The sequence below is a fragment of the Pistacia vera genome, unplaced genomic scaffold (assembly GCF_008641045.1).
Source record: "Pistacia vera cultivar Batoury unplaced genomic scaffold, PisVer_v2 Contig225, whole genome shotgun sequence".
In the NCBI taxonomy this organism is placed as follows: Eukaryota; Viridiplantae; Streptophyta; class Magnoliopsida; order Sapindales; family Anacardiaceae; genus Pistacia; species Pistacia vera.
This window is the reverse complement of record NW_022196030.1, coordinates 446,423-581,291: the sequence shown is the minus strand read 5'-3', so window position 1 is coordinate 581,291 and position 134,869 is coordinate 446,423. Positions and strand designations below refer to the sequence as shown.

At 34.9% G+C, this 134,869-nt stretch overlaps 10 protein-coding genes, 1 long non-coding RNA gene, 7 other non-coding genes and 7 pseudogenes across 19 annotated transcripts; 8 read left to right on the top strand and 17 right to left on the bottom strand.

Moving 5' to 3' along the window:
- Positions 1–21,666: 21,666 nt before the first annotated feature.
- Positions 21,667–25,081, top strand: LOC116130756 (annotated as a pseudogene).
- Positions 25,082–28,073: 2,992 nt separating this feature from the next.
- LOC116130755 (pentatricopeptide repeat-containing protein At5g08305-like) lies at positions 28,074–29,864 on the top strand. Its single transcript, XM_031416458.1, has one exon. It carries the CDS (start codon positions 28,251–28,253, stop codon positions 29,862–29,864), a length of 1,614 nt encoding a protein of 537 aa, XP_031272318.1. The 5' UTR covers positions 28,074–28,250.
- Positions 29,865–37,039: 7,175 nt separating this feature from the next.
- On the top strand, positions 37,040–37,969 carry LOC116130754 (uncharacterized mitochondrial protein AtMg00810-like). The gene has a single exon (XM_031416457.1). The coding sequence runs from the start codon at positions 37,040–37,042 to the stop codon at positions 37,967–37,969; it is 930 nt and encodes a 309-aa protein (XP_031272317.1).
- A 3,698-nt stretch (positions 37,970–41,667) lies between these two features.
- On the bottom strand, positions 41,668–43,367 carry LOC116130736 (protein TRANSPARENT TESTA 16-like). Its single transcript, XM_031416446.1, has 6 exons — positions 43,180–43,367; positions 42,533–42,599; positions 42,285–42,449; positions 42,083–42,124; positions 41,964–42,005; positions 41,668–41,874 (listed from the first exon to the last, which is right to left on the bottom strand). Exons 1-6 carry the CDS (start codon positions 43,365–43,367, stop codon positions 41,668–41,670), a joined length of 711 nt encoding a protein of 236 aa, XP_031272306.1.
- A 1,796-nt stretch (positions 43,368–45,163) lies between these two features.
- Positions 45,164–51,467, bottom strand: LOC116130752 (annotated as a pseudogene).
- A 677-nt stretch (positions 51,468–52,144) lies between these two features.
- On the bottom strand, positions 52,145–53,389 carry LOC116130827. The gene is made up of 3 exons (XR_004128134.1): positions 53,304–53,389; positions 52,253–52,352; positions 52,145–52,170 (listed from the first exon to the last, which is right to left on the bottom strand). It is a non-coding gene; the product is annotated as an uncharacterized LOC116130827 (long non-coding RNA).
- Positions 53,390–58,986: 5,597 nt separating this feature from the next.
- Positions 58,987–61,683, bottom strand: LOC116130813 (annotated as a pseudogene).
- Positions 60,172–60,240, bottom strand: LOC116130899. Its single transcript, XR_004128145.1, has one exon. It is a non-coding gene; the product is annotated as a small nucleolar RNA snoR60 (small nucleolar RNA).
- LOC116130896 lies at positions 60,504–60,576 on the bottom strand. Its single transcript, XR_004128142.1, has one exon. It is a non-coding gene; the product is annotated as a small nucleolar RNA snoR60 (small nucleolar RNA).
- A 1,302-nt stretch (positions 61,684–62,985) lies between the features above and the next one.
- On the top strand, positions 62,986–64,630 carry LOC116130751 (annotated as a pseudogene).
- Positions 64,631–65,615: 985 nt separating this feature from the next.
- On the bottom strand, positions 65,616–67,556 carry LOC116130811 (annotated as a pseudogene).
- Positions 67,557–69,564: 2,008 nt separating this feature from the next.
- On the bottom strand, positions 69,565–72,375 carry LOC116130750 (annotated as a pseudogene).
- Positions 70,740–70,810, bottom strand: LOC116130898. Its single transcript, XR_004128144.1, has one exon. It is a non-coding gene; the product is annotated as a small nucleolar RNA snoR60 (small nucleolar RNA).
- On the bottom strand, positions 71,072–71,144 carry LOC116130903. Its single transcript, XR_004128149.1, has one exon. It is a non-coding gene; the product is annotated as a small nucleolar RNA snoR60 (small nucleolar RNA).
- Positions 72,376–76,204: 3,829 nt separating the features above from the next.
- LOC116130749 lies at positions 76,205–82,576 on the bottom strand (annotated as a pseudogene).
- LOC116130809 (probable mediator of RNA polymerase II transcription subunit 36b) lies at positions 80,058–83,456 on the bottom strand. Its single transcript, XM_031416492.1, has 7 exons — positions 83,369–83,456; positions 82,980–83,278; positions 82,805–82,900; positions 82,637–82,714; positions 82,365–82,541; positions 80,698–80,766; positions 80,058–80,398 (listed from the first exon to the last, which is right to left on the bottom strand). The coding sequence occupies exons 1-7, from the start codon at positions 83,382–83,384 to the stop codon at positions 80,228–80,230; spliced, it is 906 nt and encodes a 301-aa protein (XP_031272352.1). The 5' UTR covers positions 83,385–83,456; the 3' UTR covers positions 80,058–80,227.
- LOC116130897 lies at positions 81,358–81,428 on the bottom strand. Its single transcript, XR_004128143.1, has one exon. It is a non-coding gene; the product is annotated as a small nucleolar RNA snoR60 (small nucleolar RNA).
- LOC116130902 lies at positions 81,698–81,770 on the bottom strand. Its single transcript, XR_004128148.1, has one exon. It is a non-coding gene; the product is annotated as a small nucleolar RNA snoR60 (small nucleolar RNA).
- On the bottom strand, positions 82,054–82,126 carry LOC116130901. The gene has a single exon (XR_004128147.1). It is a non-coding gene; the product is annotated as a small nucleolar RNA snoR60 (small nucleolar RNA).
- Positions 83,457–84,506: 1,050 nt separating the features above from the next.
- LOC116130807 (chaperone protein dnaJ C76, chloroplastic-like) lies at positions 84,507–86,323 on the top strand. Its single transcript, XM_031416490.1, has 4 exons — positions 84,507–84,944; positions 85,024–85,280; positions 85,371–85,545; positions 85,621–86,323. The coding sequence occupies exons 1-4, from the start codon at positions 84,588–84,590 to the stop codon at positions 86,239–86,241; spliced, it is 1,410 nt and encodes a 469-aa protein (XP_031272350.1). The 5' UTR covers positions 84,507–84,587; the 3' UTR covers positions 86,242–86,323.
- A 911-nt stretch (positions 86,324–87,234) lies between these two features.
- LOC116130808 (chaperone protein dnaJ C76, chloroplastic-like) lies at positions 87,235–89,014 on the top strand. Its single transcript, XM_031416491.1, has 4 exons — positions 87,235–87,635; positions 87,715–87,971; positions 88,062–88,236; positions 88,312–89,014. The coding sequence occupies exons 1-4, from the start codon at positions 87,279–87,281 to the stop codon at positions 88,930–88,932; spliced, it is 1,410 nt and encodes a 469-aa protein (XP_031272351.1). The 5' UTR covers positions 87,235–87,278; the 3' UTR covers positions 88,933–89,014.
- An 841-nt stretch (positions 89,015–89,855) lies between these two features.
- On the bottom strand, positions 89,856–92,348 carry LOC116130810 (thioredoxin-like protein YLS8). Of its 2 annotated transcripts, none has more exons than XM_031416494.1 (2): positions 92,194–92,348; positions 89,856–90,336 (listed from the first exon to the last, which is right to left on the bottom strand). In XM_031416494.1, the coding sequence occupies exons 1-2, from the start codon at positions 92,311–92,313 to the stop codon at positions 90,028–90,030; spliced, it is 429 nt and encodes a 142-aa protein (XP_031272354.1). In that variant the 5' UTR covers positions 92,314–92,348; the 3' UTR covers positions 89,856–90,027. The 2 variants fall into 2 exon arrangements, with proteins under 2 accessions (XP_031272354.1, XP_031272353.1); XM_031416493.1 differs by lacking the exon at positions 92,194–92,348 and adding an exon at positions 91,301–91,572.
- A 23,211-nt stretch (positions 92,349–115,559) lies between these two features.
- On the top strand, positions 115,560–116,578 carry LOC116130748. The gene is made up of 4 exons (XM_031416456.1): positions 115,560–115,706; positions 116,063–116,116; positions 116,232–116,378; positions 116,459–116,578. Exons 1-4 carry the CDS (start codon positions 115,560–115,562, stop codon positions 116,576–116,578), a joined length of 468 nt encoding a protein of 155 aa, XP_031272316.1.
- A 7,380-nt stretch (positions 116,579–123,958) lies between these two features.
- Positions 123,959–124,630, bottom strand: LOC116130747. The gene has a single exon (XM_031416455.1). The coding sequence runs from the start codon at positions 124,628–124,630 to the stop codon at positions 123,959–123,961; it is 672 nt and encodes a 223-aa protein (XP_031272315.1).
- A 7,071-nt stretch (positions 124,631–131,701) lies between these two features.
- Positions 131,702–132,667, top strand: LOC116130885 (uncharacterized protein At5g23160). Its single transcript, XM_031416583.1, has 2 exons — positions 131,702–132,098; positions 132,189–132,667. Exons 1-2 carry the CDS (start codon positions 131,721–131,723, stop codon positions 132,657–132,659), a joined length of 849 nt encoding a protein of 282 aa, XP_031272443.1. The 5' UTR covers positions 131,702–131,720; the 3' UTR covers positions 132,660–132,667.
- The last annotated feature ends 2,202 nt before the right edge of the window (positions 132,668–134,869 follow it).

Genomic DNA, 134,869 nt, shown 5'->3' with positions numbered 1-134,869 from the left:
ATTAAAAAGATTTCATGAAATCATGGATTAATTTAGATTTTATGAAGATATAGATTTTATCAAGGGTAAAAATCATTCAGTATTGCAATTTATTAAATTTAATTAGGGTTTTTATTCAACCTTCTCTATAATGTTTCAAAAATTAGTCAAGGTCACCCTTATATATTTCGTTAATTAACCGTTAATGGAGCATTAAAATAACTAAAAAAAAAATTATTTTACCATTTAACTAAAATATCATATGAACAAACAATAAATTAAAAAAAAAAAAAGGAGAATACATATTCAAGTCTATAATGTTCTTTTTAGTTTATTTATTTCAAGTTTCCTGGTTTGTTTTGATTATAGATTCAATCACACCAAGGTGTTACAACAATTATCAATTAGTGATGGCAGACCTGGTAAAACAGGTACTATACCCGCGGGTCTGCCCATACCCGGGTAACTTAAGCGGATTCGAGTTAATAGATTTGATCCACTCGTTATTTTTGCAGGTGGGCCGGGTGATACCTGTGGATACCCAGACAAAATTAAAAAAAATTCTTTCCCTCATGCACAGGTCATCAACCTTAAATACACGCTGACGCATATGGTTAAGAAGATTGAAAACTTCTTTACCTCATCTCTTTTGTTATAAGTCCAACTGAGTTCCTCCAAAGTGATTCTCTTTTCTCTCTCCTTTTACAACTTATTTAAGGTTCAGTGTTGTTGACGCTTGATTTTGGATACCAACGACTCACACGTAAGAAATACTGAGCTAACTCAGGAGACACACGTGATGGATTCATGAGATTTGAATATGGAGCTGAGATTATATATTTTACAGAAAAAATAAATAAAAGATTGGCAAGAGGGGTTTTTATAGTGGTTCGGATGCAACAAGCGACTCTTACATCCACTGTTATTTTATTGATCTCTGACTATTTTTATGATTTTGTCCGTAAGGCATACAAAGATGAAGAAATACAGTGTTTTTATAGAGAGAAAGAATTGAAGCTAAATCTCAGCCCAGCCTCTAGCCTCCCTTCTTCGGGAAGAGAAATGTCCATTTATTCATATTTGCACTCAATGCAATGAGAGTTTTTGCAAACTGTCTTAACACATGGAAGACTCTCGTCCATTCATCTTTTTGAAATGAGATAAAGTTGGTGAGAATATCTTTGGAGATATGGGCTTGACAGCTGGTACAAAGAGACATTAATTGTGCTGACATAGGCTTGACTTTTGAGGCATAACAAGTGTTATCTTCTTTAACCATCCACAGTTCTTATACAAATGGTCAAGAGTCTTCTTTACTGTAAATAAACATTCACAAAAAAGAAAAATTTATATATAATTAAAGAAAGAGAACAGTCTTCTTCGACTTAATTTGATCAAGTAGTCAATCTAGTTTTGTCCTGTCTTTGTTAAACGCCTTATTTTTCGGTTTCATGCAAGCAACTTTTATCTTTCTCTATGCGCGGGTATTCAATCTTTTCCACATTTTACTGTGTTTCTCTTGTCTTTTCCATCTTTAACTTTCTTATTCAGACTATGTCTTGAGCGGTGCAACTACTAAAAGTCTCTTAAGACCTTTGACTTCACGGTTTTTCCATTATTTTCTCTATTTCTTTTCTGAAATTCTCATTTGGTTTTGCTTTGTTCTGTTCACGCGGTTTACTTCTAATCTGGATTAATCTCTTTCTTTCGAATAAAATTTGTTATTTTTTTCCTGGTAAAGTTTTCTAATGCGATGATTGAGGCCATAAATACAAATTATGTGCCGCGGTTTGATCTCCACTGATATCATATGATTTTGAAGAAGATGAAGGCCAAGAAATATTAGATTCGAGAAAAGCAATGATACTGTTGGGAAGAATCTTGAAAAGCAATGGTACATTTGAGAAAAAAGGGTGGCCCGAGGGTCCACCTGTACCTGCAGGGCCCGGTAAGGGTATAAAGCTTCATTGCCCGTTTGGATTTTCACCTGTTTGACCCATACCCATTTGGACCCGGCCCGTAACCGCTCAGTCCGCCCATCTACTAGTTCTAGTTCATGGGAATATATATTGGTTTCCACACAAAACCAGGGATAGATTTTTTACTTTACAACTAGAGTGTGCAAATCAGAGTGTTTTTTAAAGGGATTTAGTACGATAGCAGTCAAGAGATTGTCATTATAGTGATTAATAGACATTATTTCACTAATGGATACAATTATCAGCTTGTAGATTAGTGAATATCAACAATCTGGACCAAAAAACTCTGTACATTGTTCTTTGCCCTTTATGTGAATCTGATAGAAAAAAAATGTGTACAACTACTGGTTTTTTTTAGTATTAGTGTTAAAATTTATAATTGCAATTTAGCTTTTGAGTCTTGAAAAGGTCCAAGATGATTTGCTTACATTATCAATTTATGATTGACCCATAGGGTTCCAAGTTATAAGCATGGTAACTTCATGGGTCCAACCATATTGTCTGACGTTAGAGTTAACATGGAATATTACAAGGTATTTCATATCATGTTTTGAAAATAAACCTTGGCTAAGATATGATTTATAATGTAAGAAGAGGGTTTAGTTCTGGATCCTATGATGCATTTCATTTCATATTTTTCATTGGTTGTGTAGGAGGAAATTTTTGGTCCAATTCCTCTTTGTATGCAAGTTTGCCACTTATGTCTTTCTTTATGCATGTGTTCATGTTGGTCTTTGGTTATTATGGAAATCTTAAGTCAAATATTTTTGTTTGTCAGGTTGACAGCATTGATGAACTTCGGCTGCTAACCACAGTCACTTGGTGTTGAATAATCTCTTCCGTCACTTCATAGAAATATTAAATTTACTTCTACTCTGGAATTTATGAGAGAAAAAAAAAAAAAAAATCTAGATTCATAACTTATTGCTAATGTAATATAAAATCTCTTTTGGTCTTTTCAGTTTTACCTAATAACCTTTCAGAACCTATATAAGCATGAGTCTGCAAGGCTCCTTTCAAGTCAAAAAGGCTCTGCACGTTAGTTCCTTGACCTTTTTATCAATTTGTTGTGGTTAGTTTCATGTTCTTTCTCTATCATTAGTCCTCAACTATGTTATTTTAGTACATTTCCAAAAACATTACATAACTGCTAGTTAGATGGTTGGTTTTTGAATTTCAAAGCTTTGAAGTTAATAAGATTTGTAGCTAAATTTTATGTAAAAAGGAAAATAAATGTTGTTTGCTTGACTAAATTTTCATTCACTGCCTTCTTTTTATGATGATGACTTGGTTTTTCTTGCATTGCAGTTGCAATTAGTAGTCCTAATTTTCCATAGATCCTTCAACCGGAGAGGTTGAAACAAAAGTTGCTTTGGCCTACTGACAAAGTTGTCCTAGCTTTTCCAAAACAATTTAGATAACTTATTTTCCCTTATATCGTCTCTTTTAGGTTTCATTTATTGTAACATATATTATAATGATATAATTTGGAGATAAGATTTCAAAATATGTAATATTGATATATCCTTTAAACTTGCATGGTATCATTTTTTAGAATTGTATGATTATGAAGTTAGAGCTTTAAACATGTTCTTTTCTTCTTTGTTTTGCATTAAATATTTGAGGTGCTTTTGTCTTTATATTTTCTTGAATTTACAATATATGTGTTATCATCTTTGAGAATATACATGAGAATTGAAGATGTCTTTTGTATTAATGTAACCGCAGGTTGCAAAAATGTAAGAGTACCATTTTAGTAAAACACAATTGTGAATGGTAGATGGTATGCATGATGTTTTTTGTTGTTAGAATTTTATGAATGATTGGAAAGTATTAATTATTGTTCCTTGTTAATTTTCTAATCATCTAGGTTTTATATTTTATGGATGTAAAAGATGCAGGATGTCTATTTATTAGTATGTCATTGTTATGATCAGCTAACATATATGCAAGTAAATCGTATGATATGGACTGTTTGATGTTGCATGTCCTGTTTTTTTAGTAATGGTTTAGTACATTTTTAAATAATGAAAAGAAGTATGTGCTTTAGTTGCCTTGTTATCACGAATTTATGTGATTTGGTCAACTACATGGATTGCCTACCTGAACTAGTTACTGGAAAGTGTTAGTGTTTGAACTTTCCCTCACAAGACTAGAAAAAGGCGCACTACAAGAAATTTAAAAAAGTGTGACGAAAATTTTTGTCACAAAAAGTGAAAAATTCGTCCTAAAAAGTCATGTTGGACTACAGACCAAATCGTAATCGAAGTCGCGTCACCAAAGAGTAATGCTCACGAAAAAACAAATCGTCCCAAAGCCACGTCCTTGGGGACGAAATATGGTTTTGTCATTAAAGATTATTTAATTTGTGATGAAATTTTTTATCCACAAAAGAATAACTATTCATCCTGAATAATATTGTTTTGTCCCCAAAAAAAGCGCAATTAGGGACGAAAAATTTCATCCCTAATTGGGTCAATAATTGGGACAAATGTTTTCGTCCTTGTCTGTGTGGTGAATTGGGGACAAAAATTTCATCCTTGATGGTTTCAAGATTTGGGGATAAAATATTTTGTCCTTTCTTTTATGATGAATTATGATGAGAATTTGTTCTTGATTGAAAATTAACAAATGTATTGATTCTCAAAGTCAAAAAATTCATATGAAACATCTTTTTAACTAAGTAAAAAATATTAATTAATGTCAAATTGATACTACTACACATCAATAAATAGCCAAGTAATAACAAAATATTTTGTATCTATACATGTATCATAAACACATCCAGTTGTAACTAACATATAAACAAAAAGTATAGAATGTATCAGCCATTACTTGGATGTCAAAATATATATTATTTTCTTCACTACTTGGATGTCAAAAAAGGTACCACTCCTATAGTGGCTGCGTGTCAAAAGAAGCAAAAAAGCGAATTGTTGAAGCTGTTGGACTTCTAGGTATATGCATGTCAGACAAGTCTGCAACAATTATTATTAACAATTACTCAACTATATATTTGTCTAAAGTTTGTAAGATAAAATTAACATAAAACATTAGGGAGACATATTACTAATGATTTTTACCTTCAAGGAGTAGGTGGATGATTTTCAACGACAAACCACATCTCAAACATCTTTTGTTGTCGTTCTAAGTGTAAGGTTAGTTCATCTACTTTCTCTTAATTTTGATATTTCTCTCCTCTGATTCTCTAAATCTATCTTCAGATTCTTTAAGAGCATCTACAAGTCTCTTAATTTGAACACTTGGTCCTGCTTTTTTTTTTTTTTTAAAAGACTTTGGACCATAACCAAGTCCCTTAATATATCCTGATCGAGTTCCAAGCACTTGATCACAATTTCATCTACAATAAAGGTTTGTCATCTGATAAATTATTTTCCTTCAATTCTATCATTTCATTATGCATTTTAGGACATTCAATATGAACATCAAATTAGGTTAAACAATGTCAATCATAATAAGAAAACACAACGTTGCCATAAGAATTACTCATACTTCCAAATGGATTGAATCCATCGGTTGCTAGGCCAAGACGTACATTTCAATAGTCTTGTGCAAACCATGGGAAATCCCTATCTAAATCTTCCCAAACTTGAGAATCAGCTAGGTGTCTCACAAGTCCATCATCTTTGGAAGTTTCTCACCAATTGGTTTCACTTGTTTAAGTAAATCAAGCAGCATGTCAAATGATTTGTTGCTCCATTTGTTATACACCTTCAAATGAAGCAATTTTACTACGAATGACAATGTTGTGAAATTTGAACAACCCGGATACAACTCTTGTTGAGCTTCCTTTTAACAGCTTTTCAAAACTCATATATGAATGCCTTGCTGTCTCACTAGAAACATTGCCACGAGGACCACTTCACATACAATGATCTCTTAAATTCTCAAAGTCATTTAACATCTCCTGGATCCCATCATCCTCTCCCTCATTATTAGGTGCTCCATGATAGTCCTCATCATCACAACCACTAGGATGAGAAGGAGAACCAATATCAAAATTAGAGTGCTTGCCATGATAGATCCATCTAGTGTAGTTGGTATCTATCCCTCGAATAAGCAGGTGATCGCAAACAACGTTTTCCTTTGGATGTACAAATTCAGACAATTTGTACATAGACATCTAATATCACATTCCCCACCTAAGTTGTTCTCCACAAATTAAAAAAAAAAAGATCTTACTCCTTCCACATATCTTTTTGACAATTTTTTTTTCCTTCATCCAAGTCATATCTATGATTTAATAACTATAAGGTGACAAAAATATAACCACTTACCAAAATAATCACATCAACTAAATTTAGAAACGAACAAGTATGGAAAATAAAGATTAAGAACTCACCTAACCAAAGACTACAAAAGGTGGACAGGCCGCAAAATAGGTCGTGGGAGCTAAAAAGTTGTCGGACAGAACTGAAAAGGTCGGGTATGTGAAATGGAGGTCAAATCGTCATCGAAGATCACTATGGAATTACAATTGCTATAATTAATGTATGTAATATATGTCAATTTTCAATGATCAAATTATTTCATTCAATGCATAGATAATATTATTTGTTTGTGAGCTCACTGAAAACTTCAAATCCTATTGGGTTAGGTTAGGTGTATTTAGTGTTTTTTTTTTTTTTTTGTATTAAGTGTATTTAGTAAATATATTGGGTTGGGTGTATTTAGTAACTCACAAGAACTACCACCATAAAACAATAAACTCACGCCATTTCAAAAATTGCTATCACACACAAATGTTAAACAGATTTCAAAAATTCTTATCATAAAACAATCAAACCAATAATAAATTTTATATTTATAACAAATAAAATCTATTTGTTGAAACTGTAACTGAGAGTTTCTATTTCCATGTCATAAATCATTTCCAAAAGAAACATAATAGCATCATTTTGATGTGATGTCATTTTCATTCAGTAAAACAATCGTTAATGCAAACCAACTCTCAATCAACCATCACAATAGCTCTTAATCAAACTCACGCTAGCTCTCAAACTCAAACCACCTCTTAATCAAACTCACTCTATCTTTGAAACTCAAACCAGCTCTCAATCAACCATCACGCCAGCTCTCAAACTCAAACCAGCTCTCGATCAAGGTCACGGTAGCTCTCAAACTCAAACTAGCTCTCAATCAAACTCACGACATCTCTCAAACTCAAACCAACTCTCGATCAAACTCACGACATCTCTCAAACTCAAACTAGCTCTCAATCAAACTCAAGACAGCTCTTAAACTCAAACAACTCTTGATCAAACTCACGGTAGCTCTCAAACTCAAACCAACTCTCAATCAAACTCACAACAGCTCTCAAACTCAAACAGCTCTCAATCCAACTCAGGCCTGCTAGCCCAGCTCTCACACACAAGCCAGAGAAACAAAATCAACTATTAGATGGAAACAAGGATGAATTGAAGAACTATACCTTGGATAGCAACTAAAGGTTCTATTGAAGATGAAACGTAGGTGTTGCCGAAGTGAAACACGGTGTTGCCGAGGTGAAACGAACAGCTACCATCATGAAATGAAGATCTGACGAGATGAGATGAAGAAATCACAAAAGGAAAGAGAGAAAAATGGGAATAAACTCGATCATGATTGAAATGAATGAGAAAACCAGAAAGAAAATGGGTTTTAGGGCTTGAAAACTGGAAAGAAAGTTTGGGTTTTGTTTCAAATGAAATAGAAAATGAATTAGGTGTTTTTACATTTACCTAGAACCAATAATATTTCCTCCCTAATAAGTTTTCTAAATTTCGTCCCTAAAATGTATTTTTTTTTACAATCGAGAACAAAATCATATATCATCATAAATAAGTTTTCCAAATTTTGTACAATTAAATACAAAATATTTCGTCCCAGAACAAAAAAGTTTTTTAGCTACAAAATTTTTCGTCCAAAAACAATAAATTTCGTCCCAGGATGATTTCCCTCTATATTATTTCATCCTTCCCTCCATATGGCTGATGAAATCAATTGTTGGTGTTGGTTGTAAATTGAGTGCTAAGCATTTTTTGATGAAATTACAATTTTGTCCCCTAAAATGACCATTCTAGGACGAAATTGAATTTGACCCTAAATTAAAAATTTGTTGTAGTGGCGCCTCTCCTACTGTAAGCAAGTACAAAACATTGTTTTAAAAATCGGATCGTTCCTTGACTCGGTCAAGGGGTCGGTTCCTGGATTGACCGGTTCAACCGGTCGGTCTGACCGGTATACAACAGACAGATCTTTGAATAATTTTTCAGTCCTTATAAGTTTAAAAACCCGCAAATTTACTTTTAAAATTTACACATGAGTCTCTGTATATTTGAAATAACTTGCAACTTTTATTATTAATTATTTTTTGCTCTCTCTCCATCACTTTTGTCTTTCTTTTCTTTTCTCTCTCCTCATCACTTTCATCTTTCTCATTTTTTCTCTTTCTCCCAATCACTTTCTTCTTTCTTCTATCCCTTTCCCCTTTTTCCAGTAACTTTTTTCTCTTTTCTCTTTCTTCTTCCTTCCTCTTTCTCTTCGTCTCCTCTTTTCTTTCTTCTAATCTTCTTCCTTCCTTTATTCTTCTTCGTCTCCTCCTCTTTCTTCTAATCTTCTTCCTTCCTCTATTCTTCTTCATCTCCTCTCCTCTTTCTTCTTCCTTCCCCTCCCCTTACTTCTTCTTCTTTACATGGCAGGTTTTAGAGTAAGTGAAGAAAAATAGAAGATGAAAATGGAAGATGCAATTTGGTCTTTGGAGATGAAAATGGTATTGAAATGAAATGAAGAATGCTTGCTGGCTCAATGAAATAGAGAATAAGACGATGCTGCAAATCTGGTTTAGGAATTAGGGATCAGATTAACCCCAAAACAGTGAACCATTTTAATCTCCAAACCGATCAGACTGATGGTTTTTACTATTCTGCTGGTCTATTACTGGTCCAAAGCGAGTTTATGTTATTTTTGGTTTTTATGTTAACTCGGATCGGAGTTAGGTCGGGTCCTGGTCTAACCAGTCGGACCAGTCCGGGTTTTAAAACAGAGGTACAAAGGTGCAGCAGATCAAATGGTTAGTTTGAGCTAAAACTATGTTTGTTTCCAATTGGTTTTGATGGTTAAGATCAATTCTTTTTCTCTTTCACTTGGATTACTCTCTCTATTGTATATAAACAACTTTCCAGATTGAATGAAAATATAAATTTCTCATTCTTTTTATTGTTCATATTTTACAAATCTTTCTCTTTGTCGATCCCTAGAGTTTATTTTGCAAATCTTGAATAATCTTCACACCTATTATTTCACCGTGGCTACTCCCAAAAAACTATTTATCTATGGTGGGCAAGTGACTATTATTGTCAACATGTTGCCCACTACAACTATTTTTGCCTTGAAACAAGAAATTGAAACTCAAGTAGGTTTCCCACCTAACCAACAATCAATACTCTATAATATAACAATGTTTTGTTAGAAGACAATACTAAAATTTCTGTTGTGACCTGTAATGAAGCTACTAATCTTTTTCTTCGAGTGAGTCCAATGGAAGAGGATCACCAAATCGACATTACACTACAATGGACAAATGAAGAAGATACTAGTGCTCTTTGGGGCAGGGAATCCATGTTGGTGGGTGATTTCAAAACCCATATTAATGATGGAATATAGAATGTTGAAGTTACGCCTAGATTCTAGTACACTACTATTGAGGCTTGATTTCCTAATCAATGTTACAATTAATCACCCTAATTCTATGCAATTAGGCTTTTATTACATATGATGGTATTTCCTTTCTTGACATACATTTTATGTATAAATTGAGAAGTGTACAAAATACCAACATACCAACAGTAAATATTTATGCAAACTTTTTGTATATGGAGGTTCACCATCAATGAAATGTTCTTTGAAAAATTAGTGTATCATTGTTTGTAATTTGTATTATTAAAGTAACAACTATAACAGTTTTTATATATGCTATAATAGATACATTGATAGCACTTTCAAAATGTTATGGAAAATAATTTTGTAACATTTACAAAATGCAATAATACCTATCTACAACACTTTTTAAAACTTTGGTAGCACTTTTAACATGTTATTAAGAACTCTTTTATAGCATTTTAACAATGTTAAGAAAAACCAATCTACAACATTGTAAAAATGTTATAGATTTGTTATCTATAACATTTTGAAAATGTTACAAAAAACTAAACTATAACAGGTTAAAAATGTTACAAAAAACTTATTTATAACGTTTATGCAGTGTTACCTAAAATCATTTGTAACTATGAATAATTGCTATAATATACTTAACAACAACATTTTATTACAGTTACTGAAATGATTAATAACATGCAAAAAGTGTTATTAATGTCTATTTTTTAGTAACATGGGTTATAACATCGTGCTTATAAACACTATCGTTTATTTAAGGTAACACTTTTTGCATGTTATCATAAGCCAATTTTGTTGTAGTGTATACTATGTATATATAGGTATACATAGATGAAATATGTATAGGTATCTATGTATATACATATGTGTACATGTATATATGTATGTATGTATGTATGTATGTATGTATACCTATAAATAGGTACACATAGGTATACTTATGTATACCTATACATAGGCATATTTCATCTACATAGGTATGATATATACATAGGTATACATACCTATGTAAAGGTATGTTTAGATAGGTATATACATATTTGTATACATGTATACATATCTATGTATACAAAAAAGAAATATGAATATGTATATATATGTATACCTACATATGTATACCTATGTACATAAGGCATATATATGTATACCTATATATACATATTTACACTTATGTATACCTATGTACATAGGTATGTATATATATATAGTATACATATTTATACTTATGTATACCTATGTATATCTATACGTACTTACACATATTTTATCTATGTATACATATGTATACCTATGGTATGTAATATACATAAGTATCTGTGTAGGTAAACATAGGTATACAATATACATATGTATACATAGGTATACATAGATGAAATGTATATATAAATAAAATATGTATAGGTATACATACATATGTATACATAGGTATACATAGATGAAATGTATATATAAATAAAATATGTATAGGTATACATACATATGTATTCATATCTATAATACCTAGGTATATTATGTATACCTATACATATGCCTATGTACATAGGTAATATAGGTATGTATATTATGTATATTTATATATATCATTGGATTCTTATTTATGTTTCTCTATAAATGTCGTGGATATATGGCTTCCCTGTACACTTAATATGACATTTTTTAGCCTCTCTACAAGCTGCTTATCTTCTTATAGATTGTCTTGTCGAGCCAAGTCTCTTTAATCTCTTGGAGAAGCCAATTATAGGTCTCTTTAATCAAAGTAGCATGATGATACACCCGAAAAGAAGACATTGAAGCCCATAAAATGAAAATGGTATTCACAATCCAACGAGGAACGATAATGGACACAAAAGAAACTAAAGAAAGAGACCTTGTTATGAAAGCAATAACACTCAAGGGTTGAGACTAAGAAAAGTTTGTATTAGCTGTTGTAAACACAGAGTAGAATATGAATATGATGACGGCCAATAAAAAAGTATACATGTTTATTGGACATATTTTCGATAAAGACATACTTGCACCTTGGACACATACTTGAACGGTGGCAACAAGAACCAGAATGAGAAATATAAAGGTGCTATTACACAAAATGTTAAATGCGCAAGCGTTTTTGCCCTAAAGTCTCAACTTTAATGACTAAAGAAACAAGATTCTAAACATAACCTAGTTGTGTTTGGCAGTAGTATATGTTAATATTGATAGAAGATGATTATGAGAATTACAATATATGAAAAGAAAATAAGAAGTTGAGATCACGATATGCACTAACCTCATAATAGAAGGGTAGTGACAATAGAGATATGATTGAACACTTTCATTTATTTTTTTTATGTCAGTTCTTTACCTTTACTGTGAAGAGGTTGTTGAAGAAGCTAATGCGGGAGATGCCTTGATTTTGAAGAGAGTTTTGTATGCACAAATCGATTCCACCGAAGAACAAAGGGAAAAATTGTTCCAAACCCATTACACCATCAAAGAGAAGGTATGTTTGGTTATAGTATACAGTGGAAGTTGTAACAATGTAGCCTCCACCACCCTTATTGAAAAACTGAACCTTCCCACCTAAAACCGTAGCCATCCTTATAAATTGCAATGGTTGAGCAATTAAAGCACCATAAATGTCACCAAACAAGTTGTAGTTCCTTTTTCCATAGGTAAAAAATATGTTGATAAGGTGGTACGTGATGTGATAACCATGGATGCTTGCAATTTGTTGTTAAAGAGGCATTGACAATATGATAGGGAGATTGTTCATGATGGGAGAAAGAATACCTACACCTTTAGGTTCAACAAGAAAACCATAACCTTATCCTCTTTGCCACCCCAACAAACACTTCCCACATTTACACAACCCAAAGCCAATAACCCACAAAAAAACCTATTTCTAAATGTCAACCAAGTAGAAAAGACCCTTAATAACCAAAAACTCATCCTAGCACTACTCATAGCCAAGAGAAAAGAAACCCAAGAGAGAGAAATTCATCCTTTAGTCTAACCCTTCCTACATGAATTCCAATATGTCTTTCTCGAAGAGCTACCCCAAGGTTACCACCATTGAGAAGGATTGAACACCACATTGATTTGTTACCTAGGGCACCCTTACTAAACAAACTAGCTTATAGATGTAATTCGGAGGAGACAAAAGTTACAAAGGCAAGTTGATGAGCTGGTTAGTCGTGGGTATGTAAGAGATAGCACGAGCCCTTGTTCGGTTCTCGCATTATTAGTGTCGAAGAAATATGGGAGTTATAGAATGTGTGTGGATAGTAAGGCTATAAACAATATCACAATCAAGTATAGGTATCCCATACCTAGGCTTGATGAATTACATAGTTCTAACATCTTCTCAAAGATTGATGTTCAGAGTGGATATCACCAAATAAGCATGAGAGAAGGGGATGAATGGAAGACAACCTTCAAGACAAAGGGAAGACTTTATGAGTGGATGGTCATGCCTTTCAACCTCTCCAATGCACCAAGTACCTTCATGCAGCTGATGAATGAGGTACTAAAACCTTTCTTGGGCAGATTTGTAGTGGTTTATTTAGATGAGATACTAGTGTATAGCCAATGTGAGGGTGAGCATGTTAGCCATCTTAAGCAAGTGTTTAATGTCTTGAGGAATTAAAGGTTGTGATGGAGAAATGTGAGTTTTTCGTGAAGAGCATTATATTTCTAGGCTATGTAGTCTCAAGTGAGGGTATAATGGTTTATTAATCAAAGGTGGGTGCAATTTAGAGCTAGCCCGAACCTAAAACCATTAGTGAAGTAAAGAGTTTTCATGGTTTAACTTCTTTTTATAGGAGATTTGTGCCCAATTTTAGCACTTTCATGTCACCCATTACCAAGTGTTTAAAGAAGGGAAATTTTAAATGGACAAAAAAGGCAAGTGAGGCATTTGAAGTGATCAAGAAGAAGCTTTGTGAAGCACCTATTCTAGCTCTACCCGATTTCAATAAAGTATTTACAGTTGAGTGTGATGTAAGTAAAGTTAGAATAGGGGCAATCCTTACTCAAGACAAGAGGCCATTAGCATACGTTAGTGAGAAGCTCAATGAATCTAGGAGGAAATATAACACTTATGATAAAGAGTTCTATATCATTATTAAGGCATTAGATCATTGGAGTCACTACTTGAGGCCTAAACAATTTGCGCTTCATTTGGATCACCAAGCTCTTAAGTTTATCAATGGGTAGCATAAGTTGAACTCTAGGCATGCCAAATGGGTTAAGTTTCTTTAATCTTTCTCATTTGTTTCCAAGTAGAAGCCATGGAGCACTAATGTGGTGGCTGATGCTTTGTCAAGAAGGTACTTTATCCTTTCCATTTTGGATGCAAGAATAGTTGGGTTTAGTATGATGAAGAAGCATTACAAGCAAAATGAAAAAATGGCCGCAATCATGGATAAGTGTACTAAGGGCAGTTTTAAAGATTATGTGGTTGAAGATGGATTTTTGTTCAAAGGCAATAAGTTATGTGTGCCTTATGAGAGTTTTAGAGAGTTACTTGTGAGAGAAGTGCATGGAAGAGGGCTTGCAGGTCACTTTGGGGTTACCAAAATAGTGAAAGTTCTTAGGGAGCATTTCTATTGGTCGAAGATGCTTGGGGATATGCAAACCATAGTGGCTAGATGTGGAGTTTGTCATAGAGCCAAGAGTCATTTCAAAACAGGGATGTACACTCCATTGTCGATTCCTAATCAACATCGGAAAGACATAAGCATGGACTTCACTGTAGCCTTGCCGAGAACTCAAAGAGGTAAGGATTCCATAATGGTTGTTGTTGATAGATTCTCTAAAATGACACATTTTATTGCATGCAACTAGACCAATGATGCATCACATGTGGTTGAGTTGTTTTTCAAATAGATTGTGAGATTGCATAGTGTACCAAGAAGCATTGCGTCGACTAGGGATACCGAATTCCTTAGCCTTTTTTTGGAGATCTTTATAGAATAAATTAAGTACCAAACTTTTATTTAGCACTTTCTATCACCCCCAAACTGATGGTCAAACTGAGGTCACTAATAGAACTTTAGAGACCATTCTAAGAACCTTGGTGAGTAAGAGTTTGAGAGATAGGACAACAAATTAGCTCATTTCCTGATTTTGCCTACAATCGGTCCTCCAGTGTTATCATTAACCAATCACTATTTGAGGTCCTTTATGTATTCTTAACCCTATCATTCCCATAGAATTAAGAGACTTACCCCTTGATATCCAACTGAATCTTGATGCTAAAAAGAAGGCAAAGTCTATGAAAAAGCTGCATGAGTCAATTAGGGCTCAAATAGCCAAAACCAATAAAACTTATAGAAGGAAAGCCAACAAGCATAGAAAGCCCACTTATTTCCAACCGGAAGACCTTGTGTGGATTCATTTCAGAAAAGAGAGGTTTTCTTTCAAGAGGAAAAGCAAACTAGCACCTATAGTCGATAGACCTTTTGAGGTTCTTGGAAGAGTTAGGGATAATGCATACAAAATTGATTTGCCCTCTGAATTTGGTAATGTTTCGGTTACTTTCAACATTGGAGATTTGCCTTCTTACTTGGAAGATGAAGAACTTTTAGATTTGATGACAAATCCTTCTCAACCTATGGAGGGTGATGAGATTCTAGGCCCAAATGGTTCCTTGGTTGTGTAAGAGTTTCCATTGAAGAATCAAGAAGCCCAAGCTTTGCAAGGTATGCATTAATCGACCCAATCACTCAAGGAAGTCCACAAGCTTGTCCATAAAGTGTTAAAGGTCCAAGGCATTTCTCAAGCCCTTTTATTTGGCACATACCGTAGGCATCAAGTGTGGAAAGGTTTATTTGGCCCAAGCCCAATGAATGGATGTTATTTGATTCAAATGGATGAAGGTTAACTAAGCTAAGTAGAGGTTAGGGACATAGATCCTAAAATTAAGGGAATTGTTGTACTTTTGCATTAAATGATTATGGCCTTATGTTTTTGAATGTGTGGATGAGAATTAAACCCTTAATTCCATTTGTAATATCTTGTAAAGGGTCATTCCAACATTTGTAATACCTTGTAATAGTTAGTGAATTAATATAAGCTTAATGAATAGTATTTTATGGAAAATACAATTCTTCTTTGATTTCCTTTATCCAATTTTGGCCTAAACTTGGTGGCGGAATAATTCAAGCCAATGGACTCCTTTAAGCTTGAATGTCCCTTGGCCATTTGTCCTAGTAAGTTCTTTGCATTTTGGTTCACATTTTCCTCTTCTCAGTTTGGCTTGTGTGTGTGTAATCCTTGCTCCAATTTGTGAGTTGTCTTGGTTGGTTAATCTTTGGAGATTGTTAGCATATTAAGATGGATGATTTAAGGTGTTAAAAGAGATTGAGAGTGCTTGATTTTGTCTTGGACGAATGTGTGTTGGTTGAAGCTTGTGTGTTTTTAGATGCTAGAATGTTGTGTGTATGGATGAGATTAGATGAAATAGGAATTGGAGACTTGATTTCATATAGTAGACATGATTAAATCATAATTACCCTTTCTCTGATTAGTTGACTTGACTTCATATCGATGTAGGATGAAATGTATTAGTGTTAATTATATTATACAGTCAGTCTATCACATTTTCTTGTTAATGTAAAAGAAATACATGCATATTTGAAATGAAAATTGTTTTATCTCAGTGGGTAAAATTGCTAATGTCATAGTCAGCTTGAAACCAAAGTTTCTGTATCTATTTATGTACAATAGAAATGAATATATTTATCCTTCTTATTTGCTTTAAGGGAATGAATTTTGTGTAATAAATCAACTTAAATTTGACAATTATTAAAAAAACCTCAAGTTTAGGCACTAAATAGTAAAGATTACCATATGTTTTGTTTTTTTAATTCATTAGAGAATGCAATATGTAATACTTTCTTTCTTAGCTAGAACGTGTTTTAGTTTTAAAACAAAAGAACATGTGATTTCATTACATCTCTAAATTATTATTAAATTAGGACATCAATGAAATTTTCTAAAAAAATTATGAGAATTCAAACAAAACTCGAGAGCAATCAATATGTAATAATAATAATAAAACACATGCAATGATAGGAATCCTAGGTATACATATGTAGACCTATACATACCTAAACATATTTCATCTATATATATAATTGTTTTTACTTATGTATATCTATGTATACCTATTTATATCTATATAAATACCTATATATATTTATGCATACATATGTAGGTATACAAGCCATTTGATTCTATTTAGCAAGTTAACTTGGTTGTGTTGTTTATGCAATTAGCTGAATCGGCGAGTTAGACGGAAGTGCATTAAGGATCGTAAAAAGAAACGAAAGAAGATGTCAGGCTCTAACCTAATCCTCCATCATCCTATTGAAACTCAAAGGTTTTAGTCTCTCTCTTTTGACTTTTCTTTTTCATTAGATTGATATTCATTTTTAAATTCATATAAATATGGTGAGAATTTGCACGACTTTGCATTTGCAGGGAGCAAAACTTCATTTTCTTGGCACATTCCAATGAGTTCTTAAGATTCTACATTTCTATGCCTGTGACTTTTTAACAAATGAATCCTCCTCCTATATCCAAAAGTCATCTTGCAAATTTGTACTCTTTTTTCTTTTACAGTCACAATACTTATTTATTATCTCTTTTACTACTTACAATAAGCTTAATATTTCTCACCCAACAAACTTTCAACTCTTTGGCGTAATTGCTTTCATATCAGAATCTTTTTCTTCTATGTATACCTAAGTAGGTATATAAGTATACATAGATGAAATATATTTAGGTATGTATACTATACATGGGTATCATGGATGTTATACATACATATGTATATGTATGTATACCTATGTATACCTATGTATACCTATACTAAATATGTATATTTATGTATACATTGGTTTGTATACCTATACATATTTCACTTATATCTATATATACTTATGTATACCTTTTTACATAGAGATATACATATACATACATCTATGCATACCTCTATGTAAATAGGTATACATAGATATAATTATACATAGATATAGGTATACATAGATGAAATATGTATAGGCATATATGTATATACATACGTATACATGTATGTATGTATACCCATACATACATACATACATACATACATACATACATACATACATACGTAAGATTATAAGTATACCTATAAATGTATGTATGTATGTATATGTATACATACATACATGTATACCTATACATAATAGGTATGTATTATGTATAGGTAGGGTTGTTTCGAGCTAAGCCGAGCCGAGTTTTAGGCTTGACGAGCTCGGCTTGTGAAAGGGGAGGAGGAAATGAGTTCGAGCCGAGCTGCGGATTTCTTGGCTTAGCTCGGTTCGCGAAGGGAGGCATGGATTTTGAGTCGGGCTCTTGAGCCGGCTTAACGAGTCGAGTTCAAGTCGACTCACAGGCCAGTAAAAAAAATGCAATTTTTTTTTTTTTTTAAATTAAGAGCAGATTTCATGCAATTCAACCCATTTCCTATCCTGATACATTACACAACAACTAAACCTCTTTAAAAATAAACATCAAAAGAAAATGCTACTGTTGTTAACCATTTACTATTTAACATACCACTTCTATTAAGTATGTACGACAAATTAAGCGAAGTGAACTAAAGTTTTTTGTTTAGTTCACTTGACTTAATTAAGTTTTCATCAAAATAAAATGGGAGTTACATAAATATACATCACATAAATATACATCAAATTACATCCCCAAACATCAATATATATATATATATAACAACAAAATAAAATGTGTAAATTACCAAATCAATTTGACTCAATTAAGTGAAGTGAACTAAAGTTTTGTGTTTAGTTCACCTGATTCGACTCGCGAGCCTAACAAACCGAGGCAAGTTAGGCTCTAATTCGGCTCATATCCTCTCACGAACTGAGCTAAGCTAGCTCGAATTCAGCCGAGTTGAGCCATTAACGAGCCAAGCCAAGCCGGCTCACGAGCTGCTCGGTTCATTAAACAGTCCTATGTATAGCTATGCATAGGTATGTATGCATGTATGTATAAGTATGGTATGATAACACTTGCACTTTTGTATTGAATGTAAGACATGGTTTACTTGCATAAAATCGAGTTGCATCACAATTGGCAACTCGAACACGCTAAGAATTCCTTTGACGAGAACTTGTGCGAATATATGCGCTGTGTTAAATCGAGTTGCCTCATAATCAACAAAACGAAAATACTAGGAAAGCCTTTGACAAGAGCTTTTTTGACATACATAGTGAATTTTATAAACACGATGACACTTGTACTTTTGTATTAACTGTAAGACATGGTTGCTCATATAAAATCCAATTATGTCACAATCTCTGAGATGAAAACGCTACAAAGCCCTTTACAAAAACATTTTCGACATATACAGTTAATCTCTTAAATACAATAACACTTGCAATGTTGTATTGAGTGTAAGACATGGTTTACTTGCATAGAGTTGAGTTGCCTCATAATCGAAACATCGAAAACACTATAAAAGCCTTTGACAAGAACTTTTTTGGCATATATAGTGAATTTCTTAAATACGATAATGCTTGTTCTTTCATATTGAACGTAAGACATGGTTTACTTGCATGAAATCGAGCAATGTCCCAATCAGCAACTTGAACACACTACGAAAACCTTTTACAAAAACTTTTGTAAAATATATATAGTAAATTTCGTAGACACAATGATTCTAGCCCTATTATATTAATCATATAACATGGTTTACTACCGTACAATGAGGTTGCATCACAATTAGCAACACGAAAACACTATAGAAGCCTTTGACAAGAACTTTTTCGACATGTATAGTGATATTCCTAGATACAATGACACTTGTACTTATGTATTGAGTTTAAGACATGGTTTACTTGCATAAAATCAAGTTGCACCGTAATTAGCAACTCAAACACACAACTATAGTCTTTTACAAGAACTTTTGTGAAATATATATGGTAAATTTTGTAAACATGATGACGTAGCTTGCATTTTTTTAATGAGAGTGAGATGTGGTTTACTTGCAACAAATGAAATTGCGTCACAATTGGCAACTTGAAAAAGCTTCTACTGACTTTTAAGAGAACTTTTTTGACACATAAGCAATAAATTTCGCAAATACAATGATACTTGTGCATTGGTTTTGAGTTCAAGACACAATTTATTTAGATAAAATCAAGTTGTGCTACAATTGGAAATTCGAACAGACTACAAAAACCTTTTACGAAAGTTTTCAAAACATATGTAAATAAAATGACAATTGCACTTTCGGTATTGAGTGTACAACATTGGTTAATAGCAAAAAATCGAGTTGAGTCAAAATAGACAACTCGAACACTACAAAAACGTTTTATGAGAACATTTGAAAGCTATATGTGGTGAATTTCGCAAACATGATGAGGCTTGCACTTTTGTATTGAGTGTAAGACATACTTTAATTACATAAAATCGAGTTGTCTCATAGTCGATAACTCAAAAAAGTTATGAAAGCCTTTGACAAGAACTTTTTCGACATATATGTGAGGCATAAAATTGAGTTGCCATACACTCAACAATACAAAAACACTACGAAAGCCTTTGAAAAAACCTTTTTTGACATATAGTGAATTTTCTACATACAATGATGCTTGTTTGTATTGGGTGTAAGACATGATTTACTTGAATAAAATTGAGTTGTGTCACAATCGGTACCTCGAACACACAATGAAATCTTTTTACAAGAACTTATGCAAAACATATATAGTAAATTTCTCAAACACAATGACGCTTGTACTTTCGTATTAAGGGTAAGACATGGTTTACTTGACTAAAATCGAGTTGCGTCACAATTGACAACCCAAAAATGCTACTAATGCCTTCACGAGAACTTTTGTGACATATGAACAGTGAATTTTACAAGTACAATGACACTTGCACATTCATTCTGAGTTCAAGACACGGTTAACTTGCATAAAATTGAAATTTGTCACAATGGAAAACTTGAACACACTACAAAAGCCTTTTATATGAGTTTTCACAACATACATATAGTGAATTTCATTAATATGATGACACTTGGACTTTCGTAGTGAGTGTAAGACATGGTTTACTAGCATAAAACCAAGTTGTGTCAAAATCGGCAACTCGAACACACTACAAAAGCTTTTTATGAGAACTTTTGTCAAATATATATTTTGAATTTCCTAAAAACGATGATGCTTGCACTTTCATATTGAGTATAAGACACGGTTTACTTGAATAAAAGCAAGTTTGGTCACAATCGGCAACTCGAAAACAATACAAAAGTTTTTTAGGGGAATTTTTTCAACATATGTATAATCATATCCGCAAATATGATGATGATTACATTTTTGTATTGAGTCTAAGAAACAGTTTACTTAGATAAAATCATGTTGCATCATAACCGATAACTAAAAGATGCTAAAAAGGGTTTTTACGGAAACTTTTTTGACATGCAGTGAACTTTTTTAATACAATGACGCTTGCACTTTCATATTGAGTATAACACCTTTCAAGAGAACTTTTGTAACATACAAATGGTAAATTTCAAAATAAAATGAAATACTTGTTATAATTTATGTTTTGATATTTTAACCATTGATCATTTCAAATTATTAATTTTTCTTAATTACTTCACTAATATATTTTAATTAAGGTAAAATGGATTTTTTTTACCTTTAACGGTCTACTAAAGAAACATGTTGGTAAGGTTTTTCCTAGTAATTTCTTGAAATGTTGGTAAGGTTTTTCCTAGTAATTTCTTGAAATGTTAGGGAGAAATTGATTAAAAAATCCCAAACTTACCATCTCTTTACAATTTCCAAAACTGTAGGGGGTGCCAATTTCATGAACCACCGCTTCCTTCGTAACATGATTCAAACTCTCTTCGGCAATTTCAGTGGGCAGGTGGTCCACTTAATTAGACGGTCCATAAACAATTGGATACGTCCAACTTCTACCGAACTAGACCGGGCCGGCCCAAGAACCAGCCACTAGCTTTTCATTTCGTTTCTCCCCCGATTTTCAAATACAGCATAACACGTATTCGTATTTAGTATTTCTCTATCTCTCCAATCATTCGGTGCCTATCATATACCTAATAAGATTCTCGACAAATTCCTGATTCGATCGAACCCTCTGAAAACCAATTTAATAAACAGCCTCACGGAATAAGTAATTTTGTTTTTTTGAATCGAAATCTTGAAAATTGATGGACAACAAGGCCAAAACAGCCAACAATGGAAGCGTCAACGACCTCGAAGGAGAGCAGGAAGAGAACCCTAACAATAACAATGACTTGACTGAACAAGTAGTTGCAGAAGAACCGAACACGGGGTCCAACTTGAACCAAGATCAACAACAGACGCCATCGAGAGCAAGAACTCCTTTCACTAATCTCAGTCAGGTCGATGCTGACCTGGCTCTTGCCCGAACCCTTCAAGAACAGGTCCTCTATTTAATTCTGGCAATTTATGATTTATCTCATTGACGATTGTTTTGATTGCTTGATCGATTGGTTGATTGATTGTGTGAGTAGGAGAGGGCATATATGATGTTGAGGATGAATAATGATGGGAGTGATTATGGAAGCTGGGAAGCTGGAAGCTATTTGCACGATGAAGATGATGATTTTGGTGGGCCAGATGATGAGACTGATGAAGAGGGAAATGAGAATGAGGAGTTTGATGGCACTGATGTTGAAGATGATGAGGATGATGATGATGAAGATGCATTTGATGTGCATGATCATGATGAAGATGCGGAGGAGGATAACAACCCTAGTGTCGAATATGATTCTGATGTTTTTTCAAGTGATGAGGCATACGCAAGAGCACTTCAGGATGCTGAAGAAAGAGAAATGACTGCTCGATTGTTAGCCCTCGCTGGAATAAATGATCGTATGTGGGCTTAACAATTATTATCCATTAATATTCATTTCACTGCTTTTGCGGTTATCCAATTGCCAGAGTTTGAATTGTCTATTCATTGCAGGAGAAATTGAGGACCCAGAGGATCATGGTGGTAACTCTCAGGTACTGATTTCTCTGTCTCCTCATACAGCTCTCTCTTCCCCTTCCCCTCCTTCGGTGAGAATCTTATACTTAAAAGATATCATCTTGCTAATTGATTGTTATTAATCTAGACATTGCTTTTTGTTCATGCGCTTGTGACTCAATGTGTGTGTGTTTATGGGGTCTTCTTTTGCTCACATGCCTTGAGGACCTGTTTTAACCTTTTATCAAATCATAGGGTGTTGTAGTTGATTAAGATGATTGAAGTTTTTTGAAACCAGTGAACTGAACTTACAGCTTTGAAAACTACTTTTATTAATAATTGGAGTAATGGTGATGTGCGTGCTAAAAGTTTTGTTGCTTGAAATAAGCCACTCTTCTCTTAGGCTTTGGCTGTTTACTGAAACATTGCTTGAAATAATTTTTTCATTTTCTTTTTCACGTAAAAGTCATTTTACATCCATTTTTTTGATGTTGAAGAATCCTACTTTTGCTGAGGAAATGAATGATCTTACAATAGATCTATATAAACTGTGTGGAAGATAAGTTCCAATTTCCAATTTAGCTCAGTAAGCAGTTAGACTTAAGCAGGTACTCTTGGAGATGCTTTGGAGCAACAGTTTTTGGATTTAGCAGTTTCTTGATAAATGTGTGATTGACACTAAGAATATGTTTATTAATCATTCTCTTCCTGACATCCTGCTAAGTTTTTTGGTCAATATCTTGTTATAGAGTAATAAACTTGATAAGGATTGTGTTTTTTCTCTAGCTCATATCTGCAGTTAATGCAAGATTGCTCGTCATGGAACTTTTGCCTTTTTCGAGGAATCATACTGGGTCTTTCTCTCTTGATTTCAGCAGTTTTATCTGCTGATAAGACTTATTTGGTCCTTTGGATGATTTAGCTCCATTACCCTTTCTTTTAGGCAATATTCCTTGATCTTGTATGCACCTTTGGAGTTATTACCTTATTGGTGTTGGTAATTTGATTTTGATAATCTAGAAGTGAGACGTTCATTAGCTATCCACACCTCATTATTATTATTTTCTGTGCTGGAATGAACTTTATACTAACTATGTTTGTCCTGTAAAAGCAAGTTTATAACAACTTTATCTAAGGTTCACCTGGCATCTCCTTCTTTTTGCTGCCTTACTAAAATGAAAAAGAAAAAAATTGTCAAATCACATTTCGCATTGTAAAAATTGATGGTCCTAATAATAAGTTTTTGTGTGTCCCGTCATTTCTACAAGCCCATGTTTAGCTTTTACATAATTTAAATGCTTAAATACTAACCATTTATGTAATTTGAAACTATTAGGAGCTGTTCTCCATATGGTACTTGCTATTAGAGTTTTAAAAAATTTTCTATTGAAGAAAAGTCATTAATTTATTAATCCAGTGACTTTGGGCACAATTGATAGTAGGTTTGATATGTTAAATTTGAAGAAGGTTTTGATCTAATTGTGGAATTGGTGAAAAATGGTTTCCATATGAAATTATGAAGAGAGTTTATAAGGAGGGTCCATATTTTGCTTGCTGAGATTCAAACTCATGCTTTTCATGGTCAAGTAAGGCAGTATCACTGAGTGAAGCACCAATCTTGGCATAGTTGAGTTTCCACTGATCCTGATATAAAAAATACTTTAAGAGGAACTATCGTCCTCCAAAAATTCAATTTCAGATGGCTTGTTTTGTGCTCTAATAGCAGTCCTTTTTAGTGCATTAAAATAGAATTATTGCATACATTATCTGCTTGCCCATCTTCGTGGACCATGGTCATCTAGTTTTCAAGACTTTAGTTCTGCTCATTTTGGCATTTTATTTGGGCCATGAATCCTATGATAACTTTGTCATTTTTGCCTATAATACTTTTCTTGTTTCCCTGCATACCCAGCTCTGGACAATAATAAGTACTTTGCGAGATTAGGTAGAAGCATTCTTTGTCAACAGGTTGCCAAATCGCAACTTTGAGAAGGATATAATGTGCTCCTGGAGAGAATTTACCATTTATACTAGCAGGATGGAATCAACAGATTTATTTTTCTTTTTTAGTTGGGGGGAAGGGGGTCTTAAAACGCTATTGTTAGTTCCACGTGTTCCAGTTTGAAAGTATTTTACTTCTTTTTATCTTTCAGCTTTCTTATCGTTTTAATCTTGTTTTGTATGCATGCATCACATACTTTGCATTTGCAGGATGCATGGGAGGAAGTGATCCAGATGAACTTTCGTACGAGGTTAGCTTGTTTTTGATCCTACTACTTTCTGTGAAGCTTCATTCGGATTGCACTTCTCATTGTATAAATTAATTATCTCAGGAGCTGCTTGCACTGGGTGAAGTGGTTGGAACAGAAGCAGAGGTCTTTCAACTGATACACTGCCTCATTGCCAACAATAAATATAAGACGGGAGGCAGTCAGAATGGAGCATGATTCGTGGGTGCTAAAAAATTAAATCTATTGTTTAACTAACAGTCGTGTGATGGTTAATTTTGTGTCTGTCCAGATGTGTCATTTGTCGCCTGGACTATGAGGCTGATGAGACTTTAACACTGCTTCTTGCAAGCATTCATACCATTCTGAGTGCATAAACAATTGGTGAAAATAACAGGTACAGTTATGCACATTTTGAGTTTCCTTGGTACTTTAATGTTGTCTAATGCTAATCTTATTGCAACTTTAATGTTCTCTGTGAGTTCACTTAGGAGATATATTGTTCTTGAACTTAATTCTTTGCTGTCCCAATGGAGTTGACCTCAACAAACCCATGCTTTTGCTGTGATTCATGGCTGTTTTTGTTATAGCAATTTTTCCTGCTTAAATTTTCTGGATTCAATTCATGGCTGCTTAAATTTTTTCTCATATCTATCACTATCATGGCATAAAAATTAAGATTTTGGAGGGTGGGGTATGTACTACTCTTTAATATGGATCTTTGAAGGTTCATCTAGTATTGATCTAAATGTGTAACCACAAATGATATTTGGATTTGGCTCAGATTATGCTTAATTTGTGGCATTGTCATTGTTTGGGCACTGCTATCTTAAGTAACATGATGATAATTCATGTCTTTTTCCCATTTATCGAAACATAATTTAGAAATGAGCCTCTGTTTTTGAGGTTCTACCAATTTCCAGTGCTCACTTACAATTTGAGGTCACACCAAATTATCAAACTTCAAATTGTTCTGTTTTGGGATTCGAATGGATTTTTGAAATTTGAGTTGTCTGAGTGTCTTTACTATATGTTGGTTGTTTCGATGTTTGTAGAGAATTGTTCTGTTCATAATCTGTGAACCTGGGATCTACCTATTTTTTGATAGCCAGGTTGTCCATGGTGATATATATATATACAAGTGATATTTGTTAGACATTGGGTGAAAGTGAGTTATAACGATTTTCTTGTTAGATTTGGATCTATATTCCATATAATCACTTTCAGCTTCACTTACTTCTCCATTTTAGAGGTTCGTATGGATTTGGTTAATTTGAGTTCCATTTAGATTTTCACTGCTTTTTTGCGGTTGGTACACTGCAATCAATTGTGTGCATACTTTATCATCATTGCGTCATTTGTATTCCCAGGAATAACAGAGCTTGTAGGTAACATGATCATCCAGCTGACTGCCATATTTTTAATTTCACTTGTATTTTTGCACGAGTAGCTTAACAAAGAAAATTGCTTGGATTCCTTGGAAGGTGACGTTTGATTATTCCACATGATTGAATGGAAAAATTGTCATTTATTCTCTCAACTGGCAAATATGCTTCTAAATAATGTTTAAGTTGATACAAATATGTAAACATGCCATTAAACTTTCAGACTTTTGATAATAGATTATTATATGAATGTTTCTTGGTTAGGCACTTAGTCTGTATACATTTTGTCATCTTTATAATTATTTTATTTGAGTATTTTAGAGTTTTCATTAGCTCAATGCTCGAACTGATTTCTCATGTACATAATTGCTTGTGTAGTTTGTATAGAGTTGAAAATGGTATAACAATGTTTTGGTTGAAGATAGTGGTATTTCATGTGTGTGTGCTAATTACAGCTCTGTGAATGCAGGTGTGCCGTTTGCAGTACCGAGGTTTCCATTCTGGGCACAGCTAATGTTAAGTCACGCACAAGGTGACACAGAATGATTCCATCCATGGCATATTTAATTTGAGACTGTAGTTTTCGTAGAGGAAAACAAAAGGCGAAAAAACAAAAAAAGCCTGCTTGTACACGTTCATGTTTGAATGAAATGCTGATACTGGTATTGATATTGATACTGCCTGGGGAATTTAGTTTAGTAGATGTAGCTATATGGCCATCTTCATATAAGTGACTGGAATTGCAGCCAGTTATTTGAATGTTTTGGATTGAAGATGGTGAAAGTTAAATTATATAATTGCTTCAGAATCATCCAACTCTTTCTCTACTCCAGCTTGTAATACAGTCTTAAACATGCTTGCTTGTCACTTTCTAACAAGTCGGTAATATTATTATTGGCTTATTTAACATGAAATCGTACAATCTGTTTCTTTTTTCTTCTTTCCACAAAGAAAATTATGTTGTATATTTTCTTGTTTTTTTATGTTAAATTTTGTGTAAATATTATTAAATTTTTACTAGTAATAGTTTGTACAAATATTACTCCCTCCCTTTCAAAATTTGTCATTTTAACAAATTGTACACTTTTTAATATACTAATTTTTTTAATGTAAACAAATTCTCTCTCCTACTCTTTATCTTTTATTTACTCTTCCCTCTCAGTGGTGGGAAATTTTTTGGACAATGTCATACAGAAGATATATGCTTAGAGAAATCTCCAACATTAGAAGCTATGGATGAAGTTGATGACATAACTGAGGAAGTTAATACGAGTATGAGTTGGAAAAACATCACAAATGAACAAAGGCAAGCCAGTGTTAAATCATAAATGCTATCAAAGCTATTTCTTCTGGTAATGCCATAAACAACGAGTGCACCAACAACACCTCTATAGTAAGCAGAAGTAACAGCTTTAAACATCTCTTGACCAGTAATGTCCCAAATTTGAAACTAAAGAGAAATGTGAAGAGTTAAATGACGTTTGAAAGAGAGAGAGAGAGGAGACGAGGGGAGAGAGAAAGAGAGAGGAGTGAGAGGCCAAAGAAAGAGAGAAAAAAAGAGGAGACGAGGGCCATAAAACAAGAAAGAGAAAGGGTTACTCTACTTTTTGGTCAAATGACATTTATTTTGAAAAGAAATAATAAGTTTAGAATGACATTTATTTGGAAACGGAAGGAATATCTTATAGGGAGAAAAGAAAAAAATCTTTAACACATGTCATCGTTATTTATTTCGATATTAAATTCGTCGTTGTAATTAAATCTATAACATTGAACCTCGTATTTTGTTAAGGCTAATACTATACCATTAATCCTTAGCCCTTACATTATCCCAAGGCTAAATGGCTGATACTGTAGTGTGATTTTAATTTAACCACTTCTGTCTGACAGTCCCTTCTCACTTCACTTCCCGGTTCTTTACGTATATATGTTCCCTATATGCATTCCCTCCATCGCTAGATTTTGAAAGTGTGTTTGAGCCTTTGAGGTTTTATTTCCTGTAAATGTCGGATGTATCATTGTTATCTAGAAATATAATTACTCTCCTTGATAAATGCAAATCACTGCATTCGCTAAAACAACTTCATGCTCTATTTTTCACCTTTAATCTCTCCCAACATGACCCTTTTCTATCAAAATTCTTCTCTTTCACTGCACTTTCCCATCCTGCTCACATCGATTACTCGTGCAAAATTTTGTTACATCTACAAAACCCATCTATCTTCAATTGGAACACTGTCATTAGAGGTTACTCCAATAGCAAAAATCCTAACAAATCCATCTCTCTTTTTGTTAAAATGTTGCGACTTGGACTCTCACCAGATTATTTAACGTACCCATTTGTTATAAAGGCCTCTGCCCGCCTTCTGAAGCGAGAACTTGCCGTGGCAATTCACGCTCACACTGCAAAAACTGGGTATGAGTCCGATAGGTTTATTGCAAACTCCTTGATTCATTTGTACGCTTCCTGCGGCGATATAATTTATGCCCGTAAATTGTTCGATGGAATGCCTTTGAAGAACTTGGTTTCTTGGAATTCTATGTTGGATGGGTATGCTAAGTGTGGGGAAATGAATCTGGCAAGACAAGTGTTTGATTTGATGCCAGAAAAGGATGTTGTGTCTTGGAGTTCTTTGATTGATGGGTACGTTAAGAGTGGGGATTACAAGGAGGCTATGGCGATTTTTGAGGAAATGAGAGGTGTTGGTCCCAAGGCCAATGAGGTGACTATGGTGAGTGTGTTGTGTGCTTGTGCTCATTTGGGTGCCCTTGATCAAGGGAGAATGATGCATCAGTACATGGTTGATAATGGATTGCCATTGAATTTGGTTCTGCAAACTTCTCTTGTTGATATGTATGCCAAGTGTGGGGCAATCAAGGAGGCTTTGTCTGTGTTTCGTGGAGTTAAATTGGATCGTAGCGATGTTTTGATGTGGAATGCCATGATTGGAGGGCTTGCAGTGCATGGATTGGTTAAAGAGTCGCTTGAATTGTTCAAAGAAATGCAAATAGTTGGGATCACCCCAGACGAGATTACATTCTTGTGTTTGTTGAGTGCTTGTGCCCATGGAGGTTTTGTCACTGAAGCTTGGTATTTCTTTGATTGCCTTGGTAAATATGGCATGACGCCAAAGAGTGAGCATTATGCTTGCGTTGTTGATGTTCTGTCACGTGCTGGGCGAGTAGCAGAGGCATACAATTTTGTGTGTCAAATGCCTATGGAGCCAACAGCTTCAATGTTGGGTGCTCTGCTCACTGGATGTATGAACCATGGTAAATTGGATCTTGCAGAGATAGTTGGAAAGAAGCTTATTGAGTTGGAACCAGATCATGATGGCAGATATATTGGGTTATCAAATGTTTATGCGATTTCCAAACGCTGGGATGATGCAAGAACAATGAGGGAAGCCATGGAGTTGAGAGGAGTGAAAAAGTATCCTGGTTGTAGTTTTGTAGAGATGTTTGGAACTCTCCATAGATTCATAGCTCATGATAAAACTCATCCTAGTTCAGAAAAAATTTACATGATGCTAAATTTTATTGCAGGACAAATGAAACTTAATGTTGATCATGAAATTCGAGAACACTTTATGTATGATATGACAGGTATTGTTTGAGGTGCTCAAAATTCTCTTCTGTAAATCTCAATTAAAGTTCAATATTTGTTAACGAGATTTCTTATATATCTGATTTTCTGAGCAAAAATGTATAAATTAAAGAGTTTAAGGTGTTGAGGATACTTTGCCTCAATCTAAGGCATAATATTTGTAACAATTTTGACCCATGATTCTAGCCCAAATTCTACTATATTCTTTCCATCATTTCCATTGTAATTGATATGTAAATATTCTAGATTGATTCTAGATTGATTTGTAAATATTCTAGGGCAACTTGTACATCTATATAAATAGACATACTCACCACTTCAAGCTGAGTGGTGCATTGTCTTCAAACTGTCTCATGATATTAGAGCCAGGTATCAAGCTGTGTAGTGGCAACCGGTAAACGAGATGGAGGCTTACATGTGCTGGAGTGTGGACATCCCACCTTTATTTCTGTTCTTAAAAATAAATCGCTTCATGCCTCATATGATTTATGGCATGCTCGTCTGGGACATGTGAATCACTCCATTATTTCTTTTTTAAGTAAAAAAGGTCATATTTATCTTACATCCTTATCCAACGCTTTGTAGTACATGTCAAATAGCAAAAAATCATCGTTTGCCTTATTCGCGTAATGAACATCGATCATCTAATGTGTTGGATATAATTCATTGTGATATATGGGGCCCTTCCCCCATCAAATCCAATTTAGGGTTTGTCTATTATGTTCTTTTCATTGATGATTTTTCTCGCTTCACTTGGCTATACCCTTCGCATTTAAAATCTGAACTTTGCAATATTTTCCTTCAATTTCAAAAATTTGTGAAAAATCAATATTTTGCGCGTATCAAAATTTTTCAAAGTGATGGTGGTGCAGAATTCACAAGCAATCGTTTCCAAGCGCACCTCTGGCATCCATCATCAACTATCTTGCCCATACACACCTGCTCAAAATGGTTGCGCCCAAAGGAAACATCGACATGTGACTGAGATTGGCCTGGCTCTTCTTTTCCACTCTCATCTTTCTCCTCGCTTCTGGGTTGATGCCTTCAGCACTGCAGTCTACTTCATCAATTGCTTGCCCACACCGCTTCTTGGAGGTAAGTCCCCTTTTGAGCTTCTTTATGGTTTCTCTCTTAATTATGAAAATTTTCATCCTTTTGGCTATCGTGTTTACCCTTGTTTGCGAGATTATATGTCTAACAAATTTTCTCCTCGTAGCGTACCTTGTATTTTTCTGGGATATAGTCCCTCCTACAAAGGGTTCGCTGCCTCGATCCCACCACTTCTAGACTATACATCACCCGACATGCACAGTTTGATGAACATCACTTCCCCTCTTTAAACTCCTCTCAAGCTCAACCTATCTCATCTCTCCAATTTTCCAACTTTTTGGAACCTAGCTCATCTCTTACAAACACATCTTCCCGTTACCCCGAGCACCATTCTCCTAACATTACTCCATTCGGATCTAACCTGTGTGTTATTTGTACTGACCCAGTGGATGAGTCTGTGCAGGTTATTGACTCCTTTGTAGGTTCTCCTTCAGTGCACTCAGACCCTAGACCATCTCTTGTTGAGCCTGACACCGCTTCTCAAGTTCATGATCTCACTCCCGCTCCAGCATTTCCATTGAGGTCTCACCCTATGCTCACACGAGCCAAAGCTGGCATTTTTAAAACTCGCCACCTGGCGAGCCTTGGTGTCTTGGACTCATCTGGTCTTCTTTGTGCTCTTCTTACCTAAAGGATTCAAATCTGCTACAAAGAATCCTGCTTGGCTTGCTGCCATGGATGGAGAGATGCAAGTTTTGCAAAACAATCTCACCTGGATTTTGGTCCCTAGGCCTGCTAACACCAACATTGTGGGTTCTAAATGGTGTTCAGGACCAAATATCTGTCTGATGGATCATTGAACGTCTCTGTAAAATAAACATAATGAATATTCACACTTCTCATTATTAGCTTAAAAGGATACATATTTATATACATTTGTAGTGTTCTAAACTAGGTAGGTGATCAATCTAAATTAGGATAGAAGTGATCCCTATAATCAAGGATTTTAATGTGATCCCCATCATCTAGGAAGTCATGTAGATCTGTAACACTCCTCCTCAAGCTAGAGTATAGATATCAATCATACCCAGCTTGTTACAAAGATAATCAACTCGAATCCCAATTAGAGCCTTTGTGAAGATATCTCCCAATTGTTCTCCAGTCTTCACATACCTAGTGGAAATCAGACCTTGTTGTAGTTTCTCACGGACGAAATGGCAATCGATCTCAATGTGTTTTGTTCGTCCATGGAACACTGGATTAGATGCAATATGAAGAGCCGCTTGGTTATCACACCATAATTTCGCTGGTACTGAAGTTTCAAGGCCTATTTCAGTCAGGAACTGATATATCCACATTATTTCACAAACAGCTTGTGCCATAGCCCTATATTCCGACTCTGCACTTGATCGTGACACAACATTCTGCTTCTTGCTCTTCCATGATATTAAATTTCCTCCGACAAAGACACAATAGCCTGATGTGGATCTTCTATCTACCTTGGAACCTGCCCAATCTGCATCTGAGAAACATTCAATGTGAGAGTGACTATGATTGGTATATAATATACCGCGTCCAGGGGCTCTTTTCAAATAACACAAGATCTGCTCCAAAGCCGCCCAATGATGAACTGTTGGGGAGGCCATAAACTGACTGACAACACTTACTGAATATGCAATATCTGGACGAGTCACCGTAAGATAGTTCAACTTCCCGACCAATCTTCTATATTTCTCAGGATCTCCAAATAGTTCACCATCTTTCGTAAGCTGCACATTAGGAACCATCGGAACACTACATGGCTTTGCCCCCAATTTCCCTGTCTCAGTTAATAAGTCGAGCACATATTTCCTCTGAGAGAGGTATATACCTCGTTTGCTCCTTGTAACTTCAACCCCTAAGAAATACTTCAATATCCCTAAGTCTTTTGTGTGGAACTGGGTATGGAGAAAAGACTTAAGAGATGTGATGCCCACACTGTCACTCCCAGTAATAACAATATCATCCACATACACAACTAGAAGAATGATGCCAGTTTCAGACCGTTTGTAGAAAACAGAATGGTCAGTTTTACATTTCAGCATACCAAATCTCTCAACAGCCTGACTAAACTTTCCAAACCAAGCACGAGGACTCTGTTTTAAACCATACAGAGATTTGCGAAGATAACATACTTTCCCATACTCCCCCTGAGCAACAAACCCAGGAGGTTGCTCCATATATACCTCTTCCTGAAGATCGTCGTGAAGAAAAGCATTCTTGATGTCTAGCTGATGCAAAGGCCAATCATAAGTAGCTGCCATAGAGATAAACAGCCGAATAGAGGTAAACTTAGCCACAGGGGAAAAAGTATCAGAATAATCAACTCCGTAAGTCTGAGCATATCCTTTAGCAACCAGACGAGCTTTTAGTCGAGCAACTGACCCATCTGGATTAACTTTAACTGTAAACACCCATTTGCATCCAATTGCCTGTTTCCCTGAAGGTAAATCTACCAATTTCCAAGTACCATTGTCATCTAAGGCATTCATTTCCTCTATCATTGCATTACGCCAACCAGGATGAGAAAGGGCTTCATGAACAGTTTTAGGGATAGTAATAGAATCAAGGGAAGCAATAAAGGAACATGATGAATGTGACAAATGATCATAAGAAACACAAGAAGAAACAGGATAAGTACACTGTCGTTTACCTTTTCGCAATGCAATAGGAAGATCATCACTTGAAACTGGATCGGATGACGAAGAAGTTGGTGCCGGACATGAAACAGGAGGAGGTGGACGACGAGAGTAAACTTTGACAGGAGCAGGAGCAGGAGCAGGAGCAGGATCAGAGATAGGAGCCGATGTAGGAATCGTAGGAATAGTGACAGGGCCAGAGACAGATGCTGGTTCAGATATTGGTGCAGGGGAAGTGAAGGTATAAACTAACAAATCATCATTATCATCATCCTTCGGACGATCTGCAGGAGAAGAGGGAAAGTATGGTGTTTCTTCTAGAAAGGTAACATCAATGGAAACAAGATACTTATTAAGACTTGGACAATAACACCGATATCCTTTCTGAAGTCGAGAATAACCAAGAAAGACACATTTTAATGACTTGGGATCTAATTTAGTGACTGATGGTCGAACATCCCGAACAAAGCAAGTGCTACCAAATACCCTAGGTTCAAGAGGAAATAATGCTTTGTTAGGAAAAAGAATACTGTACGGGGTCTCACCATGAAGGACAGAAGACGGCATGCGGTTAATCAAAAAACAGGCGGTGGAAACGGCATCAGCCTAGAATGGTTTAGGAACATTCATTTGGAATAACAAGGCTCTGGCAGTTTCAAGAAGATGTCTGTTTTTTCGTTCTGCTACTCCGTTTTGAGATGGAGTATCAACACATGAAGTTTGATGAAGAATGCCATTTTGGGTCATGTAATTTTGAAAAGAAACTGACAGATATTCTTTTGCATTATCACTGCGCAATGTATGAACAGAAACATTGAATTGAGTTTTAATCTCAGTACAAAAAGCATAGAAATAAGAAAACAAATTAGAACGCTTTTTCATTAAGAATAACCAAGTCATATGAGAGTAATCATCCACAAATATAACAAAATACCTAAAACCAGTTTTAGACAGAACTGGACAGGGACCCCAAACATCAGAGTGAACTAACTCAAAGGGAGAATTAGCTCTTTTATTAACTCTAGGACTAAAACTGACATGATAATGTTTAGCAAACTGACATGACTCACACTCTAATGTAGACACTTTATTAAACTGATGACACAATCTCTTCAGTGAAGGAAGAGATGGATGGCCCAAATGACAATGTGCTTGAAACGGGGATGTAACACTAGAACAAGCGACAGGTGTAGATTTTGGTTTGTCGAGAGTGTATAAACCTCCAGATTCATGTCCTTTACCAATAATCTTCTTCGTCGTAAGATCCTGAAACAAGCAATAATTGGGAAATAATAAAATACAACAGTTAAGAGCACAAGTAAGTTGGCTAACAGAAATCAAATTGAAAGAAAAATCTGGTAAATGTAAGACATTTGACAAGGGAAGCTGTGGAGTAGGGGTAACTGTGCCAGACCCAAGAACGTAGGATGGTGACCCATCTGCTAAAGTCACATTCGAAAGGGTTTTTGATTGATAAGTAGCAAAGAGACTGAGATTACCTGACATGTGATCTGTTGCACTAGAGTCAATGATGAATTTGGAGGATGAGGAAAGGAGACATGTATTTGGCTTACCTGAGTCAGCCATAGCCGTGACAGGAGTAGGTGAAGCCTTTAATGATTCCTGGTACAATGAAAACTTAGCAAATTCATCTACAGAGATAAGAACTGACTAATCTGAAGTATCATTGGTGGATGCAACATGGGCAGAGGGATTTTTTCTATTTCTATTCTGAAGCTTTCTACAATCACGCTTCATGTGTCCTGGCTTATGGCAACAGTGACACACAATTCCTCCCATATTACTATTTGACCTCCTCCTTTGTTGCCACTTTCAAATTGTGATCACCCATATTCATAGTCATTCTTTTGACTGACGAGAGCACTACTAAACTGAACCAGTGGGGTACCTTCTGTGCGAAGTACTCTACTAAAGACATCCTGCAATGAAGAGATCTCTGGACTGGCTAGAACCTGAGATTTAGTAGTCTCAAATTCAGAAGGAAGGCCTGTAAGAAAACTCATGACTGCCATTTGCTCCCGTTGTTTTTGTTGAACTTTGACATCAGCACTGAAGGGTAACAACATGTTCAACACTTCATAAGTCTTCTCAAACTCTATAAAATAAGCTGTAAGAGACTTATCTTATTTCTCTGCACGGTAGAATACCTTACACACTTCATAAATATGAGAAACATTCCCTTTTCCAGAATACAAAAACTCCAAATAATCCATCATTTCTTTAATAAATTCACAATGATTAATTAGGCCAAGTACCACACCGTCAATAGAGTTCCGTATTTGTAGAATCAACCGAGCATCATCCCGGAGCCATGTCTTTTTCGAATCATCCTCAGGTGGATCATCAGTCATATGATCATCTTTATCAATACTCCGCAAATACGGTATAATAGTTTTACGTCAATCATGGTAATTAGTTATACCAATGAGCTTATGTTCTATAATTTTCGACATCGTCAGTATCATTTCCATCACTGGCTTTGTATCAGACATGTCTTAAACAGATGTTAATCTCAATGCACACCACCAAACGGTTAAAACAAAGCAAACTAACTAAATTTCAGTGACACACCAAATCAATCAACAGTCACCACCAACAAGAGGCCACAGCAAGCAAAAAACCAATAACCAAACGAAAACAAAGTGCCGAAAGATCACAAGTAAGTCCTCAGAAATATCCAAACAAGGAACAGCAATGAACCAGTAAGAGATTACCCAATCCAGCACGAAAATATGCTGTAACAGTATCGACGAAGCAAACGAAGAGAATCGGAGGAGAAGTCAGCTGTGCACGTGCTCTCACGCGCCGGCGAAACTCTGGTGAACAGTAACACACGCCGGCGCGTGTTACTGTTCACCAGAGTTTCGGGTGGCGCCTGGAGCTCACGCGCGTTGATTCTGAAGGCCGGAACTCAGGGTTTTACTGATCAGAGGCTTCTGAATCTCCCTTGGGTGGCGGTGTTGAACAAATCTCAACCTAAACAGGTTTTCCCAATTTGAAACCCAAACCCTAATTTCCCATTTTTGAAACCTAAACCCTAATTTCCCAAATTTGAGACCCAAACCCTAATTATCTTTTAAGGCTCTGATACCATGTAAAATAAACGTAATGAATATTCACACTTCTCATTATTAGCTTAAAAGGATACATATTTATATACACTTGTAGTGTTCTAAACTAGATAGCTTAAAAGGATACATATTTTAATGTAATCCCCATCATCTAGGAGGTCATTACATCTGTAACACAAAGCTCATCTTGTTGCCAAGGGCTAGACACAAGTACCTGGTCTCGACTACACTGATACCTTTAGTCTGTTATCAAGGCTACCATTGTTCGTGTTGTGCTATCTATTGCTGTGACTAACAAATGGCCCCTTCGCCAACTTGATGTTAAGAATGTGTTTCTTAATTGCACTCTCACTAAGCATGTGTAAATGGGGCCGCCTCCTGGATACATTTATCCTCGCTTCCCTAATCATGTTTGTCAATTAAAGAAAGCTTTTTATGGCCTAAAGCAAGCTTCTCATGTCTGGTTCCAATGCTTTAGCTCCTTCCTTATTCAGCTTGGTTTCTCTTGCAGTCGAGCTGATACTTCTCTATTTATCTTCCATAAGCACTCTGATATCATTTATTTGCTTCTATATGTTAATGACATTATTATTACTGGCAACAACTCATCTCTCATCCACAGATTCACCTACAAACTCAACTCTGAGTTTGCCACTAAGGATTTAGGTCCTCTCAGCTACTTTCTTGGCCTTGAAGCTTCGACAACTACAGATGGCCTTTTCATCAGTCAGCTGAAATATGCACGGGACATTCTTACTCGAGCTCAATTACTTGACAGCAAACCAGTCCACAGTCTTATGGTTGTATCTCAGCACTTGTCTGTAGAGGGTCCTCTATTCTCAAATCCTACTTTTTACAGATCTCTAGTTGGCGCCCTTCAATACTTGACCATCACACGCCCAGATATTGCTCATGCTGTCAACTATGTCTGTCAATTTCTGCAGGCTCCAATAGCAGATAATTTTCTCACAGTTAAGCGAATTCTTCGCTATATCAAGGGCACTCTTCATTTTGGCATCACTTTCCACTCCTCTGCTACTCCTAGTGCTCTCATTGCTTACTCTGATGCTGATTGGGCAGGATGCCTTGATACTCACCGGTCTACCTCTCGTTACTCCATCTATCTTGGAGGAAATTTGATTTCTTGGAGTGCTAAGAAACAACCCACAGTCTCTCATTCAAGCTGTGAGTCTGAGTATCATGCCCTTGCACATGCTGCTGCTGAGCTCCTTTGGATTACGTACCCTTCAAGACTTACATGTGTCACTTCCACAACGGCCTCTTCTTCTATGTGACAATAAAAGTGCCATATTTTAATTTGAGCTCAAATCCAGTTTCCCACAAGCGAGCCAAGCATGTTGAATTAGACTATCAATTCCTTCGAGAGCTTGTCGTTTCTGGCAAACTTCACACTCAATTCATCTCTTCTCGTCTACAGGTTGTCGACATTTTCACCAAAAGTATCTCTTGACCACTTTTTAAATTTTTTTGATCCAAGCTTCACATCTATTCCAACCTGGAGCTTAGCTTTGGGGGGGGGGGGGGGGGGGGGGGGGTGGTTTGGGGTGGGCGAGGGGGGACTTTGCCTCAATATAAGGCATAATATTTGTAACAATTTTGACCCATGATTCTAGCCTAAATTCTACGATATTCTTTCCATCATTTCCATGTAATTGATATGTAAATATTCTAGATTGATTTGTAAATATTCTAGGGCAACTTGTACATCTATATAAATAGACATACTCACCACTTCAAGCTGTGTGGTGAATTCTCTTCAAACTATCTCATAAGGTAAACTAGGGAAGGCTAAAAGAATTGCTTCAGAATGAGATCAAGCTATCTGCTTGTCAGCGTCATAGTTGTATTTTGAAACTAATAGTAACAAAAATGATGAATATGTGTTTGGTAATGGACATTTGTATCTAAATTAAAATAGAGTTTCAGAGACCTAATAGATAAAATATTTTTCTTTTTTAAAAAAAAGGATCAGATCTTTGCAAACATAATTTTGAATTACAATTAATTACTAAAGGGCATTTAGCTATCGATTGACTTTGAATTCGAAAGAAAACAGATTCATGTTACTATAATTAATGAGATCAACTATTATAGAAGCTTTAAGGGGCATTTATTTAACGTGAAAAAGGAGGAAGAGCAACGCATGGGAGCCACTAGCTACATGCAGACTTAGCTTTAATCATTTTTCCCAAGCAAAGAAAATTCACACCTCTCCCCTTGGGTTGGATAACAAACCCTTTAGTCACCAGAATTAGTTATATTCGGAGGGTCTTATGTTGGAATTGTTAGGAGAGGTACCTATTACATTTATGCAATTACTTTGATCCATTATGTTTATAGGATGTTATGTGGCTCTGAGGATTAGACATACTCCAATGTGAGTCTCAGATACCTAAAAAAAAATAAAGTAAAATTTGCAATACATAAACAAGATTTTCTTGTCTTACTACTTCCCGAGCTTCAATGGCTGGCATGAGCAATATTTTTTAATTAGGTTAACAGAAATGAGTATATATGTATGTTTGCATCAAGTAGTTTCTAGAGTGGCCTTTTTCTTGTTACATTGAAGTTAACAATGCCTAACCGACTGCATGTAGTAGTAGTACATATTAATTATATTGTGATTTAATGCTAAATATAATTTAGTTTCTTTTTCGTTCAAATCAAATTACAAGATGTTAATAGTTTAATATATCTGAAAAAAAAAAGGATCGGGAGGAATATAATGATATGTTAATTATAGGGTTAATTAAACTTAAGCATGAATATTAATTTAACCTGGCGTTGAGATATCTTAATCTTGTCCTAATTAAGGAACCTTTTTTACACATTACTGCTTCCACTTCTATTAGTATGATCATCAATTTGCTTGGTTTCTTAGGGTACTGGTTGAAATATACGATAATAAGGAACAGTAAACTATTTCTGCCTCTCTCTTTAACTATGAAGCCATGCATGCCATATTGAAACATTAGTTTGTTATCCCCGCAAATTGGTAGCGGAATGGAGTCTTCCCATGAAGTGTCTTCGCAATGGAGTTTGCTGACTTTAATGCTTGAGTCATATTCTATAAACCTTGGACTGGATGGTATTCCCCCTTAACTAGTTATCTCGGGATCTATGGCCTGATTTCTCGCATTTGGGCTATAACTCCCCTCATGACTTGTTGTGCAATCTGCTACATCCAGCAGCAGTGATATCCCTTCCTCATTAACTATTCCAGTCGTCTCTCTATGATTAGATGGGAGGTTCACGCCTTTTTTTCTGGTTCTTTGCTGGTGCTGCATTGATATTCAGTTTCCTGCACTTTCTGCAGAGTCCTTTGTTATATATTTTTATGGTTCTGGTGTCTCTTTGATTGTGTGCTGGATCGGTTCCCACTTGTTAGGTGCTTGCATTCAGGCGCCCATTTTGCTGAGCCTTTCCTGCTCGCATTTTATTGTTTTTGAGATGCTGCTGTTTTTTGGGGAAATTGTGATGGACAGTGGCTTCTTTAGAGGGCGTGAAGATGTAGCTAAATGGGTTGCTGGAGTGATTTGGTCTACTTGCTTTTTTGGCTTCTGCAGGATCCTGGTTGGGAAGGGAATGAGCTTTATTTGGATTTATTGTTTCTGTCGAATTCTCTGGAAAATGCCCCAGAAAATTCCACAGCTTTTGCAACTGCAGTTTTGCTTTTACCCCGCTGGTTGGTCTGTTTGGTTGGCTTAAAAAGCGCTGCTGTCCTTGGGCTCTCTCTTTGCTCTAAGTTTTTACGGGGCTGTAATTTTTCGTGCAGATTTTTGTTGGTTGGTGCTGGTATAGGCTTGCTAGTTGTATAAAAAAATTTGTTAGCTTTTTGGTGGGCCAAGCAACTAGAGCCTTGATTTTTGTTTGGCTTTTGAGGCTCCTTTTTGTGTAATTAGTCGGTTTTGTAATCCTTGTGTTTTTGGCGGTTTTGGCTTAAGTTTCTTTTGGCTTCTCTTACCCTTTGCTTAGCCATGTCACTTGGGAATGCCAAGGTTGTGTGTCTAAAGGGGTGTTCCCTTTCTAGACTGTAATTCTTTATTATTTCTTTAATATAATTACCAAGTTTATCAAAAAAAAACATTAGTTTCAAATTAAGCAAATCCCTTAATACATAGAAAGAGTGATATATATTGGTAGCACACAGAGACATAGAAACCTTATATAACTCCATAGAAACATAAAACAAAGGTTAATATAATGCATAATTGATAACCAAATCCAGTAGAAATTATATATTGTGAGTCTGCAACTTGATAATGGTAACCTAATCTTTCATCGAGAACCCATGCGTACTCTCTGCACAAATCACGTAATTAAATTAATCCACAGATTTTTCAACGGGAGTATGTAGAAAATATATATAAAAATGATGAAGTGCATTGATTGAATGTCAGATTTTTGTAATGATTTCAGCTTCTAGGACCACTGAACAAGTCTTGCGGTCGCCAGAAAACATCAACATCCATTGCCTTTGGTTTACCTTGGTCAACTGCTATTTCAAGACAACCCCTTTAGAATATATTGGAGTACAGTACAGGGAATAAAATGAAGGAAATATCAGTTTAATAGTTTGACTTGATCTTGACACCGAAAAGAAGAAAGGGACTAATGAACAAAACTTTTTTTTTTTTTTTTTAAAGATTTTCTATTAATTTTTATTGTTCGATATCAACTTTTCGTGTAACAAAGTAATCAGTTTATAATAACATGTTTGGCTCCTAATTTGTAGCAGTTTTTAGTTCCCAATGACATAAGCATATCACACATTTATCATATTTCTTGCAGTTGATTTTTTTTTTTTTTTTTTTTAATATTCTGTGAGTTTTATGGGTTTCAGTATAAAGTTTAAACCAACCCATGTCGAGCATCATCTTAATAATCATCGTAATAAGAACTTCTGAAAATAATAAAGGTAAATTAAAGATGAATGGAAGTAGTTATTTGAGTATATACCTTAAGTGAGGTTCTAGATATTGGAATCCTGAAGGTTGGGTTGAGCAAGCTGAAGATGATAAGGGTGAATATGATTAGACATGGTTGCCAGCTGAAGCACACTACTGGGTTGTTCTCCACAGAATTGAAAGTGATCCAAGATTTGTTGCTGATGTGACTCATCCGGCTTTGCCTCCAATGCCGCCTGCTGATACTCAATCGCCAGTCGGTGCTCCTGAATCTGCATAATTAACTATCACCAGTTAAGACGCCTTCAGTCTTTGATTAACCCTAAATGATATATACATGATGCACATTGAATTTACTTACCCATCGGTACATGTTGCTGTTCTCCTCCTCCAACATTCGCTCCTACACATCAAGCGATAGGTTTATAGTTGCATTAAACTCTGCATTTTGAGATAAAGACACTGTTATTATTATTTTACCTTCCTACGTAGATTTTCCAGCTGCTGTTGCAGGAGCTCACTCTGCAAGCCCCACCCAAAAATTAAAAAATCAAACATGTATACGCAGAAAAAAGAAAGAAAATAGAAAAACTTCTTGTCTTAAACAAATTAAATGCTAATTAATTGATTAATTATAAAACAAAAGTTCTGTTCAATTTAGAAAGTAAATTAGAGAAGCTACCTTTCTTTGTCGGACCTTATCAACAGAAAGTTCAAGTTGTTGTTCAAGCTGATCCAGATCTTCATATGGTATGGAACTCATGTCCTCACCAGTGTAGCGTCGCATACTTAGCTGAAGACGCCGGGTTTCTTTTTTCAGCACCGCTAATTCATTGAATAATTCTTCCTACAAAATTAATTAAAGGGCAAATTAAACAATCAACTAATATAGGCCATAACATACAATACAAGATTAGAATTTAGAACTACCCGGGTATCGTGCTCAGGAATACGAGTCCCGGTGACCTTCTGCCGCCTTTCAATGATTTGTTCCATTCTGCGATCGATCGATCAAATAAAAAACGCATATTTGCATGCAAAAGTAGCGTTAGAATTATGTGTTTTGAAAGGTGATAGTAGTGAATTTTCTCTCAACTCCCAAGAAAATTTTTAAATGCTCAAATGTATGCGTGGATCCTCAATCCTTCTGCATAAAGCTGGAGTTTGAAAAATTTCTAGCTAGTATTACTTATCAATCTATCAGTAATTAAGTAATGTGCTACTTTTTAAAACGGAATCATAATAATCATGGGTTTAGTTAGCTACCTCAGGCAAGAAACATGCTAATGATGAGAAACCCTAATATATTACTTTTCAGAAGCGAAGAAAGAGAAAGTCAGTGAAAGATTCAATTTGGTCCCCAGAAAATCAGAGAGAAGATGGGGAGGAGAACGTATATAATCTTCAAAGATATCTGAAACAGATGTATCATAAATGTCATATGAACATCAAAAGCCAAAATCAGAATGATCATAGAAACATCAATCACCAAATCACACAAGATGCATGGTTCAGATTAATTGAAAAACTAAAATAAAATAATATATTAAAGGTGGGAATTGTTAAAAGTTATAAACCTCAAAGGCTCAGTGCAGTACTGGCACAGCTTGCCAGTGCTCGAGAAGATGATGAGACCAATCTGAGCATCGCAAAGCACTGAAAGCTCATGAGTCTTCTTCAAAAGCCCACCTCGTCGCTTTGAAAAGGTAACTTGCCTAGTTGTTGGGTTCTCAATCCTCTTGATCGCTATCTTTCCGCGTCCCATAGTTGTTGCCTTAAATCTTTTCTGTAACTTGTTAAGAAGAGGTTACTAATGGAAATACATTTCTGTAAAGATGATCAAGTTCCAAAAAAGGACTAGTGGACAGAAAGAATAAATTAAGGAAATAAAAGGCAATGAAAAATGGAATGCAAGTTTCTGAAACCTACTGGTATTTTGGAGTAGTTAATAAAGCAGGAAGGAGGAGAAGAGAGATTGATTTACCTGATGTTTATCTCCTTGTCTGTAAAGTTTGGATGAGTTTGTAGAAACTGTATATGAACATGTTATATAATATATCTATCTATATTTACTATACCTTGCCTTTCTTTAGCCCATCTAATTCTGAAAAACTACCAAACTGCACCTGATCCCCTACTGTAATTAATTATAAACACATTATTACCACGCTGAGTACAGGGAAAGATTAGCCATTTAAAATAAATATATGTTTGTCTAATATAAATCATTTGATATTTCTTCTTTCATGTCTAAGGTATGGTAATAATTTACAAAATAAAAAAATAATAACTATATATGATAAGATTTTATTAAATAAACTATATCTAGTTGATCGAGTAGAGTAATTCGATAAAAACTCTTGGGTGTATTACTTAAGAAGTCATGAATTCGAGTTTCTCATCGGTTGGAACTTTCACGTGACTCGAGAAATTAGTTAAGGTATGCGTAAGCTGACTTAAACACCCCGGACATTAAAAAAAAAAAAAGATTTGATTTGATTAGATAAATATATATACATAGATAATCTTGTTTGTTGAGATTATTCTAACTTCATATTCTATACATAAAACCTAAAATGGTTGTGGGCAATGGGTGTAATTTGTGGTGGCATACTTCTGGTCTTACGAGTACGAAAGCAGGACAGAAGGAAGCAATAGCATGACTGTTGGCCCACTCTCTGCTATCATCTGCAAAGCAACCTGAAATTTTCCAATTGGAGAAAGTTGTAACAAATGGTTAGAAAATTAAGGTTGCCAAAATTGCAATACCCAAATACTACTCTACACCTAATTGAAAACGACAAAGTGTAACAATCGACCAGTATATGAATCAATGAAGCTCAGCTGGCACCTATGGAAATAGTCCAAAACCCAATATGCTTTTACATCGAACCCTAAAACCAAACCAACCCGTATCTTTAATTTTCAAATTACTATGTAAAACCCATTAAAATTGCTTTGATTTGAGATAGATAGAAAAAATAATAATAATAATTTGAAATGTCCCCTAGCTGCCCCGCACTAAGTAAAATGGTCAAAAAGAGAATAATCCAAATAAAGGCACGATTGCTAGCTGTACTGTACATACTCAAAGATGGAATTAAATTGGTTGTGCTAGTTTTATTTGTGAGTGATGTACAAATGTGGCTGTGAAGAAGAAATAGATGAGCGTTTTAGGGTGATAGGAAATGGGAAAGCTTAGTCAGAGATCACATGTTAAGTTTTTCCAAACCGGCAGCTAATTAATATAATTGGTCCCAAATGTTAATGTTTGACTGCATGTCAACATCAACAATATCTCACTTAGCTTATGCACAACGCAGTCGCCAGACCTTCATTACAAATCTTTTTTCTGTTTTTAGCTTTTTCTTTCTTACACTTCTCTATTATTGAAATCGCTCTGCCTTACCAGAAATGACAAACTCTCCACTTCAGTCTTCACTACACCCACCCTCATTTGCTTCAGCTTCAGCACATGCCAATGGAATCTTCATAATTTCAACATTGAGATTTTCTAAAGCTTTTACTTCATGATACCAGGAGGACAAATAACACAAACACTTGCAACTAAAATAGATACATTTTTTTTTTTTAATTTAAATGCCCATTTTACACTACCATGTTGACATCAACATAGTTGTTTGATTGTAATTTTAACAAAATACACAAGCCCTGCCCTTCCTCACAAAATATACAGCCAAGACTGAGGTTACTGACGGCAGAGAAGATCGAGCAAAACACCTTACTTAAGGTCCACATTCTTACATCAAACACCTCCAAAAACCTACTAGAAACTTTGACCAGTTTTGTAGGTAAACCAACCTTAAACTCAATCCCATGCTTCACCGTCTCCATCTTCGTTTCTTTCTCTTAAGTTTAGAATTCTGAGCTTCGTTAGCTGTTCCCGAACTGAAAATCAAGAAAGTGTTAAGCCATAGCAAATGAACTTTTAAGAGATTTGACAAGCACAAACTATGTCCACCGACGTGGATACCACAGAAAAACCCCAACACTTACAAGATAGGAACAGGGTATTTAACAAAAACTGCCTTTTCAATTTACAAATTCAACAAAAGTAGAATGGTTACATAGAAACAATCAGGAAAAGACCATTATTTGCCTATGAGAGACCACAAAATAAAACATTTTATGGATTCAAGAACAGAACAGAAACTACAATCACCGAATAAAACTTACAGGAGTCCAGGAATTTCAAGTAGATATGTAAATAAATTTTGACTCCCACTGGCCTCAACCAAATTGGGATGAAATGATTACCAAAACAGAAAAGACACACCGGGGTACAGACACAGAGAACTAGAAACTATTAAATAAATTGAAGACAGAAAAGAAGCCACAAATATAAGGTTTGTGTATCGTTGATTACTTACTCTGAACTCTGATGTTCCAAATCCTTAATAGCATGATCCATTGCATAGAGAATCATTTTTTTCACCTGATTCAGATAGTAATCATCAAAAACATAATCATAAAGCAAAAAAATATTTACAGCTTAAAAACAATACAGAATCCACAGCGCATAACTTCCATATAGAATCCCAGGATTGCAAATAATGGAAAAGCATTGAAGGGGGAGGTAATGCAGTCATCCAGATATCTTATTGCTGTGAACAGACTCATAGTTGCTACATCAGAGCATATGGAAAAAGAAGGGGCAGGGCATGCTTAACAACAATGGAAGAGAGATATGGTAGTGGACAGCAATTTTGATTAGGTCTAAATGATAGTGATAACAATAATAATCCATAAAACAACTATTAGTCAAGAATCAATATTACTATAAACGTTCAGGATGTGCTGAATCAAGTTCTCTATATTTTTTAAGCAACTATTGTAAAGTAAATAAACAACAAAGCATTATTAAATCTCAATGTTTCACCACCCGAAGTAGTCCAAAGTGAATATTACTATAAACTTTCAGGAATTCACAATTAGCCAAGTATAAGGAGAAGAAATACCTCCAACTTGTCCTCTTTAGCCCTATGATTTGGAGGAAGCAACCGGAATTCCTCTGTCAAACGGGCGCACTCACCAATATTTTCAGGAGAGACAAAATCTAGTGCAACCTTTATGCATGACTGTTGAAGACCAAAGCAAGAGCATTAGAGATATATTAGCATACATAAATCGATTACTCTGCTTAAGAATAAATCATTTTCATACTCGATAATACAACATGAAATGCTGAAAAGGTTTACAACTTTTAAGATGATGGACTGCAATTCTGCATGTGTGTCTGTGTGGGAGAGAAAGAAAACAGTCTTAAATATAGACAGAAAAAAGTCAAAACTCCCACTTTAACTGCTATCATCAAGCAGATGACATCTTGTTCGCTGGAATATTTAAACATGGCACACTATAAATTTACAGCTTCCCAGAAAAAAAAAAAAAAAAAAAAAAGAAATACCACAATATATCTACTCTAGTGAATTAGAACTGTCTCAATGTAATATTGATGGCCCGATAAAAATAAAAAATTTAACCCATGTCTTCCAAAGTAAGTGAAAAGCAGAAAGTTGTCCATGTGTAAATTGATATACCTTAAGGTTCCTGACTTGATGGGGGCATCCTGCAGGAATGAAAACAGCCTCTCCAAGCTTCTGAACAAATGTCCAAGGTTCGATTCCTGAGTGATAGCATATAACCATAAAACAGTAATCAAAGTCTACAAACGTTAATTCAAACAGTTCCATAATATTAATGCATTTTAACATACCATATTCCTGCTTGAGCTTTGCTTTATGCTCCAAAGTGAGGTAAAAGATCTGATCATGAATAGGATGAACAACCTTTGCCACCAGAACAAACAATGAAAAAATGGTAAGACATTAATCTGTAAATGAAAATATATATATATAAATGACTTCTAAATATAGGCATAAAACTTAAAAGGTTGAGAAAACCTCTACTATTATTCAAATGATATTACATACTAAGCATCTAGGCATAAGAGGAATCAATATGGCCACAGCCCCAAATCCCAGTGTGCATTACTCTTCAACCAACTATTTCATCATTCTCTTTCGCATAAATTGTAGATAGCATCCTTAAAAGATCCAATGTATTCCCCAAGAATTAAGATAAGCTCTTTCATCAAGGCAACTTAAAAACAGCTAGGCTTTTTCTTTTTATTTCTTTAAACAAACTTTTCTTAATCATTCAGCAATAAATTCATTTTAAATCTGTCACTACCATGGATAAATGATTTTAATAGCCAAACTTCCATGATCAAAAGCTAAACTTGGCTGACAGAGTTTGTCATTCAATCACTCAATGCAAATCAATGATCATTACAATGCATAAATCAAGATATCACACTTCTAATATACATAATAGTCAAAAAGAAAACTCCAGGCATATTATGAATCATTCAGCAAGCAGCTACCTGTGGTATTTGACGACAATGAATATGTCTGAATTCTCTAAAATGCTTATTAAGATACTCTTGCAGCTTAGCAACATCTTGTCTCCGAAAAATGTCCCAAACAGCACCTCCATCAGCCAATTCTAACTCACTTTGAGGAACATCAGATGGCTCACCACTCTCTCCACTACTACCTTGATTTGCAATTGCCTCTGCTGCATCCTCCAGTTCAGATCCTCCAGATTCATCACACTTGTCACCACTCTGATTATCATTAGCAGGTGCACCACAAGATGTACCGTGGAAATTTTCATCTACAGACTGAGTGACACCGAATATCTCCATTTGATCTTGGGCTTTGTGCCTCTGTTTCAACTTCTGTATAGCCTTAAGATGTCTAGGTTCAAGTTTCACTTCAGCAGTATGTGTCAAAACATTCACCTGAAACAGAAAATTCAGAAAAATAAATAATTTCTCTTAAGCAACAAATTCAAATTGAGACTGATTTAAAATCCGTGATTTCAAGGGACTGAAGGAATTTGGACACTTTTCGCAGTCACAACCTTTGCAGATACTTTTAGTTTTACAAAATTACTGAAAAGGCAACAGTTCCCATGGACCTAAGATCATTTCAAATACTTTCCAATTTGGAGGATTTGTGAATGATTGCCAAAAGCCAATCTACACAGTAATGTAGGTGACACCAATATAGGGTGCAATGTAACACCTCTTTTGTTGGTGACACCTAAATGGTTTAATAGCGCATCCAACAATGATCATTTTGGTTTTGGCGGTGTTGGAAAATGCAATCCAATAGCCAGTGGTTGGCACCAAATTATCATTTCTTTTCCGTCTTTCAAAATTTTAATAAATTATTTGTTAACATTTTTTGTGAAATTTTGTATATATTCATTACATAATTATATAAATATCTTTTATTATTATAAAAAAAATTATAAAATAAAAACATGTTTACTATTAGTCTTTAAAGATTCTTGTTTTGTGGTCTGAGTTACCCAAACCAATTAATTAACCCACCCTACCCCAACAGATTCCTAACTTTAAGTGAAGGGTTGGGGTGGATTGTGGTTTATAATTATCAGGTGGGGTTATCTTGAGTAGTGGGTTGCCTGTTAGCTCAAAGAAAAAAAAAAAAAAAAAAAAAAGAGGAAGATGAAGCCAATGAATGAAGCAAACAGTTGCAAGTAAAAAAGAATAATATTATACCGCATCAGACATATCACAGTGAAGCTTGGTAACAGAGTCTCCACGTCCAAGCTCTTGAGCAACCCCATAAGCAATATATGTCTTTGGCCCCATGTCTGGCTTCAGAGATTTGTCAGGCAATTTGGTAGCAAGATTCAGAGCACCACCACGAGGATGTGTATATTCCTTAAAAGGCAAACAAGCCAGAAACTCAATGTTATGACGAGGTAAGCGTTCCTCAAATAAATTAGATGGCGGCCAGTCCTTTAACTTCAATATTTGAGGCCACGATTCCCAGTCATAACGACCATCCGTGTAGCCTTTAAAGAATTGGTGAATGTTGACCTCCCCCTGCCATTCATTAACGTTGAGAAACAAATAACCAGACTATAAACAGTAAATAAAGAAATAAATAAAAAATGGCAAGTAAATATCATTGACAAGAACCATAGACAGACCCCACAAATATGGAACTTTTCAAGCAAAACAAGAAATTTTCTCACACAATCAGCAAACTAAGCAGAATGTAATCACTTTCTAGCTCTTAACATGAAAGTCATATAAACTAATCCACTAGAGAATTGTGAACTCAGGAAAATAAACATATATATAAGCTGGTAGACAAATTTTTCAGCAGAAATGAAAAACACATAAAGCAAACACTTGAAAAAGTAGCAAGAACTCTCTTTGGTAAACCCATTGACATACATGGTACATAATTTATAATAATTTCTTAAGTAGTAATATCTATTATTCTCACTTCCTTAGCCGCTAACGACAACATGAACTTCTAATATTCACCTGGAAAAAACATTGACCTTTAATCTCTTCTACAACAATTTCAAAATAACCCAAAAAAAAAAAAAAATGAGCACAAGCACAAAAACCTAGCTCCTGAAATTGACAAGGCATTAATTTCCTACATGTCAGTTGGTAGTTTCCACTGAGACTTCCAGATGGTAGGTAAAATAGTTTTTTTTTCTAAATTCTAAACCATCTATGTACAGGAATCTGGAGTATGCAATTAAAAATTACCCTATAACTAGTTGAGATTCAAGGCAAAATGTTGATCTATGTCATGCTTGCAAATACAGAAACTGTCACATATACAAAAAGAAAAGAAAAAGTAGGTCATTTGGGAACACATGTAACTCGATATTATAATCTACCTGATCTAACTCATATTACTATTGAGGTTTTTGCTGATCATTTTTTTTATGGTCTGGACTCTAGCCAAAACAAAAAATATTGCACTTTGTAAAATGAATGGCATGCAAAAAAATTCCAGCCAGCAAAGTTTATGACACTGTACTACAACAGTATAAATAAACTGACCTCACACCAATCCAAGCAATCAATAGCCTTAACATCCAGATGTTGGCCATGCTTTATATTTGTAATCTGACGAAAAGCGCGCCACATAACCATTGGTTCCCAACTCAACCCCAATGCACAGTCAAGCACATTGCTGACTATAACCGGCTCGCCTTTAGCCCAATGCCACTGGAAATGCTTTAAATCTCCATGCTGAATGTCTTTAGCAACCGGGTTATACAAATAATTATCGATTGGTTCTTCGCCAGCGAGAAGCTGGCTTTTCTTAATTGATTGTGCCCATGTCAATCTCACCTGCTGAGTTGTGAACAATTGCACATTTGTTCTGGAGATTTAGGCATATCTTCAAGATTATGAGCTTTGACTACTTCTTCAGCCTTTATCACCATTCAGCAACCCAATTTCTTGTAAAGATAGACCTTAGTTCCAAGAGGCCATCACCACAGCCACCTAATTCCTTTGGGGCAAGGAATACCACCATTCCCATTTGCCTTCCAGTCAGGTATTGACCTATTCTGATCCTTAGAATTGACTCAGCAGTAGATGACCTGTCTTTTTCTGGAGACTCAGATTGTTTCATATACCATGCAAGTATCCCAAACCTTTGGCTTACAATATTCCACAACTACTTCCTCACCTCCACCCTGCAAGTGGCCATCACGCATTTCCCGGCACAAACAAGGCAAAGATCATACTTACAGTTTGGACAGCTTCTGTGAAAGTCAACAATTGAAGTTCGACAGTTGTCACTGTAAAATTATGACATGGCACCAAAAGTCAATAAGGAAATGTAGCACGGTACAAAATGACTGCTTGTTAAAAGTTATCTTAGGAAAGAATCACATACCAGTAGACACGCTCAGTATTAGACAATCTGCCTTCCGTGGCTGAATTTCTAACAGTGATACCCTGGTCATTCAAAAATAACTTAGCAAGCATATATAGAAAAAGAATATCACTTGAACATATATGGTATGCTATGCATTGCAAACATGGCTGATGCCATATACGTCTTTCAGAAACTTGCTGAGAAAGCAAGAATATGGAACCACCTTTAAGAGAATGAAATATTATGCCTGCCGATTAAAGTCTAGATAATCCTCTTTAGACGTTGAAATGAGTCACCTTAGCTCCTACCTAATGACAACAAGGTCTACAAAGCAAATGAATGGAATGTCCTCTTATTAGCTCAGATACAATGGCACCCCCAGAGAAGTATTCATAGGAACTTCTTTTATGTCCATTAAAAGTCACTGTAACAGGAATTTCACTTCAAGAAGACTTGCCTCGGGCCTTCTGATTTAGCAACAAATCTTTATATAAAGTAATAATTAATTTGGAAAAGAAGATCAATAAACAAAAGGCTCAGTAGATTGGAAATTAAGCAGCTTATTCTGAATTAGCAAAAGAATGACTAAAATTCACATGATGCAATGATTCCAAAACAACCTACTAGAATACTAAACCAGCACAAGCATCCAAGCTAAATGATCTTAATACCTAATATCTGGGCCTCCATCTCCAACTCTTTCATTTGTCTTCACTAAATGTTCTGATGTAAGGGAGAAGAGCTCGAAGTAAATGCTTAGAGTGCTGTTCTTTTTCAAATTCTGCTGTCTTTCTTCAATTTCTTCAGGTCATCCTAAATAAAATAAAACATATCATAGTTTGCATGACAAATGCATCAAATTATGAGAGGACTCGAGATGAAAGGAAAAACATACTGTTATCACTCCCTCCATGCGTAAGCATGTTTTGCAATTGCAATTACCCAGACAAACTGGACAAGAAGAAGCAATTTCATCCTCTGACATCTTAGGATACCTAGATGGAATAAAATTGAGAATTGAAAAAGAACGTTATCATGAGAAAGCAAAAAAATAAAAATACAACATAAATAGTAAAATCCAAAAATACTCAATTCTAAAATGTAAGAAACTAGAGACAACTAATTCACTGATATATCTGTCATGAACATTAACATTGTGCCACTGACGCATCAATAATAACAAAGTAATGCCAGGTATTCTAATTCATACCCCAAATTTTCCATCCCAAGAGTCTTGCCATGTGGCATTACCAATCAATTACTACATCATCTCATCTCTAGAGTTAGAACCACATCCGAAGACAAGTCATGGGATGGAAAAATTGAATTAGACTTGTGAGTACAGCACTTACTCATAATATGTCCTATCTACACTTTTTCAAGCTATCTAAATTTCTTCCATTCTTTCAAAGGTGAACCACAAATAATACATGTTCATCTATGTTAAAACCAGACAATTTCAACAAACATATTCTAACATATAAATTCAAATTTTAACATTGATATAGAGTTTGAGGGCAAGCAGGTGACAAGCAAAAAAACTCATGATGCTCTTACAGCTATACGGTTACAATAGTTTAAACATCCCACAATTTAGTCCAAAAGCTTAATAGTTCCTAATAAATTATTTTTTTAAGTAAATATTAATAAATAACTTTATCCACATTTCATGATCCTAAAGAATGCTTAATGAAGACAAGCACTTCTAACACCATCCACATTTAATAGCATAAAAGCAATTAGCATTCACGATTCATTTCCACCACAATGATACAAACAGAGTTACTTTTCCAATAGCAAAATTCAAATCGATATGGAAAAATATTCCAACACAACAAAATCTGTGATAACAAAATATAAACCAAAACAGAGATTCAACCAATCACATATTCGCTTTTGCAAGAAAAAAAATTCAATGAAGTTAATTTTGTGAGAAGTTGTTATACCAATTTGTTATGCATGGGATGCACAAACCGCTTTGTTGTACATTTTTGGCAATTAACAACCCTTCCTTTGTCATTTCTCGGCACTGATGGCACATCAACGACTCCCCTCCATTCCCCTGTTATAAACAAATTAAAAATTAAACCAAAAAAATATATGTATATGTAAAAACTCCCACTACCACACTATACAGGAGAAAATTCTTACATTAGGTTTTCCTTTCTTCGAATCCTTCAACACATGTTGCAGTTTTTTGTCGAGTCTCCTCGTGAACAACAACGCAAATGGTCTTCATTACACATATCACTAGCAGTTTCTCTTTCAACTTCTTCCCTTGATCCTTTGGTCCTCTTCGTCTTACCTTATTCTCTCACCATCTTCTTCCTCCAAAACCCAGATTGTTTTTTCTCTTCAGAATCTCAAATCATCATTTTCTCTAACTTCAACATTCTTCTCATCCTTTGGCAGTGCTTCTGATTTTTAAACTTCTTCATTCTCTTGCTTATCACTAGCACCATTTTCTTGCACTGCCATCAATTTCTTCCTCTTTTGCTAACTTTCCGACCTCTCCTCCCCCTCTTCCTCTCCCAAATACCTTCTTCTTCTTCATCGTCTACTTCATATCATTATAGTTTACTTTCTTTCCACCACCTCTCGTCTCTTTTTCACTAAACTTGTTACATCATCAACCTCCTTTTTATTCTCAGAAACCCATTACCTCTTCCTCCTTCACAGAAAACACTCTTCAACCGTCAATTACATTTTCATATAATTTCGCTTCCTTTCCCTCTCACCTTGAAAACCCTTTTATCTTCAGGAACTCCACTTTCCTTCTCTTCTTCAATACTTTCACCATTTTCCCCAGCCAAGTTCCAATTTTCCTTCTCTTTATTCTTTTCGCCACCTTCCACGTTAAATTTCCCTTATTTCTATTCCTTCCAACTCCCTTCTTCCCAGCATTACTTCACTTTCCTTAGCTTTACTCCATTCCCTTCACCAAATTCACTTATTCCACCTCATTCCGCAGACTTTCCTCCTTTGAGAAACCCCATTACCATTATTTTCGTCAATTGCCGTCCCTTCCGCTCCAATTTCCCTTTCACCATTCCCGTTTCCAAGACCTCTTCTTTCTTTTTGGGCTTTCGCCCTCGCTTCTTCGCCACAAACTTCTCCCTTCTCAGACTCACAATTTCCACCCACAAGTTCCAAACTTCCCGGCGCCCTCACCGGTTTCTGCTGCTTTCTATTGCGTTCCATGAGTTGCAGCAACAGAAAAGAGTAAATCAAAAGACAGAAAGAGAGGGAGTGTGAGAGTGTATTTAATATACAAAAAGTGTATTTCAACTACTAATTTGAATCTGCATAAACTACGGACTGAGAGAGATATTAAATAGGGATTCGGAAAAGGGACTAGGGTTAGGGTTGGTTACCGGGTAAAAATAAAAAACAGTGGGTGAGGGATTTGAAAAGGGGCGCCAATTTAGGGTTAAGTAATACTTAGGAGGGAAATTAAGGAGTAATAAATAAATAAAACTCAAGGAATTGACAGACAGAAACACAAAAGCTCGGTATGACTGTCACGCACAAAAGACGCACCGTGCTTTGTGCCTCCTCTCCAGTCTCCTCCTCCTTCTCAATTCTCAAAAAGAATGACAATCCCCCAAACTATAAACCATGTGCGGTTTTCTTGAGTTGTAAAAGGCATTCAACTTCCCACCTAAGGCTAAGCTCATATTAAATTAATTAATAATAATATGAAAAATGCATCAATATTATTATTTTTAGGATAAGGGATTTATTTATTTAGGAGCTTCATTCACTCTCTTACCAATATAATTTGAAACTTCTGCCAGTAAAATTGTCATACTTAGGTATACAGTGTGAATGTAATCAAAAGAAAAAAATAATAATATAAAACCTATATATTCAACAAAAAAAGATTGCATCAAGATCGGAGAACAAATATATATATATATATTATATAATATATATAGATATATATATATAAGCCGTGACCAAATGAAAATGGATTCGTAAAGTAAAATAACTTACTGTTAAAAATGCAAAATAGAATGGAAACAATTGGGACCTGTTTGTTTCACTCCTTTTAGTAACTTTGTATTATCCATTGGATTGAAAATAAGAATATGTGTTTGTTTAGTTATTAGGTTATTTCATTCGAAAATTAATCTAACTCAAATAAATTTTATTCGTTTGAGTTGGAAAAGTGGATGGGACTTGTTTCTATTATCCTAATCTATTCATTAACAATTACTTTTTACAATAAAAATTTATAAATTAACAAAAACATCATATTCACCCACGTCACTTTTAATTGCCAGCAATCATCGCCGATCGCTAGCATCAAAATAATGCACGATTGTCCGAATTTGGTCAATCGTGCATAATCTGGCTATTGACAACCAAATCTATCATAGCTAGAGATCTAGTTTTGACGATTTTAACATTAATGATGGCCAGAAATATGGTTATAGATCTAACCAAATCCAACTGATTGTGTGTTGTTCTGATGACAGCTTCCATCGTCCGCAATGGTACCAAACAGACCCAATTTTGTAAGGTCAGTGGGGTCATACCCCTTGGTGTCTCCGTCCGGACACATATCTTCAGTATGTCACATAAATCATAATTCTTGCGGAAACGACTTACACCTACCCAAGGTTTGGCGAAATGGTGATTGGTACCCAAAGGTTTCAAAACGACAAACAAGTACCTTTCGTTAGTGAAAGACTAGAATGCGCTTTGAGAAATATTAGTCTATTTTTGTAATTTATTTAGACCCCTTAAGTTATTAATTCCTCAAATACCCCAGAAAAAAGTTTAAAAATTAACAAAAACACCCTCACCCACCCTACTTGCCAGATTCCGGCGGCCACTGCTAGTGGTAGCGAATCTACACAACGGTTCTACGCCACCACTGAAATGGCCGGTAATTTACTGATCTAGCCTTCCGCCAGATTTGGCCGTCGACGGCCGCAACACTCCGACGCCAAAGATGTGCCGTCTTTGTCTGTTAACGATGGCCAAGATTTGGCCGTCATTACAGTCAACGGCGGCCATTTCTTGGCCGTCAGTTTCCGGCCAGATTTGGCCTTTTCACCTCAGATCTAGCCTTTTCACGTTAGATCTAGCCTTTTCCGGCCAGGTTCATGGTGAATCTGGTCGGAAAAGGCCAGATCGGTGAATTAACGGCCATTTTCGGTGGTGGCGTAGACCTTTATGATAGATCTGGCTACCATCGGCGTGGCTATCAGAATCTGGCAAGTATGGGGGGTGGGGGTGTTTTATTAATTTTTAAACTTTTTTTCTGGAGGTATTTGTGGAATTAATAAACTTAAGAGGTCTAAAAGTAATTAAAAAAATAGACTAATATTTCTCAAAGGACTTCTAGTCTTTTCACTAACGAAAGTACCTGATTATCATTTGAAACCTTTTAACACCAATCCGTTTCGTCAAACCTTGGGTCGTGTCGGTAATTCTTGCCTGTGTAACAAGAAGCAAACTGAAGGAGTCTCGACAGAAACTAACTTTGATTTATATGTGTGTGTGTGTGTGTGTGCGTGTGCTTGTGGAGAGAAATAGAGAGATTTTAGTATCACTCAATACTCAACTATATATGATGATGCATGGATGAATAAAAACCTTCTACACCAATGAGAAGCTACAAAATAAATACTGTCATATCATTTATGTTGAGTGTTAAGCCAATGTATTTGAATTTTATGAATCTCCAAGATTTTCATAAGAAAAGTTTTGAAGATTTACTATTTGAAATTAAAAACCCTAGTACATGTAAAAACAGAGTAAGGTGGACTGTCACTGAAATGATGAATTATAGAAGATTAATGTTGGAAGCAGGAGTCCATTCCTAAACTTTATCACAACGAATACACAACTAAAAGGATATTCCGAATCAATAATCAACCAACACCTTTGTGATCATAAATCTATGCAAAAACAACCAAGGCTGAACATAGTATTAGTAAATTTAACTTGTTGACCCTCCTCCTTTTTTGTAATTAAGGAACACGGCCCTTGGTTTTGCTTAATTATCACAGGCTTGTCTTGTTCCTCATTCAAAAGCACCATAAAATATATGCATCATGATGGACGACCCTCGACTAGTTTATCAATCTCAATATCTTAGTTTGATGCTGTCAGGGAAAGCAAAGCAACCCACATCCAATGTAAGAAATCTGACTAACGTAAACGCTATCAGAGTTTACCTTTGTTAAAAACTTCCCTTTAAGAATGATACCTGTAATGCATTGGCATAAACTGCGACTGCATCACGCCTATTTTAGCTCAGACAAATTCCGTATGTAAAGGAGGAGCGGAAGAATGAGAAACAACAACCAAGAGGGAAAAAAAAAAAAGAAAGGCATAATCTCATTGACTTTTCGAAGGTTTGGCTATATTTACAGAGATAACCCACTGGAGTATCTTTTTGTCGATGACCTTCCATGAAAAAAATTATTACAAGAAATTCCATGAAACTTAAAGGGAAGTTTTAAAAAAATTATGAGAGGTAAAAAAAAAAATATTTAGACTTCTAGAGGAGACTCTTATCGAATTATGAAATCAATGGGGTTGTGCTTCTACTCCAGCCAACCTTTAGAGAAACTTAAGGAAGCCTCATGAAACTTATTCAAAAACAAAGGAAAACAAACAGAAAGGGAAAATAACGGATTATACTTGAGAAGATCCAGGCATACAAATGTTTCCAGCATGTAACTACAAACCGTTGCTTTTAATATTTTTTACCCTAAAGCTTTTTTTGAAGTTCCCAGGCCGAAAGTTGTTTCTTGGTTTGAATTCATCAAAATTTTAGTAACTCCTCAACCATTGCTTGTCAATCTCCAAGAAAGAATCGGCAATACATCATTTCTTCTACACTTTTGATTTGTTATTTGGCTGGCTTATAAAGTTGTGTAGATGGTTATCCTTAGTTTGAGAGTCTGCTTCGCTGAGCTTTATTACTGAAATTTTTGGAGTATTTGGAAGCCAAGAAAAACTTTGATAAAGATGAATAGTAAAAGCATTGCACGTCTGTTGCGACTGAGAAATATACAAGAAATTTAATGACAAAGAGGAGATTTTCAACTACAAACTATTCTTTTAGCTCTTTTCGGAATTGAAGTGTTGTTTAGACCAATTTTCTCCTTCCTTGAGTGATTAGACTAAAAGGAAGCAATTGCTATTAACCCGTCTTCTACATATAAAACTTTTATCAGGTCATATTCATCCGTATTTATGCACATGCTGCCTGGTTGAAAAGCTATCAGAGGTACATGGACATTCCGGTTCAAATGAAAAAAGTATTAGCAACATTCATAGGGCTTCCAGATCAATCTAGCTAATATATAGCTAATATATTAAAAGAACAAAACTAATTTTAACAAAAACACATATAAAAGAAACATAAAAGACAACTCCATCCTTAATTTTCATAATTTCTCTTTTTTTTTTTTTCATTTTTTCTTTGTTTTTTTCTTCTGAATGATGCCCCTTTATAACCTTCTTTGTATGGTCTTTATAAATAACATTTTTCTTTTAAAAATATTTTCTGAGGGCTGGGCATCTGGGATCAACCAAAAATGGTTACACAAACATTGAGCTTCCAGCTCCGATAGATTGATATAAATAATAAACAAGAAAAGCAAATAGTACAAAATTTCTGGCTAATTAAAGATGAAAGGAGAATTTGGAGTCTAACGAAACTTTGATTTCATTACAATTAACAAGTTTTAAGCCTTCTGTTTCTTGGCATTCTGTAGCCACCAACCACACAAGCATGGTCTCGCTCAAAAGGCTCCAATGTCACCTGCTCAGAAGGTTTGAACTGCTCCTGTTGCAGCTTCTTCACTTCACTCTGGAACACAGCTCAGCAGGGACAGTGGAATCTATGCAATTGGCCTGAGATGATAAAACACAACCTCAGTCATATATCAACAAATCAAAAAAGATTTTTTTTTTTTTTTATTTTTTGGCTTAAAATGAAAGGCGCACAATGGAGAAGAAAACATATTGTTGTACATCAAAGACAAGTGAGTTCTCAAGATGACTTCAAGTTTTGCTAAATTTTCCAAAGTACTCTGAAAATGAATGCAAATTTAAATTTATACTTCATCTTATCTTAAGGCAAAATCATAAACTTCCTACGAACAACGAAATATAAGGAATAACCTATAAAATCAATACCAACCTTGATTGAAATAACAAAATGACCTCCAGCTTTGAGAAAATAAGATGCATTCAGAGCTAAAATTCTTGCCTGTAAGAAAATTCATAAAGCAAACCGGCTCAGAAATATAAATAAACATAACAGTTGCAAACCACCTGCTCCAGAAAGCTATGAAATCGTATGATAACAAATAACAAATAGAAAGAACGAAGATTACTCTGTGTGCAGGTGCAAGTTGAAATGTTAAAGAACAAGTCCATTTACAAAATCACAAGAAAACACAAAAACGAGAAGGTAAAAAAATGTGAAAAGACACATTTAACATGTACTAACCATAGTTTTCATTTAGCACAAATGCATTTAACAACAAGTTCAGTACCATAGCAATGAAGGTCCATCACCAGCATCCACAAATGAATGCTGGTGAAACATTTTCTTGAAATTGCAAAATAAGATATTTAGTCAAAGAACCACCATTATTAGTTGATGGTTTTTCTTTGGATCTGAAACAAGTCTTTTTCCAATAAGCAAAAAAGTTAACTGAAAACCAAAATTTATTTAACTGTACAAAGGAAACACATGATAACTTTGTACAGCAGAGAAAAGACAATAAAGAAATCAAGAAAGAAAATGAAAGAAACCAATGATTTAATGTACCAACGGCAAGCATCAGAAACTCGGGCTTCATCACCCACAATGTCATGAAGGGGAATCCAGTAGATCATCATATGCATTATATAACATAAAAATCAATATTTGAAAAGAAAATATAAGAAGGAAAACGACAAGTTAAGAGAATATGCAAACAAAATCAGATCTCTGAGAGTTCCTAGTATGAGGAAACATCCCAATCTATTCAGGTAGAAGAATGCAAACATAGAAGTAAAAACAATATACCATACATGAAATCCAAAAAATCAAGGAACACATGCTACTTTCTCCAAAATAAAATTTTGAAAAACAATCAATCGCAGGTTTCGAAAACTGAATCAATACACACATCAGATTCTCGAGTTTGCATCACCCATAATGTCCTGAAGGGGAATCCGAGTAAAATTCATCATATGTATTATTAAGAAATAAAATAAAATAAAATCAAAAGCTAGACAAACATGAGAACAATATAATGAATAGTAATACAAGCACCACTGAGAAATGGTGCAAAAAAAAACTCTCCACTACTGATTCCGACACCTAAACACATAACCATTGGTTCTTCATTTCCCACTGGTAAAATTGTAAATTTGATTCTATATGAAAACTGCTTGAAGGATGCCTAAGTGGAAATATGCAGGGTAGCAAACCTGATCGGGCTGAGCAACATCAGAAAATATAACATCCACCATGCCAACCAACATCCGGTACTTAGCTGGATGTCTAGCATCCTCAATGATAGAATACATTTGTTCGCTTTTTTGCCATGTTGACTAAGTCTCTACCACTTCTATGAGAAAACCAACTGCATAAAACCACAACCCTCCTATAGGGAAAAAAAAAAAAAAAAACTTGTAACAACTTTCAAGACAAAGACACATCAAGAGAAAAAAACTATAGTTTCTAATCCATCACTCACAGGGCCAACAATATCAGACACATGAGAGACAGTTGTACCAGAAGCAGCACCAAGGTAGAGAACACGAGCACCCGGTTTCTAAATCAAACAATACAAAACATTGAACATAAATTATCAAACTTAAAAACACTAACAGAAACTATAATCACCATTGGGAAACTACAATCCATTATTATCAACACCACCCAAGAACAGCAGCTGCCAACTTTGAACGGAAGGGATTCCAAACTCTGTATTCAACTTTAGTTCCATCTTCATTCTATAAAAACAAACATATATCAGTTAAGAAAGATTAACTAAACAAAAGCAAAAAACTCTATTTAAAAAAAGTAGGACCTGAACAGCACTCTCTTCTCATTGTAGACAGCTACACCAGGAACCAAGTTCTTAGTGACAGGGCGTCTTCTTTACCCTTACAATGAAAACTCCCTCGTGTCTATGTGGCTCAACCACAACCCTGCTTCCACCTCTCATTCCACCTCCACTCGTCCCCACCGCGGCCACCACCTCGGCCGCCACCACGGCCTCTCATGGCGCTACCACCTCTTCCACCACTAAAACCTCCTCTACTGCCTCCTCTTCCTCTTCCTCCTCCATCACCCCTGCCCCTCTAAACCCACACCACCACCGCGGCCTTAACACAAGAAAGAAACCCTATTAATATTCACATCGATATTAAATCTAACTAAATCTTTACACACAAAAAGTTATTTGCTCTAGTTACCTCTTGGGGTCATGTCTGCAACTCCGAAGGGGCTGAGTGTGAGCTTGCGAGTAAAGAAGCGGGGCGTTGTAAAGTACCGGTTTAGGTTTAGGTGGTGCTTTTTAGGCGGGACGTTTAGGGTTTAGGGTTTTTGTGGAGGGGTGGAAAACTCATGGGTCTAGAATCTAGATAGCCCAGTAAACCAGGGCCCAAATTGATTTCATATTTGGGCCGCTGGGCTGAGCTATAAGTGGTAAAAGAAAGCACCTCTATAATTCATTAAAATTTAATATTTTTTTAAATTATAAAATTACTTTTAAATGATTTATTAGGCATCATAAACACTTTTCACACCTCACTTGGTGAACAAAAACTCTAATTATTAAGATTTTTTTTTTAAAAAACATTTTAAAAACAAAATTAAGTCCTTCATCTGTCTCCACTTATCATATTTTCAATATATATTCCTACATAACTAGAACTGCCCAATTTTATTTTCAATTTTTTGAATTTTAATTTGAATATCTGAAAGTTTGTAGATTGATAGTGACAAATAATAAGAAGGTTATGAAGTGGTGATATTCATAGAATTTTGGAATAATATAACAACAAACTCCACTTAAAAATTGACTCCTTAATTTTCCCACAGGCACTAATAGGGAGGATATAAAGGGTTTATCTTGTTAATTTCAAAATCTCATTGAATTAGTTAAGGTATGCGCAAACTTTCCAAACACTCTGGTCACCAAAAACAAGAAAGACTTCTTAATCTTTTTTATTTTTTTTTTTATTTTTTATCAAGGGATGTAATCCCCAAGACTTGGTCGGGTAAGAGCCTCAATAACTATAAATGGCTAGTATAAACCCGAACTTAATGCTCATCTAACCTCATATGCTCTCGCCATGCCAGTTGTTGACCCCTTAATTTAAAGAATAATACTTTGGTACAACGGATTGTACTAATCAGTTGTACTATTTTTGTCAAAATCACACATGATACTGTACTATGCTTTAAGTTAGTACACTGGGGTAAAGTCCGTTAGTACCCTATACTCTAATTTAAATTAACAAATTTTAACCCATCATAATCACAACCCAAAATATCTTCTTGTACAAATATCTCAATCCCTAGAGAGTATGAAAACTATAAGCCGCTCTCTTTCTTATCCCAACTTTCCGGAGAAGCCCCAATCGAAGAAAACAATGTCTACTGCGTCTGCATGTCTTCCTCTTTACACGCCTGTTACTGCTTCAAAGATAACCACCAAAACCTCCACATCAAGACCCTTCAGCTTTAACACTAGGAAATTCAATGGTCATGGAATTGGTAACTCTATAACGTGCAGACGCTTCTTCCAGGATATAAATATCGATCTTTACGATCTTCTGGGCATCGATAGCAGTTCCGACATCATCTCAAATAAAAACGCTTATCGTACTCTGCAGAAGAGATGCCATCCCGATATTGCAGGCCCAGCAGGACACGACATGGCTATTATACTCAATGACGTTTATTCTCTCCTTTCTGATCCACTTCTCGCTCGGCTTACGATAAGGTTTGTTTTAAAAAACTTACGAATAAGAAGATAGATATAATGAGTTGGAATGTTTAGAGTTTGTGTTGCTCTTCCAGGAACAATCCAAGATCGCTCAACTCCGAGGCTTCACTGGAAAACCTTTATACTCGTTTGGTTTTGGTGTTGAAAGTGAAAACAGAGCTGTGTTTGTTGATGAGGTGAAGTGCGTTGGTTGTTTGAAATGTGCGTTATGTGCAGAAAAAAACGTTTGCTATGAGTCGGTATATGGAAGAGCCAGAGTTGTGGGACAGTGGGCGGATCCTGAATACAAAATTCCAGGAGGCAATACAGGCATGTCCTGGTAGATTGCATCTCGTAAGCTTCTAAAATTACATACGAAATTGTCTTGTTGAAAGCTTAATTTACATCTCTAATTCTTTCATCATTCTCCTTCCAAGAATTGTGGAGAGGTCAACTTGGCAGCTCTAGAATACCTTATGTCCAAACAACCACGCGGTAACGTTAGAGTGGGAGCAAATGACTCAGTCGGTGCACGGGTCTCGAACATATTCGTTGATGTCAAAAATTCAAACAAAATATTTTGATGCCATGACAAAGCTGCTACAAAGGTATATATATTGTGCATATCCATTCTATAAATAACACAAATGGAAGTAAGCTTAAAAATTTCATTGATTGCAGGAGGAAGATATGAATTGGAAAGAAGAATGTCAGCAATTCAAGCAATCAGATCAATCTCAATTGGTTTCATTGGCAATCACCCCATCGGAAACTGACCAGAATTTGACGCATATCTCCCAGAAAACAACAGATCCAATATCAAAAAGCTTCGTGCTGCTGCTGCTGCCAGAAAACACCGCAGAGAGATCGGTACAAGAACAAAAACCCCATCAAATTACATATATCTTGAAGAGTATTGGAGTCCATCAACTCAACTCTTCCAGCCCAGCTCCAGTCCAGCACCGGCGCTTCAACCCACTTCACCAAGCTCTGGAGATTCCTCGGAGTTTTCAAAGAAGAAAACTAATGAAGAATTTATAGGGAAGAAATAGGAGGAGCCCCATTGCAGGGGACTATCCAATTGTAACAGCCGCAATTGCAGCAGGTGGTTTCGGTGAGCAAGTCGGTGAAGGAGGAGTGGTTGGGGATTAAAGGACATATAGGAGGGTCACTGGCATTGGTATTGTTAATACTCTTGGTTGCAGGTTATTTTAGCTGGGATTACATGGTACTACGTTGGAGTGGGAATGTGTGTGAAGTCATTGGAACCACTGGAAATAGGCAAGAGTAGATCCATACAATATGGGTGAATACAAATTATATGTCTGTACACTTTTTACTATCAACACAATTATACCACATTGGAAAGTCTCAGTTCAGTTTGACTAGAACTAAGATCTGAATAAATTCTGATAGTTTCAACAAGTAATCAGATCTACACTACCCACTCATCTATAAGGCAACAAGTATGGTACGAACTTGGTCCTCTTTCATATATAAGGTGACCATGAGTTAGCCAAGATACATCAAATTTGATTTTGAATCCAGTCATTTCGCTTTCTTAACGATGGAGCTTAAATTCTTGCTTATCGGCAAATCCGTTTGAATATGTACAACTTCGTTTATATCTTTAAGCATCACCCGAGGCAATTAACAAGAATAGATGCATTAACAATTGACTGGAAAAAGAAACTACCAAATAAATAATATTCTCCATGTACTGGAGTAATGCTTTAATTTGGAATATTTCCTATAAGATTGCAGCTTCAGAGAATTATGCATGTACTTTACAGTATAATCAGATTTGAGTGAAGAACTTAGAGTTCATTACACCCTGTGTTCAACTATTCTGTGACTCCCATTCAAAGGAGAAGCTTTCCACAACTACAGAAAAACTCTATAAAACCTTTGCAAATTCAACTAAACTATGAAGATATGCCACATTACACTCCACCATCTTATGAAGATATGCACCATTAATACACGAATATGGATAGTCTATACATCAGATACATCATCATAGAAGACTCACTCCAGAGCTGATGGTCACTCAAATTCTGCAGAAGCACTTAAAGCTACTACTATAACTGTGTTGTGAAACTAGAAAGTTAATATTACCAATGCTCACACATAAGATTAAAGCTATATAAAACATGCACCCAATAAAAAAAACCATCAAGCCTAGTCAACTGTTAAATAACTGCAAGATTTGATTCTCTTAATGTATCACCTCATATATAATTGTCTGCTGATTTGTAAACCAACATATTCAGAGTCAATTAATTCAACAAGTTCTACGCAACAGTTTTCAGAATGATAATCTTACAAGTTTCAAATCAACTACAATTTGCATAAGTACTCAATAACGATACTTCGTGGAATAGTCCTTTGGTGCAATTACAAGACCACGACCCTTCCTTGCCCCTCGTGTAGCCAGTCTCAACAATGTCATGAACCTCCTGCTTGTCCTTGAGAGCCCAGTTGATCTTGTTATATTACCAGTACCAAATCAATCATTAGTGCTTGTTCCTAAAGAAGAACATGACTGTGGATGATCATAAAGCTCATACATTGTGTTAAAATCAGGCACCTCCGTAATGTCCACAAGGGAAATCACAGCAAAATTCTTATAGTCTAGCAACTGATGCCAACACTTCATCCATCTGAATTGAAAGAATTAAAAAAAAAAAAAAAAATTAATTTAACTCGTAATTGAAATAAGTACCAAAATACAGAACGATGAAAAGGCATTTAAATAATTAAAAAGTACCACTCTGGATGACAAGAAGAGGGATATTCTTCAATGAATGAGTGCATTAGTTTAGTCAAAACTGTTTAGAACTTCTGTATACAAGAAAACAGAGGGCTGAGGTATGACTGAGGAAGATATTGCTTTCAAAACTTTAGAAAAAGGGCTTCAATATGTATGCAACAATAGACTATTACTACCACTAACAATTGAACTCGTGAATAGAACAGTAAATGCACATCATTAAACAACCCAAAAGTTAAAATCATATGCGGAGCAAAATAAACCAACAAAAACGTTTGATGACCTGCAGACATACTAATTTCGTTGTCTTAATCACATATCAATAATAAAAAAACACATAAATCACATTATCAGAACACCTGTCCCATTTCAGAGAAGCCAACCTTATTTAACTCCACTAAGTATCTGCATATATATAATATTCTGGTCTAAATTTTTGAAGCTAAATAGGTTCTGCCTCGTAATCAGGTAATCTTCATATGTATTGCAGGGAGGAAATGCTATCGTTAAAGGTATTTACTAGATTAAACTCAGAAATATTAGAATCACACATAAAACGACCTTAATAAAGAAGATCAAGTAGAACAATATTGTTGACACCACAATTAACGGATTAGGAGCAACAAAACCTTTAAAAAGAAATTAATCAGATTGCAAGCATAGGGATGAAAAAGATAGTTGGGTTTCTAAACATAAGAATCCTGAAGTCAGGTTTGTAAGTAAAAAGGGTGATTGTGCCTGCTAACAGAATCAGCAAAAGCAGAATTGAATTATGCGGAAAGGCCATACACACAAAAATCATGTAAATATAATATAAATAAGAGAAAATTTAGAATTGGAAAAGGAAAGGACCTGCATACAGGTTTCGTCCCAGTCGTGGCCGAACCGGATGACGACGAGACGCTCTTCTTCGGCCAGGATGGCCTGATCTACTGCCCATCCGGAGTGCAAGTGTGGTAAAAGGTACGACATCTCTCTCTTTCGATTAGATTACTCTCTCTCGATTCGATTGTTCCTATTTTTGCCCAATTACTCTCTCGATTGTTCCTATATACCCTAACCCTAACCCACGAATGATAGAATTAGGAATCCCAATTAATATTTAAAGGAGCCCCGCCCTTAACATTAAATCTTATAAAGGGCAGAATCGTAAAAACATTTTTTTTTTTAAATTTTGGTATGATGGACGTCCGGCGTACGCATTTTATCCAATTTTTTAAATCTAAAATTAACGACCGTGGCCATTCTTATAAAGAATTGAGGTGGATAACATATCCAAAAATTTTAATTAACCGCTCAACCAACTATGTTTAATAAATTAAACTTATCCCATTTCATAAAGAATTAAAATGATCAATTCATATGGTATTAAATAACTCGTATCAGAAGAGCTTTTAATAATTTTACCAAAGGTATTTGATATTTACGTGATAATTTTACAGAGGGTGTATAATATTTTTGAGAGTTTATTGATAATTATTGGGACTCCTTTGTTAAAAAATTGGCACGTCGCCTAAATAAGTGAAGAATATATAGATTGTAACACGTTTCCTTTGCGTGTGTTTTGCAATTCTGCATTCAAAAACTAAAACCAAATTCTATGCCAATTAAATCCAAACTTAATTTCACCCCCACAAACTCAACGAACCTCTATAACATGAATTCCATCTAACAAAAAAAAAAATATGAGAATTCAGAAACCGCAATTACAAAATGTAATATGGAATTAATTAAGAGAAGTTTACCTGCATGCAAGTTTCGTCCCAATCATGACCGAATCGGATGATGACGACGCGTTCTTCCTCCGCCAAGATCGCCTGATCGACGGCCCAACCGGAATGCAGGTGTGGTAGTAGATACGACATTCTATAATTCCTATCTACTCTCTAGTCTCTAGAAGTTGAACCAATCTGAATGTGAGGCAGAGGACTAATTAAAATATGCTAATGAAGCCTCTAGAACTCCAAAATTCTGGAGTAATCAATTACGTCAATTTTGCGCAATTGCATCACACCACGTGTCAGTGTCGTTGTCATGTGCACTGTAGAGTTCCATTTATCCAAGCAAAATAAAAATTTACATTCGATTAAAACAAAAGAAAAAAAATTATTAATCTAATAAACTCCATTAAACCAAACTCTATGAATTCTAACTCCTTTTTCTCCATGATTCCCACCCACACTAACTTCAAAATGCGGCCATCCCACTTAAATAAATAAATGAAAAAAAAAAACTGACGAGTATCTTTTGTCGATGACCTTCCATGAAAAAATTATTACAAGAAATTCCATGAAACTTAAAGGAAGTTTTAAAAAATTTATGAGAGGTAAAAAAAAATATTTAGACTTCTAGAGGAGGATCTTATCGAATTATGAAATCAATGGGGTTTGCTTCTACTCCAGCAACCTTAGAGAAACCTTAAGGAAGCCTCATGAAACTTATTCAAAACAAAAGGAAAACAAACAGAAAGGGAAAATAACGGATTATACTTGAGAAGATCCAGGCATACAAATGTTTCCAGCATGTAACTACACAACCGTTGCTTTTAATATTTTTACACCTAAAGCTTTTATTTGAAGTCCCAGGCCGAAAGTTGTTTCTTGGTTTGAATTCATCAAAATTTTTGTAACTCCTCAACCATTGCTTGTCAATCTCAAAGAAAGAATCGGCAATACATCATTCTTCTACATTTGATTTGTTATTTGGCTTGGCTTATAAAGTTTGGTAGATGGTTATCCTTAGTTTGAGAGTCCTGCTTCGCTGAGCTTTATTACTGAAAATATTTTGGAGTATTTGGAAGCCAAGAAAAACTTTGATAAAGATGATAGTAAAAGCATTGCACGTCTGTGTCGTGAGAAATATACAAGAATTTAATGACAAAGAGGAGATTTTCAACTACAACTTCTTTTAGCTCTTTTCGGAATTGAGTGTTGTTTAGACCAATTTCTTCCTTCCTTGATGTGATTAGACTAAAAGGAAGCAATTGCTATTAACCCGTCTTCTAACATATAAAACTTTTATCAGGTCATATTATCCGTATTTATGCACATGCTGCCTGGTTGAAAAGCTATCAGAGGTACTGATGGACATTCCGGTTCAAATGAAAAAAGTATTAGCAACATTCATAGGGCTTCCAGATCAATCTAGCTAAATATAGCTAAATATTTAAAAGAACAAAACTAATTTTACAAAAAACACATATAAAAGAAACATAAAAAGACAATCTCCACCTTAATTTCATAATTTCTTTTTTTTTTTTTTCATTTTTTCTTGTTTTTTTCTTTGAATGAGCCCCTTTATAACCTTCTTGTATGGGTCTTTATAAATAACATTTTTCTATTTAAAAATATTTTCTGAGGGCATGGGCATCTGGGATCAACCAAAAATGGTTACACAAACATTGAGCTTCCAGCTCCAGATAGATTGATATAAATAATAAAAACCAAGAAAGCAAATAGTACAAAATTTGGCCTAATTAAAGATGAAAGGAGAATTTGGGGAGTCTAACGAAACTTTGATTCTATTACAATTAACAAGTTTTAAGCTTCTGTTCTTTGGCATTCTTAGCCACACAACCACACAAGCATGGTCTCGCTCAAAAGGCTCCAATGTCACTGCTCAGAAGGTTTGAACTGCTCCTGTTGCAGCTTTTCACTTCTCTGGAACACAGCCTCAGCAGGACAGTGGAATCTATGCAATTGGCCTGAGATGATAAAACACAACCTCAGTCATATATCAACAAATCAAAAAAGATTTTTTTTTTTTTTTTTTATTTTTGGCTTAAAATGAAAGGCGCAAATGGAGAAGAACATATTGTTGTACATCAAAGACAAGTGAGTTCTCAAGAGACTTCAAGTTTTGCTATAATTTTCCAAAGTACTCTTGAAAATGAATGCAAATTTAAATTTTACTTCATCTTATCTTAAAGGCAAAATCATAAACTCTCTACGAGAACAACGAAATATAAGGAATAACCTATAATAAAATCAATACCAACCTTGATTGAAATAACAAAATGACCTCCAGCTTTGAGAAAATAAGATGCATTCAGAGCTAAAATTCTTGCCTGTAAGAAAATTCATAAAGCAAACCAAGGCTCAGAAATATAAATAAACATAACAGTTGCAAACCACCTGCTCCAGAAAGCTATGAAATCGTATGATAACAATAACAAATAGAAAGAACGAAGATTACTCTGTGTGCAGGTGCAAGTTGAAATGTTAAAGAACAAGTCCATTTACAAATCACAAGAAAACCAAAAAACGAGAAGGTAGAAAAAATGTGAAAAGACACATATTAACATGTACTAACCATAGTTTATTTTAGCACAAATGCAAATTAACAAACAAGTTCAGTACCATAGCAATGAAGGTCCATCACCAGCCATCCACAAAATGAATGCTGGTGAAACATTTCTTGAAATTGCAAATAAGATATTAGTCAAAGAACCACCATATTAGTTGAGGTGTTTTTTTGGATCTGAAACAAGTCTTTTTTCCAATAAGCAAAAAAGTTAACTGAAAACCAAAATTTATTTAACTGTAAAAAGGAAACACATGATAACTTTGTACAGCAGAGAAAAGACAATAAAGAAATCAAGAAAAGAAAATGAAAGAAACCAATAGATTTAATGTACCAACAAGGCAAGCATCAGAAACTCGGGCTTTCATCACCCACAATGTCATGAAGGGGAATCCGAGTAGATCATCATATGCATTATAATAACATAAAAATCAATATTGAAAAGAAAATATAAGAAGGAAAACGACAAGTTAAGAGAATATGCAAACAAAATCGATCTCTGAGAGTTCCTAGTATGAGGAAACATCCCAATCTATTCAGGTAGAAGAATGCAAACATAGAAGTAAAAAACATAATACCATATGAAATCCAAAGAAAATCAGGAACACATGCTACTTTCTCCAAAATAAAATTTTGAAAAACAATCAATCGCAGGTTTCGAAAACTGAATCAATATCACATCAGATTCTCGAGTTTGCATCACCCATAATGTCCTGAAGGGGAATCCGAGTAAAATTCATCATATGTATTATAAGAAATAAAATAAAATTAAAATCAAAAGCTAGACAAACATGAGAACAATATAATGAATAGTAAACTAAGCACCACTGAGAAATGGTGCAAAAAAAACTCTCCACTGATTCCGACACCTAAACACATAACCATTGGTTCTTCATTTCCCACTGGTAAAATTGTAAATTTGATCTATATATGAGAAACTGCTTGAAGGATGCACTAAGTGGAAATATGCAGGGTAGCAAAATGATCGGGCTGAGCAACATCAGAAAATATAACATCCACCATGCCAACCAACATCCGGTACTTAGCTGGATGTCTAGCATCCTCATGATAGGAATAACATTTGTTCGCTTTTTTGCCATGTTGACTAAGTCTCCACATTCTATGAGAAAACTCAACTGCATAAACCACACCTCCTATAGGGAAAAAAAAAAAAAAAAAACTTGTAAGCAACTTTCAAGACAAAGACACACAAAGAAGAAAAAACTATAGTTTCTAATCCATCACTCACAGGGCCAACAATATCAGACACATGAGAGACAGTTGTACCAGAAGCAGCACCAAGGTAGAGAACACGAGCACCCGGTTTCTAAATCAAACAATACAAACATATGAACATAAATTATCAAACTTAAAAACACTAACAGGAAACTATTAATCACCATTTGGGAAACTTACAATCCATATATATCAACACCACCAAGAACAGCAGCTGCCAACTTTGAACGGAAGGGATTCCAAATCTTGTATTCAACTTTAGTTCCATCTTCATTCTATAAAACAAACATATTATCAGTTAAGAAATGATTAACTAAACAAAAGCAAAAACTCTATTTAAAAAGTAAGGACCTGAACAGCGACTCTCTTCTCATTGTAGACAGCTACACCAGGAACCAAGTTCTTAGTGCAAGGGGTCTTCTTTACCCTTAGACAATGAAAACTCCTCGTGTCTATGTGGCTCAACCACAACCCTGCTTCCACCTTCATTCCACCTCCACGTCCTCACCCGCGGCCACCACCTCGGCCGCCAACACGGCCTTCATGGCGCTACCACCTCTTCCACCACTAAAACCTCTCTACTGCCTCCTCTTCCTTTCCTCCTCCATCACCCCTGCCTCTTAAACCCACCACCACCGCGGCCTTAACACAAGAAAGAAACCCATTAATATTCACATCGATATTAAATCTAACTAAATCTTTACACACAAAAAGTATTGCTCAGTTACCTCTTGGGGGTCTCATGTCTGCAACTCCGAAGGGCTGAGTGTGAGCTGCGAGTAAAGAAGCGGGGCGTTGTAAAGTACCGGTTTAGGTTTAGGTGGTGCTTTTATAGGCGGGACGTTTAGGGTTTAGGGTTTTTGTGGAGGGGTGGAAAACTCATGGGTCTAGAATCTAGATAGCCCAGTAAAACAGGGCCCAAATTGATTCATATTTGGGCCGCTGAGGCTGAGCTATAAGTGGATAAAGAAAGCACCTCTATAATTCATTAAAATTTAATATTTTTTAAATTATAAAATTACTTTTAAATGAATTTATTAGGCATCATAAACACTTTTCACACCTCACTTGGTGAACAAAAACTCTAATTATAAGATTTTTTTATTAAAAAACATTTTTAAAAACAAAATTAAGTCCTTCATCTGTCTCCACTATATCATATTTTCAATATATATTCCTACATAACTAGAACTGCCCAATTTTATTTTCAATTATTTTTGAATTTTAATTGAATATCTGAAAGTTTGTGATTGATAGTTGACAAATAATAAGAAGGTTATGAGTGGTGAATCATAGAATTTGTGGAATAATATAACAACAAACTCCACTAAAAATGACTCCTTAATTTTCCACAGGCACTAATAGGGAGGATTATTAAAGGTTTATCTGTTAATTTCAAAATCTCCTTGAATTAGTTAAGTATGCGCAAACTTATCCAAAACTACCTGGTCACCAAAAACAAGAAAGAATTTTAATCTTATCTTTTTTTTTTTTTTTTTTATTTTTTTATCAAGGGATGTTAATCCTCCAAAACTTGGTCGGGTAAGAGCCTCAATAACTATATAATGGCTAGATAAACCCGAACTTAATGGCTCATCTAACCTACTATTGCTCATGCCATGCCAGGTTGTTGACCCCTTAATTTAAAGAATAATACTTTGGGTACTAACGGATGTACTAATCAGTGTACTAATTTTTGTCAAAATCACACATGATACATGTAATATGCTTTAGTTAGTACACTGGTTAGTAAAGTCGTTAGTACCCATAACATTACTAATTTAAATTAACAAATTTTAACCCATCATAATCACAACCCAAAATATCTTCTTGTACAAATATCTCAATCCCTAGAGAGTATGAAAACTATAAGCCGCTCTCTTTTTATCCCAACTTTCCGGAGAAGCCCCAAATCGAAGAAAACAATGTCTACTGCGTCTGATGTCTTCCTCTTTACACGCCGTTACTGCTTCAAAGATACCACCAAAACCTCCACATCAAGACCCTTCAGCTTTAACACTAGGAAATTCAATGGTCATGGAATTGGTAACTCTATAACGTGCAGAGTGTCTTTCCAGGATTAAATATCGATCTTTACGATCTTCTGGGCATCGATAGCAGTTCCGATCAATCTCAAATAAAACCGCTTATCGTACTCTGCAGAAGAGATGCCATCCCGATATTGCAGGCCCAGCAGGACACGACATGGCATTATACTCAATGACGTTTATTCTCTCCTTTCTGATCCCACTTCTCGCTCGGCTTACGATAAGGTTTGTTTTTAAAAACTATACGAATAAGAAGATAGATATAATGAGTTGGAATGTTTAGAGTTTGTGTGCTCTTCCAGGAACAATCCAAGATCGCTCAACTCCGAGGCTTCACTGGAAAACCTTTATACTCCGTATGGTTTGGTGGTGAAAGTGAAAACAGAGCTGTGTTTGTGATGAGGTGAAGTGCGTTGGTTGGTTGAAATGTGGTTATGTGCAGAAAAAACGTTTGCTATTGAGTCGGTATATGGAAGAGCCAGAGTTGTGGGACAGTGGGCGGATCCTGAATACAAAATCCAGGAGGCAATACAGGCATGTCCTGTAGATTGCATCTCGTAAGCTTCTAAAATACATACGAAATTGTCTGTTGAAAGCTTAATTTACATCTCTAATTCTTCTCATTTATCTTCCAAGAATTGTGGGAGGTCAGACTTGGCAGCTCTAGAATACTTATGTCCAAACAACCACGCGTAACGTTAGAGTGGGAGCAAATGACTCAGTCGGTGCACGGGTCTCGAACATATTCGTTGATGTCAAAAAATTTCAAACAAATATTTTGATGCCATGAACAAAGCTGCTACAAAGGTATATAATACTTGTGCATAATCCATTCTAAATAACACAAATGGAAGTAAGCTTAAAAATTTCATTGATTGCGGAGGAAGATATGAATTGGAAAGCAAGAATGTCAGCAATTCAAGCAATCAGATCAATCTCAAATTGGTTTCATTGGCAATCACCCCACACGGAAACTGACCGAATTTGACGCATTCTCCCAGAAAACAACAGATCCAAATATCAAAAGCTTCGTGCTGCTGCTGCTGCCCGAAAACACGCAAGAGAGATCGGTACAAGAACAAAAACCCCATCACAAATACATATACTTGAAGAGTATTGGAGTCCATCAACTCAAGCTCTTCCAGCTCCAGCTCCAGTCCAGCACCGGCAGCTTCAACCCACTTCAATCAAGCTCTGGAGGTTCCCGGAGTTTTCAAAGAAGAAAAACTAATGAAGAATATTATAGGGAGAAAATAGGAGGAGCCCATTGCACGGGAATTCCAATGTACAGCCGCAATTGCAGCAGGTGTAGTTCGGTGCAAGTCGGTGAAGGAGTGGGGGTGGGATTAAAGGAACATATAGGAGGGGTCACTGGCATGGATATTGTAATAGCTCTTGGTGGTAGGGGATTTTAGCTGGAACATGGTTACTAGTTGGAGTGGGAATTGTTGAACTCATTGAGACCACTGGAAATAGGCAAGAGTGATCAAATACAATATAGGGTGAAACAAATATATGTCTGTAACATATTTACTGTCAACACAATTATACCAACATTGAAAGTCTCAGTTCAGTTTGACTAGGAAACTAAGATCTGAATAAATTCTGAGTTTCAACAATGTAATCAGATCTACCACTACCACATCACTCTATAAGGGCAACAAGTATGGTACGAACTGGGCTCTTTCATATATAAGGTGACCATGAGTTAGCCAAATGGACATTCAAATTTGATTTTGAATCCATCATTCGCTTTCTTAACGTGGAGCTTGAAATTCTTGCTTATCGGCAAATCCGTTTGAATATGTACAACTTCAGTTTAATATCTTTAAGCATCACCGAGGCAATTAACAAGAAATAGATGCATTAACAATGACTGGAAAAAGAAACTACCAAAGTAAATAATATTCTCCATACTAGGTAATGCTTTAATTTGGAATATTCCTATAAGATTGCAGCTTCAGAGAATATGCATGTACTTTACAGTATAATCAGATTTGAGTGAAGAACTTAGAGTTCAGTTACACCCTGGTTCAACTATTCTGTGACTCCCATTTCAAAGGAGAAAGCTTTCCACAACTACAGAAAAACTCATATAAAACCTTTGCAAATTCAACTAATACTGAAGATATGCACATTACACTCCAACCATCTTATGAAGATATGCCACATATACACGAAATATGGATAGTCTATACATCAGATACATCATAATAGAAGACTCACTCAAGAGCTGATGGTCACTCAAATTCTGCAGAAGCACTTAAAGCTTCTATAACTGTGTTAGTGAAACTAGAAAGTAATATAGCAAAGCTCACACATAAGATAAGAGCTATATAAAACATGCACCCAATAAAAAAACCATCAAGCCTAGTCAACTGTTAAATAACTGCAAGATTTGATTCTTTAATGTATCACTCTCATATATAAGGTGTCTGCTGATTGTAAACAACATATTCAGAGTCAATTAATTCAACAGAAGTTCTACGCAACAGTTTTCAGAATGATAATCTTACAAGTTTAAATCAACTACAATTTGATAAGTACTCAATAACGATACTTGTGGAATAGTCCTTTGGTGCATTACAAGACCACGACCCTTCCTTGCCCCTCGGTAGACAGTCTCAACAATGTCAATGAACTCCTGCTTGTCCTTGAGAGCCCAGTTGATCTTGTTATTATACCAGTACCAAGATCAATCATTATGTGCTTGTTCCTAAAGAAGAACAATGACTGTGGATGGTCATAAAGCATACATTGTGTTAAAATCAGGCACCTCCGTAATGTCCACAAGGTAAATCACAGCAAAATTCTTTATAGTTCAGCAACTGATGCCAACTCATCCATCTGAATTGAAAAGAATTAAAAAAAAAAAAAAAAATTAATTAAACGTGACCAAATGAAAATGGATTCGTAAAGTAAAATAACTTACTGTTAAAAATGCAAAATAGAATGGAAACAATTGGGACCTGTTTGTTTCACTCCTTTTAGTAACTTTTGTATTATCCTATTTGGATTGAAAATAAGAATATGTGTTTGTTTAGTTATTAGGTTATTTCATTCAGAAAATTAATCTAACTCAAATAAATTTTATTTCGTTTAGAGTTGGAAAAGTGGATGGGACTTGTTTTCTATTATCCTAATCTATTCATTAACAATTACTTTTTACAATAAAAATTTATAAATTAACAAAAACATCATATTCACCCACGTCACTTTTAATTGCCAGCAATCATCGCCGATCGCTAGCATCAAAATAATGCACGATTGTCCGAATTTGGTCAATCGTGCATTAATCTGGCTATTGACAACCAAATCTATAGCTAGAGATCTAGTTGTTGACGATTTTAACATTAATGATGGCCAGAAATATGGTTATAGATCTAACCAAATCCAACTGATTGTGTGTTGTTCTGATGACAGCTTCCATCGTCCGGCAATGGTACCAAACAGACCCGAATTTTGTAAGGTCAGTGGGGTCATACGCCCTTGGTGTCTCCGTCACGGACACGATATCTTCAGTATGTCACATAAATACATAATTCTTGCGGGGAAACGACTTACACCTACCCAAGGTTTGGCGAAATGGTGATTGGTACCCAAAAGGTTTCAAAACGACAAACAAGTACCTTTCGTTAGTGAAAAGACTAGAATGCGCTTTGAGAAATATTAGTCTATTTTTGTAATTAATTTAGACCCCTTAAGTTTATTAATTCCATCAAATACCCCCAGAAAAAAGTTTAAAAATTAACAAAAACACCCTCACCCACCCATACTTGCCAGATTCCGGCGGCCACTGCTAGTGGTAGCCGGAATCTATCACAACGGTCTACGCCACCACTGGAAATGGCCGGTAATTTACTGATCTAGCCTTTCCGGCCAGATTTGGCCGTCGACGGCCGCAACACTCCGACGGCCAAAGATGTGGCCGTCTTTGTCTGTTAACGATGGCCAAGATTTGGCCGTCATTGACAGTCAACGGCGGCCATTTCTTTGGCCGTCAGTTTCCGGCCAGATTTGGCCTTTTCACGTCAGATCTAGCCTTTTCACGTTAGATCTAGCCTTTTCCGGCCAGGTTCATGGTGAATCTGGTCGGAAAAGGCCAGATCGGTGAATTAACGGCCATTTTCGGTGGTGGCGTAGACCTTTATGATAGATTCTGGCTACCATCGGCAGTGGCTATCAGAATCTGGCAAGTATGGTGGGTGGGGGTGTTTTTATTAATTTTTAAACTTTTTTTCTGGAGGTATTTGATGGAATTAATAAACTTAAGAGGTCTAAAAGTAATTAAAAAAATAGACTAATATTTCTCAAAGGACATTCTAGTCTTTTCACTAACGAAAGGTACCTGATTATCATTTTGAAACCTTTTAAGCACCAATCATCGTTTCGTCAAACCTTGGGTCGTTCGGTAATTCTTGCCTGTGTAACAAGAAGCAAACTGAAGGAGTCTCGACAGAAACTAACTTTGATTTATATGTGTGTGTGTGTGTGTGTGCGTGTGCTTGTGGGAGAGAAATAGAGAGATTTTAGTATCACTCATGATTCAACTATATATGATGATGCATGGATGAATAAAAACCTTCTACACCAATGAGAAGCTACAAAATAAACTACTGTCAAATCACTTATGTTGAGTGTTAAGCCAATGTATTTGAATTTTATGAATCTCCAAGATTTTCATAAGAAAAGTTTTGAAGATTTACTATTTGAAATTAAAAACCCTAGTACATGATAAAAACAGAGTAAGGTGTGGACTGTCACTGAAAATGATGAATTATATGAAGATTAATGTTGGAAGCAGGAGTCCATTCCTAAACTTTATCACAACGAATACACAACTAAAAGGATATTCCGAATCAATAATCAACCAACACCTTTGTGATCATAAATCTATGCAAAAACAACCAAGGCTGAACATAGTATTAGTAAATTTAACTTGTTGACCACCCTCCTTTTTTGTGATTAAGGAACACGGTCTCTGGTTTTGCTTAATTATCACAGGCTTGTTCTTGTTCATCATTCAAAAGCACCATAAAAATATATGCATCATGATGGAAGACCCTCGACTACTTTTTCAATCTCAATATCTTAGTTTGATGCTGTCAGGGAAAAGCAAAGCAACCCACATCCAATGTAAGAAATCTGACTAACGTAAACGCTATCAGAGTTTACCTTTGTTAAAAATTTCCCTTTAAGAATGATACCTGTAATGCATTGGCATAATCTGACGAAATGCATCCACAGCCTATTTTAGCTTAAACAAATTCCGTATGTAAAGGAGGAGCAGGAAGAATGAGAAACAACAACCAAGAGGGAAAAAAAAAAAAGAAAGGCATAATCTCATTGACTTTTCTGAAGGTTTGGCTATATTTACAGAGATAACCCACTGGAGTATCTTTTTGTCGATGACCTTCCATGAAAAAATTATTACAAGAAATTCCATGAAACTTAAAGGGAAGTTTTAAAAAAATTTATGAGAGGTAAAAAAAAATATTTAGACTTCTAGAGGAGGACTCTTATCGAATTATGAAATCAATGGGGTTTGCTTCTACTCCAGCCAACCCTTTAGAGAAACCTTAAGGAAGCCTCATGAAACTTATTCAAAACAAAAGGAAAACAAACAGAAAGGGAAAATAACGGATTATACTTGAGAAGATCCAGGCATACAAATGTTTCCAGCATGTAACTACACAACCGTTGCTTTTAATATTTTTTACCCTAAAGCTTTTATTTGAAGTTCCCAGGCCGAAAGTTGTTTCTTGGTTTGAATTCATCAAAATTTTAGTAACTCCTCAACCATTGCTTGTCAATCTCCAAAGAAAGAATCGGCAATACATCATTTCTTCTACACTTTTGATTTGTTATTTGGCTTGGCTTATAAAGTTGTGTAGATGGTTATCCTTAGTTTGAGAGTCCTGCTTCGCTGAGCTTTATTACTGAAAATATTTTGGAGTATTTGGAAGCCAAGAAAAACTTTGATAAAGATGAATAGTAAAAGCATTGCACGTCTGTTGCGACTGAGAAATATACAAGAAATTTTAATGACAAAGAGGAGATTTTCAACTACAACTATTCTTTTAGCTCTTTTCGGAATTGAAGTGTTGTTTATGACCAATTTTCTTCCTTCCTTGATGTGATTAGACTAAAAGGAAGTAATTTCTATTAACCCGTCTTCTAAGTTCTAACATATAAAACTTTTATCAGTTCATAGTCATCGATATTTATGCACATGTTGCCTGGTTGAAAACCTTATCAGAGGTACATGGACATTCCGGTTCAACTGAAAAAAGTATCAGCAACATTATGTTGAGCTTCCAGATCAATCTAGCTAGTATATTTAGAAACATTTTTTGAGGGCATGGGCATCTGGGATAGTGGGATCAACCAAAAAAGGTTACACAAACATTGAGCTTCCAGTTCCAGATAGAACGATATAAATAATAAAAACCAAGAAAGCAAATAGTACAAAATTTCTAGCCTAGTTAAAGATGAAAGGAAAATTTTGGAGTCCAACATAACTTTGTTTTCATTACAATTAACAAGTTTTAAGCCTTCTGTTTCTTTGGCATTCTGTAGCCACCAACCACACAAGCATGGTCTCGCTCAAAAGGCTCCAATGTCACCTGCTCAGAAGGTTTGAACTGCTCCTGTTGCAGCTTCTTCACTTCACTCTGGAACACAGCCTCAGCAGGAACAGTGGAATCTATGCAATTGGCCTGAGATGATAAAACACAACCTCAGTCATATATCAACAAATCAAAAAAGATTTTTTTTTTTTTTTTTTATTTTTTGGCTTAAAATGAAAGGCGCAAATGGAGAAGAAAACATATTGTTGTACATCAAAGACAAGTGAGTTCTCAAGATGACTTCAAGTTTTGCTAAATTTTCCAAAGTACTCTTGAAAATGAATGCAAATTTAAATTTATACTTCATCTTATCTTAAAGGCAAAATCATAAACTTCTCTACGAGAACAACGAAATATAAGGAATAACCTATAATAAAATCAATACCAACCTTGATTGAAATAACAAAATGACCTCCAGCTTTGAGAAAATAAGATGCATTCAGAGCTAAAATTCTTGCCTGTAAGAAAATTCATAAAGCAAACCAAGGCTCAGAAATATAAATAAACATAACAGTTGCAAACCACCTGCTCCAGAAAGCTATGAAATCGTATGATAACAAATAACAAATAGAAAGAACGAAGATTACTCTGTGTGCAGGTGCAAGTTGAAATGTTAAAGAACAAGTCCATTTACAAAATCACAAGAAAACACAAAAACGAGAAGGTAGAAAAAATGTGAAAAGACACATATTAACATGTACTAACCATAGTTTTCATTTTAGCACAAATGCAATTTAACAAACAAGTTCAGTACCATAGCAATGAAGGTCCATCACCAGCAATCCACAAAATGAATGCTGGTGAAACATTTTCTTGAAATTGCAAATATAAGATATTTAGTCAAAGAACCACCATTATTAGTTGATGGTTTTTTCTTTGGATCTGAAACAAGTCTTTTTTCCAATAAGCAAAAAAGTTAACTGAAAACCAAAATTTATTTAACTGTACAAAGGAAACACAGTATAACTTTGTACAGCAGAGAAAAGACAATAAAGAAACCAAGAAAAGAAAATGAAAGAAACCAATAGATTTAATGTACCAACAAGGCAAGCATCAGAAACTCGGGCTTTCATCACCCACAATGTCATGAAGGGGAATCCGAGTAGATCATCATATGCATTATAATAACATATAAATCAATATTTGAAAGGAAAATATAAGAAGGAAAACGACAAGTTAAGAGAATATGCAAACAAAATCAGATCTCTGAGAGTTCCTAGTATGAGGAAACATCCCAATCTATTCAGGTAGAAGAATGCAAACATAGAAGTAAAAACAATATACTATACATGAAATCCAAAGAAAATCAAGGAACACATGCTACTTTCTCCAAAATAAAATTTTGAAAAACAAACAATCAATCGCAAGTTTTGAAAACTGAATCAATATCACATCAGATACTCGAGTTTGCATCACCCATAATGTCCTGAAGGGGAATCCGAGTAAAATTCATCATATGTATTATTAAGAAATAAAATAAAATTAAAATCAAAAGCTAGACAAACATGAGAACAATATAATGAATAGTAATAGTANGAGAATATGCAAACAAAATCAGATCTCTGAGAGTTCCTAGTATGAGGAAACATCCCAATCTATTCAGGTAGAAGAATGCAAACATAGAAGTAAAAACAATATACCATACATGAAATCCAAAGAAAATCAAGGAACACATGCTACTTTCTCCAAAATAAAATTTTGAAAAACAAACAATCAATCGCAAGTTTTGAAAACTGAATCAATATCACATCAGATACTCGAGTTTGCATCACCCATAATGTCCTGAAGGGGAATCCGAGTAAAATTCATCATATGTATTATTAAGAAATAAAATAAAATTAAAATCAAAAGCTAGACAAACATGAGAACAATATAATGAATAGTAATACTAAGCACCACTGAGAAATGGTGCAAAAAAAAACTCTCCACTACTGATTCCGACACCTAAACACATAACCATTGGTTCTTCATTTCCCACTGGTAAAATTGTAAATATGATTCTATATGAGAAACTGCTTGAAGGATGCACTAAGTGGAAATATGCAGGGTAGCAAACCTGATCGGGCTGAGCAACATCAGAAAATATAACATCCACCATGCCAACCAACATCCGGTACTTAGCTGGATGTCTAGCATCCTCAATGATAGGAATAACGTTTGTTCGCTTTTTTGCCATGTTGACCAAGTCTCTACCACTTCTATGAGAAAACTCAACTGCATAAACCACACCCTCCTATAGGGAAAAAAAAAAAAAAAAACTTGTAAGCAACTTTCAAGACAAAGACACATCAAAGAAGAAAAAACTATAGTTTCTAATCCATCACTCACAGGGCCAACAATATCAGACACATGAGAGACAGTTGTACCAGAGGCAGCCCCAAGGTAGAGAACACGAGCACCCGGTTTCTAAATCAAACAATACAAAACATATGAACATAAATTATCAAACTTAAAAACACTAACAGGAAACTATTAATCACCATTTGGGAAACTTACAATCCATATATTATCAACACCACCAAGAACAGCAGCTGCCAACTTTGAACGGAAGGGATTCCAAACTCTGTATTCAACTTTAGTTCCATCTTCATTCTATAAAAACAAACATATTATCAGTTAAGAAATGATTAACTAAACAAAAGCAAAAAACTTTATTTAAAAATGTAAGGACCTGAACAGCGACTCTCTTCTCATTGTAGACAGCTACACCAGGAACCAAGTTCTTAGTGACAAGGGCGTCTTCTTTACCCTTAGCAATGAAAACTCCCTCGTGTCTATGTGGCTCAACCACAACCCTGCTTCCACCTCTCATTCCACCTCCACGTCCTCCACCGCGGCCACCACCTCGGCCGCCACCACGGCCTCTCATGGCGCTACCACCTCTTCCACCACTAAAACCTCCTCTACTGCCTCCTCTTCCTCTTCCTCCTCCATCACCCCTGCCTCCTCTAAACCCACCACCACCGCGGCCTTAACACAAGAAAGAAACCCTATTAATATTCACATCGATATTAAATCTAACTAAATCTTTACACACAAAAAGTTATTTGCTCTAGTTACCTCTTGGGGGTCTCATGTCTGCAACTCTGAAGGGCTGAGTGTGAGCTTGCGAGTAAAGAAGCGGGGCGTTGTAAAGTACCGGTTTAGGTTTAGGTGGTGCTTTTATAGGCGGGACGTTTAGGGTTTAGGGTTTTTGTGGAAGGGTGGAAAACTCATGGGTCTAGAATCTAGATAGCCCAGTAAACCAGGGCCCAAATTGATTTCATATTTGGGCCGCTGAGGCTGAGCTATAAGTGGTAAAAGAAAGCACCTCTATAATTCATTAAAATTTAATATTTTTTTAAATTATAAAATTACTTTTAAATGAATTTATTAGGCATCATAAACACTTTTCACACCTCACTTGGTGAACAAAAACTCTAATTATTAAGATTTTTTTTATTAAAAAACATTTTTAAAAACAAAATTAAGTCCTTCATCTGTCTCCACTATATCATATTTTCAATATATATTCCTACATAACCAGAACTGCCCAATTTTATTTTCAATTATTTTTGAATTTTAATTTGAATATCTGAAAGTTTGTAGATTGATAGTGAGAGACAAATAATAAGAAGGTTATGAAGTGGTGATATTCATAGAATTTGTGGAATAATATAACAACAAACTCCACTTAAAAATTGACTCCTTAATTTTCCCACAGGCACTAATAGGGAGGATTATTAAAGGGTTTATCTTGTTAATTTCAAAATCTCATTGAATTAGTTAAGGTATGCGCAAACTTATCCAAACACTCTGGTCACCAAAAACAAGAAAGACTTCTTAATCATTTTTTATTTTTTTTTTTATTTTTTTATCAAGGGATGTTAATCCTCCAAGACTTGGTCGGGTAAGAGCCTCAATAACTATATAATGGCTAGATAAACCCGAACTTAATGGCTCATCTAACCTCATATTGCTCATCGCCATGCCAGGTTGTTGACCCCTTAATTTAAAGAATAATACTTTGGGTACTAACGGATTGTACTAATCAGTGTACTAATTTTTGTCAAAATCACACATGATACATGTACTATGCTTTAAGTTAGTACACTGGTTAGTAAAGTCCGTTAGTACCCATAACATTACTCTAATTTAAATTAACAAATTTTAACCCATCATAATCACAACCCAAAATATCTTCTTGTACAAATATCTCAATCCCTAGAGAGTATGAAAACTATAAGCCGCTCTCTTTCTTATCCCAACTTTCCGGAGAAGCCCCAAATCGAAGAAAACAATGTCTACTGCGTCTGCATGTCTTCCTCTTTACACGCCTGTTACTGCTTCAAAGATAACCACCAAAACCTCCACATCAAGACCCTTCAGCTTTAACACTAGGAAATTCAATGGTCATGGAATTGGTAACTCTATAACGTGCAGAGCTGCTTCTTTCCAGGATATAAATATCGATCTTTACGATCTTCTGGGCATCGATAACAGTTCCGATCAATCTCAAATAAAAACCGCTTATCGTACGCTGCAGAAGAGATGCCATCCCGATATTGCAGGCCCCGCAGGACACGACATGGCTGTTATACTCAATGAAGTTTATTCTCTCCTTTCTGATCCCACTTCTCGCTCGGCTTACGATAAGGTTTGTTTTTAAAAATCTATACGAATAAGAAGATAGATGTGATGAGTTGGAATGTTTAGAGTTTGTGTTGCTCTTCCAGGAACAATCCAAGATCGCTCAACTCCGAGGCTTCACTGGAAAACCTTTATACTCCGTATGGTTTGGTGGTGAAAGCGAAAACAGAGCTGTGTTTGTTGATGAGGTGAAGTGCGTTGGTTGTTTGAAATGTGCGTTATGTGCAGAAAAAACGTTTGCTATTGAGTCGGTATATGGAAGAGCCAGAGTTGTGGGACAGTGGGCGGATCCTGAATACAAAATCCAGGAGGCAATACAGGCATGTCCTGTAGATTGCATCTCGTAAGCTTCTAAAATTACATATGAAATTGTCTTGTTGAAAGCTTAATTTACATTTTACATCTCTAATTCTTTCATCATTCTCCTTCCAAGAATTGTGGAGAGGTCAGACTTGGCAGCTCTAGAATACCTTATGTCCAAACAACCACGCGGTAACGTTAGAGTGGGAGCAAATGACTCAGTCGGTGCACGGGTCTCGAACATATTCGTTGATGTCAAAAAATTTCAAACAAAATATTTTGATGCCATGAACAAAGCAGCTACAAAGGTATATATACTTATGCATAATCCATTCTATAAATAACACAAACGGAAGTAAGCTTAAAAATTTCATTGATTGCAGGAGGAAGATATGAATTGGAAAGCAAGAATGTCAGCAATTCAAGCAATCAGATCAATCTCAAATTGGTTTTATTGGCAATCACCCACATCGAAAACTGACCAGAATTTGACGCATATCTCCCAGAAAACAACAGATCCAAATATCAAAAAGCTTCGTGCTGCTGCTGCTGCCAGAAAACACGCAAGAGAGATCGGTACAAGAACAAAAACCCCATCAAATTACATATATCTTGAAGAGTATTGGAGTCCATCAACTCAAGCTCTTCCAGCTCCAGCTCCAGTCCCAGCACCGGCAGCTTCAACCCACTTCAACTCAAGCTCTGGAGATTCCTCGGAGTTTTCAAAGAAGAAAACTAATGAAGAATATTATAGGGAAGAAAATAGGAGGAGCCCCATTGCACGGGGAATTCCAATTGTAACAGCCGCAATTGCAGCAGGTGTAGTTCGGATGCAAGTCGGTGAAGGAGTGGTTGGTGGATTAAAGGAACATATAGGAGGGTCACTAGCGTTGGATATTGTTAATAGCTCTTGGTTGCAGGTTATTTTAGCTGGGATTACATGGTACTACGTTGGAGTGGGAATTGTTGAACTCATTGAGACCACTGGAAATAGGCAAGAGTAGATCAAATACAATATAGGGTGAATACAAATTATATGTCTGTACACTATTTTACTGATCAACACAATTATACCAACATTGGAAAGTCTCAGTTCAGTTTGACTAGGAACTAAGATCTGAATAAATTCTGATAGTTTCAACAATGTAATCAGATCTACCGTATCACTCTATAAGGGCAACAAGAATGGTACGAACTTGGTCCTCTTTCATATATAAGGTGACCATGAGTTAGCCAAATGGACATTCAAATTTGATTTTGAATCCAGTCATTTCGCTTTCTTAACGATGGAGCTTGAAATTCTTGCTTATCAGCAAATCCGTTTGAATATGTGCAACTTCAGTTTAATATCTTTAAGCATCACCCGAGGCAATTTACAAGAAATAGATGCATTAACAATTGACTGGAAAAAGAAACTACCAAAGTAAATAATATTCTCCATGTACTAGGTAATGCTTTAATTTGGAATATTTCCTATAAGATTGCAGCTTCAGAGAATTATGCATGTACTTTACAGTATAATCAGATTTGAGTGAAGAAACTTAAAGTTCAGTCACACCCTGGTTCAACTATTCTGTGACTCCCATTTCAAAGGAGATAAGCTTTTCCACAACTACACAAAAACTTATATAAAACCTTTTCAAATTCAACTAAACTATGAAGATATGCCACATTACACTCCAACCATCTTATGAAGATATGCCACATTAATACACAAAATATGGATAGTCTATACATCAGATACCTCATACATAGAAGACTCACTCCAAGAGCTGATGGTCAATCAAATTCTGCAGAAGCACTTAAAGGTACTACTACAACTGTGTTAGTGAAACTAGAAAGTTAATATTAGCAAATGCTCACACATAAGATTAAGAGCTATATAAAACATGCACCCAAAATTAACAAATTTTAACCCATCATAATCACAACCCAAAATATCTTCTTGTACAAATATCTCAATTCCTAAAGAGTATGAAAACTATACGCCACTCTCTTTCTTATCCCAACTTTCCGGAGAAGCCCCAAATCGAAGAAAACAATGTCTACTGCGTCTGCATGTCTTCCTCTTTACACGCCTGTTACTGCTTCAAAGATAACTACCAAAACCTCCACATCCAGACCCTTCAGCTTTAACACTAGGAAATTCAATGGTCATGGAATTGGTAACTCTATAACGTGCAGAGCTGCTTCTTTCCAGGATATAAATATCGATCTTTACGATCTTCTGGGCATCGATAACAGTTCCGATCAATCTCAAATAAAAACCGCTTATCGTACGCTGCAGAAGAGATGCCATCCCGATATTGCAGGCCCCGCAGGACACGACATGGCTGTTATACTCAATGAAGTTTATTCTCTCCTTTCTGATCCCACTTCTCGCTCGGCTTACGATAAGGTTTGTTTTTAAAAATCTATACGAATAAGAAGATAGATGTGATGAGTTGGAATGTTTAGAGTTTGTGTTGCTCTTCCAGGAACAATCCAAGATCGCTCAACTCCGAGGCTTCACTGGAAAACCTTTATACTCCGTATGGTTTGGTGGTGAAAGCGAAAACAGAGCTGTGTTTGTTGATGAGGTGAAGTGCGTTGGTTGTTTGAAATGTGCGTTATGTGCAGAAAAAACGTTTGCTATTGAGTCGGTATATGGAAGAGCCAGAGTTGTGGGACAGTGGGCGGATCCTGAATACAAAATCCAGGAGGCAATACAGGCATGTCCTGTAGATTGCATCTCGTAAGCTTCTAAAATTACATATGAAATTGTCTTGTTGAAAGCTTAATTTACATTTTACATCTCTAATTCTTTCATCATTCTCCTTCCAAGAATTGTGGAGAGGTCAGACTTGGCAGCTCTAGAATACCTTATGTCCAAACAACCACGCGGTAACGTTAGAGTGGGAGCAAATGACTCAGTCGGTGCACGGGTCTCGAACATATTCGTTGATGTCAAAAAATTTCAAACAAAATATTTTGATGCCATGAACAAAGCAGCTACAAAGGTATATATACTTATGCATAATCCATTCTATAAATAACACAAACGGAAGTAAGCTTAAAAATTTCATTGATTGCAGGAGGAAGATATGAATTGGAAAGCAAGAATGTCAGCAATTCAAGCAATCAGATCAATCTCAAATTGGTTTTATTGGCAATCACCCACATCGAAAACTGACCAGAATTTGACGCATATCTCCCAGAAAACAACAGATCCAAATATCAAAAAGCTTCGTGCTGCTGCTGCTGCCAGAAAACACGCAAGAGAGATCGGTACAAGAACAAAAACCCCATCAAATTACATATATCTTGAAGAGTATTGGAGTCCATCAACTCAAGCTCTTCCAGCTCCAGCTCCAGTCCCAGCACCGGCAGCTTCAACCCACTTCAACTCAAGCTCTGGAGATTCCTCGGAGTTTTCAAAGAAGAAAACTAATGAAGAATATTATAGGGAAGAAAATAGGAGGAGCCCCATTGCACGGGGAATTCCAATTGTAACAGCCGCAATTGCAGCAGGTGTAGTTCGGATGCAAGTCGGTGAAGGAGTGGTTGGTGGATTAAAGGAACATATAGGAGGGTCACTAGCGTTGGATATTGTTAATAGCTCTTGGTTGCAGGTTATTTTAGCTGGGATTACATGGTACTACGTTGGAGTGGGAATTGTTGAACTCATTGAGACCACTGGAAATAGGCAAGAGTAGATCAAATACAATATAGGGTGAATACAAATTATATGTCTGTACACTATTTTACTGATCAACACAATTATACCAACATTGGAAAGTCTCAGTTCAGTTTGACTAGGAACTAAGATCTGAATAAATTCTGATAGTTTCAACAATGTAATCAGATCTACCGTATCACTCTATAAGGGCAACAAGAATGGTACGAACTTGGTCCTCTTTCATATATAAGGTGACCATGAGTTAGCCAAATGGACATTCAAATTTGATTTTGAATCCAGTCATTTCGCTTTCTTAACGATGGAGCTTGAAATTCTTGCTTATCAGCAAATCCGTTTGAATATGTGCAACTTCAGTTTAATATCTTTAAGCATCACCCGAGGCAATTTACAAGAAATAGATGCATTAACAATTGACTGGAAAAAGAAACTACCAAAGTAAATAATATTCTCCATGTACTAGGTAATGCTTTAATTTGGAATATTTCCTATAAGATTGCAGCTTCAGAGAATTATGCATGTACTTTACAGTATAATCAGATTTGAGTGAAGAAACTTAAAGTTCAGTCACACCCTGGTTCAACTATTCTGTGACTCCCATTTCAAAGGAGATAAGCTTTTCCACAACTACACAAAAACTTATATAAAACCTTTTCAAATTCAACTAAACTATGAAGATATGCCACATTACACTCCAACCATCTTATGAAGATATGCCACATTAATACACAAAATATGGATAGTCTATACATCAGATACCTCATACATAGAAGACTCACTCCAAGAGCTGATGGTCAATCAAATTCTGCAGAAGCACTTAAAGGTACTACTACAACTGTGTTAGTGAAACAAGAAAGTTAATATTAGCAAATGCTCACACATAAGATTAAGAGCTATATAAAACATGCACCCAAAAAAAAAACCATCAAGCCTAGTCAACTGTTAAATAACTGCAAGATTTGATTCTCTTAATGTATCACTCTCTTATATAAGGTGTCTGCTGATTTGTAAACCAACACATTCAGAGTCAATTAATTTCAACAGAAGTTCTACGCAACAGTTTTCAGAATGATAATCTTACAAGTTTCAAATCAACTACAATTTGCATAAGTACTCAATAACGATACTTCGTGGAATAGTCCTTTGGTGCAATTACAAGACCACGACCCTTCCTTGCCCCTCGGTAGACAGTCTCAACAATGTCAATGAACTCCTGCTTGTCCTTGAGAGCCCAGTTGATCTTGTTATTATTACCAGTACCAAGATCAATCATTATGTGCTTGTTCCTAAAGAAGAACATGACTGTGGATGGATCATAAAGCTCATACATTGTGTTAAAATCAGGCACCTCCGTAATGTCCACAAGGTAAATCACAGCAAAATTCTTTATAGTCTCAGCAACTGATGCCAACACTTCATCCATCTGAATTGAAAAGAATTAAAAAAAAAAAAAAAAAAATTAATTAACTCGTAATTGAATAAGTACCAAAATACAGAACGATGAAAAGGCATTTAAATAATTAAAAAGTACCACTCTGGGTGACAAGAAGAGGGATATTCTTCAATGAATGAGTGCATTAGTTTAGTCAAAACTGTTTAGAACTTCTGTATACAAGAAAACAGAGGGCTGAGGTATGACTGAGGAAGATATTGCTTTCAAAACTTTAGAAAAAGGGCTTCAATATGTATGCAACAATAGACTATGATTACCACTAACAACTGAACTCGTGAATAGAACAGTAAATGCACATCATTAAAAAACCCAAAAGTTAAAATCATATGCGGAGCAAGATAAACCAACAAAAACGTTTGATGACCGGAAGACATACTAATTTCGTTTTCTTAATCACATATCAATAATAAAAAAACACATAAATCACATTATCAGAACACCTGTCCCATTTCAGAGAAGCCAACCTAATTTAACTCCGCTAAGTATCTGCACATATGTAATATTCTGTTCTAAATTTTTTAAGCTAAATAGGTTCTGCCTCGTAATCAAGATAATCTTCATATGTATTGCAGGGAGGAAATGCTATCGTTAAAGGTATTTACTAGATTAAACTCAGAAATATTAGAATCACACATAAAACGACCTTAATAAAGAAGATCAAGTAGAGCAATATTGTTGACACCACAATTAACGGATTAGGAGCAACAAAACCTTTAAAAGAAATTAATCAGATTGCAAGCATAGGGATGAAAAAGATAGATGGGTTTCTAAACATAAGAACCCTAAAGTCAGGTTTGTAAGTTAAAAAGGGTGATTGTGCCTGCTAACAAAATCAGCAAAAGCAGAATTCAATTGTGCGGAAAGGCCATACACACAAAAATCATATAAATATAATATAAATAAGAGAAAATTTAGAATTGGAAAAAGTAAGGACCTGCATACAGGTTTCGTCCCAGTCGTGGCCGAATCGGATGACGACGAGACGCTCTTCTTCGGCCAGGATGGCCTGATCTACTGCCCATCCGGAGTGCAAGTGTGGTAAAAGGTACGACATCTCTCTCTTTCGATTAGATTACTCTCTCTCGATTCGATTGTTCCTATTTTTGCCCAATTACTCTCTCGATTGTTCCTATATACCCTAACCCTAACCCACGAATGATAGAATTAGGAATCCCAATTAATATTTAAAGGAGCCCCGCCCTTAACATTAAATCTTATAAAGGGCAGAATCGTAAAAACATTTTTTTTTTTAAATTTTGGTATGATGGACGTCCGGCGTACGCATTTTATCCAATTTTTTAAATCTAAAATTAACGACCGTGGCCATTCTTATAAAGAATTGAGGTGGATAACATATCCAAAAATTTTAATTAACCGCTCAACCAACTATGTTTAATAAATTAAACTTATCCCATTTCATAAAGAATTAAAATGATCAATTCATATGGTATTAAATAACTCGTATCAGAAGAGCTTTTAATAATTTTACCAAAGGTATTTGATATTTACGTGATAATTTTACAGAGGGTGTATAATATTTTTGAGAGTTTATTGATAATTATTGGGACTCCTTTGTTAAAAAATAGGCACGTCGCTTAAATAAGTGAAGAATATATAGAATGTAGCACGTTTCCTTTGTGTGTGTTTTGCAATTCTGCATTCAAAAACTAAAACCAAATTCTATGCCAATTAAATCCAAACTTAATTTCACCCCCACAAACTCAACGAACCTCTATAACATGAATTCCATCTAACAAACAAAAAAATATGAGAATTCAGAAACCACAATCACAAAATGTAATATGGAATTAATTAAGAGAAGTTTACCTGCATGCAAGTTTCGTCCCAATCATGGCCGAACCGGATGATGACGACGCGTTCTTCCTCCGCCAAGATCGCCTGATCGACGGCCCAACCGGAATGCAAGTGTGGTAGTAGATACGACATTCTATAATTCCTATCTTCTCTTTAGCCTCTAGAAGTTGCGCCAATCTGAATGTGAGGCGGAGGCCTAATTTAAAATATGCTAATGAAGCCTCTAGAACTCCAAAATTCTGGAGTAATAAATTACGTCAATTTTGCGCAATTGCATCACACCACGTGTCAGTGTCGTTGTCATGTGCACTGTAGAGTTCCATTTATCCAAGCAAAATAAAAATTTACATTAGAAAAAAAATTATTAATCTAATAAACTCCATTAAACCAAACTCTATGAATTCTAACTCCTTTTTCTCCATGATTCCCACCCACACTAACTTCAAAATGCGGCCATCCCACTTAAATAAATAAATGAAAAAAAAAAAAAAAAGGATGAAGAAGAAGAAGAAAAGAGAGAAAACTTCGTCGTCCTAAACAAATATCTCTTTCCAACTCCACTGTATCCTGAGGAGTAGAGAGGTTCAGAGTTTTATTTTATATGTTTTTTTATATATGGATTTTCTTTTAAATAAAAAATTATTGATCAAGTTTTTAATATCATATTATTAATATCTATTTTTAATTTCAAGGGGTTTATGCTATTAATCGAAATGGTAGAACCTAGACTGGGGTGATTAAGTATTCTCTCTGTGCATTTGTTTATTTTGGTGTTATGAAATTTGTAGGGGCTCACCAAGGAAACGGGTGTCCCCTCGTTTATTTTAAGAAAATAATGTGTAATTTATCGTAACAAGAATAGAACTTTGTTTCCGATTTGATATGATCATTGTGATTGTGAAACGGTACATGATGCTAGGGAAATAAGAATGGTACCAACTTAGCCTCTTTCATATTGTTATGCCCAAAAAATCAGGATTGACGTTAGCCTGCATCAGCAAGTACCAATTAGAGTTCAAGAAGGTTTTGTACCGCTTGGGAGCTGTCACATCTCTCCATGACAGAAAGAATATGGTTGTCATCAACTTGGTAGATTCAGATTTTGTCTAGGAGTGATTGAGGGTCGCACACATGTCCAATCTCCAAGTAATATGAGGATATTTCCTAAGTTACCAACCAATGCGAGGCAAGAAAGGACTTGTACGACACCTACCTACTTGCAGATTTGTAATCATTATCTTTCATTTCTCTACTATAAATAGAGGACTTCTCCTCTCATTTTTGGGATTCTAATACTGAACCTATTTTCTAATTGTAATCTTTATTTTCAAAGCCAAGATAACCTTCGAGAAAGAGACCGACTTGATATTCTTTCTAAATACTCAGTTATTGTATCTCTGTTCGCTGTTCACTATGCATGACCTCTTGTAATCTTTCATATATAATAGAAACAGTGGACGTAGGAATCGCTTATAAGTATCTGAACCACTTTAAAAATCATCTCTCATTTATTATTCAGTCTTTGCATTAGATTATCACAATCATTCACATGTAATTTCTAAGAACAACTTAGCACTTTGCATGTATGAGTCGTTGATGTCAAAATCACGCATCAACAGTTTGACATCTTTATTTTCAAAGCAAAGATAACCTTCGAGAAAGAGACCGACTTGATATTCTTTCTGAATACTCAGTTCTTGTACCTCTGCTCGTTGTTCGCTATACGCGACCTCTTGTAATTTTTATTGACCAAGACAGTTATCAAGCGCAACAGATAACATCTGAGGAGGTCGTTTGAATAAGACATTTGTTCCACATGTCAAATTCGAACACTAAGCAAAATGATTCTCAATCTTCGACAGCAAAATATTCTAAGTGTTTTCAGGTCATGAATGATAAGTAGAGTACGAAATACATTTTCAAAGCACTGATCATGATCTGGATCAGGTCATTGGACTTTTAAGAAACAATCATATCAGGTTGCTTATGTAAGTCAAAGACCCATGTCTCAGTTCGCTAGTCGAGTCAGACTATCAACCTCATGTCGTATGTTACAATGTGGTTGTTCTCAACTGTTAGTTCGGGCAAATACTCCTCGAGAAGTCAGGTCGCAGCATAATCATGAAGTTCTTAAGATTCAATCTTTGAATGTTGAGAATTGAGGAGCTTTTGTTATGCCTGAAAAATCAGGATTGACGTTAGCCTACGTCAACAAGCACCAATTACAGTTCAGGAAGGCTTTGCACCGCCTAGGAGTTGCCATGTTGCTCTATGACAGAAAGAATATGGTTGTCACCAACTTAGCAGATTTAGGTTTTGTTTATGACTGACTGAGGGCTGCACACATGTCCAAGCCCCAAGTAATTTGAGGATATTTCCTAAGTTACCAGCCAATGGGAGGCAATGAAGGACTTGCACGTCACCTACCCACTTGCAGATTTGTAATCATCACCTTTAATTCCTCTGCTATAAATTGAGGACTTCCCCTCTCATTTTCAGGATTTTGATACTGAACCCATTTTTTTATTGTAACCTTTATTTTCATAGCAAAGACAACCTTCGAGAAAGTGACCGACTTGATATTCTTTTTAAATACTCAGTTATTGTACCTTTGCTCGTTGTTCACCATACGGTTCATACGTGACCTCTTGTAATCTTTCATATATAACAAAAACAATGGACGTAGGAATCGCGTATAAGCATCCAAACTACTTTAAAAATCATCTTTAATTTATTATTCAGTCTTTGCATTAGATTATTATAATCATTCACGTGCAATTTCTAAGAACAACTTAGCACTTTGCACGTGCGAGTCGTTGGTGTCAAAATCACGTATCAACACATATAAAAGATTTCTTAAATTCACTTTCTTAAACTTCCCACTTGGAATTATTGTTTTTAGTAGGCATTACCAGATTTTAGTGGAGAAAACTCAAGCTCACTCACACCCTGGTTCAACTCCCATAGTAAAAGACATAATCTTTCTGAAGCTAGAAAAATACTTGTTTGTGCCCTAGATTATAAAATATTGAGGTTACTGACAAAAATGTTTGTGCCATAATTTTTTATTCTTTAATTCCTTACTATAGAAGCGGCGGGTTTTCCAAAAGTGGCAAGTTTTCCAAGAGCGACAAAAAGTAAGTCTTCCATTCCAATAACACACACTAAATGATGACTTTCAAAATAGGTTTCAGTTGTCGATACGTTTGGAAAGGGGACTTAACCAGTTTAATAATAGTTTATTGAACCCTCTCATTAAAGGTCCAATAAATCTTAAAGCCCACACTTTGTCGTCAATCCATATTAATGAAATGAGTGTACTGGACAAAATTTTAATAAAATCACATTAAGTCCATTAATATATCAGTGGACTATATATTTATCCGGTTTTAATTAAAACAATATATAATTAATGTTAGCTTACAATTAGAAAAAATTTCTAGCACAAGCAACCTAAGAAGATATTCCACATTTTAGAAGAATCACTCCAGAAACAGATGAAAACTCAAATTCTTTAAGTAGCAATCGAAAGCTACTTCTTCTCAATTTGTAGAAAAACAACCGTTAATTTCTACATAAATAGGGAGCCAATTAGGCATTGTCAACTGTTAAATCACTTCAAGGTTTGATTCAATTAATTTCTGCAGATAGGTTCCACGCAACACTTCTCAAATGATGTAGTCTTCTCCACAATGTCAATGAACTCCTGCTTGTCCTAAAGAAGAACATGACTGTGGATGGATCATAAAGCTCATACATTGTGTTAAATCAGGTACCTCCGTAATGTCCACAAGATAAATCACAGCAAAATTCTTTACAGTCTCAGCAACTGATGCCAAAAATTAATCCATCTGAGTTCATAGAAATTTAAAAAAATAATAATAATAATGCAGAAGAATGATGATAATAGCAGTTCAAGAATTAAAAGAGTTATATATTATGTTGAAATCGTTTTCAATTTCAAATCTAATAAGTTATAAACGTCTAAATACCAATGTTTGAATCTTTTTCTCTAACCATGAAAGAAAATAATTTAATTTCATCAAAGAATTAAGGATATAATTTAATATAATGTAATTATAATTCAGAAAATTAAGAAAATAATTAAGCAAAGATTTTAATTTAGTCAACAGTTTAATAGACTAAATAACAAATTTTCAAGACTTCTTCCTAAAAAATGAAAGGAAATATGTAGTATAATTATGGTAAAAATTAAGAAAATTTATTAGAATATATTTTAATTGAAACAATAAAAAATTATTTAGTATAGAATATCATATGAAAATGGTATCAATAATTAAGCAAAGAATTTATTTGTTCAATGTTTTAATTGTATTTTACTATTTTTTTCATTGTCTAAGAAAATATATGTATTTACATTTTTTGTTCAAATAATTTAGTAGTTAAGAGTGTTAAAATATTCCTTGATGCTTTGGAAACCTACCGTAAACATTGATAATCAAATTAACTTTTAAATTTCAAATCAAATATAAAAAATATACATCTTCATCTTCCATCTATAAAAAAGAAAGCTCTAAAATTGTTTTAAAATGTTATTGTTAAAATTTCCTTATTATATATATATATGGATGAAAATAATATAAATTATTTTAAATATGTTAAATAGTATAGTAAGACTTTATAACATTGAAACTGTTAAACAATCCAAAGAAATAAGAAAAATGAGGAGGCTAGGGTTTCATTGATACTGCACAATGGAATCAAATACAAAAGAATAATTTGTTCTTAGAAAGGAAACTGAAAAGACAGGGAAATAATGAAAAGACTATTCTACCCTTAATAAACAATAAAACAAAATAACCCTATATTTCTTAACATCTCCCCTCAAACTCACGATGAGGTGACTACAAGCATCGAGAGTTTGCCAACTAGGAAACGAAAACGGGAAATAGAATGCGACTTGGTAAAGAAATCTGCAATCTACAAAAAAGAAGAAACAAAGGGCAAGGTAATGGTGCAATGCTTGAGATGATGACGAGTAAGGTGACAAATATCAATCTCAATGTGCTTAGTTCGTTCATGAAAAACTGAGTTGTGAGCAATCTGAATAGAACTCTGGTTGTCACAATACATAAGAGTGGGATGAGAAAGAGAAACTCCCATATCTGCAAGTAACCAACGTAACCAAACAATCTCTTTGGTAGTATATGTCATAGCACGATATTCTGCTTCAGTTGAAGATTGAGAAACAATAGATTGTTTCTTGCTCTTCCAAGAAATAAGAGAATCACCCAAAAAGATACATAAACCAGTAACAGACTTGCGATCTGTGGTATCACTGTCATGATCAGCATCAGAGTATGCACGCAGCTCCAAGGAAGAGGTGGATGGAAGTAAAAGACTTTGAAAGATTGTACCCTGAAGATACCGCAAAATACGAAGAACAACTGTCTAATGAACTGTAGTAGGAGAAGCAACAAACTGACTAACAACATGAACATCATATGCAATATCTGGATGAGTAATAGTGAGATATACTAAGCTCCCAACAATAGTATAGTATAAAGTAGGATCTGACAAAGGTAAACCATCAAAAGAAGAATACTTTGTGTTAACCTCAATCGGAGTATCTATAGTCTTATTATCAGTAATCTAGCCCGCTCAAGAATATCTGCAACATATTTCGACTGAGAAAGAAGATAAACTCTAGGTGAGTAGTCTACCTCAATACCTAAGAAATATCGTAGAGAACTCAAATCCTTCATTTCAAACTGTCTAGTTAACTCTGTCTTCAAAACTGAAATACTATCAATATTATCACTAGTAATAATCATGTCATCAACATATAAAGACAGAATGATACAACCTGCATCAGTGCACTTAACAAAAAGAGTAGAATCATGACTACTAGAAGCAAATCCAAGGGAAGAGATCAGAACAGAAAATTTCTCAAACCAAGCACGAGGTGCTTGTTTAAGACCATATAACACTTTCTTGAGCTTGCAAACATACCCAGAATCATGTGAAACACCAGGAGGGGGCGCCATATAAACTTGTTCTTGAAGATCTCCATTTGAGAAGGCATTTTTAACATCAAGTTGAGAGATATGCCACTGACGAACCGAAGCTACTGCAATAAGAGTACAAATAGTAGTCATTTTTGCAACAGGAGCAAATGTCTCCTCATAATCCATACCATACTGTTGAGAGTACCCTTTTGCAACCAACCTAGCTTTGTATCGCTCAATAGATCCATCAGAATTAGTCTTGATCTTATACACCCAATGACAACCAACAACATTCTTACTAGGAGGTAGAGGAACCAAATCCCAAGCACATGTCTTATGCAAAGCAGAAAGTTCCTCATCCATAACTTGCTGCCAAAGAGGATCAAGAATTGCCTCTTTATAGGAAGAGGGCTCAGAGAGACAATGAATAGATGCTAAAAAGGAAGTAAAAGATGAAGAATAACAAGAATAAGCCAAATTTGGTAACTTTGTGGACTTACGAATACATATGGATTGACATAGAGGTGGATCCACAATCTCAGAAAGAGCTTGAGGGACCATAGGAGAAGAGGAAGCTTTAGGTATGTCGGAGAGTAAAGTGTTAGTACCTGCAGAATGATCAATACGAATTGGTCGAGTATAATGTAAAGGTAATGGGGTAAGAACATAAGAAGGGGTATTTGAAGTACTAGGAACCTGAGATGACAAACTATCAGAATCCTTAGAAAAATGATCTATACGAATAAGATCAGATCTAGTCAAGTTATGAGTAGTGGATGGAATAGAAAAGAAAGGTATATGCTCAAGAAAAACAATATGACGAGACACATAAAGTTTCTGAGTTATTAGATCAAAACTACCCCTTTTTACCTTCACCATAACAAAGAAAGACACAAATAGTAGATCGAGAGGACAACTTGCTGTATTCTACATGAGGACGAAGAACGAAACAAGTGCAACCAAATACTCTAAAGAAAGAATAAGCAGGCGCATACCCATACAACTTTTCGAAAGGAGAAAAACCTGAAATATGAGAAGATGGAATTGTATTAATCAAACCTACAACAGTAAGAACAGCTTCACCCCAAAACACACTAGGAATAGAAGCAGACAACAAGAGAGAACGAGCAGTTTCAATAATGTGCTTATGTTTTCTTTCAGCAACACCATTTTGCTCAGGAGTATCTGTACACGAAGTTTGGTGAACAGTTCCATCTAAGGCAAGCAACTCACAAAATTTATTAGAAGTGTATTCCCTACCCAAATCACGCCTAAAACATTTGATAACAGCAAAATGTTGAGTTTTGACAAGAGCTCTAAAGGCTGTGTATATCTCAAAGAATTCAGAACGATGTTTCATTAAATAAACCCAACAATAACGAGTATGATCATCAATAAAAAAAACATAATATCAAGACCCTCTTTTTGTGGCAATAGGAGAAGGGCCCCATACATCAGAATGAATCAAATCAAATGGAGAAAAAGAAACAAAAAATACTTCGATTAAAAGATAAAGCTGAAAATTTTGCTAGTTTACATCCACTACAATAAAAAATATCACAAGTTTGCAAATTTCCTAAAGCCCCTGTGGATGCCAAAGATCTCAAACGAGAAGACAAAACATGACCGAAACGAGAATGCCATAAATAAAAACTAGAAGAAGAAGGACTCAAACGAAAAGAAGACAAATCAACACTAGTAGCAGCAGCAACTATCACTTTTAACAGAAAAAGAAGCAGACATAGCTTGTGGCTGTATGGAGAGAAACTTCTGAAATTGTTCAGCCATAGTACTAGGATCGGTGAAAGGACCTAATGAAACTACTGCTGCAGTATTAGATTGTAGTGCTTTGTAACCCTGAGGTGGTCTATGAGCATTAGATTGTGACTGGTTGCCATGCTTCCAAGCTTGAGATTGCTGCTGCGATTGATTTTGTTGTCTCAACTTAGGACACTGAGCCTTCCAATGACCTTTCTGCTTACAGAAACTGCACTCGTCGAAGGCAGCCCTTGTGTAAGGCTTATTCTGATTATTAAAGAGTGGCTTAGAAGGTACTGTTAACACAAAAGGATTAGAAGTAGAAAGAATTCCCTTTTCAGAATAAGACTTAAGACGTATTTCTTCAGCCAATAACTCACTGACAATTGAGTCAACAAAAGGAAGTGGAGAACAATGCAAAATTGAACCTCTAAGTCCTTCAAAAACACTGCGAAGTGCTGTTAAAAACTATACCAACTGTTGCTGCCATCTACGAGCAATATAGGCACCACATGCCTTTAATTCTGTAGATTCTGTAAGAGCCAATTGATCCCAAAGATCTGTCATTGCAGAATAAAACTCCTAAATACTCATATTCTTGTACTAAAGAGCTCGTATGTCATTCTCCAATTGATACTGCTTTGCAAAATTTGATTGAGTAAATAACCTTTGCAGATGATCCCAAACCTCCTTTGCTGTCTCATACTTCGCCAACTGTGTACCTATGGAATGGTCAACAGAATTGTTAATCCAAGTAATAATTTTTGCATTGTTTGCTTCCCAGGCATCTATCAAAGCAGCATAACCCTCATCAGTATTCCTAGGTTTCACAGAAGTTCCACTAACAAATCCCCACATCTTTTTACCCTTAAGAAAATTTCTCATCACATTACTCCAACACGAATAATTCTTTCAATCTAACCTCACACTCACAGATTGAAGCAAACCGTCTCTTTCAGTAGCCATAATAAAAAAAACAAAGAAAACCAGAACACAAAAGAAAGGAAAACGAAATACCAAACTGCAGAAACTGAACGAATACCCTCTCAAAATTGTATGATCAGTCAAAAAAAAAAAAAAAAAAAAATCCAAAGAAATAAGAAAAAAAGAGGAGGCTAGGGTTTCATTGATACTGCACAATGCAATCAAATACAAAAGAATGATTTAACCTAAATACAAAGAGATTATATATAGGCTAAACAAAGGAAACTGAAAAGACAAGGAAATAATGAAAAGACTATTCTACCCTTAATAAACAGTATAACAAAATAATCCTATACTTCTTAACAATTACCATTTACCTCTAGCAATTTGCAAGGTTTGGTCAGACGACTATGACAAATAAGACATATATTTGTAGTGAATCAATGATTCACAGAACTCAAAACTTAGAAGACATATATTTATAGTGTTTTGGCTTTAACTCACATTTTTTTTACGATTTATTATCCTATTATCAGTTCCGAACTTTCGTACATGAATGGTATTAATCATAATCATTCCCATTTTTTTTTTGTTTTTTTTGGTTTTAAAATCCAAGTTTTAAAATGAACCGAGTAACAACAATCTAACAGCTGTAGACTGTAGCTTATCATAAAGGCTTACGATGAAGATCGGCAAGAAATATGATCTACTTATATTCTATTATGGCATTCTTTCAAGTTTTCACTTGTATTATTATTATTTTTTTTTTAAATTTATCTTTCATGTCTTACAAAAGAATTTGATTAGGTTTATATAACACCACTCAGATTTTTTTATATAAAAGAAAAATTCATTTGATTTGATTAATAAAATAATTGATCGATTGACTTCTGTAATTTTTTTTTTTTTTCTACTTGTATATTCTTGTAAATTAATTTGAAGGTGGCATGTGATTTGACTCATTTGAACATTATGTGTAAAATACATTCATATTCCAATATTCATATAAAAGTTGATAATACAATCCATTTCATCATAAAATCTCCATGGAATATATGCGGAAGTAAATGACAAACCTCCAGCCATAGCAATTGTTGTTTAATCTTCTTGCTCCTTCAAATTACAGGATCTTCCACTGACTGCAATTTTAGAGTGATGGTTTTTTAATCTGAAAATGAAACTTGCGTCTAATGGAGACCTATAAAGTCTCATTTTAATACGCAATTGTCTTTCCATCAAAGACAATTGCCCAAGAGAAGAGACACAACCGTATGACCCATCAATCCACATCAACATAAAAGTGTAGGACCATAATGTAATTATATTAAAAGTGTAGGACCATAATGCAGAAAGTCTAACATTCTCCCACTTGGTCCAAACTTTTATAATATAATTCAGAACACAAGAGATGTATATGCGGTATGTTCAATTAGAAAGAGGAAATTATATAAATCATAGCGGTAAGTCTCTTTTAAACAAGTATTACCTTCCATGTATTACAATGCAATTTTTCTCTTTCTAAATAAACACTTAAATGTGGAATATCACTTTATGAACAAACCTCAAATGTTTGTTCAAGGTCCTCAAAAATATTTGTTTGTCTCCAACCAAAATGTATACAACTTAAAAGAGAAAACAAACGAAATTACAAAGTTTCAGACAATGAAAGTATTACCTCTCATAGTGACAAAGCAGGACATAGTCCCATTTAAACAACATGATCCTTGAACGTCTTTGGTGGCATGCCTTTTGTTAGAGGATCAACAATCATCTGCTCGGTATGTATGTGTTCAATGAGCACTTCTTTGGCTTTAACGTGCTCCCGTATTGCTAAGTACTTAATGTCGATGTGTTTACTTCGACTTCCACTCTTATTATTCTTAGCAAAGAATATAGCAGTTGAATTGTCATAGTATAGCTTTATTGGCCCAGAGATATACTCAACAACTCCAAGCCCAAAAATGAAACTTCTCAACCAAATACCCTGTGTAGTGGCCTCAAAACAGGAAACAAACTCAACTTCCATGGTAGAAGTGGCAACTAAAGATTGTTTGGCACTTCTCCAGGATTTAGCACCTCCAGCGAGCATAAAAACATATCCAGATGTTGATTTTTGAGAATCAACGCAGCCAGCGAAGTCTGAGTCTGAATATCTGACGACTTCTAAAATGTCAGACCGTCTATAAGTAAGCATAAAACCTTTAGTTCCTTGAAGATACCTCATGACCTTCTTTACAGCTCTCCAATGATCCAAACCTGGATTACTTTGATATCTTCCTAACATGCCAACTGCAAAGCGATGTCAGGTAGGACATGCCAACTCCAACAGCTAAAGCATAAGGAATAGTTTTCATTTGTTCCTTTTTAATCTCAAGGGTAGGACATTGGTTCAGATTGAACCTGTCACATTTAACAATGGGTGCAACACTGGGTGAACAATCTTTCATCCTAAATCTCTCAAGAATTTTATTAATATAGGCTTCCTGAGATAGTTCCAAAATATGTTGAGACCTGTCCCTATGAATCTTAATGCCAATGACATAAGACGCCTCACCCATATCCTTCATACTAAAATGTTGAGAGAGAAATTGTTTCACCTCATGTAGCAAACCCAAATCATTGGTTGTAAGTAAAATATCATCTACATATAACACAAGAAAGATGATTTTACTCCCACTGACCTTGTGGTATATACACTGATCCATGACATTCTCTACAAAACCAAATGAAGAGATAACAGTGTGAAATCTTAAATAGCACTATCGGGAGGCTTGTTTAAGTCCATAAATTGACTTCTTAATCTTGCAAAACAAATGTTCACCACTTGAAATGAACCCATTAAGTTGTTTCATATAAACCTCTTCCTCCAAATCTCCATTATGAAAAACTGTTTTCACATCCATTTGATGTAAATCTAAATTAAAATGGGCAACTAATGCCATTATGATATGAAAGGAATCCTTTTTAGAAACTGGAGAAAATGTTTCTTTATAATCTATTCCTTCCCTTTGCGTGAACCCCTTGGCAACAAGTCTAACCTTGTATCTCTCAATGTTGCCTAATGAATCCTTTTTGGTTTTAAATACCCATTTACAACCAATAGGTTTCTTTCCAGTAGGCAACTCAACAAGGTCCCAAACTTCATTATCCGCCATAGAATTCATCTCGTCTATCATGTCATTATTCCACAATCAGATTTACTACGTTCATAGCTTGTAAAAACGTGTCTGGATCATCCTCAATACCTATGTCACAGTCAAACTCTGCATATACACTTCATAATCAGTAGGAATTGCTGATTTCTTTGTTCTAGTAGATCTCCTTAATGTGTATCAACAGTCTCTTGTTGAGACTGTTGCACAACTGGTTGTTCCTCCTGTGCGGAGGTTGTTCAAAATGATCTTCTAAAACAATCTCATCAGAATGTGGATTTTGATTGATGGTTCCTCATTATTCACCTGTTTGGATGACAACCAATCTTTACTTAATGTAGGAGCATTGTCTAAAACATCAATTTTCTTAGGGACTGAGTCTCTGATTTGATCACTCCCACTGACCACCCATTTTCAAGAAATTTGGCATTCTTGATTCAACAATTCTACGGAATGGTTATGACAATAAAACTTATATCCCTTGGATTTTTCCACATATCCAATAAAATATGCACTAATAGTCCTAGGATCTAACTTCCCAATGACTTCCTTAATCCAGAAAACCCTGTACGGTATTAGAAACATGGATTGTAGAACCAGAATCAATCCACCAATCATTATGTGAAACACAAATCATATTAGATCATAACACACAAGAGATAGAGGTTACCTTTCTTGTCAAGCCAGGCCTTCCTCTTAGGACAATCCTTCTTCATGTGTCCCTTCTTTTTACAGAAGAAACACTTGATATTGTCCTTATTACCTTTGCTCATAACCTCATGCAGCTTGCTTTTTCCCTTCCACTTCTTATTCTTGTTTGAAGTGTACTTGACATTTCCTGTCACCAGAGTGCAGTTTCATTCACTTCCTGAAGCAGCCTTTCCTCCTGAACACACATGGTCAAAAGCTCATGATTGACCATTTATCCTTCTGTGTGTTATAAGATATCTTGAAGGGGTATAATGAGACGAGAGAGAGTTCAGGACATAATGCACCAGGAAATCATCATTAATCACCATCTGAAGGGATTTCAACTGAGCAGCAATGTCCCGCATTTTCATAAAATGCTCATGGACTCCTTTAATACCAGTGAACTTCATGGATGTCAATCTACTCATTAGGATGCTACCTAATACCTTGTCTGATGTTTCAAACTGTGCATGAATTGCCTCCATCAGATCCTTGACATTTTCACACTCCGGTATTGACCCATGAATACATAGTCGTAATGTGAGATTGATAAACATTGCTTAAACGGTTGGATCGCTCCCACCGTTCATACAAAGCAATCTCAGCTTGAGAACTACTATATTAGGTGTAGGTGGCTCTTCCTTACGAAGAGCATAGTCAGATCAATGCACCTTAAATGAAGAAGGACAACCTCTCTCCAAGATTTGTAGTTATCACCATTAAACTAGGAACCTTATCCTCAACCATCATCAAAGTTTGAAACTGTAGGTATATCAATAGACATGCTTACTAAATAATTTATGAGGACAACCATCAATAACAATTATAAGTTACCAATGTAAAACAAATAATAAATCATAAATGAATCGACATATCATAAAATCTCACTGTGGGTAAAGACATTACATATTAGATTCATTATCCTTTAATGATGAAACTAGAAATATTAATATTTAAATAACCTGTGGGCTAATTAAGAAATAAGAATAATTTCTATTTCATCCCTAATTAATCATGAAAATATAACATTCCTTGTGGGTAAAATGATTACATAATATGATTAACTACAAAACGATGTTATTAACCTTATATGATCATAAATAATATTACTTAATGCATATATATCATAATTCAGATGCTGCGGCTACTCTAAATTAATCAAATATAATGATCATAAAACATAAATAATTTATAACATGAATTATATAATATAACACAAATCAATACAAGAATAACACATTATTTATTCATAACAAGGCAATATATGACATAAAAACCATCATACACGCTGTCTCGACTCCTACGTGCCACCGTCACTAAACCACGTGTCCCCACTAAAGGTGGAAAAGTAACACCCGCGGCCCGGCCCGTGGCGGGTTACATGCTTTGGCGGGCTGGGCTTAACCCACCCGCAATAAAGGCGCCCAATTTGGGGAAATGGCTGGCCCAGCCCGGCCCGCCACCCTAACCGCCGGGTTAGGAGCGGTCCAGGCCGGGTTAGCCCGATTTTCTTTTTTTTTGTGTTTTTTTTGTTTTTTAATTTAACTTTCAAATAAATAATTATAAATAATTGTTTTAATTAACTTTCAAATATCAATAATTCAATTCAATTCAAATTTTTTTTTGTTAACATTTCAAATATTAATTCAATTTTAATACAATAAAATTGTAATATAAGAAAAATTAGACTTATTCATTTATCAAAAAATAAAATAAAAATTACAAAAATTATTGCCTCGTTAAAAACCTCACCAAGAAAAAACCCAAGGGAGAAAACTTGGTAAAGAAAAAAGAGTGCAATAATTGACAATTAATTACAAATCATTTTACAAAACAACAATTGGGGGTGGTTCACTAGACCTCCCTCATCTGTATCATCATATTACAAAATTGAAATGATTCTACAAAGTATGTTCGATAACCTCGTATTGATCTTGATGGCGCGACGTTCCCAATCTCGAAGACATGTGAGGACTTCAATCATTTTTGGAGCAAGTTTGGTCCTCCTTTCATTAAAATCCTGCCACTTGCACTAATGTTGTTCGGATGAGACGGTTGAGACAAGAACAGCGAAAACATCCAAGGCAAGTCTTGAATACCGAAAAAATACATTTCTGGCTCTCCAATACTCTAAGAGATCAAAGTGACCTGTTGAAAACATTTCGGGGTTGCCAAATATGTTGAGCATTACTCTGCGACTCATGGAGGACACATATAGTGTTGTTGTTGTTGTTGGTGGTGCTTCTGAAGAGGAGGCTGTGCTTCGGACTCGGGTCCTCTTCGACCTATTCAGTGCATCCAAGAGTATAAGTCTTCATTTGTTGTTTCTTCTGCTACAGCTTCTCTGGATATTTCGCCTCTTTACGAACTGCAGGTTCCCATACCTGTTTCATATTGGAAATATACTTCGAAAAGACTATTTTTTACCTCTCCTATTTGATTGACATGAATTCGGTTTGTAAATTTTCACTTAAATTGTCAAGACCATTTTCTAAACGTGCTAATTTAATTCTAGGATCAAATATAGCACCTAAACAATAAAGAAAAGGAATGGGTTTCCAATATTTCAAAAAAAAAAAATTCCATTGCCTTTATTGGTGCATGTAAAAATTCATTGTCTTTGTTTTTTGTAAATAACTCGGAATTTTTATAATTGCATGTATTACCAATGGACTAGTAGGATAATACACACCAGAAAGTTGTAAAGTGGATTGGTAAAAATATTTGAGAAAAGAATGAAATACTTTAGCTGCTATCTTCCAATCATTTTCTACCAAATGATGAGGACCTCTATTATTTGCTACAAAATAACTAATTATATTAGCAAAGGTAAACATGAATCAAGCATTAAATAAGTACTATTCCATCTACGGCATATCTAATGCAAAAGTCTAGGAGACATATTTGATTTATACAAGCTTCTTGAAATTCAGCATTTCTTTATTTACTACCAGTAATCCAAGCTAAAGTTCCCTATTCTATCAATATTTGTGTAATTGCTTCATACCATTTTTCACAATTAAATTAATAACAGACATGTACAACGTTGGTGAAAAAACTCAAATGTTATATAAAAGATATTATTTTGAAAAAATTCTATAGCTTTACTATTAGAACTTGATTATCTAAAGTTAAACTTATCACTTTATCAATAAATCATAATCTTCAAACTTCAACAATTTTATTATGATTTCTAAACCACTATGATCCACATCCATTAATCTAAATCCTAATAGAGTTATTTAATTTAAATATTATCAAAATAATGACTAGTCACACAAATTAATCTTGTTTAGCTCTACCACTCCAAATATCGGCAGTTAAAGCCACACTAATATGACAAGTATGAAATTTATTTTTTAATTCTAATTTTATTTTTTTAAACAATTTTATTAAATCATTTCTAGTTGCAATTTTAGATAACTTTTAAATCCTGGAAAAAATGAATTTGAACAAATCTTTCAAAATATTTATCTTCTGCCATATTATAGGTTGATCAGATGCAGCAATATATAAAGCTAACTGTTCCCTATATACATCAGAATTATAACGCCAATAGTACCCATATTAGTATTTGAGTTTGATTGCTTTCTCTATTTCCATGTTGATTAATATGTTTATTAGCATGCCTTTTTAAAGTACTAGTACCATTACCTGAATCAGCTTTATAAACATTTGCACAATATTTGCATCTTGCTTTCTTGACTTGAACGCCATTTTCTGTCTTGTAAAACTTGTCGAAATGCGCCCAAACGTCTGATGTGTGTGTGTTTTCGCTTTCGACGGCAGTTGATGATCCCGCCTCAGCTTGAGATGAAGTTGGACGAGGACGACGATTACGAGGACGACTTCAGAACCACCGGGAGCTGTTGGAATCGACGGGCATATTTTGAGGTGTATCGGATTCTGAGACTGGGATTGGGACAGCGGGACTATTTGAATCTCCTGCATTTATAGTAAAATCAACGGGACTAGGACTAGGATAATAGTTTTTTTCATCATTGAAATTGATGGGAGAGAAATATCTATCCATTGTAGACTTGTAGTTGAAAAAAAAAATTGATGTAAAAGAAATAAAAATTAAAGAAAGAGAATTGGAATATGGAATTTGGAAATTTGGAATTTGGAAAATTGGAAATATGAATTGAAAATTGCAAAAACTAATAAAAATTAAAATAAGAGCAAATTGATAACAAAAAGATTAAGAGAATAAATGAATGATTGAGAGAATAGAGATTAGAGAATATGAGAAAATGAGAGAATTTGAGTTGTGAGAAAAATATGAGAGTTTAGGGCCAATTTATAGAAAAAAAATGGGGAAAGAAAATGACGAAAAAGACCCCTCCAACGGCTATAAAACGGCTATATTTCAAGGGTAAAAGGGTAATTGAAAAAAATAAATAAATTTTACAATTTTTTTTTGGCCAACCCGCCTGCAACCCGCCGGGTTGCGGTCCTCTTGCAGAGAGGACAAAATAGCAACCCGCAGGCCGCCGGGTTGCCATTTTGCAACCCGGCCCGCCCGGGGGTTGCTGGCGGGTTGGGCTCAACAGGCGGGCCGGGCTGAACCCTATTCATTACGGGCCGGGTTAGGGCTGACCTGCCTAACCCGGCCCATTTATTCCACCTCTAGTCCCCACACGCCTTCATGCGCTGCCAGAAGGCAACACACTCTCCCACGCGCCTTCACGGCACTACCACATGCCGTTACGCGTTCACACGCGCCTAAATACACATCCTCATGTGCCTGACGCATGCACACGTCTCCTCACGCGCTAGCACGTGCTGGGTCTGAATCTGGGTCGGTTGGACCCATTTGACCAGGTCAGGTTGACCCGGTTTGGTCCATTGGACCAATTTGAACCGCTGGACTGGCTCATTGACCGGTCTGACCCGTTGACCGCGTCGGGTTGACCTATTGGGTTTTAGGCTGGTTTGACCTATTTTGACTGTTGGCTTTGACCGGGTCAGTTTGACCCGTTTATTCTATTGGATCGGTTCTTCTTGACTCGTTTCTACAACTTTTTACCTAGTTTTTTGCATATTTTAACAACCCATTTCCGGCCATTTTTCCGATGTTTTAAAGGGAAAACTTGAATGTGGACATATAACCTATATCGATGACATCCCAAATGACAATTTCGTCCTAAATCGGTGCCGCAAATGTTTTCCGAAAACACCCAAACAATAATTTCTAACCAAAATTTTAAATTAGCATAACTTTGCATCCAGAACTCTGTTTTTGACAAATAATATACCGTTGGAAAGCTTTTTCAACAAGGATTCCAATGACACCAAAATGGAAAATAGATTCTATTTATAATAAAAGTTATGCTTGATTTATAGTACAGGTTTTAATGAAAAAAATCCCAATTTTATGCAATATTTTTCTTATTTGCAACAAACATTTTCATGCTAGGCAGAGATTCAAACAATGCTCTGATACCAAATGTAAAATACATTCATATTCCAATATTCATATAAAAGTTGATAATAAAATCAATTTCATCATAAAATCTCCATGGAATATATGCGGAAGTAAATGACAAACCTCCAGCCATAACAATTGTTGTTTAATCTTCTTGCTCCTTCAAATTACAAGATCTTTCACTGACTGCAATTTTAGAGTAATGGTTTTTGAATCTGAAAATGAAAATTGCGTCTAATAGGGACCTATAAAGTCTCATTTTAATACGTAGTTGTCTTTCCATCAAAGACAACTGTCCAAGAGAAGAGACACAACCATATAACCACATCAATCTACATCAACATAAAAGTGTAGGACCATAATATAATTATATTAAAAAATATAGAACCACAATGGAAAAAGTCTAACATTATGAGATCAAAAGCTGACAGGATACTCCCGACAAAAAAAAAAAAATTATTTTTAAAGAACATTATGTGCTCCACTGGTACTGTAGTTTTAACTTTTTCTTTTTTAATAAGTCTGAGGGATTTTGTGTCGGGTCGAGCAAAGCCATATATCCCCATCCCCGACCCCAAAATAATTTGGAGACGAAAAATCATTTCTGTACCCAACCCAGGACCCATCCCCAAACAGAGATACTTAATGCTCAACTTGAATGAGTGGGGGCCCATTTCCGTGGGGATTTTGGCCATCCGTAATGGTGAGTTTGTCTTATATAAATTAAAAAACTAAAATAATTTTTATTTTGTGGGAATAGAGTTGCCACTTGCCACTTGAAAGGAACAAGTTTGGCAAATAACTTAGAATAAAAAATAATTACTTTATGTAGATAAGAGGTTTTTTATGCATGTTAAAAGAACTTAACAATAGAAGAAAGAAATTTGTACACATCTTTGAAAGAAATTAGTATACAAATTGTCTAATTTATACACATCTATATCCCAATGCGTACCATACATTATAATGTGAAAATATTTTGTGTGCAGAAATTAGAAAACAGATATCTAAAGAGTTTTATTTTAAGCATAACAGTATCACGATCATAATTCCAATTATGATAGCACTAATACTACTTTGGATATTGATGATAGAAAAAGGGCTCGAGTTTATAGACATGGTTAGCCATATCCATCAACAACAATTAATTACTCTATTCCTTCATGTAAGATTTTCAATGAGGATTGATTATATTTGGTTTATTACGGAAAGTCACTGGTGAGAGAAACATAGAGAAGAGGTAAAATAGCTGCTTCGATAATATCAGTTAGAAAAATAGTTTAACCTTTTAAGTAATTTTATTTCAAGTTTTATGGAAAATTTTCTCTTGCAAGACCACGTTATATAGTTAGTAGGAGATCATACAATTATTTATACAGCTGTCACGAATGCAGTGTCTTCAATAAACTTTATTATTTTATTTTTATTTTTGTATAAACTATGACAACCATATGCAGTAATGCATAATCTTACTTAAAAGATTATATTTTATTATTTTATATTGAATCTAGGGCATAAACCACACCAGTAAAAAGGAAAAGAAATATTATTTTTTATTTCAAAAATTCAAATTAATCTTCAAATTAAAACATTGTTTTTTTTTTTTTTAAACCTATATTATCTATGATTTACTATCATCAAAATTATTTATCATGTGCTCCCGTAGGGCCGGCTTAAGGGGTAGGCAGGTGAGGCACCTGCCTAGGGCCCCCAAAAAATGGGGGCCCAAATTTTTTATAAATTTTTTGAATATCTTACAAAAATGAAAATGGTTTATAATTTCAAAAAAAAAAAAAAAACCAAAAAAGCCCAAATTTATTATAAACTTTTTACATATATTTCCACCCAAAGTTTAATAAAATAGTAAGTTTGTACCTCTAGTTTCATATAGTCTAGTTTATACCCTTAAATTAACACATTGAATCTCTTTTAACAATGGAAGACTAAAATAGTCATTTACATATCTCAAATTACTCACCCCCAACTCAATCCTAAAATTTGACATTCATATAAATTATCTCCAGCCCTCTTCTATCGCCAGTGGTTTGAAGTTGATTTCGGTCAATTTTGGTTTCGGTCGATTTTCTCACCAAAATCGACTAAAATCATCATTTTATCGGCTCCTTTTGGTTCATAATTTTGTGTTTTGGGAAAATTTTTTTTTGAAAAAAGTTTAAAAAAAGTTGAATTGGGCGGGTATTACAATATAGGATTTATAAATTAATAAAATACCCCCTATGTTTATTTTTTTACAAAATACCCCCTATAATAAAACATGAAAAGTTAATAATAACACCCCCAACCCACCCTCAAATACGGACAGTCGGCCACCACCGCCGGAGGGTGGCCGGAGTCGCCGTATCGGCGCATGACCGGCAAGATCTTGCCGGTCGTGCGCCGATATGGCCTTTTCCGGCCAGATCCACGATGGATCTGGCCGTATTTGCTATTCAACGACGGCCAACAAACGGTCGTCGTTGATGGTCAACGACGACCGTTTGTTGGCCGTTGTTACCGACTGGTTACGGCCAAAGATCTGGTCGTCAACGGCCAGATCTTTGGCCTTAGATCTTGCCTTTTTCGGCTAGATCCACCGTGGATCTGGCCGGAAAAGGCTAGATCGACACACTACCGGCCAGATTCAGCCGGTAGTGCACCATCTTACCAGATTCCGACCATTTTCCGACAGTGGTGGCCGAAATCTGGTAAATGTGGATTGTTGGGGTGTTTTTGCAATTTTTTAAAAAAAAAATTGGGAGTTGTTTAGTTAAATTAATAAATTTAGGGGGATTAAGGAAATTGAATAATTTAGAAAACTATTTTGAAAATAGGTGAAATAAAGTTAACTTTTTTGGGAATACTAAAAATAGTATTCCCAAAATGCAACCAAACGAAGCCATCATTTCCCAACCTTGATAGCCCTCGATTTGACTAATTTTTGATGAATCTTGCAACCCAACTCCACCACACGGTAGCCATTTCCAGCCTTTTTGGCATGTACCTCACATTGTTGGCCTTCCCCGACACCACCATCTTCCTCCCCTCAGCCCTCTCACCAAAACCCCTATCATACCTTATTCGTTTACTCTGCTAATCGTCGGCCATCGATACCTTTTGGGCCGTGACTTCTCAAGCCTTTTCTTATCAATCTTGGCATTGGAAATCACCCATTTCACCACCCATCACTTCTCCAACATCTACTCTCCAAAACCCCCCACCAACCTAACCTTGTTAGCCTACCGATTACTGTTCACCTCTCTTAATGATTTTTCATCTCAAAAGGCAAAAAATAAAAAATAAATAAATAAAATAATTTTTTTAATATATGCTTATATTATTAGAGGGCCCCAAAGTAACTCCCGTCTAGAGTCACAAATGTTCTAGAGACGGCCCTGTGCTCCCGGCACAAGAAAATTGTTCATTATTGTCACGATGGCCTTCCAAATAACTCACCATCTCATTTAAAATAAAAAATTAGGTCAGAGATTTAAAATTAAAGAAATACTAAACAATTTGAAGTAATAAAATTCTTTGAAGGTTATAAATAAGGAACACGCACGTATTCCTGAAAATATAATTTTGCTATAGCTAGAATAATTGGAAATAATAATGAAAATATAAGAGCATGTTTGAAAAATGTTATTGTAAAAAAGTTAGATTTGAATATAAAAATGTATTTGGTAACATATCTGAAAATTATATCAAAGTTGGATAAAATGCTGAATAGTTTTTTGGTACATTTTTTGAAAAAGGATTTTAAAAAATGGGTTTTTAAGACATAATAATTGTTTTTTATATTTTCTAAAAATATTTAGATTATTTTTTTAACCCTCTACATTTGTTAATTTAGCTAAACACCTCGACAATAAAAGTTTAAAAATTAAAGCACCACAACCACCCAAGAGGACAGCTAGCCACCGGCCACCACCACCGGATGGCAACTGATAATCATCAGAACGGCACACGACTGGTTGGATATGTATTGTTTTGATCATGTCGGCCGATGGTGGTGGTCTTGGGTGGATTAATTTTTAGATTAGAAGGAGAGAAAAATAAGAAGGAGAGAAAGAAAAATGTTTTCAGCTGAATAATCAGAAAGAAAAATGTTTTCAGATAGTCTCACCCTCTTTTTATGTTTAGACAAAAAATCTTATTTGAATTTGATTAATTTTCCAATTAGATTAGTCCAATAAGTAAATAAACACATATACTAATTTTTAATTCGATGAGATAATAATGATATAGAATAGTGAATTGCTTGCTAAAGTTACGGGTGGAAAAAAAAAAAAACCAAAACCAGACCGATTTCGGTTCAATTTTTTTTTTAAATCGAAAACCAGTTCTGTTCAAGATACCGGTTTTTTCCACCCCTAGTTAAAGTAAACTGCGAGCTTAGTTATATAAACTTTCATTTTATAATGGTAGTTTGTCATTACGTTATGAAAACAGTGAAAATATATTTTCACATAATTAACACAAAACTCCTTCCATAAACTCACCTTAATTATAATAAAACAGCACAATCACAGTTTGTCAAGCAATTCTAAATTAGAGTCAGAGATATATTAAGCATACAATGAATATGAGGGAACAGTGAAAATGCAAACCATTTAATAGCCTTCCATACAACTAAACATAAACTTGCATTTTATAAGCAATGTGCATTTATTACATGAAAAGCTGAGAATTATGAAATAGAGCTCGGTTGCAAGGTCTTTTTACAGTATACTTCGTCTTCACCAATTCTTCATCATGACTTTGAAAGTGGTATCAATTATAGTCATTTTATTCATTTGTACGAGCTGTGGTTTCCAATTCTCGTTTCAACTTTTAAATCTCAATTGTTGTGGCATTATATGATGTGATAAAAAATAAATTGTATGCCCATGGAAAGATTTTATATTTCTATAATTGGAAGATATTTTTTAATACGAAATGTAAACGATTTTTCTAATTCAATATGCATGTCTCTGTGTATATATAATAAGAGGCTCATCTCTTTTTATTTGGATTGACTTTCTAAATATTTTATGATTTTTATCTTAATCTCTTTTTTCTATCTCTCAATTTGTAAAGCACTAAAACTTAACTAATTATCACTTAATTCCCATTTTCTTTTTTCTTCTCTAATTGTTTTATTTGCAAATATTAAAACCCACATTTTTGTAAAACTTCTATTGTGGTTTAGTTTGATTTCGACGAATTTTTTTTGCTTTTAGTCATATAAACTTAAGATATAATTATTATATATTTAATATGTACTTTACCATGTCATATAACTAGTAAATTTTAATACTAAGAAATAATGAAGTTCATTTTGTTTTTGTCATTACAATTTGATCTTAATGTTAATAATATTTATATGCTTAAAATTAATATATTGTTTAGATCCCCTCTTTTAATCACAATATGCGTACCTAAATGTTTATGCATGGCTCATAGGTAGTAAATTCAGGCATGAAAAGGGGCGTGCCTTATTTTGGAGCTGAAGCATATATTGCATCATGGGGCTTAAATGTGGCTGGAGACCAACATTCATCCACAAATATGTGGGTTCAAAATGGTCCTCCTGATCAATTAAATGTCATACTTGCTGGATGGACGGTAAATTTCTAGTTTACTTTCATATTAGTTTCCTCTTCCTCTCTTCTCTAGGTGAGAATTAAGAAGGCTAAAAATGCGATACAGGATCCCGTTGCATTATATTATTGAAAACCTTTAACTTAATAATAAAATATGTAGAAAATATGTTGTACTCCATTGTTAGATATTAATCTATCAATATTAAAAACTGTTCAAATATTCCAAATGATGTGATGGCTATTCGATTGAACTATGAGATATTCATAACTGAAATACAGCCGCCAAGTCAATAGCCAGTTTTAGAAGAAACTTTGCATGTGTTTAACATATGACAATTCGAATATGTTTTGCGTTTAACACATATTTTAATCGGTTAGGTTTCGCCCATGTTAAATGGAGATGACCACACTCGACTTTTCACAATTTGGACAGTATGTATTTCAATTATTTTAGCTGATTCTTTGCTATAACATACATTATAGTCAATTTGTTGCTAGCGAAACAGTCTTTTAATTTATCTGATATGTTAGATTTTGATTCAAACAGGCAGATAATGCTTGGATCACCGGATGCTACAACCAACTTTGCTCAGGTTTTATAACAATAGATACTGTAATAACTCCAGGCTTGATTGTATCGCCAATTTCATTTTGGGGTGGTAGCCAATATGACACAAAGTACCTTATTTATCAGGTAACAGACATTAAGATTATTTTCAGTTTACCAATATTAAGAAATTAAATTACAATTGTTATTGTTATTTGACTCTGTAGGATCGACCAACTGGGAATTGGTGGTTTGTGGTAACTAATAACAATACGTTTGTGGGTTATTGGCCTAAGGAACTGTTCAATCATTTAAGTGATGGAGCTGAAACTGTGGAATTGCTATAGCTGGAAACAATGGGATAAGCCCTCCGATGGTAATTTTAGAGTTGGTTGTTACTTTCCAAATATTCAATTCATCAATCCACGTATTGATGCAACAGAGGAATTTGTTGACAAATCTGCCTTATTAAATCAGAGAAATTGTGGGCATGATGAGATGTATTATTGCTTCACCTTTGGAGGACCAGGTGGTAAGAGCCGGGACTAGAACTTGATTAGCCCTATACAATAAAAGACAATAATATTATCGTATCAATCTATATGGATTTTCTCGATTTCTAATTTATTATGAATATCCTCTTTTCTCTTTTATATAGTTCAAAATTTAGAAGGCTAATATAGGACTCGATTGTTCAACATTAAAATGAATTTAATAGGAATTTTTTTTGGTTGATAAACATATCATTTATCTGTTATAAAATGTCTTTATTTCTGGCAATTAAATTATTGATATTGTTAGTATAAAGAAGCTATAAATTTATCTGTGGTTAATGCCAATTAAGAATCAATTCTTTATCGGACAAGACACCTCTACTTTTGTTCTTGCTTGTCAATTATTGATTCTAAATTAATTATCTGGGATTTTTAATACAGTTGTTGGATAATGTCAATTTTAAACTAATAATTCTTCTCATAATGATTATGAAAAGTATCAATAAATACAGTATATTAATTTCTTTCTTTCATTTCTTTATAATAATATAACAGTAGTTGATTTTATTGAAACACTTTCTCAATATTGAATAAACAACCACAGTATAATAATTATTGAGATCAGATATCCCAGTATAAGGCGTCATAACAGTATAATAAGCTAGCCATATTTCAAGGAAATTAACTTATTTATGTAAGGAAATATAAAAGATGAACTTGTATAAATTCAGTACACAGCAAATTGTAACAACCTGTTTTACCATAATTATCTGCTTTTTTTTTTTCTTAAAAGAAAATTGAATTGTATTAGATTTGGTGATGTAACATCACCAACCAATAATAGAAGATATAAGAAGTAATACTATAGACAATTAAAAAGAAGAAAATGATTCTTACTGTCCAGTACTATGCAGTCGTGTGAGATTGTCGCCATAAAAGACGTGGCTGCACCTACAATATAATGCGAAATCAATTTTATTTTCCTTCTAATTCTTCAATTGAAAAATTAAAGTAAGCATCAATTATACACAAAATAGGTTTGTATTTCAATTATATGCAGCTTGCACATTTAATAAAAAATTCTCTTATTACAATCTCATTTTTGACAAGGAGTCTTAAAAATTTGATGTAAAAATTATGTCGTAATTAAGTAGTGTGTAGAAAAGCTGCAAACTAAGAACAATAAATCAAATTCACAATAAGTTGTGGAGACATCAATCTTAATTGTAATTTTATCCAACCGTGAGTGATGAATGATGATGAACAGTAAGTGGATGAATATTTTTATTTAGTCTCTTATTTTATATAAATTTAGCATAATTTTTTTTTTAAATAAAATTTAATATCCAAGAATAGAGGGGTTTTTTTTTGTTATTTTTGATACTTTATAGGAAATTATGTTTTAGGGAAAGGCAGAAAGCTGAAGGGAAAAATTATGATTATTGAAGGATAAATATGCGTTTTGCATTGCTTGTCATGTGATACCCATATCAAAAGATCACATCTATTAATTACAGTATCTATTTAATTTAATTGATTTAGTGTAAAATGTATTAATCAATTAACGAAAATCCAAACAAAATAGTGACAAAAAGGGTTATATTATAATTTCAAATACCTAAGGGGGAAAAGTCTATTTGAGGGGTAAATGTGATGAAGAATTGAAACAGAAATACAGCTCATGATATTCTAGAATCATCCTTATTGTGCTGAGATATTTTAGCCGAGCTGGAGCATTTGTCTGAGGTGGCTTGCTGTGATAAATCTAACACCCCACCACAAGATGGAGAGTGTATGTCAATAACTCCCATCTTGCGCAATAAGGAATAGAACATTGGAGAGGAGAGGGCTTTTGTAAGGATATCGACTAATTGACAAGAAGAAGGTGTGTCTGCAGTTGAGATAACACCATCTTGAACTTTATCCCGAATTAGATGACAATCTAATTTGATATGCTTGGTCCTTTCATGGAAGACTGGGTTGAAGGCAATGTGTAGAGCAGACTTGCTGTCACAGTGAAGGGTGGCAGGCTGAGGGTGAGAAGCCATGAGATCAACAAGTAAATACTTTAACCAGACAAGCTCACAAGAAGCAGCAGCCATAGACCAGTACTCTGCCTCAGCTGAATTGCGAGAGATGGTGGTTTGCTTCTTGCATTTCCACGAAATGAGTGATTGCCCGAGAAATACACAGTAGCCAGTTGTAGATCTTCTTGTATCCGGGCATGATGCCCAATCGGAATCACAATAAGATGTTAATTGACAAGCAGATGAGGCAAGAAATATTAATCCTTGACCAGGTGATTTCTTTACATAATGCAACACCTTGTAAGTTGCTTGAAGATGTGGAACCCGAGAGGCACTCATGTATTGACTCAGCAGGTTGACAGAGAATGAAAGGTCAGGTCGGGTGATTGTTAAGTAGAGGAGTCTTCCAACGAGCCTTTTGAATTCTGATGGATCATGTAGCAATTTTCCTTCATCCTTGTTAAGTTTTAGACTCGGGTCCATGGGAATTGAACTAGGCTTGCAGCCAGTTAAACCAGCATCGTCAAGAATGTCCAAACAATATTTCCTTAGGCATAATTGAATGCCATTTGAGTTTCGGGCTACCTCCAAACCAAGAAAATACTTGAGTGTGCCAAGATCTTTGATCTTAAATTTGGATGCTAGAAAAGCTTTGAGAGTTGAAATGTCATGGTGATCATTGGAAGCTACAATGATATCGTCAACATATACAAGTAGTGCTAAAAAAGATGAACCACTTCCTTTAGTAAAGAGATTGTAATCAGCTTTTGATTGAGTAAATCCAAATTGTAACAAGGAGGATGAGAATTTGGCATACCATTGACGTGATGCCTGTTTGAGACCATACAAGCTTTTGTTTAATTTGCAAACCTTGTTCTGTCCTTGAACTGAATTACCAGGAGGGATTTTCATATACACTTCTTTGTCCAAATTGCCATGTGAAAATGCATTATGAACATCGAATTGATGGAGTTTCCACCCTTTGATGGTAGCCACGGCAAGCAAGGTTTTTACCGTTACAAGTTTGGCTACGGGTGAGAATGTCTCATGGTAATCAAGGCCTTCTTCTTGGGTATATCCCTTAGCAACTAAACGTGCCTTGTGCTGCTTAATGGTTCCATCTGAATTGTATTTAATTTTGTAAACCCATTTTAAACCAATGGTCTTTTTCCCAATAGGCAGATCAGTAACATCCCAAGTCTTGTTTCTAGAGCAGTAATCTCATTATCCATTGCATTACGTCAGTCTAAGCTTTTTACAGCTTGTGCATAAGTTGAGGGTTCAGTGTGATGAAGAATTGAAATGGCAAATACAGCATGGTTAGGAGACAAATTAACATGAGACAAGACAGAACGTAAAGGATAAAAAGGATTAGCAAGTGAATTACCTTTGATCTTGGAGCTTGAAAAGGAAGTAGTGGGTGCAATAACTTGTTGACATAAGTAGTCCTGGAGATAAGCAGGGGATTTTTTTGGTCTGTTTGATCTGCGGGGAAGAGGTTGTGTTTGAAAATGAATATCAGGTAGAGTAGGGGAAATGGGAGGATCTGTGGTAATATTCGAAGGGATGGGAGAAGTGGATTGTGTTGCTGTGTGTTCTGTGATAATATCTTGTTGTGATGGTGAATGTGGTATGAGAATATCAGATTGTAATTCGGAGGGCTAAGTGATGATGTTGGTACCTAGGGATGGAAATTGAGGTGTGGGAGAGGATTGGACAATTTTAAAGGGAAATATGTGTTTATAGAAAGTGACATCTCTAGAGTAAAAAATGGATTGGCTGTTTAGATCAAATAATTTGTGGCCTTTGATTCCGAATGGATATCCAAGCATAATGCATTTCCTTGCTCTAGAGTCAAACTTGTGTCTGTTTTGTTTTAAGGTAGATGCATAGCAAAGACACCCAAAGGTTCTCAAGTTGTGATAAGTTGGTTTGGTTTGAGAAAGAAGTTAGGTATGGGCTAGGATTTTGTAAATTTGGGGATGGTGTTCTGTTAATAAGATAGGTAACTGTTAAAATGCAATCATTCCAAAAAGATTAGGGAACACCGGATTGAAATTTTAAAGCACGAGCAACATTTAAAATATGTTGGTGCTTGCATTCCACAACCCCATTTTGTTGGGGGGTTTCCACACAAGTTTTTTTATGGATAATTCCTTTTTGCATGAAGAAATCAGTCATGGAAAATTCATTTCCATTATCAGATCGAAGAGCTTTAAGTTTTGTTTGGAATTGTGTTTCAATTAGTGAGCAAAAAGATTGCAGTAAGGGTTGGGTTTGGGATTTATTTTTCATTAAATAGACCCAAGTGGATCTGGTGAAGTCATCAACGATTGTTAAGAAATATTTTAATCCATCATATGCCATTTGGGAACATGGTCCCCAAATGTCACAATGGATGAGTTCAAAAGGTTTAGAGACGCGGTTGTCACTGATAGGAAAAGGTAACCTGTGATGTTTTGAAAAATGACATGTAGAGCATGAAACAACAGAATCCAGAGAAGTTAAGTGAGGTAAATCCTTTTGTAACAAAGATAAGCGTGAGTCAGACAAGTGACCCATTCTACAATGCCATAAACTATGGAAAATTTGCTGAGAAGTAACAGAGGCAAAAATAGATAATTTATTGGAGGGTAAAGCGGATAAAAAAGAAGATAGGGTTGTGGGAGACACTCCTGTCAGTTGAAGATGGTAAAGACCATTGAGAGCCTCACCCTTCCCAATCGTGCTCTAAGAGAAAAGGTCTTGCATATTGTTAGTGTATGCCCTAGGAACCAATCGTGTCGTCGGTTCCAAGGCATTATGTTTTGTATATATATGTGAATGTATATAGTTTGTATATACATTTTATCTTATCAATAGAAGAAAGTGTTCTTATTTCACATGTGGTTTATTGCTTCATTTATATATATGTATTACATGTGAAATATCCGGATGATACAAATCTTTAGAAGATCAAAATCATCAAAGTATTCCCTACATAGGTAATATTAATTGGGCAATAATATTACATAGTAGGCATGCTGAATGCCTCCGTAGAATATCATGTGATGGTATTGGTGTGGGTGATTATAAAAGTTATATCACTAGGGCATTAGCATGGATACGCGGTTAGTGAACTGTTTATTGAATATGGCCATTTATGATGAATCACATGGACATTTAAAATGTAGTCAATGATTTATCATAAGATCATACTAGGGTATTTTTAATCCTTAGACCTGAGATATCACGGTTGGATTCTGCATAAACGCATATGGTTCATATGGTGTATAAACATGAGGCTAATCATGCCATGTGTTAATAAGCCGATTTGGCCATGTGTTGTTTATGTGTGAGGACAAGTGATAGTCAAGATGGGATCCGTTGACTTGGTATAGATTGATATCAAGTTCCTAGACAAATGTCAAGATACATTGGAAAAGGGAAATCTCCGGCCGGGGTATATAAAATGTTACATGAAAGGTTGTTTCATGGTGACACGTTCCATATGTATTGAATTAAAATTAAGATAAGGATTTTGACATACCATGAATCCATTCTTAATTGGGATTAGACAACGGAAGGATTTGATTATACAACATGTATGATTGTAAAAGGTTCGTTGGAGTATATCTTCATTGTGACTTAGGGGTTATGGAACATTGCTAGATGCCTACCATAATCAGTGGGAGTTTTGTTCATAAAGAGTTATGACAAAACATATCGAAATAGTCTGTGATATTGGGCCCACGGCTAGGCCACAGTGAACCTAAGAGGTCACACATAAAAACTAAGGAGAATGAAGAAATAGCCAAAGAGAGTTGATTATCCAAGGTTGGCTAGCACCTACCAAAGGTAATAAAGTTATTTATATTAATCATTTTCTTTATATTAAATTGGATTTTACAAGGGGTTGTAATTGTAAACAATTTAAGGGTTAAATTGTTATGTAAACAATTTAAGAGTTAAATTGTTAATTGTGATTAAATGTTAATCCAATGTTATAATTTAAAGAAGTTTAACAACTTCATAACAATTATGGAATTGTTTAAGGAAGTCCAAAACAATTATTGAATTGTTTACAAGGATTCCTATATAAAGAAAATGATATATGAATTTTTGTGTAGAGAAAAATCTCTAAGAACCCTAAATCTCCCTCTTGGTCAAATCTCTTCTTCCCTTGGTGTGGATACTCTTTTGCTTAATTTCTCTTGAAATTAAGAGTCTCCAAGGTTGCTAAGGACTTAAGGTAACATGTTCTACCTTACTTATTTCAATTTGACTGAATTTTTTTTTTAAACTATGACTATACTTGTTATAGCATGATATGCTTGATTCTCCATGCATCCATCTTTCACATATAGCATTCATTAGCAAAGAAAACAAATCAACAATTTTTGTCCTGGATTAATTTTTTGGCTGAGAGGAGATTGAAATTAAAAGATGGGATGCATAAAACATCTTTGAGAGTAATGACAGAATTGATTTTAACAATACCCTTATGGGTAACATTGGCATGATTACCATTTGGAAATCTGACTTTAAAATCAACTATGGATGGTGAGGAAGTATAAATGGAGGTGCAACAGATCATGTGATCTGTTGCACCTGTGTCTATTATCCAAGGAATATGATGTGAAGATGTTGTATTAGAGACTAGAAAGCAGGAAGCTATACCAGAGAAGGTGGAAGGTGAAGGGCAAACGGAGGATGGATCAACGGACTGTTGCGTAGCTTGAGACTGGAGTAAAGCAATGATATGTTGATATTGCTCTTGAGTTAGAGTTACTTGAGATTTCTCACTGATCTGTTCTTGGTGGGAGAGACTAATTTGGTTAACATATGGGTTAACTCCTTTGGATCGATTGGCAAGCTTATAGCCAGGGGGATAGCCATGTAATTTGTAACATCTCTCTGCAGTGTGTCCAATGAGATGGCAGTGTGTACATGTGGGTTTCTCAAGATTTGGATTTGGATTAGCCTTAAAACATTTTTCTAGAGAATGGCCTGAGACTTTGCAGAAAGTGCAAAAAAATCTGTCTCGTCATTGGGAACTAAAAGATTTGGAGTTGACCAGGTTGACTGGGGTGGGTGGATGAGTTCTGGTAGCTAAGGCCAATGTGTCATGAAGATTGGGAAGGTTGGAGATATGCTTATGCTTCTCTTCTTGTTGAACAAGAGCATAAACTTTACTCAAAGATGGAATGGGTTTGAGGAGGATAATCTAAGCTTTGATGTTGCTGAAGGAATTATTGAGCCCCATGAGGAATTTCATCATCCAGTCACATTGTTGGTTCTCAAGCATAGGTTTCATGGCACCACATGTACATGATGGAATAAATTCAAAATTGAGAAGTTCATCAAATAAACTTTTTAACTTAGAGAAGCAAAGGCTGACGGAATCATCACCTTGGTTAATATTGTGAATGGATTGCTTTAATTCAAAGATTCTTGGCCCATTGTTTTGGGCAAAATGTTGTTCGAGTTCAAGCCATAGTTCATTGGCAGTCTCAACATAAACAACGCTGTTTTTTATCTCAAGAGACAGTGCATTTTGAAGCCAGGTTACAACCATGTCATTGCATTCAAGCCATGGTTCTAACGAGGCATCAGTGGAGGAGGGTTCAAGAAGAGTACCATCAATGAAACCCAGTTTCTTTTTTATTCGGAGTGAACGGCGCACGGTACGTGCCCAAGAGTTGTAGTTTTCAGGGGTGAGAGGATGGTTGGTGAGTAGTGTTCCTGGACCATCATTCGGGTTGAGAAAAAAAGGACTAGCAGGGTCTTTTGGGTTGCGATTGATAGGGGGTTTTTGATCTTTGGAAGCCTTTGGTACTAGCTCAATCAAAGGTGGGATGAGGTTTTCTCGGGTGGGTGTTTTATCTTCGGAAGCCATTGTTATGGCATTGATACCATAACGAAAATGGTATTTGCAGAGAGATAAACGAAAATGCAGGGAAGCAGAGAGTTGTTGAAAAATGTGTTTTCACTATTTTTGAATACCTTTACAACATGTTGAGCAATCAATTTATAGCAATAATAAAGAATCAAATAAAGCAATTCTAACTAATTTGTATAGACTGTATGAAACAGAAAACATGGCTCATGGTGAAACAAAATACATCTCATGATATTCTAGAATCATCCTTATTGTGCTGAGATATTTTAGCCGAGCTGGATCATTTGTCTAAGGTGTAGCATTTGTCTAAGGTGGCTTGCTGTGATAAATCTAACATGTATTGAAATCTAAATAATTTATTGAAAGTTGAGTGTTACTTTATTTACAAATTTCCAATATTTTAAAAAGACTAATTTTTGTGCTGATTAATTGAAGTTTGGAGCGTTAAGTTATGTGGCTGCTGAACTGAAGACACATCCTATCGGTACTTGTTGATTTCTACTATTTTTAGGATTTCATGTTTTCTAGGAGTCTAAATCGATGCGTTCCTATTTCATTTTCTTCTTTAAATAGATATGTTTTATATGAATAAATTTTAATTGTTAGATAATGAAACTATAACATGTCATTAGATCCTCCAAAGTTTAGGTAAAATTAGATGAATATTAAAACAATATATAATATTTCAAATTCAAATACCACTAAATTGTTAATGTAGTTGAAGAATCAAGAATGGAGGAAGCAAAAATGTGTAGATGCAAAAAATCTACCGTCATGAAAATAGAGTCTGATCCTGTGAGATTGAGGCCACTAACAATCCACTAGACTTGCACACATGAAAGGACAAACATGAAGCTTACAGAAAACACCAGGGTGGTGTTTGCTATAGGAATACCGACGCTTAAGTTAGCAAAGCTGAAAGAGATTATTTGATGAGAATTAAGAAGAAAAGGATTACCAAGAGTCTTGTCAGAGGCTAAGACTACGACGAAGGCGTCGAGTTCTTGGAAGCAAGAACTTCAGGAGCAAATAAATGGTTTTGAGTAGTTGAGATTGATTATTGGATATTGCTTATTTTTTCCTCCCTTATGAGAGGGCAAACCTTTGTTTATATAGTGAACCCAAGGGGTTGGAATCTTAGTAATACACCGAGTCCTACTTTAGGAGATAATCACTATCAGGAAAGATATAAGATTTCTTGTCTTTATCAGAATAAGTTTACTAGTTTGAGTAAGATTCAAAATCTCAGCAAAAGAGGAAATGGAATATGATTCTGATTTCCTATTTATGGACTGTTATAGTCTAATGGGTTGGAACCCAGTTCAAGTTAACTTGTAGGATAGCCCAACTCATAAAGTTGGCAGTTCACAAGGTGACTTTAAGCATAGGCCCAACTGGAATTGGGTTGAGGCCTTGGGCCGTGACATGTTTATTTCGTTATTGGGTCTCGTCAGGCCCAAGACGATTTTTGGCCCTAACAGTTAGCCCTTTACTCTCTAAGTTAAAGAGTATTTAGCTTAGAGAGTATATTTAATCGAATGAGTGCAGACTGAGCGGATTAGTGATAGCAACTTGTTAGGTCGGATAGATCGTTATATGAAATATGAAAGTTCACTCGACTAACTTGAGTTGGGGGAAGTTTGCTTAACCAACCTAAGTTGGGAGATATATGGAGATTTTGGTCTTGTGTTCGAGTCAGCGTGATCGACTTTGTAATTGAAATTCAAGGCATTGGTCAAGTTGGCGTGACCAACTTTATAGTTGAAATTCAAGATGTTGATCGAGTCGGCGGGACCGACTTTGTAGTTGCAATTCAAGATGTTGATCGAGTCGGCGTGACCAACTTTGTAGTTGAAAGTTCAAGGGTAGTGTGCCCAAGTCGGCGTAACCGACTTTGCAGTTGAAAATATTTGAGGGCTATGTGGCCCAGTCGGCATGACCGACTTTGTAGTTAGAAACAATCGAGGGCTATGTGGCTCAGTCGGCGTGATTGACTTGTAATTGAAATTCAAGGAGCTAGGCCTTGTAGTCGAGTCGGTGTGATCAACTTGCAGTTGAAAATCAATGTATTAGGTCTTATGGTCGAGTCGATGTAAACCAATTGTAGTTAAAAAATTTGTAGATGTTAAAAGTGTTGAGACCTTATTAATCTGACTGACTGTCGATGTAATCCGGGCCTGGTGACTGAGTCGATGCCATGAAACTCACCGCAGAGTTGGATCCGCGTAAGCTGTGTTTAAGATTAAGCCTCGTTCCATGAAACTTGGCTTTGATACCATGTTAAACAATCCAAAGAAATAAGAAAAAAGAGGAGGCTAAGGTTTCATTGATACTGCACAATGCAATTGAATACAAAAGAATAATTTAACCTAAATACAAAGAGACTATATATAGGCTAAACAAAGGAAACTGAAAAGACAGGAAAATAATGAAAAGACTATTCTACCCTTAATAAACAATAAAACAAAATAACCCTATATTTCTTAACAGAAAGGAAGTCTAAAGTTATAAAATACATATAAATTATTAAAAATTAATTTTGTTTTTGTTTATGAAAACATGGGATACAAAAAAAAAAATATTTCTAAAAATGTCTTTGGTAGAAATGAGTTAAAATATTTTCGAAAACAATTTTAAGATACAATCTTAAAAAGAAGTGCAAAGTTGGAAAGCAATTTAATTCATTTTTATAGTTTTCTATAGTTTTTAATCTAAAAATAATTCTTTAAAATTATATCAAACATATTTTTAAATATTAAAAGTATTAAAAATACAACTCAAAATTTGAACCGTGTTACAATTTTAAAATTCTTTTCATATCACATATCGAACGAACCTTAAATTATCCTCTTCCATTTATAAACCTGATCTAAATTAGTTGAAGGACATAACTAATATCCTAATATATATAATAAAAAAATTAAAAGTTGTGAATTTAGAGCAAGGTTTTTTTTTTTTTTTTTTTTAATATATATATAATAAAATCTCGTGTGTTTGACCTTTTTGTCGTGAGCACCCGTTGGCTTTGGAAATGTGACCTAATCTCTAAGGCTTCGTTTGGTTGGATTTTGGGAATACTACTTTTAGTATTCCCAAAAAAGTTAAACAGTAAAATACCCAAAAACTCACAATATTATTTAACTTTATTCAACATTTTTTAAACCCCCTAAATTTGTTAATTCAATTAAATACCCCTAAATATTTTTAATGTTTTTGTTACGGCGACTCCGGCCACCCTCCGGCAGTGGTGGCCGACTGTCCGTATTTGAGGGTGAATTGGGGGTTTTTTTGTTAACTTTTAATGCTTTATTATAAGGGGTGTTTTGTAAAAAAACAAACATATGGGGTATTTTATTAATTTGTAAATCCTACATCGTAATACCCGCCCAATTCAACTTTTTTTTTAACTTTTTTCACAAAACTTTTCCCAAAAGCACAAAATTGTGAACCAAACGGAGCCTAAGTATTTGGCCTTTTTCATCATAACCACCCGTCTGTTTTGGAAATGTGACTTTAACCCCTATTTTTTACAAATTGTTAGATTATTTTGTTCAAGTTTGAAGGAAATGTCATTTTTTACTATTCAGCCAAATTCAATCAATCTAATCCAAAATTTGTAGACAATGTTGAGAGGTTAGTAACTTAATTAGTATGTCTTTTTTAGGTTAAATTTATGAAATGATTGATAAATTTGAAAGTTAAGTTGATAACATTCCCGAAACCAATAGGTGCTCAATACAAAAAATGTCAAACATATGAAAGTTAAGATCGTATTTCCCTAATCAGAGAGTGCTCACTACAAAAGGGTCAAACATACTAGGGTTTACCATTAGAAAAAAAAAAAAAACAAAAAAAATTTAAAAAACCCATACCTTTAAAAAAAAGGTGTAAGCAAAAGGCTGATCTAAAATTGAAAACGAATATACTGCATTTATATTCTAATCTTACAACCTTCTCTTATAACCTTAACGTGACATCAATTGACAATTTTAACTAAACATGAACGGTTGTTCCTTAGAGATAAACGATCGTTCCTTAGGGATGAACGACTGTTCATTAATAAGAAATGGTTGTTCAATTTGTAAGGAATGATTGTTCCTTTATAAACGATCGTTCATGTTTAGTCAAAGTCATTTAGTGCCTTGGATGTGGTTAAAGCTCATATGAAAGTTCCAAATTTAGCTGTCAGGTTGGAGTTATAAAAGAAGGTTATGGGCATACTATTACTCAATTGAGAAAAGGTGGTGTGTTGTTGTTTTAGTTAACCTTATAAGCGCATCGAAATATATATTTAGTTCCACATGAGCTCATATTTATTGGAATATACTTTTGATTTAAAAAATTAAAATTAATATCTGACGACTAATAATTAATGAAATCCAATAAGTAATGAAAGATTAAGGAAATTTAACTTACAATTTTATCATTACTAATTAATTCATACATTATTTAAAACGATAATTAAAAACTTAATCCTTTGTTTTGTATGAACATTAAAATTACGCCTAATTTATTTAATGGGCAATTATAATTTGAAAGCATTCTACGTATCCAATATTTTAATTAATACAATAACTCAAAGTTATTATGATAAACTTATACCATCGAAGCTTGACCATTTAAAGTTTAAACAATTCCGAGGATTGATAATTCATGATATCAAAGATGAAAATTCAATTAATAAACAAAGCAAGAAAATAACAAAAATTCAAGGAAGAATTTTAAATTAGATTTCAACAAATTTAATCTATTTTTTTTACTGTGTTTTGTTACCAAGTGTGATTTCAAATTAAAATATCATTTTCCGATAAATGTGTTGAACTTGATTTTATTTTTACCTTCTCAAAATATTATTTTTTAGATAAACATATCAAATATATTTCCATTTATAATTTGTTCAAAAAAACACAAAATGAATTCAAAAACTAACACACCCTTAATCACATTAGTACCACATCTGCATATTTGCATTACACTAATGTGATGCGTGAACTTCAAAGGATTGGTTTGACAGTTAAGGAGGTTTACTCCTTTCATTTAGTGTTAGGGTTCGAACTTTGAGACCACTTATTATATTGTGATTTATCTGAATTTTTTTGTGATTATAAGGTGTTCAATAAATCTAAAAAATTAATTGAAGTGCGTGTAAATTGACCTGAACATCTTAATTACTTAAAAGGAAAAAGAAAAAAAAGTGATACGTGACAACTTTAGGGGAAGTAATTTAAAAAGTAGTCCACAGTTTTAAGTTGATTAGTGAAACCCTCTCTTTTGATATATATAACGTGTGCTATCAAATACGCCAATAGTATATATATACATACATATATAGTTAATAAAATAATAAAGAAATTATTTTGATAAATGTATGGTTATTCTAGAATTCTGGTTATTCTAGAATTCCCTAGCAGAAATGCAATGGTAGCGAAGTAGATCAAGGTAACGTGATAAAAGTTTAAAATGTGAACAAAATATAACCGTCCGCAAGGATAATAACAAAGCCTTAAGTCATCTCTTCCAACCAAACGTTGATACTTATCGACAGATTTTCAACCAAACCAAATAAACAAATAAAATATGTTTATTATGTAAAAGCGTATTTTAGGTTGACATGCCAACCACGATTTTATTTCTATCCACAATATGCATGCCATTCTCACAATCAAATCTTTTCGATAGATTCGATATTCATTGTATATAATATTATTAAATTATTATATGCATGCTAGATTTTTCCCAAGTACCTTAGCACTCTCAGTTGCGGGGGAGAATAACAATTTCCGCCTCAATGTTTGAAAAAAGATTCTAGAAAATAACAAATATACCCTTTGTCAAGTTTTAACAGTTAAAAGGGTAAAGAATAATACTACACATATAATATTCTTATACAACATTTCTTATACAACATTATGTGACAAAAGATAATTAGATGAAAGTTTAATTTTAATTTAAAATCAGTCAATTATACTTTGTCACATAATGTTGTATGTGTAGTATTACTTAAGGGCAAAATAGTCAAATATGTCAATTATAAAATTAACAAAAACTATTGTTTTGAAATTACAACACACCCAAAATAAAAAAAAATAAAAAAAAAATTAAAACTACCACCATCACTATCTCTTCAAATTTCAATCTTAAAAGTTAAAATATCACCGCTTCTCTCCTAAGACTCTTGCATTAATTGGTAGAGTGGCAAGTTGTGGTGAGGTGAGGAAATTGGGAATATATATATATATATAATTTTTTTTTTTTTTTTGATGACTGTGGTGTTCAGACCAGTTTTTCGGGCACCTCAACTAATCTCCGATGTCCATTAAACATCCTACCAGCTTAATTTTCCAAGTAAGCACAAATGTGATAGGTGATCCTAAGGTGATTGAACTTAAGAGTCAACAAAGGGACAAACCTTCTTGACCATTGTTTGAGGTATTGTTGTAATTAACAAATTATTATAAAATAACTAAAACTATAGTTATCTTATTTTAAAATTGAAATAGAATAAATAATATTACAAAGGAGTATTATAAGACAAAGGACACTAAAGTATACTAACAATAAAGTTTTTAATAAAGATTAACTCACACCAATCTCACAAACTCTCTTCACAATCCCGATTGGCAACTAACAATTGGTCAGATGGCAAAATTATTAGAAAATAATTATAACTACGTCAGGCTTGTCAAAGAAAATTTGTGAAATTGAGTCTTAAATGTAGTATTGTCCTAAAGTTTAAATTATGTTTTCGTCGACAATTGTTTGGGTGTATTTGTTATTTTCAGAATCTTCTGAGTTTTAAAAAACCTTAAAAGAAGTAATTCTCCCTCAGTGGTAGTGTCATTAAGTTAACGGAAGTTTAAAACATGGAGACAACGAAAACGTGAAAGTCTTCGTCTTCTCTCCCAACCGAACATTCAATACTTATCAACTAATTAATTAATTAAAAAAAAATTGATCTTTATTATCGAATTTTTTATCATTTGGCTATTGACCTATTGTAATAGTATAGTGAGCCTAAAGTAGTAGCCAACCACTCCCTTTATTATTCCAAATCCTTCATGTCGCCTCCTCGTATTCTCTCTCTGCTATGGTTACTCCAATCCAACAGAAAGCTCAAAAAACCAAACCCAGATCAAACACTTGCTTTCTTCTTCATTGCTTCGGGGCGTCCAAGAAAGTAGCAGATTCCGAGAAAGTTGTCCAATCTGACAGTAATAATAGCAAGAAAGATATTGGTTTGTTTCGTCGTCGGTCAATCTTTTGCATGGAAATGCCTAATAACAAAACAGTTCCTATAGCTGAAGCTACAGATCATAATCAGCCTAATACCGACGTTCATACACCAAAATCCAAGAAGTCGAAATGGGTTCTTTGTAAGCTCTTGATCAAGAAACATCAGAATTCGATCGTCAACATCACGCCGTTTGAAGAAACTCCTGCAGTCCCGAAAGAAATAGTTGAAGTGGTATGTATTATTAATTTATTATCATTAATCAAATTCAAAACTTACAGATTTTAACCTCGAATTAACTTTTAAGTGTTTTTCGGTTTTCAGGTGAGGGCGGAGGAATTCCAACAAAATCGCACCATTACTGAGGATCAGAAATCATCTGAAGACAACTGTCAAAAGACAGTATCAAATCAGCGGAGAAGAGAGGAAAAAAGAACTGGGATGTCGAGTCAACCCGGTTCTCCTCGAGTTTCTTTGCTGCAGGCTCCGAACCCACCATCTAATTCTCGGATCAAACAGAAAAAGATTCATCAGAACAACAATGTGACAGTCAAAAAATCCGAACACTTGATGGGTATGTCAATTATTATAGTGATTCTGATAATAACTATAGTTTGGGGGCGCTTATGTGCGATTATGTGTACGTCTGCATGGTTCTTCTTCGTCGCTCGTTACAAAAGTGAAAGTAAAACTAGTAGTGATTCAGGTGATCTTGATTTGGATTCTGAAGAGTATAAGAAGAAAGTGGTTTTCGAGGGTTTTCTGGAAAGAGATCACAGGGCTATCCCAAACTGATGATCGTGTTCGCCATGGATTGATGCGCATGTTAACCGTGGCATATAGTTTTTGCTAAAATGAGCCATATAACATTTTGTGTAAATTAGTTATAGAATTAGGAGTTATATTTGCTCACTAACTTTCTCTCACAAATGCGACGTATCAACTTGTAATTGATTAACTCACATAAGTCTCGCATGCCCAATAATGAGTTCCGTTTAACCAAATCAATTGTCAGTTAGCACATGAGGTTAGTGAGAGATGTTTGTGAGATTAGTATTATTGTAAAATTATATAATACTCTTTCTTCTAAAAGTTTGTTTGGGTTTTCAACTTTTGACTTGATTCTCACGTGACATTGTAGAAAGGCACGTGCCAAAATTAATTTTAATATAATTCGTTTATATTATATTATTTATTATGTTATTTTGTAATTAAAGTGTTGTTATCGTATCAAAACTTATATGGTTTGTGGAATCTCCAATTTATAATAGATTTTGCATTAATGCCCCTCCTCAATTCACAACATTTGAAGTTGGGCTCATTACTTAAGTTGCTAAGAAAATTATATTAAATTTTAGTTTTTCACTTTAGTCATCTTATTTGTTGGATTTGACATTGTGGCACTCCTAAAACTATGAGTAATGTTATATTGTTATATATATAAACTAATTATACAAATTATTCCCTACAAATTGACGTAGCAACCCTACATGTTTGACAAACCATCTACTCTAATTTGTTTAAATCATATCTGATTTGAAATCATCCAATGATCACACTAAAACACTTCAACTTAAATCTAAAACCTGAAAACTTTTTCATAAACTCATAGCTTAATTACCTAAAATACCCTAATCATAATAAATTTAAATCATAACATATTTGAATATCATGTTGATTCGGACGTTTTGGTAGAACTTATCTTGTTCAAATATGTTTGAAACCATTGGTTTCGGACAAAACACTGCTAATACCCTTGACAATGATGACTTTTCACAAGAACAAATTGAATTTTTACTTTGCAATTGATTTTTTATGTAAATAAGTGGTTTTATTTAGTTGTTTGGGCTAAATTTTAACTAAGAATAATACTACACATACATAATTCCCATACAACATTTCTCATACAACATTATGTGGCAAGATGTGATTGGGTAAAAGTTTAATTTTAACTTTAAATTAGTCAATCATATCTTGCCACATAATGTTATATGGGAAATGTTGTATGAAAATGATGTATGTATGGTATTACTCTTTTAACTAAAGATGTTGTAAATCGAAGAATTTTGATGTTTTTGACAGAGCATCGGTTGTCTATTTACCGGAATCGATGGTATCAGACATTTTTGCAGTCCAAATAGTACAAATTACCATTTGTAAAAATTAACCCTTATAGGTAAGAAAAGTGTCTGATACGCCATGTTGAATGTTATCAAAAACTTTTCTTTGTCTTCAACCTTGGGCTACAAAAAGTGTCTGATACCTACTCATTGACAGTCCTAGATTTCATATAAAAAACATCAAAATCGTTCAGTTTTTAACATATCCATCTAGAAATTAACCCAAACAACTAACATTAACTACCTGTCAACATAAATATCTTTTAATTTAGTATGGATTATAATTATGGAGAATGAGTTAGATTGATTTTAAGGGTCGAAGAATAAGTTAGGGTTTAAGGTTTAAAAATAACCTAATATATCATGCTAACTTAATCAACATTTTCTAACATATAAAATTCTTAATTTATTCCTAAAAACTATGTAAGAATGAAACAAAAGCAAACACTCTTGGGTCTGTTTGTTTTAATAATTTTCCCTATCTTATTCATACTATTCCCAAAATACACGTTTGTTTCCCAATTCTGAAAATACTATTATATTTTATTCAACTATTTTTAAACCTCCTAAGTTTATTAATTTAACTAAATACCCCTCGAAAAAAAAGGTTTAGAAATTGATAAAAACACTCCCATCCATCCACATTTGCCATATTCCGGCCAGCACCGTCGGAAGGTGGCTGGAATCTAGTATAATGGCATACTACCAGCTAGATCTGGTCGGTAGTGTGTCGATATAGCATTTTTTGGCTAGATCCGCAGTGGATCTGGCCGGAAATGCCAGATCTTTGGTCGTAGCTAGTCGTCAACGACGGCCAAGATATGGTTATCGTTGACCATCAACGATGGCCACATCTTTGGGTGTCATTGACAACTAGATGCAGCT

Excerpts from the sequence above, each read along its gene's own strand:
- LOC116130755 (XM_031416458.1), top strand. The coding sequence starts at position 28,251 with ATGTCGGATGTATCATTGTTATCTAGAAATATAATTACTCTCCTTGAT.
- LOC116130754 (XM_031416457.1), top strand. The coding sequence starts at position 37,040 with ATGGGGCCGCCTCCTGGATACATTTATCCTCGCTTCCCTAATCATGTT.
- LOC116130736 (XM_031416446.1), bottom strand. The coding sequence starts at position 43,367 with ATGGGACGCGGAAAGATAGCGATCAAGAGGATTGAGAACCCAACAACT. Across the intron at positions 42,006-42,082 it reads TGGAAAATCTACGTAGGAAG|GAGCGAATGTTGGAGGAGGA; the intron begins GTAAAATAATAA and ends CTTGATGTGTAG. Across the intron at positions 41,875-41,963 it reads ACAGCAACATGTACCGATGG|ATTCAGGAGCACCGACTGGC; the intron begins GTAAGTAAATTC and ends TTAATTATGCAG.
- LOC116130809 (XM_031416492.1), bottom strand. Across the intron at positions 82,542-82,636 it reads TGTCTGATATTGTTGGCCCT|GAGGGTGTGGTTTATGCAGT; the intron begins GTGAGTGATGGA and ends TTTTCCCTATAG. Across the intron at positions 80,767-82,364 it reads ATGTTGCTCAGCCCGATCAG|GCAAGAATTTTAGCTCTGAA; the intron begins GTTTGCTACCCT and ends ATTTTCTTACAG.
- LOC116130807 (XM_031416490.1), top strand. The coding sequence starts at position 84,588 with ATGTCTACTGCGTCTGCATGTCTTCCTCTTTACACGCCTGTTACTGCT. Across the intron at positions 84,945-85,023 it reads CTCGCTCGGCTTACGATAAG|GAACAATCCAAGATCGCTCA; the intron begins GTTTGTTTTTAA and ends TTGCTCTTCCAG. Across the intron at positions 85,546-85,620 it reads TGAACAAAGCAGCTACAAAG|GAGGAAGATATGAATTGGAA; the intron begins GTATATATACTT and ends CATTGATTGCAG.
- LOC116130808 (XM_031416491.1), top strand. The coding sequence starts at position 87,279 with ATGTCTACTGCGTCTGCATGTCTTCCTCTTTACACGCCTGTTACTGCT. Across the intron at positions 87,636-87,714 it reads CTCGCTCGGCTTACGATAAG|GAACAATCCAAGATCGCTCA; the intron begins GTTTGTTTTTAA and ends TTGCTCTTCCAG. Across the intron at positions 88,237-88,311 it reads TGAACAAAGCAGCTACAAAG|GAGGAAGATATGAATTGGAA; the intron begins GTATATATACTT and ends CATTGATTGCAG.
- LOC116130810 (XM_031416494.1), bottom strand. The coding sequence starts at position 92,313 with ATGTCGTATCTACTACCACACTTGCATTCCGGTTGGGCCGTCGATCAG. Across the intron at positions 90,337-92,193 it reads GGGACGAAACTTGCATGCAG|ATGGATGAAGTGTTGGCATC; the intron begins GTAAACTTCTCT and ends TTTTCAATTCAG.
- LOC116130748 (XM_031416456.1), top strand. The coding sequence starts at position 115,560 with ATGAAAAGGGGCGTGCCTTATTTTGGAGCTGAAGCATATATTGCATCA. Across the intron at positions 115,707-116,062 it reads TCATACTTGCTGGATGGACG|GTTTCGCCCATGTTAAATGG; the intron begins GTAAATTTCTAG and ends TTAATCGGTTAG. Across the intron at positions 116,379-116,458 it reads CAAAGTACCTTATTTATCAG|GATCGACCAACTGGGAATTG; the intron begins GTAACAGACATT and ends TTGACTCTGTAG.
- LOC116130747 (XM_031416455.1), bottom strand. The coding sequence starts at position 124,630 with ATGGCTTCCGAAGATAAAACACCCACCCGAGAAAACCTCATCCCACCT.
- LOC116130885 (XM_031416583.1), top strand. The coding sequence starts at position 131,721 with ATGGTTACTCCAATCCAACAGAAAGCTCAAAAAACCAAACCCAGATCA. Across the intron at positions 132,099-132,188 it reads CGAAAGAAATAGTTGAAGTG|GTGAGGGCGGAGGAATTCCA; the intron begins GTATGTATTATT and ends TTCGGTTTTCAG.